At 43.8% G+C, this 143,864-nt stretch overlaps 3 protein-coding genes across 15 annotated transcripts; 2 read left to right on the plus strand and 1 right to left on the minus strand.

Moving 5' to 3' along the window:
* Nucleotides 1-17,135: 17,135 nt before the first annotated feature.
* On the plus strand, nt 17,136-33,256 carry CMBL (carboxymethylenebutenolidase homolog). 5 transcript variants are annotated; one of them, XM_081053116.1, is made up of 8 exons: nt 17,403-17,579; nt 19,783-19,966; nt 20,329-20,697; nt 24,560-24,791; nt 28,474-28,581; nt 29,424-29,566; nt 31,685-31,776; nt 32,518-33,255. In XM_081053116.1, the coding sequence occupies exons 4-8, from the start codon at nt 24,577-24,579 to the stop codon at nt 32,695-32,697; spliced, it is 738 nt and encodes a 245-aa protein (XP_080909242.1). In that variant the 5' UTR covers nt 17,403-17,579; nt 19,783-19,966; nt 20,329-20,697; nt 24,560-24,576; the 3' UTR covers nt 32,698-33,255. The 5 variants fall into 5 exon arrangements, with proteins under 5 accessions (XP_080909241.1, XP_080909242.1, XP_080909244.1 ...); XM_081053118.1 differs by lacking the exons at nt 19,783-19,966; nt 20,329-20,697 and adding an exon at nt 18,342-18,404 and having other exon boundaries at nt 17,408-17,579; XM_081053119.1 differs by lacking the exon at nt 20,329-20,697 and having other exon boundaries at nt 17,482-17,579.
* A 4,056-nt stretch (nt 33,257-37,312) lies between these two features.
* CCT5 (chaperonin containing TCP1 subunit 5) lies at nt 37,313-52,043 on the minus strand. 2 transcript variants are annotated; one of them, XM_081053105.1, is made up of 11 exons: nt 51,483-52,043; nt 48,882-48,942; nt 45,176-45,340; nt 44,219-44,417; nt 43,344-43,536; nt 43,117-43,266; nt 41,226-41,345; nt 40,409-40,594; nt 39,682-39,819; nt 38,890-39,070; nt 37,313-37,845 (listed from the first exon to the last, which is right to left on the minus strand). In XM_081053105.1, exons 1-11 carry the CDS (start codon nt 51,585-51,587, stop codon nt 37,718-37,720), a joined length of 1,626 nt encoding a protein of 541 aa, XP_080909231.1. In that variant the 5' UTR covers nt 51,588-52,043; the 3' UTR covers nt 37,313-37,717. The 2 variants fall into 2 exon arrangements, with proteins under 2 accessions (XP_080909231.1, XP_080909232.1); XM_081053106.1 differs by lacking the exon at nt 51,483-52,043 and adding an exon at nt 51,104-51,413.
* Nucleotides 52,004-73,758, plus strand: ATPSCKMT (ATP synthase c subunit lysine N-methyltransferase). 8 transcript variants are annotated; one of them, XM_081053112.1, is made up of 6 exons: nt 52,010-52,034; nt 61,123-61,412; nt 63,201-63,338; nt 64,571-64,621; nt 67,715-67,781; nt 70,157-71,672. In XM_081053112.1, exons 1-6 carry the CDS (start codon nt 52,019-52,021, stop codon nt 70,180-70,182), a joined length of 588 nt encoding a protein of 195 aa, XP_080909238.1. In that variant the 5' UTR covers nt 52,010-52,018; the 3' UTR covers nt 70,183-71,672. The 8 variants fall into 8 exon arrangements, with proteins under 8 accessions (XP_080909235.1, XP_080909238.1, XP_080909240.1 ...); XM_081053109.1 differs by lacking the exon at nt 67,715-67,781 and having other exon boundaries at nt 52,004-52,034; XM_081053114.1 differs by lacking the exon at nt 67,715-67,781 and having other exon boundaries at nt 52,018-52,479; nt 70,157-71,659.
* The last annotated feature ends 70,106 nt before the right edge of the window (nt 73,759-143,864 follow it).

Consider the following 143,864-nt stretch of genomic DNA (forward strand, 5'->3'; position numbering starts at 1 on the left):
AAGACGCAACTTGTGACCAAGTGGCCCAAGGGAGCCCTACAGGCAAGCCTCCCGGGTGAATGGCGCCCGACGGAAGGAGCAAGACGGCCCCACTTTGCGTGTCTCTGCGGTTTCTGCAGCTGACACGCATCGCAGAGGCAAAACCCAGACACGCTGGGCGCCTGGGACGCGGCTGCCATCGCAGTGGGTGGATGGAAGCGCACGACGGTAGCGTTTCACCCGCGCCCGTGCATGTTGCGGCAGGCACGCTTCGTCTACACCACCGCCGGCCCGCGCGCGCCTGTGCTGCCCGCTGCGCCCCAGGCCCCGCCGGGTCCCTGGAGATTCCGCCGCGCCCCCGCCGCGCACGCTAGCTCCCAGCGGCCTCCTCTCCGCTCTCTCCGCGACCCTGGCCCCCGAAGCCCTGCTGCTCCGACACTCCTGTTTGCTTTTCTCGCTAGTACAAACACCGCTGTTTTTCCAAACCTGCTGCCCCTGCCGTCCCTTTGATTCCGAGTCAGGTCTCTCTGGGGGAGTCAGGGCGGATTCCGCTGACTCCGCAGCCCATATTATTGCCCCGCGTTTCCCTCTCCGGCCCCCCCAACCCCAACCCGGATGGTTCTCGAGGGGCATCGCGCCCACCCAAGAATATCTCCGGTCTTGGCCCCCGGCGGCGCCCGCTCTTCTTTTTTCTCCCCGCAGCCTGAGGTCGGCAGCTACCCCGCAGCCTGAGGTCGGCAGCTACCCCGCAGCCTGAGGTCGGCAGCTACCCCGCAGTGACGGGATGCCCGGTGGCCGACAGCGTTGGTGGCCGCCACCCGCGCGCCCTCTCAAACGCCCTCTCTCGACTGGGGCTCCAGTTGGTTTCAGGATGTCCCGGGGCCGCGGGCGTGCGTCTGGCCCAAAGAGGTCTATTGGTGTTAGGTGCCAGCCTTTTCCGGGATCGCAGCCTCTGGGGCCTGGGCAGGGGTGCAGGCCCGCCCTGCGTCTTTCAGGGTCGCCGGGGGCAGGGGGGGGTCCTCCCTGGCCGCAGGTGCGCGGCCTCGCGGGCAGCCTTCCCCTGGACGTGGACCAGAGGCTCCTCACCAACCCTTGCGGTGCTGATAACTCTGCCCGACCCACCCCATCCGAGAGGGGAAGAAGGGAGAGGAAAGGGAAATGGAGGCCTGCAGAAGAGGCGAAGGGCCGAAGGACCGAGTGGCGAAGGCCATGTACTTGCGCTTGGAGCAGAAATGATATAGAACATGCGATCCTTTAAGGGCTAGATACCCCTGGACAGTGTTCAAACGACATTTATTTTTAACCCTACCTTACTGTTCTGAAAAATGGGGGAACATCTCTTTATTGAGCTGTAACTCACCATACATACCATTCGTCCACTTAATGTGTACAATCCAGTGGTTTGGTATATTCAGAGGCGTGTAATCATCACCCCAATCAATTTTAGAACATTTCCCCCCTGTAAAAAGAAACCTGTACCCGTTAGCTGTCGTTCTCCATTCTTCCTCCCCACCAGCCCCTGGCAACCTCTAATTTACTCTCTGTCTCTCTCTCTCTGTCTCTCTCTCTCTCTCTCTCTATATATATATATATATACATACATACATATATGAACGAAATCATAGAAGATCTTTTGTGGTTGCCTTCTTTCACTCAGCGCAGTATGAACAGCACAGTCCATCTACATTGCAGCATATATCAATACTTCATTCCTTTTTATCACCAAATAATACTCCATTATAGGGATTTAGCACATTTTATTTCTCAATTTATTACTTGATGGATGTTTGGGTTGTTTTCACTTTTTGGCTATTGTGAATAATGCTGCTGTGAACATTGATGTATAATTTTTTTCCCCACGGACGTATGTTTTCAATTCTCTTGGCTATATACCTGGGCATGGAATGCTGGGTTATATGGCCACCGGAAGCCTTATATTTCAAGGAACCATCTAAGACCTAATTTTAGATATTTTGGGAAGAGGGAGTTAGGGTCAGTTCAAAAAGCAATGGCATATGCCTGCAGCGGTACTGGGTAAACGACCTCCCAGGTGTTGACGGAGAACCTTCTATACAGAAAGCCTACTCTGTGAAGGCCTATGAGAGGAATTGCTCAGTGTATTTAAAAGAATAAGACAAAGCTCAGGGAGGGCTGGATCCAGTGAGCACATCCTCCTCCCAGTGAGAAGGGAGACAGACGTCCCAACACCCAGCTCTAACCCACTCCTGAGGCTTTACACAGAGACCAGAACACAGGAACACCCATCGGTGGCTGCTTGGGATGGGGGATGGGTAGGAGCATGGCTTTACAGCTGAAATAATATTTACCTCCACCTCCAAGAGACTTTGCAGCAGGGAGGGAGAACAGCACGGGGTAAAGCCCAGCCCTGGGGGAGTGCTTGGTGCACTTGGCAGTGGTGAAAGGAAAAGGATGAGAGTGGGGGAGACAGGCCCAGGAGGGTAAATTGAGGCTTGACTTCAATGCCAGGGCGTTTGGACTTGAACCTATAGGCACTTTCTTCCCAGGGAATTCTTGGAATTAGCCCAGATTGCAAACGGGATCAGACATCAGCATGGCCATGGTCCCATCCAAGCATCCTTCTTTACTGCCAGAATGGGGCAGGTTATTGCCAGAATGGGGCAGGTTTGGCAGCCTGAGGTGGTGGCAGAAGGCCAAGTCATTATCCTGGCCTTTCTCTGCCTTCTGCTCCAGAGACCGACCAGCATTCCAGCTCTAGTTCACATTTATGTTAGGGTTTGCCTACATCCTCTTGGGAATTGGATCCTTTCATAATTCTACAACATTTTGAAATGTTTAGACATCAGGAAACCTGTGGGCATTGACATACAATCAGATAATAATAGTGCATTTTAAAATAGCTAATGGATTCCATGTTACTTTCCTCTTAGTTAATGGTTTAAATCCCCATAAAAACCACAGGGTCCGATTTCTCTGACTCATCTGTAAGTGGTTTCTAATAGTTTTAAAACAAGGATTCATTACATCAAAACTGGAATGAATTCGAGCTTCTGATCCAAAATATATCTTTAGCCTGATTTCCTTCTGATTACAGTTTCAGAGCCAAGAGCTAATGTAATTAATGTTTATATAAGCGTTAAACATCATTAATAATAGCGCTGTTACAGTCCCGGGCCCCCAAAGCATGGTATCCCTGTGCCCTCACCCTTTGCAATGGGACTTCGTGTTCCTCCCTAAATCGAGGTGACACCTATTTCTCCACCCCTTGACTCTGGGCTTGCTTGAATCGATAGAACGCAGCAGAAGTGACACTTTGCAACCTCTGAGGCTAGGCCTTAGGAGGTAATGTAAGTTCCTTGTTCAGTCTCTTGGAATACCCAGAAACCATGTGGAGAGAGAAGCCCAGCGGACAGTCTGACCAAGAACATAGGCCATCTTAGACCATCCAGCCTCAGCATTTCCACCAGCTGTCTGAACCCAGGGGAGGTCCACAGAAGCTTGAGAAATAACACATTGTTACTTTAAGCCACAAAATTTTAGGGACGATTGTTATGCAGCAATAGGTAACCAATACAAATAGTACCATATATGGTGACAGAACGAAGTCTTTTTCTATAAAAATAGACCTCATCTCTAAAAACAAATGAGACATTTCCCTATTTTTCAGAGCAGTAAGGTAGGGTTTTCACTTTTGAAATAAAGAAAGAGTTGTTGCAGAAAGTCTGTGAATTTAGGTTTGAACGCCAATACTGTTTACCCATTGAAAAAAAAAACCCTGAGGAGTTTTAATATTCAGATTAAGAGCTAGTTAGGGAGAAAGAAAAAGAAATTGATAAGTGGGATCAGTGATTGTTTCTCCACGTCCTTACCCGGGGCTTCACTGACTTCTAATTCAAAGGAGTTTGAATTTGTCCTCCTTTGCCCTTGGCTTAGAATTAGCAGAATTGCGCTTTCCTTTCTGCCCCCTTTCCAGACTAATACTTCCTTCTCAGCAGCTCTCACTACACTAGTATACACTGTGCTCTCACCCTGACATCACGACCTTTCTCTCTTGCAGGAATTTAAATTAAAACTTATCTCCCAATATCAGGATTTCAGGAAGGATCTCTTTGCTCTATATTGAAAAAGAAACACATGACTGGACAATGCTCCTTTCATGGGTTCTCTTGAAATTAAGGAATTTCATAACAGAATTTATTTCTCTGTTTGCCAGAACACTGGGCAACAAATACTAGAGAAAAAGAATGAATTATGAAATTACTGTTTAGACCTTTTGATACTTGTCTCTTTATGCATGTTAAATTGTTTTAAATTTAGATACTGTCAAGGTTTTCTTGTGGTGCACCGTTCTGTGTGTTCTAACATATGTGGACATACGTGTATTTAGCATCACAATCAGGATCAAGAACCTTTCCATCCCCCCAGAAAGCTCCCTGTGTGCCCTTTTATTGCCAAACCCTCTCCCAACCCCCAACCCACGACCCCAAGCACCCTTGTTCTCTCTTTCCAGAAGGTAATATAAATGCAATCATGTAGTATGTAGCTTTTTAAGTCTGCCTTCTTTCAGGCATCTGTCCATGTTTTTGGGTGTACAAATAGTTTGCTCCTTTTTATATCTGAGTAGCTGAGTAGTATTCTATTGTATCACTGTTTGTTTATCCATTCATTCACTGAAAGATGTTTAGGTTGCTTCCAGTTGGGAGCAGTTATGAACAGAGCTGCTACAGATGTCTCTTTATTTTAATTCATAAAACTGTAATGCTGTCTATTGCAAAACAACTTTACCAACAGAAATATTAAACTGCAGTTTATGATACTTTGATATTTATTTAAAGTATTTATTTTAGTAGGTTTTTTGAGGGGGTTAAATAAGTATTTCCTTTGCATCATCACTTTTATTAGAAAAATACCTTTTGATAAAATAACTACCCTGACTTAATATGTCCCCACAAATTATGACAACTCAAGACAAAAAATAAGATCAAGTCCATATACTAGATAGAAATACAATAAAGTAGTGGTTTGAAGCAGGGCAGCTTTATACGTGATCTGAAAATGGAGAGATGAAAACAAAATTTTGTTTTAACTTGATACATTTTGTTTTGACCTTAGAAAGTACTTAATATATTGGCAGCTAGAGATGGACAAGGAATGCTGTGGATTTGTTGATGTGTTTTTGGCATTCTTGAGGGTAGTTTTGGGTACAGAAAGAACTGTCAGATGCTTATTTTGGCTTTACATTTTAATTTTCAATATATGAAAGTTACAAATCCTGCTCTTATTACTAACTAAATTCGAGATTACAGATCTCATTTTTCTTATTACACATCTAACAAATCTGAGGCAGCACTTTTAAGAGGTCTTTGGATAATACTTGATCCCATTTACTAACCTCGTTAATTAACCGTCTTCAAATCTTTTTAACTGCATTTGCAAATGGAATGTAACTCATTTCCTTTTATGGTATTTTCACTGGATTAACAACAATAAAACATTCCTGAATGCTAAATAATTATAGGAAATTTAATAAATTAAATTTACAAAGGAAGCAAAACTTAAGTTCTCATAATCATTTCTACACTGTCAACTTGGAAAGACTTCATCCTCGAATCAGAAGTCTAAATTGTTAATTGCACATCTTAAATTGTTGTTACATGGCTGACCTTCTGATAAGTCAAATTCTCTTAACTCTTCCAAGAACATGAAACAACAAGTATGCACATATCCTACTTAACAAATTTTATATCAGTACTATGGTTTTTATTTTCAAAGTTTTTGATATTTAATTATAAATCTTCCCTGACTACGAGATATTTACACACAATAGACGATAGCCCCAGTAAACAGTCTACTCAGGGCAGGGGCTGCAGGCAAACATGAGTTCGGACACAGCTGAGATCTCGAGTGGACCTCTCACTCCTTGACAGTCATACTCAGACCTTTATAATTGTTTTGTCAATGATTCCATGACCTGAAGAAGGCACATGGGTGGGTGCGGCCCATATTCCTATGTTCCCTTAAACACATTGCTAATTCAAACACTATTGACTTTAAGTGGGATCCTAAACTATGTATATGCCAGTTCCCTTTAACATGAAAGAATGTTATAGGGGCCAAACCGGTGGCTCAGGCGGTTGGAGCTCCATGCTTCTAACTCCGAAGGCTGCCGGTTGGATTCCCACAAGGGCCAGTGGGTTCTCAACTACAAGGTCTCCGGTTCGACTCCGGCAAGAAATGGTGGACTGCGCCTTCTGCAACTAGCAATAGCAACTGGACCTGAAGCTGAGCTACGCCCTCCACAAGTAGATTGATGTACGACTTGGAGCTGATGGGCCCTGGAGAAACACACTGTCCCCAAATATTCCCCAATTAATGAGAGAGAGAGAGAAAGAGAGAGAGAGAGAAGAAAGAAAGGATCTGGGCCTGAGAAAGGGATGAGAACCAGGATTGGCATGACCCTCTCCGTTTGTCTTTGGGTCTGCTTCATTGTTTTTTTCTCTCTTCAGACTTGCTTCCATGGAGAATATGGCTACCCCCATAGCTTCTGTACTTATGTGTGACTATTCCACATAGAGCAACCACCTAGTTTTCACTCACCCTCAAACCAAAGCCTTCATTGGGTCAGGCGCCCACCCTGGTTTCGCCCATCATGGCCCGGGGATAGGATCTTGCAAACTAAACATGTCTGCAGATGCTTATGTCTGCTCACAAAGCTGATTCTTCCAGAAAAGCTGGTGTTGAACGATGTCTACTAACAACAGCAGTCTTGTTTGTCTGTGTTGTATATTGGTTAGCTAGTGTCCCCACAAAAATGCTGCCTAAAAGAACCCAAAGTGAAGTAGCTGAAAACAACAGTTATTTATTTTCACAGATCTACAGGCCAACTGATCTAGGCTGGGTTTGGCTGGATGGTCCTGCTTTAAGGGATGACTATCAGGGGCTCAGTTTCACAGGTACCTGTGAGAAGCTCTGCTTATGGTGATGGCAGAAGCATAGGAGGGCAGGCCCACACTTGCAAGCATGTTTCAAGCTTTTACTTGCATCATGTGTGCTAACATCCTATTGGCCAAAGCATGTCACATGGCCAAGCCCAGCATCAGCGGAGTGGGCAAGTACACTTCTTCCTCTTATGGAAGTAGGGTGGGTGGGAGAGGACTTCTGAACAATAATCTACCACATGGTACAAGATCTTTAGTAATGAGCCAAGTCATCACACTTCACTCTGTGGGGGACATCTAACATTACGTACCTCCTGATGTACAGGGGCACCAAGTTCTTAACACAACCTGTAAAGATTCTTGCCAAAAATGTTTAACCAGAACCTCATCAACCCTCTAAAGTTAAATTCTGGTTCACAGGAAATACAGGGGATGGTAGAGGAATTAGTTAAATGGACACTGTATCAGTTCTCAGTGACTGAGTAACAAATGGCTCCCAAAGTAGCTACTTAACAATGAACACTATCTCACACAGTGGTCCAAAAGAGAGCAAAGAGAAAGGCACAGTGCCACCGATGACCTGGTCTTAGAAGGTACAAGCTGGCCCTCCTGGCACACTCTGTTTATTAGAAATGAGTCACTAAGTACAGCTCACACGCAAGAGGAAGTTCCATCTTTTGAATAGAGAGAATTAAAGAATCTGTGGACATAATTTTAAAATCATCACCGGGGTGATTTTAGGTTAAAAGAGATAAAAGAACCAAAAGCAATGTGTGAACCTGACTGGATTCTGGATTTAAAACAAACCAAAAAAAAAAAAAGCCATAAAAATCATTTTGGGGACAATTGGGGAAACCTGAATATGAAATAAATATTAGATAAATTATGGAATTATTGATCATTTTCGTAGATGTGATAGTGGCATTGTGGAAAAAGGTCCTTATACTTAGAGGATGCAGACGGAAGCAATTAGCAGTGAAATGTCATGATATTTGCAACTTATTTTCAAACAGGTTAGAAAAATTGAGAAAACAAATGAAGCTAAATAGTAACCCTTGAATCGCCGTGGAGAATATAAATGTGTTCATTGCACTAATTCTTAACTTTTTTATACTTTCAAAATCAAAAGTAGATAAACGCATTAGGATAATTTGGGTTCCAATTCAGGGTGAAGTTTTCAAATTCAAGACTGAGGAATTAGGCCGTCACAAGGGAAATAAGAACCTCTACTTCTTAGTAAATGCTCTCCTTTTAGCTAATATTCCTCGCAAGTGGGTGACACACGAGCTTCACGGGACTCTCTTCCCGAAGGAGACACAGGAATTGTGTACACATAACCGGGGTACTTGTGGGGCTCCCTCTACTAAACTGGGCAACAAAGCCCTGTTGAAGACCTTAAAGGCACAGGAAAGAGCAGAACAAATCAGAAACTGGTGTCAAGGAAAAAAAACCAATGTACTTCACAAAAAGCAGAACTTCCATGACATGAAAGTCTAAGGAGGAAGAAGACTGAGCTATAACGGTGGGGACAGAGAGCCCCTCAAACATCCAGCCCAAGGCTTCAGAGAAATCCACCAGGAAACCTCCATCTGTTAAGTGCTGAAGGATTCCTGGGTGAACGTGGGGGGAGAACCGTGTCTGAGGTCCACAATTGAATGAAGACCAGGATCAGGCCCTCACAAGCAAGCCCACTAGCCCTTCTTGAGAGTACCCAACGGCAATCTTAGGTGTTAGAATTTGAGGTTAATGATAAAATGAATAAACTCATAAAACATTGTTTCAACATCCCATAATGACTTAATAAATCTTGTTGACACACAAAAACATTGTATCTATTTAATAATATGTGTTAGTTTTAGCAACTAGATATTGATTTTAAAAATCACATTTGATGGAAGTACACCAAAAGGAAGCAAGCAAATAAAATTAGATGTGGGACTTTCTATAGGATAACGACCCAATGGGAAGACTATTCTAGATTAAAAGAGTGTTAAGAAAAAAAAAAAAAAAAACAATCTCAAAACTTGGAAATAGAAAACAGATGACTTAAGTCCTGTCCCTTCAGTGTCATCACTCTAGGGTGTTGGACTATTTATTTCAGACTATTTAAGATTAATTAGGATGATTTACAATTCTGTGAGGGAAGCTGATAACATGTACAAAACTGATAGAGGTGCAAATGGTTCTTATCTGCTAGCAATTGCGATTAATATTGTCTGGTAGAGATGCCTGTCTGTCAGCAAAAATCAAAAAGGTTTTGATGATCAGTTTTATTACCTTGGAGGTTATTAACCAGTTTTTTTTTTTAAAAAAAACCCTAACTTAGCAGTCATTTCCCAATGTCTATACTCAGTTTCTCCAAGTTTCTTTTAACCAACTTAGCCATCTTTCTGCGTCCTTTATTAGTGAGTCAATGAGATCTTAGATACCTAGTTCCTTTATGTTTATGTGATACTCAGGTTTCGCCTTTTATAAAATTCTGCTTTAGAAAGAAACTTGAAAACCATAACATCAAAAGTAATATGTGAGCCTTATTTGATCCTGTTCTCCAACAAACCAATTGTAAAGACATTTTTGGGGAAATGGAGAACATTTATCAGATGGTCTAAATATTAGATGCTATTGAGAAACACTTGTTAATTTTGTTAGGTGTGAAGATGACATTGTGGTATGAAGGAACAGTATATACATATATGTTTAATGTATTAGTTACCTAGTGTTATGTAACAAATCACTCTAGTATTTTAAATGTAAGTTTTATTATTATTTAGATAAGGCAAGTTCAACAGATCAGGAGTTGACTGCCATTGAAAAGATAGTTTGTTATACGTCCCAAGAGAAGTGGGCACACCATGCCACAGGTGAAGCCAGGGTCAATCCAGAGGCAGAAGGAGTGTGGGGGGAATGTGGGCAAGAGGCTTTAATGTGGTTTCCACAGGGAGGAGCGGTGAGGGAGGGTAGGCAGACTTAGGATTGGCTAGTCTGAACAATGTCAGTGGCTCTGGGGCACAGGTGCTATTTCTAGGTATCTGGTACTTGGCCCTGGGTGATTAGTGCAGGCAGATAGCAGCCCAGAGTGTGAGCGTCCCACAACGGAGGCGGTTGGGCTCTGGATTAGCAAGTTTGCCTATGAAAGGCGAGTGCTATCTCTGGAATTGGCTGGCCCTGGGAGGCCCGGTCTCTCCAGGGTCAGCAAGGCCTCAGATGTCAAAGCATCAGAATTGCATGGTTAATACAGATGGTGACAAAATCTTTTAAGTATTTCATACGGTTCCTGAGAGTCAGGAATCTGGGAGTGGCTTAGCCAGAAGGTGAATCTGGCTCAGGATTTCTCAGGAGCTTCCTATCCAGATGCAGGGCAGAACTGCAGTCCTCTGAGCCTTGACTGGGTCTAGGGATCTGCGTCCAAGGTGGCCCAGGGACACGGCTGTGGGAAAGAAGCCTCCACTCATTGCTGACTCTGGCCAGCAGCCTCAGCTCTTCACCACGTTGGCCTCCTCACAGGGTGGCTGGCTTGTCCCAAAGCAAGCGATCTGACAGAGAGAGGTAAGCCACACTTATGAGAATTAGTTAACATCACAAGTGACATAGCATCTCTTTTGCTGTATGCTGTTGGTCACACTGACTAACCATGTGAGGGCATGAATACCAGGAGGTGGGGATCAGTGTGGGCCACTTGCAGACTACCAAAGTCCACCAAGGATTCATACACTTCCCACACGCCAAAGACAGTCACCCCCTCCCAAAGTTCCCCAAAGTCTCATCTTATTATGGTATCCGCTCAATGTCCCCAATCTCATAATTTAAATCGGGTCCAGGTGTGATTATACTTCCTGAAATACACTTCCTCCAGAACAGTTCTTGACAAGTGATCTGCCCCCCCCCGCCCCATGTCCCTTCTGTATTAGTCAGCTTGGTCTGCTATAACGCAGTGCCATAGACTTGGGGGCTTAAACAACAGACATTTATTTCTCATGGCTCTGGAGTCTGAAAGTCCAAGGTCAGGGTGCCAGCACGGTCAAGTTCTGCTGAGGACTGTCTTCCAGGCTTGGAGATGGCCACCTACTTGATGTATCTTCAAATGGCAAAGCGAGAGCTGGCTTTCTGGTGTACTAAGGGTACTAATCCCATCATGAAGACCCCACCTTCGTGGCCTCACCTAAACCTAATTACTTCTAAAGCCTCCATCTCCAAGTTTAGCACTTTGGGCGTTAGGGCTTCAATATATGAATTTTGAGGAGACACAAACATTCAGTAAATAGCATCCTTGCTCCCTGAACGTACAATGGGACAGACGTAGAATAACCACTCCAGGCACTCCTGCTCAAAAAGGGAGAAGATGAGAGCCTGAAGAAGTTGCTGGTCCATATAGATTCTAGAATCTAGCCAGGCAAACAAACGTAAATCCCTTGATTATCTCAAGGCTTGGGAACTATACTCCAAGGCTCCCGACTCTGCCTGCCCTCTGGGCTCTTGGTTCTTCCCTGCGACCATCCTTCTTTTTTCTTGAAAGGTATCACAAGTTCAGCTGAGCCATATTCCCAGACTACTTCCTCCAACTAGAATTTTGAGAGTCCTCAGGCCTCTTTTTATTTGGTACTGCATTGTGCCTTTCAGTCCAAGCTGGTGATGATTCTGTATGTATATTTCTCTTAAAATCTTTATGAATTTTCTGTGAATCTCACAGGAACCCACTCCATTAGACAAAGGCCACACACCCACAGATCTTTTGGAGCTATGCCCTTCTTCATGTGGGGCTTCTGCAAACAGCTGAGGGACAATACAGCTGAGCGTCCTAGGAATACCATCCTTTGATTGACAAGGTCTGTGAAAGTCTTAGTCCATTCAGGCTGCTGTAACAAAACACCACAGGCTGGGCAGTTTATACACAGAAATTTCTTTCTCACAGTTCCGGAGGGTGCCAGTGTGGTCGGGTGAGGGCCATCTTCTGGGTTGCAGACTTTTTGTATCTTCACATGGTGGAAAGGACCAGGGAACTGTATGGGGTCTCTTTCATAAAAACTCTAATCCCATTCAGAGGTGTTCCAGCCTCACGACCTAACCATCTCCCCAAAGTCCCCACCTCCTAAAACAATCACACTGGGGATTAGGATTTGAACATAGGAATTTGGGGGGAATGCAAACATTCAGACCATGGCAGTGAGGCACACCTCTAATCTCCTTAGCGGTCCTTTTGTCTGACTGAATAATACTCTGGGATACCACCTTATATCTTCCTGAATCTCTTAAAAATGATTTTACAGGGGCGGCCCGATGGCTCAGTTGGTAGAGCGTGAGCGCTCAACAGCACGGTTGCCTGTTCAATTTCCACATGGGCCACTGAGCTGCGCCCTCCACAAGTATCATGTTTTCCCGAAAATAAGACGGGTCTTATATTAAGTTTTGCTCCAAAAGACACATTAGGGCTTATGTTCAGGGAATCGCATCCTGGAAAATCACGCTAGGACTTATTTTCCAGTTAGGTCTTATTTTCGGGGAAACACGGTACATTGAAGACAACGAGCTGCCGCTGAGCTGCCTGAGGGGCGGCTCAGTTGGTTAGAGCGCGAGCTCTCAACAACAAGGTTGCCAGTTCAATTCCCACATGGGATGGTGGGCTGCGCCTCCTGCAACTAAGATTGAAGACAGTGACTGGACTTGGAGCTGAGCTGTGCCCTCCACAACCAGATTGAAGGACAACGACTGATGGGTCCTAGAAAAACACACTATTCCCACTAAAAATGAAAAAAAATTAAAAATTAAAAAGAAATGATTCTACAGGTACACTCTAGGGTTTATCTCTGGACCACCATTTTTCTGGCAGGCCCTGCATTTGATCTTTGCTTGTAAGCCATTCCTTAATTCTAGCATAATTTGCCTTTTGCAAAGACTGAGCATTTCAAAAGCATCCAGTCATAACTTCTTTCTGATTAACGGCCCTTCCTTTCATGTATCTCGCTCCTCTAGCACCTTAGAAAACGCTAAACAATTAGGAAAAACTAGGCAGCACTTTCAACACGCTGACCCCCAATCTCCTTAACCTGCCCTGTGTCCGTTAGGCCCGCTTCCTTCTGTCCACAAACTGCAGGCAACAACACTACCAGAATCCCCTTACTTAGGTTCTTAACAGCATTTGCCTGACTTAACAGCTCTTGCCCGAATCTTTAAAGACCTTGATTCTTTTATTCACATTTTCTTCAAGGCACTTCATGCTTTCACTCACACTCTCAATGATGCCACTGCTCGCTTTCAAAGTCATTCCCCACATTTTAGGTTTTTTGGTCACAGAGCTCTCCACTTGCAAGTATCAAAATGTGTATTAATTATCTATGTATTGCTGTAGCAATGTAGCCTCAAACTTAGCAGCTTAAAGCAATAGAAATTATGATCGTGCACAGTTTCTGAGGGTCAGGAATCTGAAAGTGACTCAGCCAGGTGGTTCTTGCCCAGAGTCTCTCGCGAGGTTACCATCAAGATGTGGGCTGGGGTTGCGGTCATCTGGAACTTTCCTGGGCTGCAGGATCATTGTCCACTATGGCTTGGACCAGGCACATGGCTGTAGGTCAGAGGCTTCCTTTGCCACATGGACCTTTCCATGGTGCTACTCATGACATGGCAGCTGACTTCCCCCAGAGCAAGTGATGAGAGAGAGAGAGAGAGAGAGAGAGAGAGAGAGAAGAATGCAAGATGGAAGCCACAGCGTTGTTCATAACCTCACAGCAGAAGAGACACACCATCACCATTTCTGGATTCCACTGGCCACACAGACCAACCCTGGGACAGTGTGGGAGGGGATGACACAAGGATATGAATTTTCAGAGGCAGGCGTCATCTTGGAGGCTGACAACCACAGAATCATTTAGGGGCAAAATGTCATGTGTCTATAATTTACATACTTCAGCAAAAAAAGAAATGGATGAAGCAAATTTAGCAAACTATGAACAATAATTATATGTAGGTCTGGGGTATGTAGGAGTTTATTGTATTCTTCTTTCTAGTTTTTACATATTTGTGAATCTTCACAATAAAAAGTTAAAAACGTGAATTTAGGCTTTCTGTCTGTCTGGAGGTGATGGCTTGTTGGCTCAAGAATCTTCTAGAAACCAGCTCGCTACTTGCTTCTCTACCCAGCCTCTGACCTGTCTTCACCAGGAATGGCTGCCCCTCACACAAAACTCAGTAGGAAACTACCACCTATGGCTGCATTCAAAGTCTGGGGGCTGAGTCAGCAACAGGTCCCATAAACGGTAACAGATGACCTGAATTCAGGTTCTCCCTCAGGTATTATGCTGAGATGTTCTGAAACACGCCAGCACTTTTTCTGATTTTGATCCAAAATTTCTTTAGAGGAGCAGTTCCATGGAATACTTTTCCGGACCTTGTCGTCAAGGTCAGTGTGAAATCACAGTGTGAATCACAGAGTCAACAGTGTTGTTTAACTTCTCCTTTGCTCTGTTTGTTAATTCAGCTTGGGCTCACTCAGTCCCTGGAATGTAGTTCCTTATTTCATAATGAAAAATAAAACAACTTTGGAGGGATAACCAGCTGTGATTGCTGAGTCATAGCTCTTACATTTATTAAGGAACTCCATGAAATCCTAGTATTTCCTGACACGAAGAATTTCTATAAGAATGTAACTTTAATTTTTTTTTTTGAGCTTGGGTTAAATATTAACTTGTGTGATAAATTTTCCAGAGGAATTTGGAACTAAAACTGGTGAAACTGCAAAACTGCCATTTTGGGTGTTGCAAGCAGTCTGCATGTTTTAGGATAGAAACTAGAATTTATGTTCAGGTCCTCAGTTCTCTCTGGGTAATAACACTCTGGTGACTTCTTTTAATTATTCAGATATAAAAAAAATAAACACCTACCCATTATTTTGGAAAAATCTGAAGGCAGTAAAATAATTTGATTGCAGATGTTTCAGACTGGGATGCTGTCACACGGGGTGGCCTGCGGGGTCTCTGGTCCCGCACCCCGCACAAGAATGCAGGACATGGTGAGGCCAAATAGGAACATCAACGGAGCCATAGGTAGGGGAGTCAGACCACTATAGTCTCACTGGCGCTGGGCTGGAGACACAGGAAGCAGGAGCCACACGATCCACAGCATGCCTTGTGCTTCTCTGCCAACCAACCAACCCCCTTGCTAACTGCAATCTGCCCTTGCTAACTTAGCCACGGCAGTTATTTCAGTGGCTGATGGCTAAGTGGTCACAGCTGATGGCCATCTGATCACAGCTGATAGCCATCTACTACCTGAGCCAGCGCCTTTCCATGTGAGGCTGAGAGCCTGGAAACTGCCCTCCTGGCTCTGTCCCCACAGATGTGAAGGGATCTGTATGATGGTAAAACCTGTATCTCCCCAGGACAACACCTCTGCAGTGGGGACAGCTGGAGAGCACCCACTATGCTGCGATGGGTTGGTAAAGTGCCCACTTGGCCAGGCTGAGCTATTTTCCCCAAAATTCCCTTTTCTTGTATGTTTCCAGTTTGAGTGAGCTACAAGAAGTATTTCATCCTGAGAGTTGTACCTGCCTCTCCCACCTGGGCCTTTTTTACTGGATCTATAACGTAAAATTGTGGAAGGCTGACATTGACATGTCCTGTACAGATTATCTCGTTCAACTGAGTCTTAAACTTGGTCCATCATAAGAGTCATCTAGGGAGCTTTTCTGAAATACAGTGCCTCCCTGAAGATTCTGGTTCAGTTGGTCTGAGCCCAGGACACCTGAACTTTGCAAGTTTCCTAGATCGATCAAGTGGGTCTATTAGTCACTGTGATTCTGGTCTAGTGGCTCTCAAAATATAATCCTTGGACCAGGAGCTTCAGCCTTGTCACCTGGAATCTTAACAGACATGCAAATTCCTGGGGTCCACCCTGGACATCCTGGACCAGAAGCTCTGTGATTGGGGCTAACACTCTGTGCTTTAACAAGCCTTCCAGGGGACTCTGAGGTCTGCTAAAGTTAGAGAACCAAATCTCTTCTACTCCCTCATTTTATAGTTAAGGAATCTGAGTCTAAAAAGAAGGAACTTGTCTTGGGGTTGACAGAAATTGACGGGGATAGGAGGCAAAGCCCACTCATTGGGCTTTGGTGTTTTCAGGGGAGAACACTCACAGCTGGCATTTCAAAGGTGTGTCCACCTGAACGCACAAGAACAATGACAGGGCTGGCTTAACCTTTCACTAAAGAAGTTACAGGCCTGGGGCGTGACCACCCACCATGACCTGCCCAGTTAGGAAGCCATACTCAGATCTCCTGGTGAGGTTACTTTCCACAGAACCCTTTTTTCCATCCACAGAAGCATCTAAATTAATAAGTTTTTACTGCTGCGGTCGTAAGTTTTTAAATTAAATTTTTGTGGCATCAGAAAGGTTCTATTCCTTTTCTTGCTGTCACTTATTTTCCTAATCATATCTCTTATTTTCTTTCTTAACCTTCTTTTGTAGCCAATTGAATTGGTTATGTGGACGAAAAAGGAGCCACATACTAAACCTGACAAGCTCAGGAAAGACCTGCTTGGTGAACGTTACAAACTCGTAGAGAACAAAAGTCATCATATAGGATGGTCTAAACCTAAAAATTCCTAACTAAGAGCGGGTTATGGTGGGTAATTGTGTCCTAGACCTGTAACTTCCTTGACAAAGGTCAATCTTTAGCTTAGTGAGCCTGTCTATTGTCTTTGTGCATCTAAGGTTGCACACCTTTGAAATGTCAGAGTAACCTTCTTTCCCTGACCCTTTAAACCACAACAGCTGAACACCACAGCACAAGACCACAGAATCCCTCATTGTTATCTTGTCTCCGGAATACCATCTCTATCTGTTGTAAATGTTAATTATTAACTATCCTGTACCTACAAATGTAAAGGAAGCATACATTTCTTCATTTTCCTTTTATCCAACCCCACAGGTTCCCACCCCCTTTGCTTTCTCCAGCCCCCTTAAATCTACCACCAAATGGATTTCATGTAATAATCCCCCTTCTTACATCTCCTCCTTTGATTCTAACGTATAAAATAAGCTGCAAAACTGCCCTTCTCTGGAGCATTTTGCCAATCCATTGAGATTTTGCTTCCTGGCAATTGTCCTCAGTTTGGCTCAAATATTCTCATAAAAATTCTCTACAGGTTTGAACAGTTTCTTACTTCAATAGTCACCACAACCTTAGATGTCCGGACAAAACATGCGGAGTGGAGACGGGGTGGTGGAGGGCAATAGATTATGTAATAATTTGTTTTGAAGAATAGCCTAACTGTGATTTACAACAAAGAAGTCACAGGTCTTAGGAGCCAGGCCCACACGTAAACTTCACAGGCCAGCTGTCTTCCTCCTGCAGGCCGCCTGCCCTCCTTCTCCGCCCTCCTCCCTTTTCACCACCGCAGTCCTCCCTCCCCTCCCCTCCCCTCCCCTCCCTCCCTCCTGCCTCCCCTCCCCCCTCCCTCCCTCCCGCCTCCCCCCTCCCCCTCCCTCCCGCCTCCCCCCTCCCCCTCCCTCCGGCCCGCCTTCCCCGGAGGCTGGGAACGCGGGACTGCCACTGGCCCGCGGGGACCCGCCGCCCTCGGTCACCGCGTCCACTTCCGTCCGCGGAGGAGGCGCCTCCCAGTCCGCTCGCCCTGACGGCCGCCCTCCGGTGTCGCCCCCTCCGCGCGTGGACCGCAGTCCCAGGCGGCCGACGAGGTACGTGCCCAGCAACGCGGCGGAGGCCCCGCTCGGCTCTAAGGCGCGCGGGTGTTCGCGGGAGGCGAGGAAGGTCTTGGCCATGTGCGCAGCTAGTGAGCCTGTCGAAGCCCAGTTTCAAAGCCAAAGCGGTCCGTAGTCTTTGCGGAAAAGGAGCCCCCACCATCCCCCCCGGGCATATTTTCCTGTATTGCTTAGCCACACATTCAAAAAACATACTTGAAATTATACTGTATGTATATCTGTGGTCGTTTTTTTTTTTCTTTTCCATTTAACATTATGCCAGGAGACTTTCCTTCCTGCCATTAAATACTCTTTGTAACTGTTTTTCTACAGGTAAACATTTTGGTTGTATAGTTTTTACTATTAATATGAAACTATGGGGGGGTGAATGAGCATACTTGCATTTTTTAAAGGACGGCTAGTAAGAGAGGAGGTTCTGGGTGTAGGGGTGTGATGTTCTGGATGCCGGGTACCTGTTCCCAAGAAAGACTGCACTGGACACACCCACAGCCACTGGGCCCGGAGGCAGAAGTGTCGCCTTGCCCGGGCATTGCCATCATTGGGCACTGCCATTTAGGTTTCTTGTTGATGGAAATTGCCACCTGTTGTTTTCTAAGCCCATTTAAAACACGGTGGTCAGCCCTGAGCCCTGCGGATATCAGGGGAAATCCTATCTAGGCGTGGAACCACCCAAGAAAAGGTCACAGGCAGCCACGTGATTGGCGTGTTCACAGGCCAGTGTGTGCTCTTCGCTTCTAGCTTTCTCTTTAATGCTGTGTGGACCGTGCGCCCCTTGGAAAATACAAGCCTGATTGCTGAAAAGTAAGTAATTGGAGGAGTTCACATTCATAGAATCACCTAAGGAGAAGTAGGGCCCTGGCTTCCCCGCTGCAAGATTGAAAATCGTGGCTGTGCACTTCACCCAGTAAAAAACAAACAAACAAAAACGTGGAGCCTTCCAGTCACCATTGCTTTCCTGTATTCCCTTTCAGCATTACTGTTGTTGAGCTCGCAGATGGTTTCCATTTCTAAATCTCTGAAGCTTCCAGAAATTTATTGCCAGGCTTCTTTACTTGTTACAACCCCATTTACGGCCAATCCCCTTTGCTCATCAAAATCTGTTTTCTCTATTTTTGGTGGAGAGCTTTATTGCGTTGGGAAGTGTGACTTCCAAGTCAGACTTTAAATCCTTGGGGGAGTGAAAGCAGGAAAGCCACACTTGCTGCACCACACTTTACCACCCATTGCTTGCCTTTCTGACTTCTAGCGAGAAAAGGGGAATGCTGTTCAATTTTACTGTTAAAAGATAATGTTCAGCAAAAGGCAAAATCATGACTATCCTACAGATATAAAAATGAGCACGTGTTAAAGATTCTGTTTTATGCATTAAAGAGGGAACCAGGCAGATGTCAGAATTGGTTCCAAAAAGACGTCAAGAAGCACAAATTTATATGGAGTAAAGGAATGCCTCGGGAAGGGACACCTTAGGAGAGGAGCCAGGACAGGGCAGCCTTCCGGGGTTTGCTGGTCATATACGCACAGTGATTCCCATGGGTCTTGACTTGTAATTTCATGGAGGCACTTGCTGCATGAGGCAGGACTGGAGGGTGTTCAGGAAAAAATGATTCATTCATGACACTTGTTAAAGAACAGTAGGGCAGACCTTATTCAGGACCATCCATAGGTGTAGGGACCACTGCAGTAGAGAGATTGGGCTCAATTCCGAATACAACAAAGAAAAGTGGGGACTTACGGCCAAAGAGCAGGGTAGGATTCAGTGGATGGATATTACTAAGAGGAAGCATTAGGGATCTGGGAATCCCGCTAAACCAACCTAACAGGATTTTGGCAGAAGACAAGACAGGGCCATCAGTCATCGGCTGGAGGATGGCAGAGGGTGAGGAATGGGATCAGACATGGAGAGTGAGGGCTTCTGCTAAATTGACTTAGCCGGCTTTTCACTAAAACTGAACAATGTAGAGGTGAACTTGGAAGCCCAAAAGTCAGGGCCTAATTGAGAAGAGAGTTCAGAGGAGCTTGGTCAAGGAGAGAATCTTCGTCAAGGCACCATAAAAGTCAGTCCGTAGGGGAGTGGGCCCCTCGAGCATTCATACACGTGGCATCTTGCATGAATGTTATGGGGGAATCGCGGGCGTTAGTGCTGCATTTGGTGTGGCATTGCCCAAAATGTGTCCATCAGGGTGTCCTCTGCAGGAGCATGTCTTGGCCATCCCTGGCGCCATAGAGAGGACCGTGACTTCCAGAGGCTTCAGCAGTAAGACCACAAATCCGATCTCAGGATGGCCGGGATGTGTTGCCAAGCCCATGTGCCATGACAGAGAAGCCGTTCTGGGCAAACATTTGATGAGAACCCCACCTTACAGGTCAGACCCACAGTCCCCAGCCCCTTCTATGAGGATACCGAAATCTTATCATGCATAAGGAATGACCCTATAACGTCATGTATAAGAAACTTCTATTTTCAGTGGAAAAGTAATCATCGTTTATAGCACACATCCTTCTGGGATGTCTGATTCCAGCCCCATTCATTGTGTTTGAGCTATTTTGCAATGCTTTGAAAATCCAGGGTAACTGATAGACTTGTAAATTCTCTCCTGTCTGGTAGCAAATTGATTGGCTTCCTCCCCTCTCCTGGAAACATCAGTTTTGTCTCTATTTGCAATTCATCTCACTATTGCTTTACTGCATATAAATTTGTGCTCTTTTCTTTTTTCCCTCGAACCAGTTACAACATCTGTCTCATTCCCTCCTATCACCTGAGTAAAACAAAATCCTTCAAGTGCTCCTTTTTATACCAGGCAGTCCATAGCTACTGTGTACTGTGCCCACTGTGGCCTTGGCCCAGGACACACAGGCTGCTATGCCACGAAGGTCTGGCCGGAGCCCAGCCTTCCACATGCAGCACGCTCGGGCCTCTCTTGGCTGCCACCCCTTTCTGTAGGAGAATAACCTTGCAGGATCAGTCCAGAGAGTGAGTCTCCTGGCTGTAAACACTTCTTCTGGAAAGTGGATGTCAATAAAAGGTTGAGAGACAAGGCTGCTTTGGAATGGCCAGGATTTTCCGTGGTCTCTGCGTCCTCAGAGGACAGCCCAGGTAAGACATCAGCCCCAGGACTCAGTTCTCAACAATGCTGTGGGGCCTGAAATTCACAGCTATTGACATTGGATTGTTCTCTTACTAATCACAGCTCTCTAATGTAGCTTATGAAAACAAAACCACGAAAAATAGTCAAGTTTTCTTTGATCCAATTAATTTCTCTCTCCTTAAAGTTTAGTTATTTTATTTCTAGTTACGAACATTTAGAATGTTCTAGAAAATACACGATATGATATAACAGCGCTCCGTATTCACGTGACCCAGATTTAAAAGAAATTAATATTTTGTCCTATGTAATTCAAATCAAAACTTTTTAAGGAAATGAAATGTAACAAATACAATTAAAGCCAGCAATCTTCATCCCGTCCCCCCAGACAATAACCACTGTCTAATGGTGGTGAGTTTTATTTCCTTGAATTATACTTTCACTATTCCCCTATATTTATTAATAAAAATGTGTTCTTTTGTGCTTTACTATTAGCATCAGAAAAGCTATTGTTTTTTTATAGCATTATGTTTTTGAGATTTATGATATTGGTAAATATAGTTTTTCATTGAACTGCTACATGCAATATTCCTTTTATGAGTTTATTTATTTCCTAGGGCTGCCAAAACCAATTACCACAAACTGGGTGACTTACGACAACAGAACTGTGTTCTCTCACAGTTTTGGAGGCCTGAAGTCATAAATGAAGGTGTTGGCAGGCTCATGCTCTCCTGAAACCTTTCCAGGAGAATCCTTCCTGGCCTCCCTGCTAGCTTCTGGAGGCTGCTGGCAATGTTAGTGTTCCTTGATTGGTAAATGCATCCCTCCAACCTCTGCCTCTGTCTTCGAATGGCCTTCTCTCCTGTGTGTCTGTCTCTGTATCTAAATTTCCCCCTTACAAGGACAGCAGTCGATAATTAGATTAGCACCCACCCTCATCCGGGATGACCTCATCTTAACTTGACCTCTCTGAAGACCTCATTTCTGAATAAGAGCACATTCAGGGGTCCTGGGGAGTAGCACTTGAACTGTCTAACGCAGGGACAGATTCCAGGCCACAACAACGAATGAATCACAGTTTATCCCATTCTCCTCCTGATGGCCAATTAGGTTGCTTCCAATTGTCGCCATCATATCTGTGCTACCAAGAATATAACTGACAGACACACACACACACACACACACACACACACACACACACACACACTTGATTTTCAGTGGTGGGGTTTATGGGTTGCAGATGTTACTGGTGCCCTGAGTTCTTGCCGTCCCCCAGGATGGAAATCAAGAGAGATCACAAGAAAGTTTAGGCAAGTGGCAAAGGTTCATGAAGTGTGTGCACAGGGGATCCAACACCGAGAAAGGGTGGCTCCTCACAAGAAGTTGGGGCAGGGCTGTAAAGGCAGCAGAACGGGGTGAAAGCTAGGTTTAGGCTGGAAAAGGTGGAGGTTTCTTGGCCCCCGTGCAGTGTGGCTACATGCTTCTTCCAGCATCGCATGTCTCAGTATGGCAAATCTCCACCGCTGGGCGTGATTTTTTAGTATTTAAATTAGGGAAAGGTCACCATGGGCCTCATTACACTTGCGTGGTGATAGGGAAAGTCTCCTGTTGCTGGTACGCAGATCTTTGTGGCTTGCCTCCCAAGGTTCCTCGATGCCCATCGGTGGTACCCTAGGGCGGATATTCTTGCGAAACTTACCAGGATCCAGCAACTGACGTTTCCCAATAACTCAACAGTAGGAAATTGCCCTCCTGTCTCACAGGGTGTAGTTATCCTTGATACACATCTTTCCAGACTTTGTATCAGTTTTCCCTCCCGGGGCGCCATCTCTTGGTGTTAACAGACTCATTGCCAGTCTGCAAGATATAAAATGGAACCTCCTTGTTCTTTATATAATTTCCTTAAATACCAGTGACCTTTGGTGAATTGCCTGCCATAACAGGAGCCTTTTTCTATCCAGGTGGTCTTTTTCTTCTTGATTTATATTTCTTCTTGATTCATGTATTTTACCTAGGTATGAATTCTGCTTTGAGAATAATATCGTCCCCTAGTCTGTATCTTCTCACTTTGTATGGAGCCTTTTAGTACCTTGTCGCGTACACCTGAAACTAATAAATTAAAAAAAAAAAAAAGAAGAGGTGTTCCCTTCCCTGGAGCAGATTTAAATTCCAGAGTAACAAAGTCAAGACGTTGTGCTGTTTGCCAGCAGTACCAGTATAAGATCAGAGGCTTCCTAATATCTGTGTCTCTCTCCTGTAATTCATCCTACAGTGTGGGCAGGAAACTCCTGAACTGAACACACCTCACTGTGTCGTCCTGTGGGAATTGGGGCTCAGAAAACAAGGGCGGGTGTTATACTAGCACATGTTTAGTGGTGTGTAATAAACTGTTTTTGGCTCTGATCCAGAAAAAAAATATTTTAATAAAAATAAAAAAACAATTTTTATTGTGGAAAATCGTAAGCATACATAAGAGCAGAGAGAAAAAAAGTAAGTACAGGGAACAGCCCTGAACTCACCACCCAGTTCCAACATTGACTCACACACACTCTCCTCTCACTGCTGTCACCCACTGGACTATTTTGAGGCAAATGCCAGACATCTGGTCATTTTTTCCGTATGTACCTCTTTAGGTTCAGCGGTCCCAGGTTCTCCTTTCCGATGGCACCTAGACTTGTTAAAATTCAATTTGAGGCGCGACTGGTCAGCTCAGTTGGTTAGAGCATGATGCTCGTAACACCAGGGTTGTGGGTTTGATCTCAGCACGAGCCAGGGTGAGCTGCGCCCTCCACAACTAGATGGAAACTTGGAGTTGATGGGTCCTGGAAAAACACACTTGAAATAAATAAGTTAAAAAAAATAGTTGCAGAATAATTACACAGAAAAAAATGATTTAAAAAAATTCAATTTGAGACTCCGACTCCAATATGGATTCAATCTACTTATATTTATTTGCATCTCTTTCAGCCACATTACTTTTTGCTTTGGAGTTGATAGGTTTTAATTTGTTTTCTTCTTTCCTGCTTTATGTTTGTTGGGTCAAGCTTGTTAGGTCCCTCCCTCGTTTGTACTCCCACTGTCACCCTAATTTCTCCTTATTATTGTTTATTTGGACAGTTTCCTCCTGTGTAGTGCTTCTAAGTGAGTTCCTCTTCAATGCCCTGTGGGTTTTTTTGGGGGAAAGTCTTGCTATAAAGCAGTTTTGCATTTGTTTCCGCCCAGAGCCAATTGTTATGTTAATGTATCAGCTCAGGTTTTCCTATTTGGAAAGGACGGTGTCAATTTAGGTGCTGGTTTCTTATTTCCCTTCCTGGGCTTCATTACCATATTCTTAGAAGTCCTGGTTGGCTGTTTTATTTTTGTTGTTGTTGTTGTTGTTGTTTTTTATTTCCCCCACTAAATATGAACCTTTGAGGCTTCATGGGGAGGTCTCGGCTATAAATCTAGTCTCACAGGGCCCCAAGGCCTCACTGGATCCCCACAGACTCCAAAGAACTGGTTGCTTAGGGCTTGGTGCTGGGTCTGGCCTGTCCCAGTCTGCCCACGCTCGCTGGGCATCTGCTCATGCCATCCTGAAACTGGTTTCAGTTTCCTCTCCACTCCTGGTTCAGGTGGAGTTCCCTGTTTCCTATGAGCCCCATCATTTTTGTTTTTATTTGTTGGTTGCGTTCACGCTGGTATATCTGGGAATGGAGTCTTAGCCCCACTCTGTCATGTTGCCAGAAGCAGAAGTTACCACTGATTTCTGCCATGAATGCACTGGGGGTAGAGTTAAAATTCATTGTTTTCTGTAATCTTGATTTTAGTTGACTTACTGTTTATACTCTTCGGATTTGCACTGTTCAGAATGTAAGGCGTGCTCTCTCTCTGTAGGCTGACAAATACCTCCAATGGCTAACGAAGCTCACCCTTGCCCGTGTGATATTGGCCATAAGATAGAGTATGGCGGGATGGGCCGTGAAGTTCAAGTCGAGCACATCAAGGCTTATGTCACCAGATGTCCTGTTGATGCGGGCAAAGCCGTGATCGTCATTCAAGACATATTCGGCTGGCAATTGCCCAATACCAAATATATGGCTGACATGATTGCAGGAAATGGATACACGTACGTATAAAGAATTTGCGTAAAATCATGTAAATTTCTGTGATCTATATTTTGTTGCTTTCAGGGAAAACAAAAACAAACCCCCAAACCCTGACTGTATTCTAACTTACGTTGTTGGTTGCATTCATGCTGTTATGTCTCCTGTTTGCAATGGGAATGGAGTCTTAGCCCCACTACCTATTTACATATCTCTCTGGGGTGCAGGTAAATGGGAAATGTCAAACTTAAACATCCACTGCTGCACAGTGGAAGCCATCTGCTCCATCCCAATCCCTGGGCTTCAGTTCCTCCCAGGCGTACCCCCAGGGTGAGCCCTGCCTGGACACAGGTACAGGACACCTCCCCAGCTCTGAAGACGACCCACTACTTGGTTCCTGAGGCAGCTCCGTGTGCATCTCAGCACAGGCGGAGCGTCTGGTATCCTGGTCTCCACACAGACTACCCTGGATGACCCTGTGGGGACAAAGCACCCAAAAAACAGTTTCCAGGTTCTCGACCTCACATAGAAAGGTGCTGGCTCGGGTAGTAAATGGCCATCAACTGTGATCAGATGGCCATCAGCTGTGGCTAGTTGGCCCTCAGCTGTAACCCGTAGGCCATTGGCCACTAATATAACTGCTGTGGCTACGCTAGCAGAAGGAATGGGGGCTAGCAAGAAGATGGTGGCTGGCAAGCGCGGACTGCTGTTAGGCAGATTATGTAGATCCTGCTTCCTGTGTCTCCAGCCCAGCCGCCAGAGAGAATATATTGGTTTGACTACCCTACTTATGGCTCCGTGGGTGTTCCTTTTTGGCCTTACCGTGTCCTGCGTTCTTGGGCGGGGAGTGGGAGCTGAGACCCTGCATGACAAATGGCGCAGCGAGCAGGGTACCCCGCGTGACAGACCCTGTCTGAGGTAGACTGGATTCTAGCACTGGCACAGTGAGACCTCAGGCATGTCCCAAAGTTTGTGCCTTTGTCAGATCACGTGGCCATGGCCACCTTTGGTGAATGCTGTCACCTGTTTGCTTTGTACCTGGTAAAGACTTCAATAAAGCACAGAGAGCAGGAACCAGTCCTTCCTTGCCGGCTTCAGAAAGCAGAAAACCTGGCAAGCCCTGAGTTGGGAGCACCCCAGTTTCCTTTGTTTTCTTCAAAAGAAAAGCTAGAAATCAAAGGGTGCACCTATCTCATTTTCCTACGAAGAGAACTCGATTTAAAGGCAGCAGACCCACTGCATATGATGCAAATTTAGTGTTGCCCCAAAAGAGGACTTTTACTAGATTTTTCACTCCCCCTGCCCCCAATGTCTTCTTGAAGAGGAGGCAACCTAACTCCCTAGGGGCAAACCCAGTAATCAAAGCCATGGCCAACTCCATTGCTTTCTGGCTCACCAGACCCTGCACTACGGGTGGTACAGGGCTATTGTCCTTGGTCCTCCAGGTCAAGACTGTCATTGTTCCCATTTTACCAATTAGGAAACCAGGACATGAAGACAGAGGTGCAGCTGCCCCAGGGCATCCTGCCTCAACCAGCAGATTGAATGGGACCGTGGCTCCGTTGGGTCCTTTAGCTGGAGATGGATCCTAAAAAATGAGTTACGATACTTATGATTTACAAAGCCCTTTCACTCTTGTACAATCAGTTTGCCCTTAAAATAATCCTCTGATGCTGGGCGGGAAAGGGTGCAGTCTATTTGTCAGGTCAAGAAAAGGGGGCTAAACAGTGGTTAAATGACTGGTTAAGGTTCCAGGGCAGTACTGGGACTTGAACTAGATTTTTCTGACCCCAAATTCAGTGTTCTTTACACCCCTGCAGGAGGAGCTGTGTCCCCCCATCCATGGGGGCTACCATTTAGTTTAGGAAATGAGTCTTTGGCGGAATCTACCCTCCTGGGTTGACTTGCATGGAAGGTCGTGAAGGGGAGCAGAACAGGTCGCCCCAAAATGTGCCAGTTTGGCATGTGGGTTGTTTTGAGCTGAAGGCGATCAAAGATTCAAGAAGTTTTGGGGCCGGCCCGGTGGCTCAGGCGGTTAGAGCTCCATGCTCCTAACTCCGAAGGCTGCCGGTTCGATTCCCACATGGGCCAGTGGGCTCTCAACCACAAGGTTGCCGGTTCAACTCCTGAGTCTCACAAGGAATGGTGGATTGTGCCCCCTGCAACTAGCAATGGCAACTGGACCTGGAGCTGAGCTGTACCCTCCACAACTAAGATTGAAAGAACAACTGGACTTGGAAAAATGTCCTAGAAGTACACACTGTTCCCCAATAAAGACCTGTTCCCCTTCCCCAATAAAATCTTTAAAAAAAAAAAAAAAAAAAAAAGAAGTTTTACTTCTCCTCCCTTTACTACTTAGAAGAATTTAGATAGGGGCCTGGCTCAGAAAGAGAGCTATGACCAGAAATAACTATCTAATTGACCTTTCTACATGGCAGGACGAATATTTAATTACTAAACATCTCCTCTCACTGCCCTTTGACTTAATCTCCTTCCCCTTGAAGCCCCAGACCCCAATCCCATTCCTTAGCGTAGGATGGCACGAAAGCCTCAATTGCCTGACTGCCTTTGGGTCTCATATTTTTATGGTCTCATATTTTTTCATATATATTTTAATGGTGTCATATTTTTATGTATGACATTGTTGATGTAAGAAACGTCCAAACCCGTAGAGAATTTTTATGAGTTTATTTGAGCCAAACTGACGACAATTGCCGGGAAGCAAGATCTCAAATGCTCTGGACAATACCAGTTTTACAGCTTCTTTTATGCATTTGAAATGTAAGGCAGAGGACATGGAGGTGGGAGAAAAGAAGGCAGATTGGATTACGGGGGTTAATAAGATTCTGTGCTCTCTTGGGGTGGTTATTTCAAGTGTGTGTGAACCTATGTGCACAGAAACAATGGACAGGGATGGCTTAAGGCAAAGATAAAGAAGTTATAGGTCTGGAGCATGACTACCCACCTTGACCTGTCCAGTTAGGAATTTATGATCAGATCACCCTGTGACGGTACATTCCATAGAACCCCTTTCTCATCCACAAAATTAAATTTGCTTTTCACCTGTTCATCGGTCTCATGGCAATTTAATTACTAGAACAGTCAAGGAACCTAGAGGGGAAGGAGGGAAATTTTTTCCTCCCCTACAATCCCCAAGGATTAGGTCCTCTGGCTGTTCTCCTTGTTCGGCCCCTTTTGGAACCCTCATTAGACCATACCCTCTGGGCAGGAAATTGTACCCTGTTGGCATGCTGGGTGGAGTCGGGGGAAAATTGCTTGGTCACTGTGACTGGACATGCTAACCAGGTGTGCCGTCCTGTCCTGAGGTTAAAGTGAAAGGCCCACTGAGAGTGTGAGCCCTGCGTGCGGGAACTGGAGGGGCCCTTGTAGTCACCCTGCTTGAGGCCCTAGCTGCTGGGGCCCCTTGTCCTGTGCCGTAATATCTGACAGGGTGTGTGCACGGCCGGGTTGCCTTGTCATTTCAGATGGGCTGGCAAAAGCATTGCACCTTCGGTTGTGAAACCTGAGAGGGTCTACCCTGGTGCCAGCTGGCCTCTGCTGTGCTGAAAGTTGGTCCTCGTGGCCTCGACTTCTCTTTTCCTGGAAGTGAGAATTGCCAACATAGCACGTTTCTTAATGAATGGAAGCAAATACAGAGTCCCAACAGCAACGAAACTAAGATCAATTCCTGTTCCTATTTTATAGAACCATCGTTCCAGACTTCTTTGTAGGGCAAGAGCCGTGGCACCCCTCTGGGGACTGGTCCACCTTCCCTGAGTGGTTGAAAACAAGAAATGCCAGAAAGATCGATAAGTAAGTTATGGGGGTGCGCGGGTGTGTGTGTGTGGATGGGTGGTTGTGTTTGTGGTGCCTCCCAGAGCACCAGGAAGAGCTGAGTCTGGAGAGAGCGGTGGGTCTGGCTCCACTCCTCTGACTCTCAGCCTCCTCTGGGTTGGACTTTGGTGGCCACAGCCCTCCAATTAAGTACATTGCTCCCAGTTGAAAATGTCTTCTGAGTTGTTCCAAATAACCAATTTGCAAATGAACCATTTGCAAGACTAGGGCCACTGTCCATGGTCCCCACATAACTTAAATAGTCCTAGTGTCTTTCCAAACCTTGCTCTGCACTTTGGGCCTGGGAGGAGATGAGCAATGCCGAGTGGGGTGTTAGGCAGCAGGGCATGAATGTGCCAAGTCAGAGAGTTTGGGGAGCTGCCCAGCTGTGGCTGGTGCCTGTCCAGAGAAGGGAGGGGAGAGGAATGCTCAAAGGGGCAGACCTTGGGATCAGGTCTTAGAGCCGGTGATGGCCTTTGGCCTTTATTGTGAAGCTGTGGATGGCTGTTGCTCAGCTTTCAGCTGGGAAGTGAGCTGGTCAGATTTGCTGGTGTTTTGGAAAGAGCCAGGCTGCAGCCCTGTCAGGTGATTGGAGGAGGCTGGGCTTGGCAGGGAGACCTGCCAGGAGAGGCGACTCTGTCACTTGGGCCTGAGGTGGAGAGATGGAGCTCTGGAAGGAAGCATCTCAGAAGCTCAAGGAGCAGCTGCTGATAAAGCCCTGTTCCCCTGTTACCAGCAACACAGTACTTGCGGCCCAGTGCCCTTCCCAGGGCCTCACAAAATTCCTCTTCATTCTTGAATAACTTTTCTTCCTTTTCTAGAGAGGTTGATGCTGTCTTGAGATATCTGAAACAACAGTGTCATGCGCAGAAAATTGGCGTCGTGGGATTCTGCTGGGGTGGAATTGCTGTCCATCACTTGATGATGAAATACCCAGAATTCAGGGCAGGGGTGTCCGTCTACGGTAAATCTGCCTTGTACAAATGTACACAGTGAAAACAGGAGGTGGGTGTCAGGAACCATGGGCCTCTGCTGAGCTAAGGGCCCCGGGGACCACACAAAACTCCACTGTCACGAAATTGGCTTCATAAGTCTGAAAGCAGAGGTAGAGGTTTGTTATGCAGTAACCAGAGGATGTCACTGGCAGTGAGGGGACCCGGGTGCCAAGAGTGTGCCTTTGGGAAAGTCATCTAACCTGACACCTCAATGTCTTTACTTAGGACGAAGGGAATGACATTTATTTTCCAGGATAATGATTCATTCCCCGCAATGTTTCTATGAACAATATCTAGGAAAACATTTTTCCAAGATTCAAATTATTCTTGACTGTACACGTGCACACACACATACACACAATAATGAAGGGAAGAAAGAAAAGGAAAACACACTCTAAAATGTAAATAGTGACATAAACATCAGTCAAAACAAACCAAAGGTATCATAGCACTGATAGCACATTGCATCTGTGTATAGAAATGGCATACTAAGTTCGTGATTAGAAGCACTCAGACCATAAAAATGTAAAAACGAAAAAAACCAAAAGAAAGGAAATTTGGCCTTCTTTCATAATGTATGTGCCATACACTTTATACTAATGATTCTTATTTGGCGTAGTGGTTCCTCACTGTGGTATTTTCGCTTACTTTTATCATTTTAAACGCACTGAATATTTACTTACACAAAAGGAATAGCTTGCCGGTTGCCCCTGGACACAACTGGAGCTGACGGTTGCTAAAACACAGCTCCTTCTGTACTTGGCAAAAGGCGTTGCTGCGTGGATGGCTCTCCCGCGCCCCCTTCTGGCCGCTGTTGTGTGAGCCGCGGAGCGCGTCAGGACTCAGGCCTGGGGCCATCAAACCGCTGTCCAGCCATAAAACTGGGCGTTCACAGTGGCGCAGGGAGCGTGGCCATCTTTTCCGTGGCTCCCTGCCTCCTAGAGAGGAGTTATGGGTGAGGGGAGTCTAAGTAACCTGGGCTGCCGAGAGGAAATGGAAAAAATAAAAGCCACCTATTGTTTTCTCCTCTCTACTAAGACTCTTGACCATATGAGTCAGGTTCTGCGAGCCCGCTTTCTGGGTAGGCCCTGGCTGTATAGCTCTGCCCTTGACCCACTGGGTCAGTTTAGCGAGAATCCCCCACCTTTGATATCTGATAAAATTCCTCACGGCCCACCCTCGGTATCTTTCATCTGGCCTGCCTTCAGCAAGAACCTTGTCATCTGGCCAGAATTCCCCACCCCAATGTTTCCTTTCAGTTTTCCGTCCACTGACCCCCATCCTACTCCCTGGCCATAAATCCCCACTTGTCCTTGTATCCGGGCTAAGCCAGATCTCCCTACTGCAAAACCCCCATTGCTGGTTTTGAATAGAATCTTCCTTATTGTCTTTAACAAGCTCAGAAAAGTCTTTAGCACGACTCTTATCTTAAAATGGCATTATGTTACAAAGCTTCTGCTTATTTTCCTATAGGAATGGCCACACCCAGGGCTGTTGTCTGAATCCCCAAGCAGACTAACAATCTCTCAAACTGCAAAACCAAGAATGAAAACGAATGTTTAGGGTTGGCCTGCTAGGACCAGGTGCCCTGTTCAGGGACTTCACGCTTCTGGTCTCATCTGAGCACAGATACCCTGTTAAATGGCTGCCCCATCTAATGAATGAACCCACCAGCACGCTGAGGTCAGAGCCTGTGGGGCTTGCTAGTACCCTGAGAAATTTCTCTAACAGTGGTGGTCAGATGGTCCAGATTTGAAAGTTATCAGCTCTTGGTAAATGAAGGCACTGAACAAGAGGAAGCATTGTTTAGGCTGCTCCTGTATCTTAATACGCCAAGCAGCTGACAAGGTCTAACTCCATTATTTAAAGGCCCAATTCCTAGTGAGCGAAGTGGGAGAAGAGCGGACTTGCTAAGCTTCTCTGCGAGACTAATTTTATAGGTCAGCCCACTTTTGGGCAGTTGCTAGAAAGAAAGTAAACAAACCCCCCAAAGCTCATCATTTCACTTTGAAAAATCAAACCAAACCCACATAGTTTTCTGCGGCATGTGTGGAATCACAGCCCGTGGCCCTGTCCCCACTCTGCAGGCATCATCAAGGATTCTGAGGACGTGCACAGCTTGAAGAATCCCACACTGTTCATTTTTGCTGAAAATGATGCTGTGATTCCTCTTGAACAAGTAAGTTGGCACCTTTCGCTTCACATTTCTGTATTTAATAGCACGATTTGACAGTTTGGGGAAGACATACTAAAGGGCTGATTTATTGCTCCAAATATTTTTCAACATTGTTTTAGAAGTGGGTTTTGGGGACTTAGAGTGGGATTGTAACCCTCCCAAAAATGCTCTCAGCATGGCCTGGTTACCGGACCTGCCTCCCCATCCCCCCAGGTGTAACCCGGGGTTATCACAAGGTCTGTGCCCTGAAAGACATGGTGTTAAAGCCAGTGCGTTGATGAGGAAAAGGCAGCAGGAAACTGTGGCTCACCAGCAGTCGTTTAGAAATGGCTGTTCATTGCATTAATACAAATTTCAAATAATTTATACTTGAATATATTGAATTTTGTATTGAATATATTGAATATTATATACTTAAATATATTAAAAATTTGGGGGCAGCCGGTTAGCTCACTTGGTTAGAGTGCAGTGCTCATAACACCAAGGTTGCCGGTTCGATCCCCACATGGCCCACTGTGAGCTGTGCCCTCCATAACTAGATTGAAACAACTACTTGACTTGGAGCTGATGGGTCCTGGGAAAACACACAATATAAATAAAAGTTAAAAAAATTTCAGTATAGCTATAGAACTTGTTAAAGCATTGATGTTGAATCTCTTTTATGAGCATTCATAGAAGATGTGGAGAGGGGAAATATTACCGGAGGGTTAAAATTGTATCATCATGAAAACCTTTGCATACCAGGTCTCTTTGCTGACCCAGAAGTTGAAAGAACACTGCAAAGTGGAATATCAAATTAAAACGTTTTCCGGGCAAACTCATGGGTTCGTGCACCGAAAAAGAGAAGATTGTTCTCCTGAAGACAAGCCCTATATTGATGAGGCAAGAAGGAATTTACTTGAGTGGCTGAACAAGTATGTTTAGCAGTGGCCAAGTGAAATTTTCGCAAGATAGCTTTCGTCCAGAAGTTTGCTTTGAAATATTGAGGTAATTTGATTTTTCACTTTATATAAAATAAGTCAAGGAATCCTGAGATTCATTTCATCTGAAACAGAAACTCAGTAGGAAATGTTAACATATGAAATGATTTTATTTTTAACATATACATAAATAAAAATTTTAGAAATAGGTCAGTACCTGATGAATTTGAATGATGGAATAATACCCTAACTATTAGGAAAAACCTGGGGCTGTTCAGGGGCCAGTTGACAGCTCAGGTGTGACCTTCCTGGTCTTTTGAGTACGCCCTTTAAAATGACTTAATGTTGCAAAGCCATGAAAACATAAACTGTAAACTCATGTAGATTAAAAGCCCAATTTAGACATTTATCTGTCTTAATACAGATAAATGTCACATTCATATATTGCGCTATGAGAAAGAGATTAAAAAAGGCTTCCATTGGCCTAATATATCAAGCTAATAAACTTTTTTGAGGTTTTGTGGCTTTCTAAAGGCTAGTAAAAAAATGGATCATTAACCATCCCGCTGTGTCCTAGGCAGTGGTTTTCCACACACGGGCATCTTTGGGTCCCAGGGGCTGGCCTGCATCAAACCTCTCATGCTGCGTTGTGTCCTGTTGACTTTCCGTTAATCCTGTTACGCTCCCGTGTCACAGCGCTGCAGTTTGTCTTCCTGTTGCATCTGAGACTTTCCTTGGCAAACCCAAGCCCAGACCAGTTAGCTGTCCCTCCCGCTGAACCCTCTCATTGTCTGCAGAAACCAGAAGGGCCACCCAGGCCTGGGTCTTCCATAGGCTCCCTCCCTCGGGAGGGGGTTTGCTTGGGTCCTGGGCTGAGCGTGAGGCTTGCATCCCAATGGCCAACTTGGGGCCATTCCTTGTCAGTCCCGGGGCTTCTGGGGCTCAGATGGAAGCAAGGAGCCCTGCAGCCTTAGGGAACCACATCTACCCCTTCTTCTCATCCATTGCTGGAGGTGGGGGGGCCTGCAGAGTCCCATGGATTGGTGTTCTCAGTTCTTCCTGTGAGAGCAGCAGAGTGACAGATGGGACCCTCTGGAAAGGGAGGGAGCAAGGGAGCAGTGACATGAGCCTGACCCCAGGCTGGGGAAGGGAGAGGAGAGGAGGGATTCCAGAGCAGTTAGAAGGACACAGTGAACCATCTGAGGTCGGCCTAGAGACCATACAGAATGGGAAACGCCGGCAGAGAAGAGCAGAACCGTGGAGAGTTTGGTTTTGGTCCAGCCTGGAGTATCAGTCAGGTTTTCCTGGCCTGCAAATTACAGAAAGCCTACCAGTCTCTTCCACACCTCCCCTATGGATCCAAGAGTGGCTCGGCCTTACTGATGTCAAGCCCTCTCCAGGGGGGTAGGCTCTGGCCTCAGCGTCACAAAACCCAGCCGCAGAAGAAGGGCTGTTTTGCTGTACCTATTTTTGTTGGGAAGGAAACTCTCCCAGAAACCCTTCAGCTGGGTCAGGCTGGGTGAACATCAGTTGAATGGGGGTAGCTCGTGGCCAGGACTGATGGGCGGACTCACCACGGGCCGGGCAGTGAGGAAGGGGATGTGGAGCCTGCTGGGTGGTAGCACAGGCTGCCGTGCGGCCCTAGACTGGGGAGCCATCACCCAGGCGTGGGCACTGACAGGGCGGAGTAAGACGAGGGTGAGAAAGTGGGAGGTGGGCTAGGCGTGGAGGGGAGGATCTCGGAGTGTCCACGCCCCACAAGGAGCTAGTTGCGTGATTCTGGGCAAGGCACCTAAACTCTGACCGTTTTTCTCTATGGAAAATCTTTAGAACAAGGAAAAGGGACATTACTTTGCGGGCTCACGGGGGGGAAATGCAGCCTCATGTGGAAGTAACGTCCATGTGTCTTGTGCTTGCTTGGGTCAAGGTGGGGAGTTGTGCTTGTTTCTCAAGGTGTGTGTCAGCCTTAAGAGGAGAAGTAGACGGAGTGAGATGGAGACAGGGACACAGGACTAGAACTCTCTCGGAAGTCAGAGGAGGACATACGAAAAGCAGAGCAACATTAAAAAGAGGAAGAAGACCGTCACTGAGTGAGATCCAGAGAGCAGTCGCCCTCTCCCGACCCTGGAGAGGAGAGGGACCACGTGGCCGTCCGCTAGCCGGCTCTCACCAGCACCTTATCTTGGGCTTGCAGCCTCCAGAACTGTGCGAAATGTGTTGTTCCAGCCAGTCTATGCTAAGACAGTTGTTCTACTCGTGACAGGCTCACTAGATTCCTTTTTCCCGAAAATGTCTGTCACATATACAAGGCTGAGTAAGCAGCTCGTCAGTCCTTTAGAGTGGTGTCCCATGAGGGGGCTAATTCCGCCGAGGCCATCACACGTGTTACACGGAAGGGCTTTACACTTATGTTGACACAGAAGACTAAGGGCCGAGATGTAATGATTCAGTGGCTTTGCCCAAGTGAGGTGAACATGACTACTAGCACAATTTGGTGCCATTGCCCAGACTCACGCCAACATGAAGGCAGTTTCGTTTTTGCCACCATTGGTGCAAAGGTCAACACTATGCAAAGGCAAAGAAGCTTAGTATGAAAATACTTCTGACCACACAGCCTCCTGAAAGGGTCCAGGACGCCAAGGGGTCTGTGGACCACACTGCAAACCAACGTTGGTAACCACACAAAACACGTACAGCAGCAGTCAGGACACAGCTGTTTAACACACTTTTACTACTGCTGCCATGTGCTCCCGACTTTTCCTGACCAACACATTTTCTCAGTAGCCACTGTCTTGGGCAACCTCGTTTCCGGTGGGTTAGATGATCCCCATCTTGCAAGCCTGCCTGCAAGGATCACCCAAGATGGAGACAAACTTCTGTGCTTACAAATACCGCCCCCCCCCCCCCCAACTCTCAATCCTTTAGTGGAGCTGTTTCACCACGAACAGAGAAAGGCAAAAGGATTAAAGAAATCCTGTCACATCTAACACACTAGCCTCTGCCCCTTCCAGAGGCATTTGTACTTTTGAGGGGTTGCTTGTAAAGCCAGGTCATGTAACAAACAAGTAAATCCAGTGTAGGGACTGGGAACCAACAGGAAAATGTTGGGTCCTGTGTGGGAATCTGGCTGTAGGGCCAAGTGTATTTAGTTGCTCTTGCCACACACTGGGTGAGATGGGGGTCATCTAAAGCACTTGACAAGTGATTTGGAACTTGAAGACTAAAAGGGTAAGAGCGTGAAGAGGTGCTTTTAATGAAACCATGATAGAAGCTGTGAAACAACATCTCTACAAGTTTTCCTACTTACAGAGCATCCAGCTTCTTTCATCCACAAAGGGCGCCAGAACATTCGTGGTGGAACGGAGGAGTGGTTTGGTGGCTCTTCTCAAACAATCCCGAACCAATTCAGGCAAGAGACTCTGGCCCAAAGCAAGCTATGTTCTCGGTAGGCAGGCGAGAATCAGTCCTTGTAAATCAACTCATCCAAACTACCACGTCATTTATCTAAGCACGTCTATGCCTGATGTGATTCTAATCTCGGAACAGAGGCACCCTGACGCTGCTCCCAGAATGCAGTAGCATAAACTACACTTGCCTGTATGTTCAATAGGTTTCATGCCTGCAACACTCAACTGTCTAGTTCCACAAACATACCAATATTAGGAAGAATGGTATTAGCACTTATTCCTAAACCTACAGTATACTGTTCAGTGAAACCACCAATGCAGCCATGTAGAGCAACCACAATAACCCAACAGTTAAGACCGGTCAGCACCCAGGTTCACAGAAGGCAACCCCCAAATATTATACATCACTTTAGTCAGGAAGCATCAGTTTCCTAATTCCAGGAAACCTGACTAGTGTTACCAAGGCTCTCGCCCTGGTGGCATGTAAATGAACTTTATCATCAGTGCTCTAGAAGGAACATTCTTTAGGAAGATCTAGAAAATCACACAAGCGAATGGGCAAAACAGTGTCGGGGTTGAGGGGAGCTGGAGTGAGATTGCCTGGGTTTGACCCTGCTCCACACTTTACTGGCTGTGAGATGTTTGGTAAATGGTCACATCTCACCTGTAGTATGTGAATTATAAGAAATGCATTTCCTTCATAGGGTGATGAGAATTGACACAATCCAGGTAAGGGTTTCAGAAGGCCTGGCCCGCGGTCACGGCTGTCACTGTAGCCAGTGGTATTTTAGTACAGAATAACTCACTATCAGTCTACCCACACACCACAATCGCAAGGCATTCCCCCCACTCCGTCTCGTTTTCTTCAATTCACTCTAACTCCCACTTCCTCTGTCCCTCTGCAAGAAAACTCACATGGGTTCTGAACTGCCCTCCCGAGCATCTGTGGGAGTTGTAGGACGCTGCCCACTTGGCCTTCTCCATACAGCTGGCCTGCGTTGGGGGTGTGGGGTGGGGTGACACGGACAGGGCCAGAATAAAGCAATAGGGACCATGTGAAGATTCAACTTCCAATGCTGGTCTCATCAGCACTGTAACAAAATCTGATGTTGGTGTAACCTACCAGCACTTGAGACCTCCGCTAATTTTGGGGCAGAAACACTGATCTACAACGGGTCTCTATAATCAAAGGACCCACCATGTAGACAGGTGCAGCATTTAAGTACATTTAATAGGATCAAGCCCACGTTCCTCTCAATGTTAACGTACATCTAGAGAATAAACTCAATGTTTTAAGTTGTCAAAATAGTTTCTAGAGCTTAAGAAAAGCAAACAAAGTGCAACCCCCTTCAATGAAGGCGGCATTTGATTGCAGTGAATGTTTTGTCAGAAGACACAGGCTGTATAGAGACCGCTTCAATGTAATGGATACAAAAGCTAGAGCGACAATATCCCCACCATCACACGACTGAACAAGTGAAACTACAGTTACTGAACAGCATCTACAGTGTCTGCAGAAGAACGTAATAATAAATAACTGTAGATGCATCACCAGACACCCATTTATTTAATCACAGAAGTGGATCTTACTACGATGTTTCATTCTAAATTTTTTCTTCATTCTTCAGATTCCCCAGGCTTACGGATATCATCAATCTTCAAAATCATTCTAACCATTTGTGTTGCAAGAGATATCTGTTGCTTTTTGCCAATTAAGGTTTCTATGACATGCTGTTGCTTCATATCTGAAAAATACAAATAAATTGATTATCCTAAAACAGAATACACATTTAATATTAGTAACTTGCTTCAATTTACTGAATCATAATCAGTAACACTTAGGAATCACCAATTTGGAAGCCACAAGTCCCAGTTACATTTCCAGAGGAGTAACATTTCATTATCCCCCAGGGCTTTTTGGAATTGGAACCTGGCTATTATCAGACAGCCGGGGGGTGGGGTGGGGGTTGGGGCAGGGAGCACACCTTTCTTCAGTCACAGGCTAAAACGCTAGGCGACTAGCTAAAAGGTGAAACCTTTCAGTGACATCTCACCTCACCCCGCATAATTTAGTACACCTGAAATAAGTGAAATCTGACACTACCCGAAGTATAAGATAATTCTAAAACCTAAAAACGATAAATTTTCGCACAACCAGGCATTTGAATTAAAAAATTTCAATACCTATCTGATGAAGAGTTGCTTGGGCTCTGAACACAAAAAGCAGAACATAGCTATCCTTTCACTAAAAGCAGACTGCCTGATTCTGTGGTCGGGACCGACTGCAGAGCTCGCCGCGGCCCAAGGAGTGCGGCACCACGGGGGCAGTGATTCCACCAGCAGGCGCTGCACTAGTTTTGCAGCAGGTGAACTAGTTACGTGGCCATGGAAATCAAGGACAACACATTTATAAAAGTCCCCATACTTTATGGGGAACAAGCACAGAATAAACTGTGGACTGCAAGGCAATTTCAGGGCTGTTTCACGTGAGACCCAGAACCCACTCTGACAGACACTTGTGCAAAAAAGGCAAGATGGGAATTTTCTAAAACCAGAGATTAAAACAGAAGCTGTTTCTCGTGTAAATACCACATTGTAATTCATTGTTATTACAATTAGTTTTATGTGGCTAGGACTAGCAGTCTAACCAACTCCCAAGGCAATCAAATCAAACACCCTGAAATTCAGGACCCGAACACCTCAAGTGTGCTCGAGAATTCAAAAAGACCCAGCAACCTCAGTCAGCTCTGCTCACTGCACAGCCACGCAGGAGGCACCCAGCTCCTCACCGTTTGTGCCCTTCCGCAAACAGTCAATCCCCAGAGCAGGGTTCATCTCCTTTACTTGTCTGGCTCGGACTTCGGTCATTGTCTGGATGGGGTTCATGCCGCTGTTCTCCGAAAGGGCCATGGGGATGACCTCCAGGGCGTCGGCGAACGCCCGCATGGCATACTGCTCCAGGGTCGGGCACTGCAGGGCACAGGCAGGTGAGTGTGCTTGGAAGACCCGGCAGCATTTGGAAACACAGTGCAGTTACATCCTCTGACAAGCTAATTCATGAGGGATCTAAGCACAGGCTGTCTGCTATTTTTAATGTGCCAGAATCTGAAAATATCACTACAGAATAAGGATGGAGAAAGTACACATGTGAAAGACGTCTGAGAACAAATCAGCTCTTATTGATCTGTATCACATTTGATTAATTTGTAATTTCAAACAACGTTAAGTGTCGAGATTCACACAAAATAATAACTGTCAAGGCCAGAATGACTGAAAAAAGCTGAGAAATGCTAGTTTATGGTGAGCTGCACTTGAATGCCTGGGCACGGGTCGACTTAGATGGAATGCCTGTTACAGACACGCCTGAAGAGCTAGGCGTCCTGGTGGCTCTGGCTCTGCCCGGTTCTGTCACCCTGTGCAAGTCCCCACAGCTCCAACCTCATCTCCCGATGGTCCCTCTGAGCTCCTGCTTTTGTCTCCTCTGCTGCGAGTCTGGCACCCTTTTTGTTCGCAGCACCATGACTTTACACACTGCAGTCCAGAAGCGTCCTATCCTTGCTGAGTCCCGACATGCATTTTACCTTATCTGCCGCTTTGCTCACTGCCAAAGCGCATGCGATTTCAGCAGCGCCTCCCCCATACACCACACGATTATCACGGATGAGGTTCCGGATGACGCACAAGGCGTCATGAAGAGATCGCTTTGCTTCCTCGATAATCTATGGAAAACAGTTTTACCTGAATTAATGTGATCATGATTTATTCATGTTAGAGCCAAATACTTGGCAGCTCTGGTTTAATCTAAGTGCTTGATGAAAATAGTCCTAACCCCCCATTAAAATTATCGTTATTAAAACAAATGAACAGAGCGTGCCAGAATACTCGTTATCAAATGTTCACTCTACCTCTTCTCCCTACAATGTAGTTAGAAAAATGAAGCAGGCAGAGGCTCATAGACTCATTCCAGGACACACGACCAAGTGAAGGGGTCAAATAAAACAAAACTGACAAAGAACCACCTCACGATGAGTCTTGTCTATCACGAGGCACTCTCAGAGAATGGAGAAATTGTTAATGGTTATTTTCGTAGGTTTCCTATTTCTACTTCAGGAACAGAGGAAAGGCACACGTGCTTTAGAGAACTGGCAACAGAACGTGGTCTGTGGTAATTTTACACCATGATGCGTCTTTAAGAAAAATGATCCTGTTTTACTTACGTTAATTGCGTCTCAGTTACAAACATTATAGGTAAAGCCAAACCATGTACCCAAATAGGAAAGCAACGTAGGACAAAATCTCACTTCTCACCATCTTATTTCCTCCTCTGATGAAAATGGTCACAGCTCTGGAGTTTTTGCACTGCTCGATGACCAGCATTTTGTCTTTGGTTGTCCCAAATGAAATCTCTTTCACAAGCCCAGCATAGCCCAGCTTCTCAGCGGTGAGCTCTGAGAAGCGTGGGACGATCCGCCCTCCTGTCGCAATGGCAATCAGCTAATGGGGGGGAGGGGAAGGGTCAGAGAAGGGAGACAATGTTGGTCAACAGCGAACTGTCAAAACTGGACCACAAAGGAGCTAAGCTCCACCTACGAGCTCACTAGAACTGCTGCCCCACAGCTCAACACCAAACGTGCGCCTTGTTAAACAAACAAGACTCTGAAGAGCTGGGTGTCTTGGTCTGGCTCTGGCCGGCTGTCACCCTGCGCCATATCCCCATAGCTCCCAACCTTTCCAGACTGTGCCTATGGATCTGAGCTCTGTGCAGTCATCCCGCTGCAGACAGGGCTGCAGTGAGGACCCACAAAGTCATGTCTGGCTACATGCCACGTCTGGGATGGCTGTTAAGTATTCGGCTGACACAGAAGTGGGTAAAATCACCTCAGAGCCAGAGGCCAAGTGAGATGACATATGGAAAGCATATGCCACAGACCACCAGAAATATGTAGCACTGTTACTAAATCAATAAAAAAGATTCTAACACCTCTCTCTCCCAGCCCACCCTCATCCAATCTACGGCGGCTTGGCAGTTGGATGTGGTAATTTAAGGCGAGCACTATCAAAGCAGCCCCAGGATACACACAAGCTCAACCCGAGCCCAGAAGCCTCTTCACACGCAGCTTCCTACCTCAATTTCGGGTCCTCCTACCCAGCGAACTGCAGGCAAGTTGCTCTGAAGAAGTAAGTGATTTGCTTCATCATCAAAGCCCCACTGACAAATAGCTAGGTTAGCACCAGTTTCTTTAATCTGGGAAAAGAAATTCCACCATCACGTTAATAAAAAGTAAATATTCTTTGTACTCTGTTTGAAAAAAAGGTGAGATGCACAGTTGGGTAAGGTGGGTGCATTAAAATAAAGCACAAAAAAGAAGGAAATATACAACTACAGACTTCTACCAGATCCAATTTCTAAAGGAACGTGTATCAATGGGAATACCTCATTTTAAAACTATGCTTTAGAGACCAGTAATTCACCCTGAACTGAATTGTTACAGAGAAGCAAAATAAGAGGTGGTCAGCCAAGCTAAGCACCCCTGCCGGCCCCCGGAAACAAAGGTTAACAGCTCCGTCCTGCCACAAATACTAAGGAGTCTCATCCATTCGTGTGTGGTTTTAACAAAACATCTTATGGTACAGTTCTCTGCAATTTGCTTCTCTCCCTTGAGTGGACCATCCTCTGTGGATCAATAGAGATAGACTAATTTAGAGGCCAACAAAGGCCCACTTTGAATGAGCGGCCCTCCATCCTTTGCAAATGGCTATGTGAGCTGTCCCAAGGCAGCGGCAATGATCAGAACTGACCGTCGTCTGGCCACGGGTGCTCACCTGAGGGAAGACGAGTGTGCCAGGCCTGGCCGCCACTTCACTCCCACCTCCACTCATTTGCCCCCGCTGGCTCGCTACCCCTCCTCCTGCCCTCTCCAACTCTCTGGAACCCAGTCTATTAGCAAAGTCCTCCTTGTAATGTCTGTGTCACACCCTTGCTGTGACCAACCCTGGCTGTGCCCTGCGCTCGTACTCAAATGGCTTTCCCGCCAGGAGCTCAAAAGGTCCTTTGGGCTCCCTGTTCACGGCCACCTCCAATGTTCCCATGGGCCACTCCCTCACTCCTTAGTGTTAGCACCTGGCCCCATCACTCCTCTTACCATCCCTGCCAAGCCTCACATCTACCAACACAACCCTCCAAGTCCCTGGGCCTCACTTCCCATCCCTTCTCCTCCAGTGCAGCGAGGCCAGCACGCAGGGCCGCCCAGTGTGCTCTAACCCCTCAGCCCTCCTGTTCCCTGCCCACGCCACCCACAGTGCCAGCTCCACACAGCACCGCCTTCTCCTCCCCTTACCCTGTGGGTCACGAGCAAGAGTTCTGCTTTGTTCACTGCTGTACCTAGTGCCACAGCACTGCCTGACACAAAGCAGGCAGAGAACTGCATCATGAAGGAATAAATGGACTCAACCACTATCCAGAAAACAGCAAACTAGCTTCCAGTTCATTCGCTACGGTAAATAACGCCCGTGTCACGTATCCATGAGTCCTGGTGCTTCAAGCTCCCAAGGACAGTTCTGAAGACAAACTGCTGTGCAGCAGGGAACTGGGATCACTGTGATGGCACTGGGGTTTAACCCCAGGCACCTGGTGGAAGGAGTCTATCTAGAGGTCTCAAAGAGGCAGAAAACCACGTTAAAATCGTCCAAAACTTCAACATATGGCCTAGATGTGTCCAGGAGGGCAAGTATGGAAAATCAAAAGCACGGAGCCCCAGACGCGTCACCATTTTAAGACAAAATCATACTTCTTTCCCCCTTAGGGGTTTCTGTGCCATCTGATTTCTCACTATGAATGCTTAGTACTTTCATAATTTAAAAGTGAAGAGAGCATCTCTACTGTTAAGATGACACCTGTAGCCACATCATGAAGTACCAAGCTAGGACAGGTTAGCGCCACACACACTCACCACCTATAGCGGCCCAACTGCATCCTCGGGGAGGGTAACGTCACCAAAGGCCATGGGGGGACTTACCTGCTGAATCATCTCCTCAAACTTCTCCTTCTCGTACTTCTGAAGGGCTTTGTAGTCTTCCACCGAGGTCACGTCCAGCTTATGCTTTGTCTTCGGTTTCGGTGGTTCAAATGGACACGTGAGAATTGCAATCTTAGCATCTTGTACTTGCTATGGGAAAAAACAGGAACACGTGAATCAGTGGACTCGTCAGTTAAAGTCTCCAGCTGTGAAAGGCAGTGACTCACCTTTGGCATCTGAGGGTGACTGAAATCCTTGTCTACAATCACGCCCTTGATAAGCTTGGTGTCCTCCAGTCTCCCGCCCACTTTGCCTTCCACTTTGATGAGCTCAAAGTCAACGTCACTGCGCTGCATGTCGGCCACCGTGAGCACAGCATTCACGGCGATCTCGGCCATCTGCCGGTGACAGCTGTTAACCCTGGTGAAAACACACTCATGTAACAATGACTGCAACCAAAGCAGGTGTAATGTGGTATCTCAAAGACAGTGTAACTTACTGGAACTCAAAGGCATTTTATAAAATGGCTCCAAGTCCCAGGAATGCCATCACAGCCTGCACTTTTAACAGCTGGGAGCAGGAATTCTTAACCTGGGTTCCATGGACCGCAAGAGAACCAGAGAGCTGGACGGGAAAACACTTACATTTTGATGTGGTGCAGCCTGACTAAGAAGTGAGGGCTGATGAGACGTCCCACCTTTGTAGGGGTTTCTCTGACAATGTCGCTTACAGATAGGGGACATTACCGTTTTTGGAAAGCTTTGAAACATTTGAATAGACTGCTCAAGAAACTTACTTTTGATTCTGGGAAAATGATAAGGGAAATCTAGTACTTGAAATAGTGCCTGAAGTCTTACATCATCTAGAAAAGATGAACATGAAACTTAAAATGTTGTCAGTATCCTAAGTAGACGATTTATATTTTGCTTCATGTTGAATACATCTACACCTACACTAAGAACAAAACCAAAATAACAACAGAAACAGAAAGAAACTCATCAAATCAATCGGAAGCCACTGAGGTCATTTCCTGTTACCTCTGGGAACAAGCAAACAAACTTTGCAGTCCCTACAAATGTGAAGTGCAGCACCGAGGACCTACACTTTGGAGCCCAGCGTGGTTTTTGCCGTCTGAATCAGGGGCTCGGTGTTCTGCAGGTCAACGGGGACACTGTCGCTGATCTTGTCCAGCTGCTCGATAGCAATGCGGGCGGCCTGCTCGTAGCCGTCGGCGATGCGGATTGGGTGGATACCGCGGTCCAGCAGCTGCTCGGCTTCTTCCAACAAGGCACCAGCCAGGACTGCAGACAAGAACACACAGCCAGCTCAGAACATTAAAACCGGCATAACCCACACAAATTAGATGCTACCCTGCAGGCCTGAGTGGTCCAGGATTAAGCTGGAAGCACCTTAAGAGGCTGAAACCAATCTAATCTATTTCGAAAAAGGGAGCCTCTTGTTTTATTCTGGAAAAGGTCTAACAGGTCTCGCATTATAGACAAATGTCGAACTCGCAGTGATGTAAATAATGTAACGTAAAAACACTTTCATAAGGGGGGAAAAAACCCTGGCTTCCTGGGGCAGGGATTTCTATTCTGTGAAATTCATGCTGGTAATAAACATGTATTATTCACCCCCCCCCCCCACACAACCCTTCCCCAGCTTCATTTTAGAGCCAAGAAAATCGCTGATTGCTACGACACTGCTGTACTCCAAGTACATCCAAGAGCAGGGCTTGGTACCCAGTCAAGACTCTGAATAAATGGATTCAAAGTTCGCCTACAGATACAGTAACATTATTCATCTCGTCGGTCCTCCCCAACTTTAAGTTCTGCGTGTTAGTTACTTGTCACTTCTCCTTTACTCTAACCCTTAACACCCTCCTGTTTTTTCATGGTAGTTTTGAAGGGTCTGGGCTACTTGTTTTGCAGTGTGTCTTTCAACTTGGATTTGTCTGTCTCCTCATAATTTGATTGAACATAAATGTTCTCAGCAGGTGCTGGCCCTGTGATTTAAGTAACACCTCTTAAATGAGAAAGGGCATTTTGCCTTTTCTTACCAACCACTCCTGTAGTTCCATCTCCAATTTCATCATCCTGCGATTTGGACAGTTCAACCATCAGCTTGGCAATCTGATGGTCAACATCCATCATGCTCAAAATGGTGGCGCCGTCGTTAGTTACAGTCACATCGCCGTCCTTGTCCACCATCATTTTGTCAAGCCCTAAAAGTAAGACAGCAAAGTTTAGAATGGCTCTGAGCAAAACAATTGGGAACCTATACCAAATCTGTGACGAAAGTGAGACCTCTTGACCCAGTTCCTATTTAGGGAGTTATCATACATATTTAGGAGTATCTAAATATAAAGGAGTATCTGCATGAAGACATTTTTATATTGGCTCCTACCAAGTGAAACACTGGAAATAATCTAAAACGGCTAAAACCAGAGAAATGACAGAAGAATTATAGATCATCACTAAATGCAATTAATATTAACCACCACAAAAGAGGGCAGCTGCGATTTGGAACACTGCAGGGGTGCTGACATTTTGCAGGCCCACACTGCACCCACACTGGCAGCAGACGCCATGGTAGACCATGGCTGCATTTCTTTTTTTTAAAAAAATTCTTCGTCTACCTTGAAAACCCTATGGTGAGACACTGCAAAATGAATATAATAGTGGTGAAAGACGACACTCCCAGATCAAACAGTTATGGGGAGCTCAGAGAATAAGCATGGACAGCCCTGTTGCTAACGAAGCAACCAGAGCAAAGCCGAAAGGACCCCTAGTGCCCGGTGCACAAAGGCTAAAGGGAAGTCTGGTGTTGCACTCCGCCACCTCCAGCCGTCCAGGGAACATAAGGAGTGTGACCAAGACAAAGTGGACATTGTAAAATAAGAAACGGAACGTCCCAACATCGCAGTGCTTGGTGCTAGCAAACTAAAATGGATGGGAGAAGGACATTTCCAGAAGCATTCTGCTCTGTTAACGACAAGTGAGAATAAACGGAGTGGCTTTGAGACTGAGGCAAAATGCAGTAAGGCACTCAGGGCCGCACTACAAGGTCTGACCAGACATCAGTCAGACTTCAAGGAAAACCTATGAACATAACTGTCATTCAAGCCTATGATCTAATGACAGAGGCTGAAGATGAAATTGAAAGCTTTTATATAAACAGCCAAAAAACTGATCACATACCACAACAAGACATGCTGGTAACTGCAGGTGACCAGGACACAAAAGTGGGAAACAAAGTAGAATCAAACGTCATCATACAATTTGGAATAGGGGTCAGAAATGGAGGAGATTGCCTAGTGGGTTCTGTTAAGCCAACAACTTGTCCATTGCAAACACATGGTTCCAACCACTGAAAAGACTGTACACGCAGACACCACCCCCCGGCCAGCATGCAGATCAGACTGAAAATGGAAGCAGGAGCTGGAGAGGCTGCACTCTGGGCCAAAGAAGATGGAGCAGTGTGGTGCTGACCACAAATTGTTAATACCGAACATCAGAGCAGAGCTGAAGAAGAGCGCTAAAAGAATGGGAGTGTGAAAATATAATGTCAGCAACACTCCTGATGGATTTAAAGTCCACATAAAACAGATTTGCACTGTTAAACTTAACGGACCAAGAACCATGACCATTGTGGACTGAAACTAGAAATATTATTAGAAGAACGGGAACAATGCTGGAAGTAAAAAGGAAAGAAAAACCAAGATGAATGACAGAAGAAAACCCTAAACATTGTTAGGGACAGGAAAGAGGCAAAAGCAACAGGTGACAAAAACAGGGTTAGAATTCTGAATGCAGTTTTCTAATGACTGTCATGTAGAGAGAGAGAGAACTATTACAGTAGTCAACAAAGTCAAGAAGACAGATGATAACAAAGAAGGAAAAGCAAGAGATCTCTACCAGAAGATTCAAGAAATAAAAGGGGAATTCAAATCCTGACTAGGAATACTGAACACCCAACAGGTCTTCTGACCAGGAGAAAATAAAGGTGGAAATGGTACACTGAAAAATCTATACAGAAGAGACAAAAGGATGATAGATACCTTTGAAGAAAATTCCTATGAGGAAGAACCTGTGATTCTAGAAAGTTCAGTGCATGCAGCCCTGAAAGTATTAGGAAGAAATAAATCACCAAGGATAGATGGGATAGCGACAGAATTGTTTCAAGCCACAGAGACTGAATCTGTCAAAATCCTAACAAGAATACGTCAACTTGAAAACCAAACAATGGTCTCCGGACTGGAAACGCTCAATATACATCCCGGTCTTCAAGGAAGCAGAAGCCAACGAGCAGCGTTGCTCTAAGTTCCCACACAAGTCAGGTGGCGCTCGAGGTGACACAACGAAGACTTGTGAGCCTGTGGAGCCAGAAACGCCGATGTTCAGGCTGGAGTCAGAAAAGAGCACTCGAGACCTAACTGAGTATTCGCTGGATACTGGAGGGCTCCAGAGAATTCCAGACGGCCAGGCTGTGTTTACAGACGACAGTGAAGCCCTGGCTGTGTGGACCACGAAAAGCCCTGAGTTGCTCTGACGGACATGCTCGTGCCTCAGCATCTGATCGTCCTGCAGTGGGACCCGTACTGTGGACAGGAAGCCACTGGCAGGACAGAATGTGGACACAGTGGTTTCCTGTGGGCACAGGTGTCAGACAAGGTGCATTCTCTCTCCCCATTTGTTTGATCTGTACACAGAACATATTGTATGAAAAGCTGGGCTAGACTTAGAGGAAGGAGCAGTGAACATTGGTGGAAAAAACATCGGTAACTTCGGATATGCAGATGACGCCATCTTACTGGCTGAAAGTAGCAGTCATCTGAAACCACTGCTGAGGAAAGTGAAGGAAGAAAGGGCCAAAGCAGGACTGCAACTGAGCATCAGGACGAAAATCACGACCGCAGAAGAACCACACAACTTTACGACAGACAAGGGAGACGCTACTTGTTCAAGATTCGGCTCACCTTGGCTCAGTCATCCATCCAAATGGAGACTGCGGCCCCGAAATCAAGAGAAGGCTGAGCCTCAGAAGGGCAGCAATGGGAGGATGAGGAAAGATCCCCAAGAGCAAAGAGGTGTCACCGGAGACCAAGGCTAAGGTCACCCACACCCCCGTATTCCCAATCACTGTGTACAGACAGGAAGGCTGACAGGAAAAAACGGAATCACCACATTTGAAATGTGGGGTGGGAGGAGAGCTCTGCGGGTACCCTGGGCCGCCAGGAAGACAGACAGGTGGGTCCCAGAGCAAATTCAGCCTGAAACCTCACTGGAGGCAAAAATGACAGCACTGCAGCGGTCCTACTTCGGGCACATCACAAGAAGGTGGGGTTCTTTGGAAAAGACAATAATGCTGGGGCAGCAGGAAAGGAGTAAATATAAGATGGACTGAAGTCGTAAGAGAAGCCACAGGTGCGAGTCTGCAGGAGCCCAGCAGGGCTGTGAGGACAGGGCATGGTGGACGTCACTCATCCACAGGGTCGCCGGGAGTCGGAACCGAGTCAATGGCATGTAACAGATACACGATTTGGAAAATGCCAATGAAATGATGTTTAGTGGAAAAAATATCTGACCTAAAACTGCACACATTACGACTAAAACCGTGTTTAGAATATGGAATAGGTCAAGTTTGGCTGCATTAGGAGAGAAGGATGGCCCCCCCTCCATTCTCCAACTTTCTGTAAAGAGCTTGTACTGACGAGTTTATGACTTAAAACTTTTGTTAAAAAACTCGGAATGTTAGTTTCTTACCATTTGGTCCAAGCGATGATCTCATTGTATTTGCTACAGCCTTGGCCGCCATTATATGAGACTACATGTAACAGAAAAAGCAAATATTCAAGTTACATATTGTTAACAGTTCAAAGCAAACAGCTGCTGATTATAAGACCACTTTGCAATGCTAACTTCATGGAAGAGTCCAGCCATAAACATATAGCACCTTGAACTGTCCCACTAGGATTTACTGCAGAAACACTCTTCTCTCAAACGGTCAAGCCAGTACCTAACTCATACACGAAGTCACCCATGCTTGTCACCTGCCAAAGGTACCAACACTGATGAAAGGAATGGAAGCCTGAAAGTATGTTTCTGTTTTCACACATAAGGAGGCCCATTTTTCTCCCAATGTCTTGTTTCCTGTTTTCCGTTCTCACTGTCGCAGCCTAACCCGGATCCACAGCACTCTACAGAAATCCAGGGGCTCTTCTCTCCCCTCCTACCCTTCAGATCCATCCTACATCCAGCTAAGCCATCTATTTTTCTTAAACGTGCCCCTTACCAGTCCCCAAACCTCAACGCCAGTGCCTCGACACCCAAGTTTCAAAGCTTCAGCGTTTCTTTAAATCCCTCCACAATCTGAGACCTAGTTCCCACCCAGTGAGGACGCTCTGCCTGTTCTCAAATACGTCCTCTGACCCCTGAACTATGGATCACAGAAGGCCCCTTCTCACCGACCAACTTTTCAAGCAGTTCAAATTGCACAGGCACCGTGAGACTTTCCACGGTCACCCCACCTGGCAGGTAATAACAGCAAGTCCATTGGATGTGTGACGATGCTGTAATCCTTACAATACGCTTTGAGTGACAGGTCTGCATAATGGATTTTAAAAGAATAACAATCACAGGGAGGTGGTTCCTAACACAGAGGTGATTTTGTCCCCCAGGAGACATTTGTGCTTCTCAAATCTGGGGCTATTACTGGCAGTGGCAGAGGCCAGGGAGACTGCTAAGCACCCTCCCCAGGACCACTGCCCCCACAAAGAACCACCTGGCCCCAAATGTTACCAGTGCCAAGGCTGCGAAGCCGGGCCTAGACCACTGGCTTTGGAGTCAGAGCTGGGCTTCAATCACGGTCCTGTTCTTCACTAGCTGTGACCTTAAGTGATTCGGTACGTCACTGCTTCGGGCCCAGTTTCCAAGAATGTAAAATAATGCCCGTCTCAGAGTGTGAGGATTATGTGAAATAATGCGTCCCCGTGGTTAACACGTGGCTGGCACAAAGTACCTGTAGCTGCCACTGTAGCGTTACACTGGGTGCGTGGGTCCAATGTTACTTTTCTGCTGGTCCCTTCAAGTGAAAACCGGAGTTGAGCACGTGACACCAGTGGCCCGAGGGCCTACCCCGGTCAAACACTCGCGTTACTCCACTTAATTCTCCTTCTCGGCTGCACAGAGATGCATTGCTCCCACGGAGAAAGGGGTTCAGAAGGGGGTGTACCTCGTCCCCCAGTCCAAGGAGAACTACACCGTTTCTTAAGTAAAACCCCAAGACCTGAAGTGAACAGGGAAGCAGACCCGGAGACTAGGCCTGCGCGGATTACCGCCGTGGACCGTGTCCCTCTGTAGCGAACTCTAAGGAAGTCGGGGCCCGCCCCGCACTGCCCTCCCCGCACTGCCCGCCCCGCACTGCCTGCGGGTGTTCAGATGAGCTGTCCTCCCCACCCTCCTCCTTCCCTTCAGTCCTCCCCAGACGCTGCTTCCCAAGGGGCAGGCCCACTTGAGCCGTGACGCTGCGCGGCGCCCTCCTTCCCCGGGGACGACATCCGCGTGCGGGGCACTGGCGGGCTTCCTCGTCTGGGGGTCGGTGTAAGCGGGACGCTGCTCCGCCAAACCCCGCAACGCGCCCTGCTCTTTCCCGCCCAGGCCTGACTCCCGGTCTCCTTTCCCCGCACGCGAGCGCTTTCCCATCAACACGGGACTCCGCGCCGTCAACAGCCAGTCCCTGCAGTGCCTGAAGGACACCCGGCCCCGGTGCTCGGGCTCCCCGCCGGTAACTGGGACCCCGGTGTCGCACCAGCTCCTAACGTGGTGACCGGCGTCCACTGCTCACTGTGCCGGCAGCACGTTCCACGTCCCTCCTAAGGACCTGCACTTACGACGCTTCCGTGCAGGGAAGCACCGCGCATAACGCACCGAAACACGACACACTCCGTAAACGACCAAGCCTTTAACAAGCGGCAAAGGAAACGAACCTCCGCGTATTTTATGGCCGTGGCAGGGACGCTCACGGAAGATCACGCAACAACGCCAAGCGTCCCGGGCACGCGGGGATGCTTCCTCCGCATCCTAGGAACACGCACACCCAGGCCGCCAGGCCCGGGCGCCGCCCGGGACGAACCCCGCCGCACGCACCTCCGCAGGGCGCGGGCGGAGCCCCCGCACGGGGACCACGCGCTCGCACGCCGGCCTCGGCCGAGCTCCAGCAGCGGCGCGCGGGACGGGCCCCGAGTGGAGCTCCCCCGGCCTTTCCCGCGAGCACGTGGCAGAACCGCTCCCCGGCTTGCGCAGGCGCAGAGACACAGGGTGCGGCCGCCTGCCCTCATCCCACCGCCAGTGTCCCGGTCCCGTTACCTTGAGGGCCTCAAGTCCCATGAGGCGAGACTTGCGGTCCTGATCCTTGATGATGAGGAAAGGGCGCCCATATTCATCGAAAGCTAGAGTCCCCACAGACGCCATCGTGCAGCAGTAGGGTTCCCTTTCCCGCAGCCGGCGACGACCACTCCGGAACTCAGAACGCACCTTCCGCTCGCGGGAGGGCTCGAGAGCGCGCGCATGCGCGGTACGCGCTGCGTGAGACTTATTTTTCGCCTGAGCCTAATGTAACGCCGGACAGTACCTTCTGGAATCCGCGGCCGTCGGAAACTTCTATCATACATGAAGTCGTGGGGGGAAGTTCGAAGACACGGACGGGAACTTGAGAAGTCACAAGTCAAGAGCAGATCGAATTTAGTCACGTATTGAAGTTACACAATTTCTGAACAGTGGGTCCCGACGAGGAACCGATTTACTTTATTTTCTGTCGCCTTCCTACACCGACTCCGAGAAGATGGTAGAATCCACTTCCGGGTGTTCCCCCCACCCCCTCCGCCGCTGCCGGAAATCTCGTGATGGAGGGAGGCGGAGGTGAGGCTGGTTGCGCGCGGGCCGTGTCGGGCGCGGGCCGTGTCGGGGGCGCCGGCCGGTGTGGGGCTCAGGCTCGGGGGCTGGCGCTGGGGGTGCGGTGCTCGTGCCCGCCGCGCCCCTTCGCCCTCGGGGCCGCCGGCGTCGCCTGCGCCCGGTCGCGGTGCGGTCGCGGGTGCTGGGACCCAGCTGCCCACTAGTGCTCCGCGCCCGTGAGGGTGAAGAACTCACGGAGTCGTTGGCACAGTCTCAGGGCGTCTTGGTACCGGGAGTCCCGCTGTGTCGGGGAGTCCCAGCGCTGTCATTGACCGGGCGTGGCTCTGGGGCAGGGGCTTCTTTGGGCCTCAGTTTCCTCGCCTGCAAGGACGGCAGCGATGGGGTCCGTCTTACCCGGCGGCGGTGCGGGTTCAGGGAGGACGGCGCCCGGCGCCCAGCACACGCCGTTTAGGTCTGTGTGAAAGAAGCGCCCGATTCGCCCCGGGGCCCCCGTGTCGTGCCGCCGGGACGCGCCGCCGGCCCCCCGCGGGCGGTCCCCGTGGAGCCTGACCTCGCCCCGGTGTCGGACGGGCTGTGCGACGGGCTTCCAGCCTCCCGCACGCGGCTGCCGGAGCACGGACTGCGCCGTGTCAGTCCTGGTCTTGGGGGCTGCACTGGCGGGTGCGCGGGGACTGCGCCCTGGCCCGGGGTCACACGGGGCTCGGCCCTGCTCGGCCCGCGGTCACCGGCCTTCCCCTGGGCGGTGGTGCTCCGCGCACGGTTTGGGCTCTGCGGTCAGGTCTCGGTTCACTTGAACTCGGCCAATTCACCGTGCCGACCTCTGCAAGCCCTTGGGCCCGTTACATTGTTGTGAAGCATAGCAAGTATCCGATGACGTTCTCCATGCCGTTTATTTTTACTTCCTGTCGTTTTTTCTAGTATTGATAGGTGCTGTGTATCCAAAGGACACAAATGGCATTAGACCACTCCAAGACAGGCTGCTTCAGGGACCAAAAAACGTGTTAAAGGGACATAAAATCTATGCCGTAGCTTTCCAAGTGGTGTGGGAATGCAAGTCCGCAACAGCCCTTAAATATTGTGACGTTTAAATATCAACCCCCCTTTACTTTTATTGTAAAATTATTTTTATTAAATGTATTGGGGTAACTGGCCAACAACAAATTTCAGGTGTACAACATTATATGATATCTATAGAGGGTGCCAAAAAAATGAATACACGTTTTAAGAAAGGAAAAATATTACAGTTACTCTCATGGTCACCAGTTTGAGCACCTCTTGTAATTGCAGAAGTCAAGCGTGACTTGTATTCATCTTTCGTTATTAGTATATACTGTGTATTACAATTTTAATAGTTTTTTTCTTAAAGTGTGTATGCATTTTTTTTGACACCCTCTGTATATACTCTTGTGTGCTAACCACCCAGAGTCTGGTCTCCTTCTGTTACTATGGTCCCTTACTCTTGTCACTAACTTTTTTTTGTTTTTAAATGTCTCCAGGGTACCTTATTGCCTTCTATTTGGCCTGTGATGAAACTTGTGGCATTGAACTTTATTTTTTTTTAATGTAATTCCCACTTTTTCTTTTTTGTAAATCCCACTTTAAACAAATATGGCAGATTATAATTCCAAACAGTCCTGTTCTTTCTTCTTGGCCTTCTTCCTTTGGCTTGAACTTGAATGAGAACCCCGTGTACTTTTTTGTACGTCTGTCACTGCCTCTAGCTGGCCCAAATCTGTCCCTGAAAATTGAGATTTTCAACCATTATCAGAAGTCAGTAGCTAAGCAAGCATGGATACAACAGAAATTCACCTCTTTGGGTCCTTTACTTTCTTCTTTTTTAAAAGATTCTTATTAAAAATACAGGTAACAATATTATATTCGTTTAAGGTGTGCACCATAATTGGTCAACATTTTATATGTAAAGAAGTGATCGCCATGATAAATCCAGCAACCATCTGACACCGTACTCTGCTATCACAATATTATTGACTATATTCTCTATGCTGTACATTACATCCCCTTATTTGTTTTATACCTAGAAATTTGGACCTCTTATTCCCCTTCACATCCCCCACTTTTAATTTTTCAGTTATAGTTGACATTCAGTGTTATTTTATATAAATTTTAGGTGTACAGCATAGTGGTTAGACATTTATATAATTTAAGAAGAGATTCCCCCTGACAAGTCTAGCACCCACCTGGCACTATGCAGTTATTACCATATTATTGACTACATTTCCTATGCTTTACGTCCCATGACTATTTTTTAACTACCAATTTATACTTCTTAATCCTTTCCCCCTGTTCACTCAGCCCCCCAACTCCCCTCCCATCTATCACCCCAACAAATCTAGTGCCCATCTGACACCATACATAGTTATTACTATATTGACTATATCACTTATATCCCTGTAACTGCTTTGTAACAACCAATTTATACCTAATTCCTTCTCCCTTTTCACTCACCCCAACCCCACTCCCATCTGGCAACCAACAAAATGTTCTCTGTATCTGTGAGTGTGTTTCTATTTTTTCATTTTGTTCTTTAGATTCCACATGTAAGTGAAATCACATTGTATCTGTCTTTGTCTGGTACTTCGTTAAGCACAATTGCTTCCAGGTCCATCCATGCCGCTGCAGATGACAGAAACCCATTCCCTTCCATGGCCAAGCAATATTCCACTGTATATATATACTTTTTATCCATTCCTCCATCAAGGAACACCCAGGCTTCCTCTGCATCTTGGCCATTGTAAACAATGCTGCAATGAATATATGGATGTGCACATTCTTTCAAAGCAACATTTTGGGTTTCTACCCAGAGTGGGATTATTGGGTCCCTCTTTGTTATAGTCTTTGTTTTAAAGTCTATTTAGTTTGGTGTAAGTATTGCTATCCCAGATTTTTTGTTTCCATTTTCATGAAATACCTTTTTCCATCCCTTTACTTTTCATCTCTGTGTGTCTTTCGATCTGAAGTGAGTCACTTGTAGGCAGCACATGTAAGGGTCTTGTTTTCTTATCCATTCATCCCTCCTGTCTTTTGATTGGAGCATTTAATCCATTTACATTGCAAGTAATTGTTGATAGATATATTGCCATTTTATTATTCATAATTCTGATCTTTTTTAGCCTTCTTAAAGAAGTTCCTCTAACATTCCTTGTAATACTTGTTTAGTGGTGATGTTTGGTAGCTTTTTCTTTTCTGGGAAGCTCATTACCTGTCCTTCGATTTTAAATCATAGCCTTGCTGGGTAGAGTATAACCCTTGGTTATAGGTCCTTGCTTTTCATCACGTTGAATAGTTCCTGCCAATCCCTTTGGTACGCAAAGCTTCTGTTGAGAAATCAGCTGACAGTCGTATGAGAAGTCCCTTATAAGTTACTAGTTGCCTTTCCCTTGCTGCCTTTTTGGATTCTCTCTGTCTTTAACCTTTGCCATTTTAATTATAATGCGTCTTGGTGTGGGCCTGTTTGGGTTCATCTTGTTTGGGACTCTCTGCACTTCCTGGACCTGAATGTTTATTTCCTTCACCAGGTTAGGAAAGTTTTCAGTCATTATTTTCTCAAATTGGTTCTTAATCCCTTGCTTTCTCTCTTCTCCTTCTGGCACCCCTGTGATGTGAATGTCTTTGTGCTTGATGTTATCCCAGAGGTCTTTTAAACAATGCTCATTTTTTTTTTTTGGATTCTTTTTTTTTTTTTGCTGTTCTGACTGCTACCTTGCCTTCCAAATCACTGATTCAATTCGATCCTCTGCTTTATCTAGTCCGCTGGTGATTCCTTTTAGTGCATTCTTCATTTCAGTTATTTTACTTTCACTTCTGAGTGGCCCTTTTTTATGGCTTCTCTGTCCTCTTTTATGCTTGCTATCTCTTTGTTGAAATTTTCACTAATTCCTTGAGCATCCTTATAACCAGTATTTTGAACTCTATCTGGTAGGTTGCTTGCCTTCATTTCGTTTAGTTCTTTTTCTGGAGTTTTCTCCTGTTTTATTTGGGATATTTTTCTTTGTTTCCTCATTTTGGCTGCCTCTCTGTGTTGTTTCTATGTATTAGGTAGATCTGCTATGTCTTCCACTCTTGGCTGGGTGACCTTACGTAGTAGGTGCCCTGTGGGGCCCTGGCACAGTCTCCCTGGTCACTTGCTCTGAGTGCTCCAGGAGTGTCCCTTATGTGGCTTGTACATGCCCTCCTGTTATAGCCTTGATTGCTATTGGCACATCAGTGGGTGGCATTGACCCTCAGGCTGGTTGGCTGTGGGCTTTGGACCCGTCCACAGCTTAAGGCTGCCGTGTGGGGAACTTACCCCACTAAGTGGGATTCACCCCAGCAGGCTCTGGTGCCTGTTGAGACTGCCCTTTGGGTGTGCCTCTTGTGGGGCTAATTGGGTGGTGCTCTGCTGTGGTCTGAAGCCAATCTCCAAGTATGTTCGTTCTGGGGCCTCTTGGGAGGGGCTCCAATGCAGGCCCAGGTCACTCACTGCCTGTGACCTGCTGGGGACTAGCTGGTAGGAGCTACGGAGTGGTCTGTGGTGGTTTACTGCCTGTGCTAAAGTTGTATGCTCATGTGAGAGGCCACGCTGTGAACTGAGGACTCCTGCCACCAGTTTTGGGCTTGGGGTAGCTCTGCACGAAGCCAGGACGACTCGAGGCCTGCTGCCACCTGCTGGCTTCCTTAAGGTTTAGCCACTGATAAAGCCTTGGGCGAGTTGGGTGAGGCAAGGTCTCAGGGACACTACAGAGTGGGAAGAGTGTGGTCACCAGGTTAATGTAGGCTCTGGTTTGGTTCCAGTGCTGAGCCTGGAGCTACTCAAAGTCCCAGAGCACATCAAGGTCAGGCCCGGCCTGCCTGGGGCCTGTGGACTCCAATAGTTTTCCAAGAAAGAGGGCAACATGGGTGGGGCTGGCTGCTGGCAGAGAAAGTGCCTCCAGCTTTGGGGAAGTTGGATGGAGTGGGGTCCTAGTGAGTCAGCAGGCCAGAGCAGTGGACCTCACCAGGTCAATCAGATTCAGCTTTGGCCGGAGGGGAGGGCTCAATACAGGAAAGCTGGTGCCCACCTGCTGGCTGCACAGGAGCAGTCCCCTACACAGGGAAAATGGCAACTGTCTCCCAGGCCTCCCCCTGAGGCCACACACCTCAGCCTGCCCCCCCCCCATGCCTCACGACCCCCCGAGTCACCATCCCTCCCCTGGAGCCCAGGGGAGGTGCCTGAAACTGAGTGGGTCTGTGCGCAGGCTGTTTAAGAGGACAGCTGGGTTTCCCGCAGCCGTCTGTGCCACCCGGATGGTCAGAATCCCCACTGTTTTTCACAGTCACATATTGCGGGGGCTCCTGTTCCCAGCACGAGTACTCCAGGCTGGGGGGGCCAATGTGGGGCTGGGACCTTTCACTGTACCGTGAATGTCCATGGCCGAGAAACGCCTCCTGATTCCCAGCTGCCACAGGGAGGTCGGGGGCCGGCCCATTTTGCGTCTTCGCCCCTCCTACCAGTCTGGACGTGGCTTCTTTATATCCTGTTATAAAACTGTTCAGCTAGACTTCAGGTGGTTCTCCAGCTTGATCTATAATTTAGTGGTAATTTTACATAAATGTATTCACGGAAGGAAGCAGGCACAGTGTTTTTCAACTCTGCCATCTTGGATCTCTCTGCTCTGGGTCCTTTATTTTCAACAGCCAGTGGCCACCACAGCTTTCATTTAATGGAATGGCTCGATGTTCCAAAGAGCACAGCTGACAGAAGTCTTTGCTATTTATTTATACCATAGTAAATAGTCATGAATCTGAACATGCCTCAGTAAAAGGATATAAGGATTAGAAATTTGTAGAAGCAGTCTTGAATTTAGTTTTAAATCTTCAGAGACTGGTTTTCACTGATAAAAATCAATACTTTTTTTATTGACTTGAGATAGCAACATAATTATATTGGATTTACATAGTATCTTCAAAAGTTCATACAAATTTTTGTGAAGGTGAAAGACATATAAAACCTTGTGGCAGAAAATTCAGTGATTGCATCAAGGGACACTGCTGCTGGCGTTGCTTTTCTTAAAAACGCAAATATTGTGGTGATTTTGCTCCGTTTCCTCCCAGGGCACAAGAGTAAAATGCTTGTTTAGCCTGGCATCAAGGTCTCCCACCTCCCCTGGTCTGTCTCCCACTTTCCTCAGCAAATGGTTTCCCCACCTCCTATGTCTTAGTTCCTAGGCTTCCTTCTTTTGCCAGCAGCCTCAGGCACAGCTCAGACTCTGTCTCTCTGTCAACACTTTCCTGGTTCCATTCTTGGGATCGGTCTTTCCTCCACCTACCCCTATATTCCCACAGCGTTTTGTACACGTTATAGCATTTCCCACAACCTGCTTTGTATCTGTCTCAAGTGGACCCTACACCCCACACACAGGTTAGATGGGAGGCCCTGGAGACAGGAGCCCATTATTACATCTTGCTGGTTGAATTCAAGGGTACAGGTCTGCACAGGTGAAGTAGAATTTGGGTTGTCTGACTCATGTTTGTGTAATCGGCTGTCTACCGGCTTACGCTGACTAGAGAAACTGTCCATTAATGGACAAATGGATAAACAAAATGTGGTCCATCCATACAATGGAATATTATTTGGTCATAAAAAGGAGTGAAATGCTGATACGTGGTACAGCATGGATGAATGTTAAAAACATGCTAAGTGAAAGAGGCCAGTCACACAAGACCACATATTGACCACTTTCATATGATTTCACTCCTATGAAAGTCCAGAATAGGAACTCTATTAGACAGAAAATAGATTAGTGCTTGCTTAGAGCTAGGGAGTGAGGGGGAGGATAGGAGGTTGGTAACTAAAGGATAAGGGTTTCTTCTTGATGTAATGCACATGTTCTAAAATTGGTGATTGTTACACATATGTATGAATATACTAAAAACCTTTGAATTGTACACATTAAATGGGCAAATTGTATGATATATGAATTGTATCTCAAGAAAGCTGTTAAAAACTATTGGTTCCCTGTATCCCCCCCACACCCCCTATCGTATTGAGAATAATAGCTAACTCACTCACTCTCAGGCCTGTGCTAAGGGCTTTATGTATACTTATCTAACTCCCAAAACCCCATGAGGACGCAACAACTTACCCTAGTTAAGTTCTGAGCCTCGGGAACTGTGTGACTCAAATCCTCTTAACCACTGTGCTGTACAACTGGGATGCCCACAGGATAATTCTATGCAAGCCATGAAATGCGCTGTGCCTTTTCAAAAAATAATCAAATGCATAACTTCTGGTACAGCATTTAAGGTCTTTCATACAATGCTGAAAAGTATAACTGAAAATGTATTTCAGACTCTTGCTTTCTATCAAACACAATCGCCTTCCTAAACTTTAATTTTACCTCCAGCACCAGCAGTAGACCTGTTGTTTTTGTTTCTGAGTTAGTTTCCACTAGGAACCAGTTTTAAACCTCACTTTAGGAGACCTCAGACATCACAACAAAATAGGCACATTGAACAGAAGGTGTCGGTGGTTGATCAGCTGTCCTGGAGAAGGGACTCAGGTATGGGCTAGCTTTTGGTGTGTCCTGTGTTCAAACTTGTGCCTTATAGAGTTGTAATACGTCACCATATTTCATGGCATTGGTAGGTAGAATAATGACTCCCTCCCTTCACCCCCAAATAGGTCTACGTCCGAATCCCCAGAATCTGTGACTATGTTACATGAGGGGTTTTGCAGATGGGATGAAGTTCAGGACTTGGCGATAGGGAGATAACCCTGGCTTGTCTGAGTGGGCCCCGTGTAATCAACAAGGGTCCAAAGGAAAAGGAACACAGGCAGCCCTGGGAGCAGGAAAGGCAAACAAACCCATCGCTCCCTGGAGCCTCCGGAAGGAACGCGGTCCGACCCATGTCCAACTGTTGGCTTCCAGAGCTGTACGATGGGAAACGTGTTTTAACCACTAGGTTGGTAATTTCTTAGAGCAGCAATAGGAAACTAATCCATTGGATCTCTTCACTGACTTACTAATTACTGAAACTATGAACACTGATGCCTTTGGATGACAAGAATCTGTTGTTCTATCCTCCTGTTTCCTTGGGTTCCTGTGTTTTTGGTCTTAGCTGCTTCAGGACAGGATAGTCTTGTTCCCTGTGGGGTTCCAGTGCCAGGCACCGTTCTGAGTGCTTTGGCTGCATCCACTCATTTCATCCTCACAACGACCAGTTTGCAGATGAGGAAAACAGGGTTCAGAGAGATGACGGGTCACGCCCTTAGCAAGGTTTGCGGTTGGGGTCCTACCTTCTGCAGGCTCATGCTCCTACCTGTGGTATTGTGCTGGTCGTTAATCAATTTCAAAATGAATTTCAACTCAATTTCAATCTAAAAAACTTGAGATCTTACTAAGACTGTGTTTAAAGGATAAAACTCGAGAATAAGGTATTGTTCATTTCTCTATAATCAGCAATTGGAATTCTTTTGTTTTATTCTATACTTATGATAGCATTGAAATGATTGCTTTTTGTTCTTTTTGGATCTGCTTTAAAAATCTCTTTATTACCATTCTTAAGATTTTTAGTAAAACATGATTTTTTTTCTCTATTACTTTAAAATTTTGTGCGACGATTCTCTGAGATGCCTAATTTTGATATAAAATCCTTTTCTCCTATTTGGAATAGGGTAATAATTAGACATTTTAATGCTTATTTATGAGTCTTTGTTCTGAACCATAAAAATATGGAGTTAATGGTTAATATTTGTATTAGTGGATATTGAATTCATAAAATACCAAATAGGTATGAATACATTGTTTTCTAAGGTTGACTTCTGGAGACAACAAAAAAGAATGTTGGAAAGAAAACATTTTAGTTTTCCACCAAAACTAATACTATTTGATCAATACTATTTAGTGTCAAATAATTTTCTCTAAAACACTTTAATTTAGTTTGTGAAATTTAGGACTCATTATGGAGTCCTACATTTGTAATTCAAATTGTATTCAGCTATATTATCCTTTACAAAGCATGAATTTGTTTGTCAATAAGAAATTGTAGAAGAAAATGCTACTTTGGATTTCAGATTTGGTGTTACGTGTATATTTTCTGCTTGCTCTCAATCTAGGTACACACCCGGGAACACGTAAAGAAGAAAGTCAGTCAGGACATGCTTTACCTACGAGTCTTGAAGCCAATGGCTTGAAGAAGAGCAGTTGGGGATTCTTAGTTACTGGGCTTGTTGGGGGGACACTGGTGGCCGTGTATGCCGTGGCCACACCATTTATTACACCCGCCCTCCGAAAAATTTGTTTGCCTTTTGTACCTGCAACCACAAAGCAGATCGAAAATGTTGTGAAAATGTTGCGAAGCAGAAGAGGACCGCTGGTGGACATTGGTAGTGGCGACGGGCGGATTGTGAGTTGTGCTAAGACATTTTAAGGTCTGGAGCCAGAACTGTTAAAATTCTGTTTCACATTTTTTAGGAGGTTTATGCAAAGATTTCTCGCTAAATCTCACGTTAATAAAGCAGTTGGTTCCTTTTGTGTATGTTTGGCTGAACTATCAAATCCTCCAACATGAATTTGGAATGTATTTTTCTCAGATTTAATTAATTATCTCTTAAAGGAAAAAGTGTTCTGCAGACACGCTGGGTAAAGAGAAACAATTAATTGGTAATTATGACATTGCCCGTTAAGAAACTTGGGCCAGCAGAGGAGGCGTATCTAGAATAAACCTGTTAAATCATCTCTTTTTACATTTATCTATACTTACATGTGGATAATTTCTATGGGGTAATGTAGAGTTAAAATAAGGAAGAGTTGGTTCACTTATCCAAAGGTCAGACTGTTAGTGACCTCAATTGACTCTGATCCCAACTGGACACTTGTAAGTAAAGATGCAAGGCCACTGACTGGCAAATGGGTGTCCCAGAGCATGTTCCTTCACGGGGAAGGTGACACTGTCCTTAGGCCTCCATCTAGTGATGAGCTGAAAAGTGAGGATAGCCTAGGCAAGGCTGGTGTTCTAGAAACATTTAGTGTGGAGAGCAGCAGGCCACAGGCCACCAGCGCCTGCACACATGGGCCCTGCACTTTCATCATGGTGACCCGGAATAATCAGAAGAGGTTACCGAGTGCCTTGTATTTTTAAGACATCAGGAGCTGAATATATGAATCAGGAGGAAGTCTTAAAGTCTAGGTCTGAATGCTTTACCTATCCGAGTGGTATCTTTGTGGTTTCTCAGAAAACGGGTCCTTCTTAAGAGGCAACACTATAGTTACTCGGCAAGTTGCCATAGTGGGACAGCTCCTTCAGGGTGCTCCCTGGAAGAGTGGTGGCAGGATCAAGGGAGCAGAGAGACCCCGGGACCAGCCCCCCCTCCCTCTCACCTTAGGAGACAGGTGGCATTCGGCAGTTGGCTTGATTCTGACTTGTTCCATTTTACCTGCTTTCAATTTTGAGTGAACAATCTTAAATACTAAGGAGATACGTAATTAATTGCAGGTTCTTTGCTGACAGTAGGGTTTCCGCATGGGAAATTCCCGTTCTCAGGAATTGTTTTCGCTTTCCCGTTCCCGAATCCCAGAATACAAACTGTTTTCTGTTCTCCACTATGAATCGTTTCCACAAAGTGACGGCCGATACTACCAACCACCTGGGTTCAAGGAGCTGATTTTCCCGATCTCCTGACCAACTTTTCTCAGGATTCAGGGACAGGAAAGCGAAAAAAATTCCCGAGAATGGTGGGAATTCCCGCCCGGAAAGCCTAACTGACAGGTTATTTTTATTGCCTGTTACAAACTAGCTCACACTTCATCCTCCCAGGCTCATGCATGTCGCCCGCTGCTGTGCTGTCCCTGAGGGAGAGATGCCGTGGGTTTTCTGTAACTTTTTGTCAGACCTACCCAAGGCTTGGCCCGTCCAGAATTAATTACATAGTCATCCAAATCAAACTGAATTATCCGTACTGATGCTTGATGTGACATCTTTGACAAAAACACGAAAACTGAGTTACCTTGTCCATTAACCGGCATTACCTTGTCCACCAAGCTACACTTATCTTCCAGTGTGTCTTGAACAAAGGAGTTGCCTTTTGATGGGATGTTTTATGATTATAGATCATAAATAGGAAATATTCATATCATTCGACCATGTAAGTTGATGTTTTTCTTACCTTGAGTAAATGCTGGCCTCTTTCCGCAGGTGATAGCCGCTGCAAAGGAAGGATTCACAGCTGTTGGTTATGAGTTAAACCCATGGCTGGTCTGGTACTCTAGGTACCGCGCGTGGCGAGAAGGGGTGCAGGACCTGGCCAAATTTTATATTTCAGATTTGTGGAAGGTATGTAAGTCAGTGAGTGGTCCTAGAAAACTCCAGCCAAAACTTTGTAATTCATAATTAGTATGAGTGAGGACTGAAAAATGTATAAAAAGAAAAGTAATTAAAATAAAAGTGTATATTTAAACATAATGAGATGTGAACATCTTTTAAGTTGATAGATTTGCAAATCAACTGGACTCTAGAGTAGAAGCTTAAGGTGTATGACATGGTCGGTCATGTGAGTTCCAAGAATTTATTTGCTCACTTAAAGAAGTCCTCATTTCTATTTATTACAAAATGATGAGATTTGTTTTTAATCTCATTTGGGAATCTTATATATTGTAATATAGGCATTGTTAATGTCATTCTTGGTACACAGTAGCTTCTTCTGTGTGTGTGTATATGTGTGTGCGTGCGCGTGTTTAGAGGGGCAGAGAAAAAGAATCTACCAACCGTACTGTCACGTCCTGGTCTTTGTAAAATACAAAATACTTGCAAGTTTATTTCTACTCATAAAAAAAAAAAAAAAAGCCCTGTAATTTTGCTTTAGGAATGCTCCGTAAAAAGCTTTCTCTTAAGTAAGAATTTCCCACTGTAATGTTGTCATCAGTAGCTTATAAAAATTCGAGTTTTGCTTGCATTTTTTTATGCCATACATACACAAACGATCTCTCTGTAGAGTAAATAAGACTTTTATTGGGCAATAAGAATTTTGACTGGCAAAGCACTTTCCCCCCCAGTTTTTCAACCAGAGACCATTTTACTGCTTTTTAAAACTTATTTTAGAGAAGAAGAGGGGGACTAGAATTTTAAGGCTGGTTCAACTTAAAAAACCATATGGTTTTGAGATCCCTTGAGTTCTTGCAAAACCACTTTGGTGTGGAGTAGAGTAGGAAAGTGTGGACCAGGGGCATTGATGGCCCAAGGTCAACTGACCCGGCTACCAGCTCGTCACTGGACAACTCCTTGGCCTTTCTGTCAGATGACCCCTGGGGCAGGCCCTGGGTGGAGTCGCTGTGAGGATGAAATGAGGTAATTTACGGGGAAGCATTTGGAAAACTGATGGATTGAACTAAAATGAACAAAAGTGTGCGCATGATGTTTTTTTCTTTGTGAAATCTTAAAGGAGGCCACTCTGTGAAAACCTACCGTTTAGTGAAATGCAAAATTGCTACTCGTTTTGAAACAAAAGTTAAGCTGGATGTTTGGCTTTAAAAGTTAATCCATGAATTGTTTCCCTCCCTCTCCTTTAGGTTACTTTTTCGCAGTACTCAAACGTTGTTATTTTTGGGGTGCCTCAGATGGTGAGTATGCACTCTCCTGTCCCCTGTCTGGTTTTAGGTCAGTGGAGGCCCTTCCAGCTCTAACAGACCACCTCTGTATGGCCTGCTCACCCATGTGCAAAATGCCGGCCTCCCAGAGATTCTGAGGCAACACTGGATTTCAGTTCATTGCTTAAACAAAACACTTCAGGGCTTTAGAAATTTAATCGTAAAAGATTCAGTCATTTTTAAGCTTTTGCTTCAGATAAAAAGTCTTAATGATCTACCTAAGCCCTAAAAATTCCATTCTGAAAACTGCTTTATGAGCTCCTAGTGTGTCATGTAGTTGGAGCTTTTCACGGTCGCTCACTTCCATCCAGCTCAAATCACTCTGGAACATTAGTGGGAATGTTCCCTTTGAATTGATCATCCCTCCGATTTTGCAGTAAGATAATTTTCAGGGTGGATGAGCACTGACTAGTTTCAATTGACCTCAGATAACTGATTTGTACTGAACTCTGATTATGTACTTTGAAAAGTGAAAATACTGCACATCGTACTGAAAATGGCTCTTAATTTAGCCTTTGGAAAGATGGCCGGGATGGGATGCTAGTACTGTAATTGTTGGTTTTCAGACCATGGAAATAAATCCCTGTCCGCTTTTCAAAGTCTGTAATTGTAGCCATAGTAATCTTGCAGAACTGGATGTTTGCTGAAATGCCACTATAAAACTGATACGGTTTTCAATTAAAATACAGGGAAATTTGTTTTCTTATTCATATCTTAATTTTTATATAAGATGTTTTAGTGCTTGAAATATTTTTCTTACCATTGGAACCTTCAGTGCAATGCCATTTTCTTTCATTATTTTGAAATCAATTTAGAAGTGTTTTTGTTATATATTCTTGAAAGTGACAGGATTCTATATGTTCATAAGCATAAAATTACGATGAAGCCTGAATGTCTACACTTTTGTTATAGAAATCAAAAGAGGTAGAAAGGCACGATCCTTGGCCATCAAAAAAACCCCCACTATTTGGGATTGTATAATTGCTATGATATTTGATGGTTATTTGATACTGATTATAATATTTGGGCATTCCTTCAGAATAATTAGCATTGGGGGCAAATAACTTTAATTTGAAATCCACGCTTTCTGAAATTAGAACGGTGGTATGTAGTGGGACTTCCCGGCAGCAGAGAGAGGCCGGATGATGGCCTGAGATGTGGGCCGTGAAGCCACAGCAGCTCCGTCCCAGCGGGGGGCAGCAGTGGCCTTTGGTAGTCCTTGTCGCTGCACAACCCGTGGGTTTTGACTCCTTGTGCTGCTGATCGTGTTTGAAGGATTGTCAGTTTTTGGAGCTGTTCACTCAGGGGGAATAAGAGCCCAATTTTTTTGATCAACACTTGTGCAGTTATTGTCCATTCTTCTGCACACAGAGAAATCTTAAATAAGGAACTTGTAGCATTCCACTGTTTCCAAGAAGAAGGGGAGCAGCTGACATCCAGGAAGCACACATGTTCCTGGGAATGCAGTTTTCTACGCAGGTGGATTGATCACAGGTGCAGAGGGCCCAGTTTCAGGTGTGGAGGCCCCTGCTTTCCACTCTTACCAAGCTTGGCCTATGTGGAGGCCGTGAGCAGGAGTGAGAGCACGTGCTGGGGAGCCAGAGGCCAGATCAGCTCTGCCAAGTCCTTTTACCTCTCGGGCTCCATCATTCAGTCTTCTGTGAAAATGCATTCCCTTCCCTGAAGTCGGGGGCTCAGCAAAGCCATCGTGGCATGAAATATTTCCCAGGGCAGCGGAAGCACACATAGGCCCTAAGAGAGCCAGGAGGACACTCGGGGAACTTTGCAGGTAGAAACCTTGGTATTATAAACTTACCCTGCTTCCGACACCAGGCTGATTACTCCTAACAGCGCGTTGCAGTCACAGCTCGAAGTTAGAGGTTCCCTAAACGTTTCAACACTGGAGTGCACCTCACGTACTAGGAAGGAGGACTCCCATTCGGACCTGTGCATCCATTAGTAGGATCGTAAATACGCACGTAAAGGACTTGCTCAAGCTCCAAGAGCATCTTTTCACAATGGAAGACAGATCACTTGTGTCCCTGTTAAAACCCTCTGTGACTTCTTGCTGCTTAAAGGAGCAAGGATAAGGCCCAAACCCTCCACATGGCCCCGAGGCCTGGCACAGAGTGACCCCTGCTTCCCCAGCTCCCTGTCTGTCCTCTGGGCCCCTCTGTGTGGGGCCGTGTCCATCTCTCTGACTTCAGTCCCCCAGCCCTGGGCCTGCTTAGTGAACACCTGTGGACCCTTCATGGTCAAATGTTTTCCTGTGAGAAGCCGTCCCTGGGACTTGAGGGACACTGGGCCCTTGTAAGGCGGGAGCCATTGTGGCTTTGAGCAGAGGACTGGAGGAGCCCGCTGGGGCTGAAAAGGATCACAGGCTGTCCTGGGGTGAGCAAAAAAGAGTCAAGGGTGACTCCCAGGTTTGGCCTGAGCAACTGGAAGTTTGGAGTTGCCATCTGTGAGTTGGGAACGGTGCAGGTGGAGTGGCTGGGGAAGATCAGGAATTCGGGAGGCATGTGGTGTTGGAGATGGATGTGGGGACCTCGAGTTGACAGTGGTGGATAGAGGGCGTCTGGGGCTCAGGAGGGAGAGTGGGCTGGAGGTCAGGTTTTTAGGCATCAGTGCCCAGGGAGGGGGCAAGGCATCCAAGGTCTGAGGCCTGGTCTCTGACAGGTGAGGGGTACTCTGCAAAGGACCCAAGAAGAGGAGCTGGGGAGGAGGAAAGCTAGGGTGGGTTCCTAGGAACCAAGTGAAGCCAGAGCTTCAGGGACGAAGGAGTGACGAAGTGGCTCAAAGCTGCCGACGGCCATGGCTGATTTGTCTTCCATGCCTTTGAGCTGGTTTCAACTTACGTGTAAGGTTTTGAAGATGTAATTAGAATATGATGAGTTCATGTCACTCTAAAGCCTATAATTGTGTGAATAAGTTTGAATTCCATTAGACAGACATGACACATCACTGCTTCCCTTTGTGTGTGATATCAAGACCCAGAGTTGTTGCATATTTATGTGTAATTTAGTCAGTTAATTTCTTACGATTGAAATAGTTCCTTTTCATTTTTAGGTTTATCTTGACTTAGCACATGACAGTCATTTGGAAATAAAAGAAACTAAAAGAGAAAAGAATAATGGTAATGTGGATACGTTTACAATTATCCTTTTTATGAACACAATTACCATAAGAAATCCTTGATATTTTGGAAAAACACATATTGTCTCATTCTTTGCTTATTTAACTTCCCCCCCACGGAGCAAAACATTTTCTTTTTTAAAGTCATCTTTTCCTGGATGTTAAAAGAATAGAAATGTTCCATACTTAATGGAATTTACTCTTTATTATCTTGGTATTGATTCTACTGAAGAATCAGAATTTTGGCTCACTGTATCCGTAGGTCATGTAGAGGAGTTTTTACAAGCCACTTTATAAAAGAATAAAATCTTCATAGAAGTACTGTTGCTTTGTTTGTCTTGATTTGCTTTGGTACTTTTAAAGTTAGTAGCTTTTGCTCAGATCTTGGTTTTTAAATGTCATTTCCTACCCAGAGGAGCCAGCAATGTCTGAGAAATGGTTGATCCCAGGGCTTAGGAAGGGAAGATACAAAAGCCTTGAACATTTTGTTGGGGCCAAATATAAGGATGTGCTCACAGTATTTGACAAGGGCACGTCCAAAGGACAGAGCAAGCCGCTTGAAGAGGCTCCCACTATCCAAACTGGAACCATTTGAGCATTAGAATAAACGAGAGGGCAGAGTATTGTCACGGATGAAATGAAATCAGACCCTAGGGGTTCATCCTTACAGTGCTAGCTAGCCAGGTAGGTAGGGAGAAGGGAAAGCCCTTTCTTGTAGTAGATTGTAGAATTCCATCTAAGAGAAGTGATGGAATTAGCAAATCCACACTTTGCAATGATTATAGTAAAAATTGACTCAGGCCAGAATCATCAGTGAATGCTGCATCTAGTGGGAGGACAGTTTGATGAGTAACAGGATATGTACATCCTCTCAAGGTAGTTCCCCACAAATGATCCATTACAAAGGAAAAATAGTGACCACATTGTGGAGACACCAGATACCACCTTAACCCAGTAGTGACCATCACCCTCAAAGCAGGAACACCCCATGGGCGCCTGACTGTGGGGCCCTGAGATGGTCACAGACCCACTTAGGGGTCATTGCTAAAGACCCACATGCTGAGTCATTTTGAGCAAACATCAGAGGAAACTCAGGTGGGGTCCATTCGGAAAAATAGTTGTCCCGTATCCTTAAAGGATGTTATTGTCATGAGAGACAAAGATGGAAGAACTCCAGATTAAAGGACAGTAAGGAAACATTACAGCTAAATATAATATGGGATCCTGGACCGGGGTAAAATGTTAGAAAAGCCGTGACTGGGACATTTGACAAAATTGGAATGTTACTACTAGAATCATTTTAATGGAATATAACGTTAAATTTCCTGAATGTGATAACTGCTGGGGCTATTTCTTAGAAAATATATTTTCTTGGAAAACACTGACTTATTAAGGAATAAAGGAACATGTATTGAACCTGTTCTCAAATTAGAAAGTAAATATTCATAGAGAGGCGAAGAGGGCAAATTGAAAAAAGCAAATATGACAAACTTAAAAGTTGGTGATCTTGGGTAAAGGTTTATGGGAGTTGTTTGTTCTATTCTTGCAACTTTTCTGTAAATTTGAAATTGTTTCAAAATAAAAGAAGAAAGCAGAAAAAGTATTCTCAAAGGTGAAAGTGGTAATATAGTTTTAGGACATGAAGAGAAATTTTTAAATGATTGTTAATTTGATCATATAATGTCAATACTTTTAGCAAACAATAAAATGCTTTCTTCACCGGTAGATTGGTAAAATGACACAAAAGTGATAGTAAGAGGATTTTACTTTTTATAAGTTAAGTTGACTATAAGTTATCCGTAAGTTATAGATATATTTTTTAAAAAGTATGAATATTGAAATATTTCAAATTGGTAGAATGTGTATATTTTTTCACAGTGTAATTATTCCACATCATTGACTAGATGCTATTGATTTTAACATGTACCTTTGCTGTTGAGAAAGAAAAAAATATTGCCAATTATAATTCTAAGATGATGTCAATTGTGAGATTTCAGAGATGTTAAAAATGTGGAAATGTGTTAAATAGTTGAGACAGAGTAGATTGAAATACTTAGGTAGTTAAATAATTTAAATCTGTTTCTCATTTTAGTTATTGCCACATCATAATTTTAGTTAGAAAACCAGAAATATGTGATATACAGCTGCAAAAAATGGCATATTTCATGATTGATACCAAAAAATGTTCTTATAACTGTTGTTAATAGTCTTGTGTTTTAATGGCTTGTTTGATAATGTACTCATGCCCCGACGTGATCTTTTTTACAATTAGTAATTTTTGCGCAAGTATTTCCAGGAACTCAAATACAGAAGGACATTGGGAATCATTTCCTCTGACCCACCGGTCGCTGACAACATGGCTGTCATTCTCCACAGATGCCGCAATTGGAGAAGAAACTTGAGCTTGAACTTGAGGGTGATGCTAGAGTCATCGCTTGCCGGTTCCCTTTCCCGCACTGGACCCCGGACCAGGTCACCGGAGAGGGGATAGACACCGTGTGGGCGTATGACATGAGGATCGATCAGAGGAAGGGAAAAGAGGTCCTGAAGGTCGACGATGCATTTTTGTCGGTTGTTCAAACATAAAATTTACTGAGTGTTTTTCTGAAGTATTGGCGGTCTTTAATTTTACAGACTTACAGTTATGTGTTTAGCAAAGGGTATATTTTTGTTTGGTGTGGAATGAGAAATTGCTATTACTTTCCCTAACTTTTGGAGGAAACACACAGAAGTTAAGAACCGCAGGTAGCTTTAAAGTCTCCTTTCTTGGTATATTCTAAAAAAACGTGCTTACAGCTTTTCATGCACTTGGATGTATGAAAATATGACTAAGCAGTGGTCATGTTGATGGACAGGCAAGAGACCAACAGCACTTCCCATTACCAAGGATATAACTGAATGCCGCAGATGAGAAGAAACAATTTAAAAGAGGGTATATATCGGTAAATGTTTGTAGGTTCTTATAACTTCATTCATATGTAAGATTTAGCTCTTTCTTCTCTGAACTTCATGAGAAAATTAATTTTCTAAAGGATTTAGAGAGGCATTTATATTTCATAACATTTGCTAGGAATAATTAGTTCCAAGACTAATAGATTACTGTATTTTATCGAATCTAAGATTTTTGTGTGTGTGTGTGTGTGTGTGTGTGTGTGTGTGTGTGTGTGTGTACGTGTACATACACATTTTAACAGTTCTGGAATTGTGATGTACCTTTCAGTTGATGGTGCTTTATAGCTGTAATGGGCAGCTCCATCATCAGCTACCATTGATGGGCTCTCAGATTTGACGAAATAGGGTATTCAGAGAAAATACATGGCAGTGGAGTGGTTGGCGATGATTTAATAGTAAAATAAATGATTGTGAGCTTTGGTGTAGGCCAGACCTGGGTTCGGATCCCTCCTGGACCGAACAGGAGGCTTTGGACGGGGGCTTACCTTCTCGGAGCCTCGGTTTCCTCAATTTCTCTGTCATGGGGATAATGATACACTGCACTGGGGACTGGGCACTGATTTATAAAACTCATGGCATATAGTCTTTGGTCTGTAAATAGTATTTGTTATTGTAGGTGCTAATGGAAACCCGATTCGCAGAAGTTGCAGATTGTTTCTACTAGTCACTTTACTTTATGAAAGCAGCCATTTATTTAATATTTCTCATTTATGAGAAGAGACTTGACCGATTTAGATAAAGACAAGTTAAGGAAAAATCTTTGAATGTGAGTAGACAGGTTTCATATATCTGAAAAATTAATATTGAATGGTGACTCAAATATCCCTACTTATCACAGAAAAGAATTGAACTCCCAGCCTTGTAACCTAAATAACAAACTGCTGCAGAGATCTGATAAAGTGAGATGGTTTGCGTCTTTTACTAAACTGATATAAATATGATCAATTTGATAATTTTTATTTAAATGAGAAGTAACCGGGAACTCATTCATTCATTCAGCAAATACTTACTGAATGTCTACTGTGTAATGAGCTTTTCCGATTCAATGGTGAATAGACATGTAAGGTCCCTAATCTTATGGGACTTATATTCTAGAAGGGGGACACGAAATAGGTGAGTGAATGTTAGTGTGTGTGAAGTTGTCTATAAGAAATAATGGTGTGATAGTGTAGAGAACAACTGTTTGGGGACGGGGTGTTGTGGACATTTGTCAGGGTTTCTGGCTGCTACCACTTGCCCCATTCCCAAGAGGCCCAGATTTACTAATGAAGCAGGAATTCTCTGCCAGGGTGTGCAGCTTGGGTGTGTGCCCCTCACCGTCTGCTCTGGCCAGCCTGTAATGGCTGGGCGTGCGTGGAGAGGGGCCCATTGTAGCTCCTTGCCAGGAAGTGTTTGGCCAGAGGCGCACGCATTCCTGGTGGATTTGTAGAGGCATGAGGTTATATGCAGAGTACTAATATAACTTGCCACTTTGGGGGTTTCTCCTTAGCTTCCCAAGAATTAGACGATGCTTAATCCTACAACTTCAGAGTAAAACAGACCGTTTCACAGAAGTGTTGTGATTCACGGAAACTGCAAGATCTTTAATTGCTTTTTAAAATTGTACCTTCAGATAAGAAGTGTACCTTTTGGTAAGAATTTCCCTGTAGAAGTGAGTTTGGCTTCTCTGAATGGGTGGTTTGAATTTTCACCAGTTACTAGGTTAAGGACATTGATGAAATTTGCACAGGACACAGGTAGGGAATGACAGCTACTATGTTCGAAGTCAAAAACAGGATTCAACAATGTCTGTGCAGATTGGAATCAGGGATGAGTGCTAACCTGGTAAAATTTAGAGTTAAAAACAATCAAACAAGAGTAGAAAACATTAGGGTGACGTAGCCTAAAAGGAGCCCTGTGCCCATCTGAATGTGTCTTCTCCAGAAGCATGGTCCCAGGATCGCGACCCCGGTGGGCGCCCTCAGATCCTCTGCCAGTTCTGGCATTCAGACTCCTTGCAGTGCTTACCTCCACCATGTGCATGTGAAACCAAGTTTAGAAGATTTAAGAAATGAGGCTGTCTTCCACATGAACTGTGCTCACCATTGCTAGGGGGCGTTGTACCCCACGATAAAACAATTAAAAAAATGCCAGCTTCCTGACAAACCACACAGCCGGGCACTACCCCTCTGCCAGTGTAGTTTCTCTCTGGCTGGCGGTATGAAAGCCCGGCGGTGAAGAAATTAACAGGCTCAAGTGCAGGCGTCTTCTAAGCTTGCGCTGCAGCCCGAGCTCCCTAGCCTCGCCCGGCTGAGTGCATTTCAGGAAAGACCTCTGAGTTGCTGCACAGTGTACTGCGCGAGTCTGCATGAGTCTCAGCAAACACTCAGGAAGCACTGGCCCTGGCTGTGTGGTGTGTCTTGTCGCCTGCTGAGGCCACAGTGTGCCCAGCCCTTCATTAGTCAGACTCACTGGCCACAGGAGCCTTCCTCACGTGGCCTGGGCGGCAGAGTCTGCAGGCTTCTGACCCAGGCCCCCTTTCCCAGAGCAGGGGGCACTAGCAGGCCCCCAAAGGAGGAGTGCGGACACTGCTTGTTCCTACCCAGCTGTCATCGCCCCTTTTCTCAACAACAGTAGCCCCAGTTTTTTAGGTGCCAGGCACTGAGGTGTTCAGAAGCGAGGGGCCCAGCAGTTGTCTGCTCCCATCAGGCATCAGGGTGGGTGGTATGCATGTGATCCAGTTCCTGCCAGTGAGGTTGAGCACGTCTGCTGGGAGCTTCGGGAAAGGTTTTGTTGCTGATAGAAGAAGGCTGAGGAGTGAGCATCCTTCCTGTGTCCGGACAGGCTGCTTAGGGCAGTAACACCTGACGTTTTAGCAGCTACTTTCCAACCACCAGGGAAAGTGAAGATGAAGTCCGAGGTACTGACGCTGGTGGAGCAGAAAGAGGGAAGACCGGGTCTTTGACAATGCGGTGCTGAACCGAACTGGAGCCTCCGACTTCAAGACGTCTTGTTAAAGTGAAGTAATAAACCCATGTTGTTTTTAAGCTGCTTTGACTTGGGTGTTGTGTTACTTACAGGAAGCGGCAGCCCGTTAGAGGCAGGAGGGTGTGAGGCTGAACGGGGTGAGGGGGCCTCCCAGTGTGCGATGGCAGGGGCCTGTGAGCCAGCAGGGGCACGTTCCCTGTCCCCCTGGAGGAGAGCACTAGAGGAGACAGTACTGGTCGGCCAGGTCAGAAGGTGTGTTGAGTGTGAGAGGGACCAACAACTCCCGCATTGGGGGGCCCCATTCTCAGACTCAGAGAAGCTCTCAGAGCCGTGTCTGGGGGTGACACGGTACCAAGTCAAGAGGGCTGTGAACTTGGACACGGCCCTCATAGCTGACATGAGTCATCCCAGGAAAGCGTCTTGTTCTTGGGGACATGGGCAGGGCTGAGGGACAGCAGAGCCTCAGCCGTATCCCTGCACCCAGCGAGTTTTATAGGGGGGAGATGGTTCCTCAGGAGTAGGAATTAGGAAATTAGGAAAATTAGGAATTAGGAAAAGGAAGGGAAGCAGTTACCTTCAGACTGCCTTCTTCGCAAGTAGGGTTGCCAAGCAGAGGAGCTGTGCTGTGGATTGCTCGTTTGTGTCCTGAAAAATGTGTATGTTGGCGGGGAGGGGGGTCTTTGGGTGATTAGGTCATGAGGGCAGATCTCTGATCACTGGGATTAGTGCCCTGATAAAGCGACCCCAGAGAGCTCCCTTGCCCCTTCTACCAGGTGAGGACACAGGGAGAAGACGGTTATTTTTGAACCAGGAAGCGGGTTGTCACCAGACACTGAATCTGCCGGCGCCTTGGTCTTGGACTTCCCCGCCTCCAGACTGAGAAATGAGTGCTTGTTTCAGCCCCACAGTGTGTGGTGGTCTGTTACAGCAGCTGAGCTGCCCGACAGGCTGGTAAGTTAACCACACCCAGCTCTCCCCAGATGTGTCCTGGCTGTTCCTTTGCCCTTAGGACAGGCAGCGGAAGGGGACAGGCTTCAAGAGCGCCCTCCACGTGCCAGCTGGACGGGGCCAGGTACCATCCCCCTGACGCGTGGTCAGGCTGGTCGGCTGAGCAGGTCCCCCAGACGACCGATGGGGTGCGGTTGGCACTGTCCTCATAAGAGGAGGCCTTGGGAGGGGTCTCCTCGGTGCCTCCCCCTCCGGGCTCACATGGAGGACGCTTTAGCATGGTTTGTCCCTCAATGAATATGGATGATACAAAACACTAGAAATAGAATAAGTCACGTTGATAAGCAGAAATGAATTCTAGGTGGTAAAAGGCCTTGAAAATATACCCTAAGAGGCACAGTTAAAGAGGTTGTGGGTGTTTGCGTGGATGAGCGATGGTTTGGAGGAGACAGCACAGGTACTGCCCAGTAGTTAAGGGTTGCTGAGCAGAAGAAAGGAAGGGGACCACGAACATGACTGTACCAGGAGTTTCCATGCACTGCAAATACCCCATTGCCATCCTCAGGGAGGAGGCGCTGTCTCCATTTTCTTTTTTTAACCAAGGGGTGTCATTGTTAACTCTCAGTGACCCCGACACCGGAGCTCAGCCTCTGACTACACTCACTCGCTTCCCTGCGTAGACCTCCGACTGGCTCTGGGCGTAAACTCAATCATCGCGTGGGTGCTGACGGGACGTGACGTTTAAGCTGCATCTGAAGAGCAGTCTTATAAAGTCATTTAAAGTTAGAATGAGGTCCTCGTCCCTGGAGACATTGGAGCAGAGGCTGGACAGCTACCTGCAGGGCTCTTGTAGAAGGGATACACCTGAGAGCAGGTGTGGAGTCCTAAAATGACCTGAAATGGCTGTGAGCTTTGCAGCCTTAGCAGGGCTGCCTGCGTCCTTCCAGCCACCTCTGTGGGTCTCTGAGGCATCAGAGCCACCTCCAGCAGTGAAGTGGCCAAGTCCAACAGAACTTAGCTTCCCCCCAACATGAGGAGGCTGTGGCAACTTTTGACTCTGATATTGTAAAACGAATTCCGGAACACCTCGTTTTATTGCACTTCACAGATGTGCTTTTTACAAATTGCAGGCAAGACTCTCCACAAGTAAAAAGATGACTCACTTGATTGCAGGACTCGCCTATTGCGGTCATCTGGAACTGATTTCGCAGTATATCCGAGGTGTGCCTGCAGTCCGAATGGTGGGGAAGCTGGTGAGTGAAGACAGCTGTATCGGAACCCCAGTGGAGAAGGGTGAATGCTCGGTGGAGAAAGTAGGAATCTATAAAACCCCAAAGGGCTTAGCGAGAGAGAACACAGTGTGTGTGTGTTCCCAAGGACTGATTAGAACAGGGACTGTTCTTGAAGCCCCTGGGAGAAATACGTCACTAATGGTGCCTCATCCCCTTCTAAGTGACACTGCCCCATTCATAACCTCGTCAAGGGAGCAGCCTTATGAGGACCTTGATCCTCCACCAGTCAATGGGACCAGGGTCGGGCTTCTGAGCCAAAGGCTGGCTGTGGAGTGAGATGAACTACGCAGAGTTTATGTTGAAAATTGAGGTTGGGGAACAGGATTGGAGACCCCTAGGTGGAAGTTAAGGTCCTGAGGCTGAGGCCAGAGGAGCTTGGAGGGCTGTGAGAGATGAGAATAACAGTCGGGTTTCTCTCTGGGTCAAGGGTTCAGTCCAGAGAACAGGCCAGCCCAGGGGCCCACCCCACCCCCACTGCCAGGAGGGCCAAAGGGCTGAGGTGGCAGGAGCAGAGCTGTCAGTGTCCCTAGAGCACCTCAGCCCATCTCCACCTCACATTCAGTTGAATGTTGTGTTCTTTGAAGAACTCCATTTGGGAAATAGGTTATTTTATGACAAAATACTACGTGTCATAAAGGTATTAAATGCAAGGAACTTCTTATCCCCAAAGATGGTGCAGGTCGTATGTTTAAATGGAAAAGTGGATATTTATATAAATGTAAGGAAATGTCCATCTAAATAACACAATAAAGCTTAGTCCTCCGGGATTCTCTGAGGCGGGACATCTTCCTTCAGAGTGAAGTGTTCCTGTAATAATGACACTCTGTGGTTTTATTGGAATTGGCACACTTGTGACCTAATGGACTGATGCAAATTGAACATGAACAAAAAAAATCACATAACTTTTATAGGTGAGGGAAATGCAATGTCTTATTTTTTCTAAGTTAATATTACGGCATGAACCTTATCCAAGGAGGACTGATAAAATGATAGCTCATTGATCACTGAGTTTAATTTAAGGACCGGGGAGAGGAATCCAGTTAGTTTTCTTCTCTGTAATACTGTAGGATGAAAAATTGGGCAGCAAAATTGTTTTTTAAGAGAATGAATCCCAGTGTCAGAGTAATTGACCAAAACTCCATGTATGTCCCAAACTTGGTGGGTACATTCGTGTAGGGAGGCCCTATAGGTTTTACTGTAAAGATAGCCTTGCAGTGTTGTTTGTGGGGAATGTGGCAGCTGAAGAGAAAAGGCATTAATTAGGCTGAATGCACCTAGAGCATAGCTAGTGGTCAGCAAAGTTGTAAGGTAGGTGAAGAAGCTCCCGCAGTTTCCACTGTCCTTCCTTTTTGCTCCCCCTACACCTACCTGTCCCACACACTCACGCTTTGTCATTAGTCATGTGGTCTTTCCTGCACATGTCCACTCATCTTTGATTTAAGGGTTATATTACGTATTGCTATTTTCAGGGACATTTGCGCGTTCTTAAGGAATGCTTTGATATGAATTTTAGTGAGACTGAAAGAGGTGGATTTGTAATGGAGAAATCTCAGATTGCTTCCTTCTGCCTGGTCCTTAGCCCAGTCCGGACTACCCACCTGGTATATCTGTGACAGCTGAGAAAGGCAAACTATGGTCTCCATAGTTTCTCTCGATCTGAAAATGTTAATAATGATTAGAAACGTTAATTATGAATAGAAATAGTCCAGAAACGACGAGACTAAGGCTAGCTCTCATGTATTGATTCTTATCATGTCGAAGGTCTTTTACATACATTATTTTTAATTCTTATATTATTAGTTCTGTTGTCTAGATGTGCTGTTTCTCAGTTGGGTAAACTGAGGCATTTAGAGAATTATTTGTTTGCTGAAGCTCATGCACTGATCAGCAAGTAATGGGGCTGGTATATAAACCCAAGCCTGCCTGATCATAACACCGGTGTGGGGATACTAACAAAATACAACAGCACGGTGGGGGGGGGGCGGGAAACGCTGCTGGGGAAGCCATAGGCCTAACTATGTGAGGCACCGGGAGCATATCCTGCTGGAAATCATCTGTGAATGTATGAGACACTGGTAATGGCTTGTGCCTCTGGGGAGGGCAGGGTGGGCATTGGGAGTGAGGTGAGAGGAAGACAGCTCTCATTATTTAACCTTTTTTTTTTTTTTTAACTATATATGACTTTTCAATGAAAAGTTTTTTTTTTTCAATGAAAAGTTTTTAAAGTTTACGGGTACAGATTAAGATTAGTTTCGATTCACATAGGAGATGCTCCTCTGTAAAGCACAAATGGGAGAGAGAACTACTCAGCGATGAGGTGGGACAGAGATCTATGCTGAGCTGTGGTAAGACTGGACAATCAGAGAGCTGGGGCAGTTCCGGACAAATCCTCCAGCCTCGGAGCTAAGCTGTAAGGAGGGAGGACTGAGTTTCAATGACTTGTTTTGGTTAAATTATGTTAGTTCCTGATTTTTTTTTAAACTCCAAATCTTTCCCCCTTTCTCTCTAATGTGTCCTTATCATAAAATGGAAAGACAGAAACACACAGCTTGTGAGATTTAGGTCAGCAGCTACAGAACCCAAAGTTGAAAGGCACCAAAAGAGGGGAGGCGGGTGGGCAAAGCCATGGACTCCTGTGGAGGGCTGAGAGGACCTGCCACACAGTACCTGGGTCCTGGCCACGCCTTTCCCCCACGCTTCTCCTTCCCCAGTTCTCTCTAGGTCATGTCCAGCCCCTCCCCCGACCTGTGCCTCACTGTCCTTTCCTGCCTTCTCTGAGAGTTTACTGCTAACTTTCAGAACTGGTTATGCCTGCCATCGAATTGTGACCGCAAGTCAAAAGCCACGACACTTTCTCTTTTGCTTTTTGTATTGTCTAAACGAGGACACATTGAGTAGACTAGCAAGTGACACACACACACAGTGGTGAATAGAACCTTTAGGATATTAACTAAATAACCATCAACCCTCCCCACTCCACTCCCTGGGGAAACATTTCCTTTGGGGTTATGGAGCCCTATGTCATGTTTCCAGGGACTGGCAACTCACCCCCAACTCTTAATGCAGGCTCTTTTACCCTGGTGCACCCCTGTTAGAAATGCCTTCTGTGTAATCCTGGCTGAAACCTGGCTTCCTGGCACTTCCCACCCACTGGCCCTCTGGGGACCACCCTGAATAAATGTTGTGTTTCCTCCAGGAGATAGAACTGCAAAGATTTGAAGGCTCCCCTCTTGTCCGCAGTGCATTTTCTATTTTCACAGTTCTTCATATAACCAAACCCTCCCTAGGCTGGTAACTTCTCAACAGAAGCTAGCTTTTGAAATATCTTTCTGAAGTGTGCTTCCTGGAGCCAGACACAGCACCCATTCTCCCTTCCCCTGTCCCAGGAGAACACACGACCCCTCACTCTTGAACTTGCCTTCAAATAAGACTGACACATGACACTCTTGACTCACATGGAATTTTTATGTACGCTTCCAGATCATCAGTCCCATATCATATTCTTATATAAAGCACATCAGTGGAGTTATTTTCCAACCAAAGTGAGTTTTATGTTTTTGAAGCAAGTGAAGAACCGTAAGTATATTTTTAAATTTTATGTTAGATTTGCCCCACTACTATGGGTTTTTAAGGGGTTTGAGATCCTAATTCAATTATCCAGTTATTTGGTGGTCCCAGTGGACTTTATGCTACACACAACTTTAATAACCATGCTGTCCTCATCTGTTTAAGACAAATAGCCACAAACGTTGAATGAGGCAGAGTTCTGAGGCCTCCCCACGGGATACACCACCTAGACATACACTTTGGTGAGTTTGGACATATGCATACACCCACGAAACCATCCCCAGAACCAAGGTATTAGACATATGCATTACCTCCCAAAGTTTCCTCCTGCTCTTTTGTTTGTGGCAGTGGTTTTTTGGTGGAAAGAACACTTCAGTAAGATCTACCCTCTTAACTGATTTTAAAGTGAAAAATACTGAATTGTTAAGTCTAGGTGCTATATTGTGCAGCTCTCTAGAACCTATCCTGCATAACTGAGTTTCATACCCACGGAATCGCAACTCCCCATTCCCCCTCCCCAGCCCTGGCAGCCACCATTCTGCTCTCTGTTTCTGTGAGTTTCATTACGTTAGACTCCTTGTATAAGTGAGATCATGTAGTATTTGTCTCTGTGACTGGCTCCTTTCACTTAAGCATAGCGTGCTCTGGTTTATCCATGTTGTCACATACTGCTGGAATTGGCTGCCTTTTTGCAGGCTCGCACAAATCTTCCAGGCCCACCTCCTTCCTGAGGTCATGCCGAACTCTCTCATCTGTAGTTTTCAGAATTTATCTTCCTCACCTTCCTATGACTCACCCTACTCTTTGCATCTACTGTACATCTCCGGCACCTCTCCCATCCTGTAAGATTTCTCCAACACCGCAGTGATCATTTGGCTGCCTATTTACACAGTTTCTCAGTTTCTGGACAATGTTTTATCCTCACCAGCTTGGAGACTGGGTTCATTCAGAGCAGTTAACTGACGTGGCTGTCTCCCTGGATTGAAAAACCGATGTTGGAACACATTTTGCTACCTGTTCCGTTTTTTTTTTTTTTTTTAAATGTCCTTTTGCTTTGTATGCCCTGAAATTCTCACAGTGCTACTTTCTTTGTGAGCAAATGAGTCTACATTTGTAATTTTTAATGAAAAAGTTTTCTCTTAGCGTAATCATTCATCGAGAGAACATTTCTCTCTACTAAAATTTTGCATTTCTAATATGTCAATTAAAATCCAAGTTTTGGGGGATGGGGGATTCCAAATATAGGACCATGAGTTTCACATTTATCACGTTTCTGCTTTTATTTACAATTTACAAATTATTTTCCATTTTAAGTTTTTTCTTTTCTTTTTTTTTTCCATCCTGTAGTTCAGCGGAGCCGACCTCTCTCCCCACTGATGTTCACCGCCATGTGTTTGCTGTACTGACTCTTGAATTTTGGGACCATGGGTCCCAGCTTGTGCCATGCGATCTTCTTATCTCTGATGGGGTCTCAGGCCCTTTCCTTCCATATTTTAATTTTTCCGAATACAATTTTTGATTGCCGAATTCATGCCCTAACAAAGCCTCTTGGTTTGTTCACATTTAATTCGGCGTCATCTTGTTTTTTTATGTTTTATTTTGTAACCTATCTGCTGATGCAGCATCACTTTTGTTTCCAGTAAATGAAAGGAAAACATTTCCACCCACTTAGTAGTTAGGCAAAGGGAAGGGAAAAAGCTTGAGTGCTCAGCAATTCTCTGAGATGAGATAAGTATGTGATGGATTTCCATTTTATTCTGCTTCATGGTTTGGTTCACGCGTCTCCATATTGTATCTTCAGGAGTTTGGTTATTATTTGTTCAGGTTTTTACTTGACGTTTTTTAAGACATGCATTTTGATTCTATATAGAATTTCCATGAAAACAAAAGGTTCTGGTTCTTTTTCAGCCATAAAAAATTACTTTGCTACAGAACACAATGGATTATGTTTAGATGAGTATGAACAAATATTTCAAATTATCCATATGACTGTTGGTCAAGTCCTGCAGACTGCTAGCAAACATGAAAATAACTCAGAAGCAAATGAACTATTGCTAGAATTAAAACAAGAAAGAGAATTTTACTGCTCAGTGTGTATGTGGAGGGAGATGAGGGACAGTGATTTGCTGTTTACATTTCACCCCCATAGCAGCAGAAAGTTTCAAAGTGGGCTTGATAGAATTTTCTTTCAGTTTTCAATCCTTCATTCAGAAAAACCAATATTCTGGCCTAAGAAACTAGAAGAATCTTCCAAATGTAGGCTGATAATGATAACATATATAAGCACTATGTAGAAATCTTTAAATCTACTGTTTTAAGGTGTTGATGGTAGAGTATGAAAGCTATACACTTTGAAAAACTTGAGGTATGATTTACATACAGAGAAATTCACCCTTTTTAGGTTACAGTGCTATTTTGACAATGCTTTCCGCCACATAAGTACCACACAGTCAAGATACAGAATAATCCCATTACCCAAACAATTCCCTTGCGGTCAGCCCCTCTCCTCAGCCTACTCTCTGGCAACCACTGATCTGTTTCCTGTCCCTACAGTTTTGCCTTTTTTAGCGTGTCATGTAGATGGAATCATACAGAATGAAGCCCTTTGAGTCGGGTGTTTTCACTTAGGGTAATGCATGTGAGATTCATCCATGTGGCTACATGTCTGTTACTGTTCATTGCTCAATAGGGTTTCACTGTATCAGTGCACTTGACTTTCTCATTCATCAGTAGAGAACCATTTGAATTTTTTTTGCAATTTTTGAGGATTATAAACAAAGTCATTCTAAACATTTGCACACAGGGTTTCTTTTGCGAACCTAAATCTGTGTTGAAGTTGGGGAGATACCTAGGAGTGGGACTGCTGGCGTGTTTGTTAACTTCGTAAGAAACTGCCAGACTGCATCTTTGCCCCTGGCATCCCCACCAGCAGTGAATGAGGGTTCCAGCTGGTCTGCATCCTCTTCCGCACCTGGTTTTGTCTCTTTTCTCCCTTCTATTCATTCTAATAGGTTTGCACCGCTTTCTTAGGAGAGTATCAATTTGCATTTTGTGGAGCATCTTTTTGTAACCTTACTTGCTACCCATATAGCTTCTTTGATGAAGTGTTTGTTCAAATCTTTTGCCAGTTTTAAAAATTGGGTTGTTTACTTTTTATTGAAGTTTGATAGTTCTTCATATACAGAGGGTGCCAAACAATGTATACACATTTTAAGAAAGGAAAAAAACTGTATTAAAATTTTAATACTCCATACATATCGATAACAAAAGATGAATACAAGTCATGAGTATACATTTTTTTGGGCACCCTCGGTGTTTAGGATACAAGTCCTTTATTGTATATGTGTTTTGCTAAGATGTTCTCCCAGCCTGTGGCTTTTCTTTTTTATTTACTTAACAGTGTCTTTTCCAAAGTTTTAAATTTTGATGAAGTCCAATTTAATCAATTTTTTTTTTAATGAGTCATACTATCATGTCATATCTAAGAAATCTGTGCCAAGGTCACAAAGGTTTTTTCCTGTGCTTTTTGAAATTTTATAGTTTTATGTTTTACACTTGGATCTATGATCCATTTTAGGTTAAATTATATTTATGGGGTAAGGCATAGATGAAGGTTATTTCTTTTCATGTGGCTGTCATTGTTCTAGCAGCATTTGTTGAAAAGACGACTCTTTTTCCACTGAATTACCATCGCTTCAGTGTTGAACATCAATTGACAAAATATATGTGAGTCTATCTCTTGACTGTGTATTTTGTTTCATTGAGGAAGTTCTCTTATATTCCTAGTTTGCTGAGATTTTTAAAATAATGGATTGCTGTTGACATTTGTCAAATGCTTTTTTCTGCTTCTGTTGAGATGATCATATGTTGTTTTCTTTTTATTCTGTTGATATGATCAATTATATTAATTGATATTTGAACTAGCCTGGTATTCCCAGGATAAATGATACTTGCTCATGATACACTATCCTTCTTATAAATTGCTTTATTCAATTTGGTAATGTTTTGATGATGATCTTTGTGTCCTACCGTGTTTCCCCGAAAATAAGACCTAGCCAGACAGTCAGCTCTAATGCGTCTTTTGGAGCAAAAATTAATATAAGACCCGGTATTATATTATATTATATTAGACCGGGTCTTGTAGTAAAATAAGACTGGGTCTTATATTAATTTTTGTTTCAAAAGACGCCTTAGAGCTGATTGTTCGGCTAGGTCTTATTTTTGGGGAAACACAGTATATTCATAAAGAATATTGATCTTTAGTTTATTTTCTTGCAATGTCTTTGTCTGGTTTTAGTATCGGGATAATGCTGGCCTTATAAGGTGAGTTTAGAAGTATTCATTTACCTTCTCTTTTCTGGTAGATTTTGTGTAGAATTAAACTCACAAGTGGTGTTATTCCTTCCTTAAATGGTTACTGGAATTCACCAGTAAAGCCATTTTTACCTGGAAAACGTAATAAGAGTATTAAATAAAGGCAGGAAAACAACCAAGAATTTTAGAAATGAGATAAAGACAGGAGTAAAAAGATTGAGATACAAAGTTGTTGAATTCAAAGAGAAACTAAACAGATCTAACATATATATAACTGGAGAAGAGGATGGGCAAGTGAGGGAGATGAAGAGGAGGAGTAAGATGAGGAGTAAGAGCAGGGGAGAAGGGAGAAGAAGGGAGAAAAAGGGTGAGGGGAGAAGGAGAGACCCATTACCACCAGTGTACCAGGACTAATATTGAAACAACATTTCAAGAAAAAATAATATATAAATGTAAATGTGTATGAAATATATTCCAAGAAGAAAAACAAAATAATGGAACAGAACTAATACTTAAAACTATATTCTAAGAAAACTTTCTGGAAATAAGAGTAAACTTAAATCTCAATATTGAAGTGGTCCAGAGTATGCCTGGGCCAATAGACTGGAATAATCAACTCTGGGCTATAATATTTTAGAAAAATTATTAAACTTTAAAAAAAAAACCAAATTCCTCAGGGTCTCCAGGTAAAAAGACAATATTACTAATAAGAGTAAGAAAATTAGGCTGACATTAGATTTCTTAAGAGCAACATACAAAACAAAGAATTAACAGTGAAGCATTGTTTTCAAGAAACTCAGGAAAAGAAAGTGGAAGCCAAGAATTTTAGATTCAGTTGGGCTGTTGTTTAAGAATGAAGATTGTATAAAAATAGTTCTGAAAGTGCAAGAACTTAGGAAATATTCTACTTAGGAATTTTTCCTAGGTACTACGAGAGGAGGAGCTTTATCAAGCCAACAAAAACTGGGGAAATTTTGGCAAAAGGGCTGATGATGGCAATTGGATATATTTTATTGTAGACCTAAGACAAAAAGACTAGTGGAATAGTGGGCAGAAAATAATATGTAAATTCACATCTTCTGACAAAGTTGAAAAAAATGTTACTAACAAATAGGAAAGAAGAGACAGAAAGAGGGAACGTTGTGTAAGACCATTGATTGTTGTATAGATAATTGGTGAGAGTCAAAGGAAACCATATAAAACTGAGAAACAAGATAATACAATGTTAAGTAAGAAAAAAGGAGATATTGCATTGAATCTGAAGACTGGTTTGTGGAATACTGCCATCTTTTTTTTTAAAATTAAAGTTTATTGGGGTGACAATTGTTAGTAAAGTTACATAGATTTCAGGTATACAATTCTGTAATACATTATGTATATATCACATTGTGTGTTCACCACCCAGAGTCAGTTCTCCTTGCATCACCATATATTTGATCCCTTTTACTCATCTACCACTCCCCTCCCCCCTTACCCTCTGGTAACCACTAAACTATTGTCTGTGTCTATGAGTTTTTGTTTCTTCATTTGTTTGTCTTGTTCTTTTGTTGTTTTCAGTTTTATATATGACACATCAGTGAAATCATATGGTTCTTGACTTTTTCTGTCTGAGTTATTTCTCTTAGCATTATAATCTCAAGATCCATCCACGAATATTGCCGTCTTAATGATATTAAGTCTTCTGCTCCATGAAAATGGGATCTTGTTCCATTTATTTAGATCTTTAATTTCTTTCAATAACGTTTTGCAGTTTTCCACATTCAAATCTTGTACTTCTTTTGTTAAATGTATTCCTAAGTATTTATTCTTTTCCATTGTAAATGGAATTGTTTTCTTAATTTCCTTTTCAGATTGTTCATTGCTAGTGTATAGAAATGCAATTGATTGTTGAATATTGATCTTGTACCCCGCAACCTTTCTGAACTTGTCTATTGGCTCTAGTAGTGTATTTGTGGATCCCTTAGGATTTTCTATGCACAAGATCATATCATCTAACCTGGATACATTTATTTCTTTTTCTTATCTAATTGTCTTGGCTAGAACCTCCCAACAATGTTGAATAGAAGTGATGAGAGTGGATATCCTTGTCTTGTTTCTGGTCTTAGGAAGGAAGGCTTTCCGTCTTTCAACATTAAGTATAATGCTTTCTGTGGGGTTTTGTAGATACCTTCTGTCTGAATGAGAAAGTTTTATTCTGTTCCAAGTTTATTGTGTTGTTATGATGAAAGAGTATTAGATTTTGTTGAATGATTTCTCTGTATCTATTGAGATGATAATGTGGTTTTTGTTTAATTCTAGTATTATAGTGTATTACATTGATTTTTATATATTGAATCAACCTTGCATTCCTGGGATAAATCCCATTTAGTTATGGTGAATATGTTTTATGTTACTAGATTCAGTTTGCTAGTATTTTGTTGAGGATTTTTGTGTCTATAATCATAAGGAATATTTGTCTGTGGTTTTCTTTTCTTGTAATGTCTTTGGTTTTGGTGTAAGAAAAATACTAGACTCATAGAATGAGTTGGGAGACTGTTCCCTCTTCTGTTTTTTTTTTTTTTTTTGGTAGTTTGTGAAGGACTGATGTTAATTCTTCTTTAAATATTTGGTAGAATTCACCAGTGAAGCCATCTGGTTACCTGATGCTTTTGAAGAAAATACATAAAATCTGTATTTAGTTTTACCTACATCAAGGATCAATGTATTAATAGTTTGTGTTATAGTTGGGTTATCACCTTAATAGTTTGCTTCTTTAAATATCTTTAGAAATAACTCCTCTCCCCAAATGAATTGTTAAAGAATCAGATCCATCAATAATTGAGTAGTTTGCAAAATTTACAGTTTTGCCAGACCAAGGAGTTATGTTTGATAGACTCAGTTCTCCTTTAACTAATTAAAACCATTAATTGAACAAACCCATTCACGCAGTAAATATTTATTACACATCTATTATGTATTAGATTTAGAGGAGAAATTTTGACATGAGGATAATTTTCTAATTTGCTGTTGTTGGAGTGACTTTAGCTGTAATTTACATAAACAGTTGTATACTGGTAAAAGTAGAAGTTTCTGATCACCCAACATAATTGTTCATTTGATAATGAGTTGTTTTAAACTATGATTTTAATTTGCCCTACTCTTAATCTCAATATTTGTCATTTAATTATTCCTTTTAAAAAACCTGGCTATTGATTTCCACTTGATAGTCTCATTGTTTGCCAAAATATAAGATAAAAGATTATTTAAAATGTCTGTTCTTTCTGAGGCTAACATTTTGTTCTTTAAGTAATTATGCTTTGACAAAGGTAATTTGATCTCAGGACTTTAATTAATAGACATGTATTTTTAATGGAATTGCTACCACAATGGATCAAGGAAGATAAACATGAAAATAAGGCCCTAAGAAAACTAGCTAATTTGATAATTTCTTGTAGTTCACTTTATTGTTGTCTCTCCTTTAAACAAAGCCAGCTGTAAAGAGAGTATTCTTAGGAGAATAAAAACAAGTCTTTCACAGACTTTTAAAAAAGCCAACTGATCTCTAAAAAGTTTAACTTTAATATCCTTAGTTCAGAGAATTCCAAAGTATTCTTCAGTCTGAAAGCTATTCTTCGAGGGGAAAGAAAGGAAATTGTGCTACTGAGAACCAAATGAAACTCTCAAAGTGAAAAATCTGTAGCAAGATGAATCGTCAATCACTTTTCAAGGTCTAATTCTTGCTATTGAATGTTCTTCTTTTGGCCCAGTGACACATTCAGTGAAGGATCATGATTTTACACAATTAATTTCATGACTATAAGTACTGAAAAAAGAGAGGTTATTAAAATTTGGGAGACGTCTGAGTTCTAGTAAAATCATTAAGAAGGAACTAATGCGATAGTACAATGAAAAACAATTCAAAACTTATCAGCCTAATAAAGAATATTACCAAATATCTTACTGTAATAAAAATCTTTGAAAAATGAAACAAAGGAAAAAAAAGACTCCACCAGCTCAGATTAAAAATCAGTTGTGATGGGTTTGGCTCTCATTAAATCAGCCATGATATCTCAAAGAGGATATTTAATTACCAGGTGATTTGTAACCAGATTCATGGGAGAGTTATGGAGGAATTGTAAGCATTTCACATCAACACTACACACACAAAGTCTAGCCACAAACATTGTGTATCTTTTGGAACTCCCCAGCTTTTCTGTGATGCAGTTACAAGCAGTTCTTTCCTCTGCCAGGCGGTGAGTGACACATATGTCACATTGAAATAACACCACCATTCTGCTAAGAAGCACAAAGTATTTCATCTATGTGAAGGCAGTTTGATATCAGGAAATGGTTTGTGGCAGATGACAATATGTACAGGTCTCCCTCCCTCCATTTTTATAGTCCTGAAGGGAAAAGAGGATTAAATATCCAACCTTGGACTTAATTCCTTACTACAGAAGAAAGACTTGCTTTCCCCTGAGTGGACTTGTGCCCGTTCTGTCTTGTTTCCACATAGGATTACAGAGCACACAAAGCTTACATTTCACAACCACCAGAAAGTGTAAGATGAACCACTGAGAAAAATTCAAGTACATAATCAGTGTCACAGAAGTGCCTGGTGTTCTTTCCAGCTCAGCATGTCTCCTCTTCCTTACGGTTTTCTCCTCAGCACTCTTCCATTCCTGGTGTATTTCCTTCTCCCTCATCTCCGTTCTTCAAGGCTCGACTCCCAGTATCCTCAAGTTACTTCCAGGTGCCCAACAAAGTCTTAGAAATCTCACTGTTTTGGATTCCTCTCTCCGCAAACACCATGCTTATAAGAGGTGAGATTTCCCATAACAATCTCCAGTAATTATAAAATTGGAATGGGCTTGGAGGAAGTGTAATCCAACTGTCGTGCGGGGCGGCAGGTGGGGTCTCAGCTCCCGCTCCCCACATAAGAACACAGGACATGGTGAGGCCAAACAGGAACACCCACGGAGCCATAGGTAGGGGAGTCATACCAATATATTCTCATTGGCGGCATCCGCCTCTCTGCAATCCGCTCTTGCTAGCCCCCATTCCTTTCTGCTAGCGTAGCTACGGCAGTTATATTAGTGGCCAATGGCTTACGGGTTACAGCTGATGGTCAACTAGCCACAGCTGATGGCCATCTGATCACAGTTGATGGCCATTTACTACCTGAGCCAGCACCTTTCTATGTGAGGCCGAGAGCCCGGAAACTGCTTTCTGGGGCTCTGTCCCCACACCAACTCCTTCATGGTAGGTGAGAGGTAACTGAGAAGTGATGTGCTGCAGCTCGTACAAAAAGTAGCTGGACTGGAATGGGAACGCAGGTGTCCTTGGACCTTGCTAAATGCCTGATAAGTTAATCACACTAGGCTGGTAATAGCTAATGCTGGCACATTGTCAGGTTTCTAAAATGTTTTGCAGAACTATCAAAAGCTATTGGATAAATATGGTACATCTTCTTGGAGCATCAATTCAACTATCATTGGAAAAATATTAAGTACTGTGTGTCACTCAGGGACTCATGCGGGGTCGCTGGTCCCGCTCCCCACATGAGAACTCAGGACATGGTGAGGACAAAAAGGAACACCCACGGAGCCATAGATAGGGGAGTCATACCACTATATTCTCACTGGCAGCTGGGTTGGAGACACAGGAAGCAGGAGCGACATTATCTGCAACCTGCTGTCCACTTCTCTCTGCCACCCCACCTCACTTGCTAGCTGCAATCCACGTGCTAACTGCAATCCGCTCTTGCTAGCCCCCCATTTTTTGCTAGCATAGTCACGGCAGTTATATTAGTGGCCAATGGCTCACTGGTTACAGCTGATGGCCAACTAGCCACAGCTGATGGCCATCCAATCACAGTTGATGGCCATTTACTACCTGAGCCAGCACCTTTCCACGTGAGGGCCAGAGCCTGGAAACTGTCCCCACAATGTCTTGATTAAGCTGCTCTCAGTGCCCTTACCCTTCCATGTTTAGTGTAGTGGTGTTGGGGCTGCTTAGCCAGCCACTCCCTTTTAGGCTCTGTAGAGAGGAGGCACTAGAGGGTGGCTGCAAGGCTTGGGGAGGAAGGCAGGACCTCCTTCTTCCTGCTTGGTTCCTGTTCCTGCCCGCCTACTGACTGATTGCCCAATCACAGTTCTTTACCTTGTGGCATCAGATGTTCCAGTAGCAATGATTGCTTTCAGTTGGCAGTTTTCTCCACATGCCCGCAACCAGTCTCATAGGTCTCCTTAGGAACAGCCCCAGGGGCCATTCATGTCCCCTCCTCAGAGACTTCCGTCCTCTATGGGGCAACTCTTCTCTGCTTCTAGGGTTTATTAATTCCAACTTCTTCCCTCTGTTACCAGCCCAGGTGTATTAGTTGCTTTCAGCATTACAATCTCTGTGAACCTCTTTGTCCTCTCTTTGCATTTTTTATGTCACCAACACTCAGTTATCAATTTTTTATGTTAAATTCTTTGTTAAAAATAATGGGCCAGTTTTCTGTTTCTTGACGAGACCCTGACTGATACAAGTACCTCAATCAGTATTAACTATTATATTAATTACAAAAACCTATGGAGTCCATTTTTTACATTTTACGGTACACAAAAATTATTTACATCTAAAAGAGAAAGCAGGACTGTGGGGACAAACCCCAAAAAAACAGTTTCCAGGCTCTCGGCCTCACATAGAAAGGTGCTGGCTCGGGTAGTAAATGGCCATCAACTGTGATCAGATGGCCAGCAGCTGTGGCTAGTTGGCCATCAGCTGTAACCCGTAGGCCATTGGCCACTAATATAACGGCTGTGGCTACGCTAGCAGAAAGGAATGGGGGCTAGCAAGAAGATGGTGGCTGGCAAGCGCGGACTGCTGTTAGGCAGATTATGTAGATCCTGCTTCCTGTGTCTCCAGCCTAGCTGCCAGCGAGAATATATTGGTTTGACTCCCCTATCTATGGCTCCGTGGGTGTTCCTGTTTGGCCTTACCGTGTCCTGCGTTCTTGGGCGGGGAGTGGGAGCTGAGACCCTGCACGACAAATGGCGCAGCGAGCAGGGTTCCCTGCGCGACAAGGACCTTCTTCAAAGGAATTTCAGGCCTCTTCAGAAATTCCTCCTGTATTCCTTCTGGACATCTGCATTGTGTTCCGTTAGGGGTACCTTAGTGGGGAAGTTTGAGAAGCACAGATTTAAGGAGTTATTCCCGGAGGTGTGTTAATGACAGGACTTCCAGAGACTAAAGCCTTCATTTAAAGAGATGGACATGGCACTTTGTTTGGGAGGGTAACTTTTAGCAGCTCTTCACAAATTTTATCTCAGATTGTGTCTTCAGAGATTGAAAGTGTGTGGCTTTAAATGATGCTATTCAAGCGATCAGAAAATGGCAATGGACTGGTTTCAGAGGCACTGTTTTCCTGAGCTCTACAGAATTCTAACAGAAAGTCTCAGCTCCACTGACTGGCGTACCCCATGTGGGTCGGGTAGTTGATGCATGGATCAGGTTTGAGCAGCCCTTGGAGATGGCATAAGTCACAACTTCCGATTTGAGCCAGAACTAAACCAGCAGCTGTGGTTTGTTCTGTTCACTGATCAGTGAAGCTTCTGTTTCACATTGGAATACCCGCGCATATGCTTGGCAGGCTGATGGTGTCTTGTTTGCAACTCCCAGAGAAGACATAACCATGGAGCGTTACCTTTCTTGAGTAGGCTCTCAGTGTTGTTCTCGAAGTAAATAAGGCAAGAGAACAGGAAGGGAGGAAACTCACTCTCGAGAGTGTAGCAAAGATTAAATTGTTCATAATGCAGTTTAATATCAGGAGATAAACCAGTCTTGCATCTCTAACCTCACAAACACAATGGGAATGAGATATAAATAGGTACACAGCCTCCTTGAACTACAAATAGAAAACCAGGGTGTGGAAGTTACCCTGTGGCCAAAAGTAAAGAATTCTCTAGTAATAGTTGGGGAAGAGGAATAGCTTGGAATCAGTGAGGGTGCACAGATGGATTTGGGTCAGGTCCATGGAGGTTATGGAGTCTAAGTGTAGCTTTCTTCTATTGTTAAATGAGTAAAATTGAATAACATGAGTGACAAGATAGTCTTTATGGGACAGGAACCCCTAAAAGGTCAACTTGAGCGTTGTTCTGACGAGGAGGACCAACCCCACACCTTTGCCTGATTAATGGTCAGAAGTTGAGAGAAGAGAATCTCTGACAGAAAAGTTATCTCTACAAAACATCAAGTCCTTTTCACATGAGCTGGCAATGCCTCCCTAAGTCACAGAAGTTCACGATATGAAAGTGGCATGCTAGAGCTGGCCCCTAACAAAGAGATACCCTTCTCTAGTTACAGGTAATTCTTGGACTCCATGGCTCATAGCCTCTAAAATAACCAGGCCCAGGGTTAATTCACCTGAGAAACAAAAACTTGGACGCAACGGAGAATAAATCCACTTACTGAATTATTTTTTTAGAAATGAAAGTCATTTCCTCTCCTCAAAGTGTCTTTCATGGTACACGAGTTCCATGCGATGCTCCTGGGAAGTTGTGCAGTGAAGAAACCCATTGGACTTTTTAATCCATCTTTATCAACTTTGTTGGAACTCATGGTTCTTTGTACACATAGCATCTCTTAAAACCCAGTGGACTTGCATTTTGGAGATCAGTCTGGGAAATGGCCTAAAGTATTCTCATGTATATAGAAACACAGATGAAAATTGATGTCTTTGTGGGTGTAATCTTTTGGAGAATTTATTGGAGCTTATTCTTAAGTGTCTCAATCTAGAGAAAAAGAGCATAATAATGATAAGGTCTGTTTAGTATTATTTTGGTATTTTGCTTTCCGGGCACATGGTAGGATTGGACTTCCCTAAACTTTTAAAGTTAGGTATGGCCATGTGACTTGATTTGATCAATAAAAGGGGGGCAGGCGTATTTAAGGTTCAGTGCTCCAGCTACCCCATTGACTTCTTCCTGCCATAACAGTTCCAGATGGTGGAGTCTTTGTTAGACGACATTCCTTAGGGAAGACCATGTGAAGCAGAGACTTGCTCCCCACCAGCTGACACATAATGGATATGTAATGTAAGAGAGAAATAATTACTCCTTTTTTCTAGCTGTGGAAATCGTGGCGTTGTTTCTCACTGTAGCGTAATTTCGCTTATTCTAACTGATACAGAATTTGCTACCAGGAGTGGAGTGCTAACATAGCGAGAAAATTATAATTTGTCATTGGCATGAGGAACAAGTTGTAGGCAGTGAAGAAATTGTTGTAGTGTGGAAAGATGACAATCCATGTTATGCAGTGGCAAAAAAATTTGGTTAAACCGCTGCCCACAGTAACTTGGAAGGCAGATTATATGCCTAACAAATTTGTAGCTCTCGAGAAAGATGCAAGAAAACAGGATATTAGTCATGTGTGTTGGTTTCCGTTGGCTGCATTTGACAAGGAGTTATAAGAGACAATGTCAGCACAGAATTAGCTGGATTCCAAGCAGGAGTTGATCGGAAATTTGAGGCTTTGCAGTTTAGGAAAGGCTGACTGATTTTAGATTCCAAACAGCAGAAGGTAACATTGAGAGAGCCTTATAGTAATAAAAATGGAGTCCTGCAGCAAAGGGTATGACCTCTTTGTGTATTGTTAAAAACCATTTAACTGATTACATTTCCTTGGCTATCATACTATTATTATTATTATTTTTTTTTTATTAATTTTATTGGGGTGACAATTGTTAGTAAATTTACATAGATTTAAGGTGTACAATTCTGTATTACATCGTCTATAAATCCCATTGTGTGTTCACCACCCAGAGTCAGTTCTCCTTCCATCACCATATATTTGATCCCCTTTACCCTCATCACCCACCCCCCACCCCCTTACCCTCTGGTAACCACTAAATTATTGTCTGTGTCCATGAGTTTTTGTTTCTCATTTGTTTGTCTTGTTCTTTTTGGTTTATATACCACATATCAGTGAAATCATAGGGTTCTCTGCTTTTTCTGTCTGACTTATTTCACTTAGCATTATTCTCTCGAGATCCATCCATGTTGTCACAAATGCTCCTATATCATCTTTCCTTAACGCCGAATAGTATTCCATTGTGTATATGTACCACAACTTCTTTATCCATTCATCTATCGAAGGACATTTTGGTTGTTTCCATGTCTTGGCCACCGTAAACAAAGCTGCAATGAACATTGGCGTACACGTGTCTCTATAGAGAAATGCTTTTATATTTTTGGGGTAGATACCCAGGAGAGCGATTGCTGGGTCATATGGTAATTCTATTCGTAATTTCTTGAGGAACCTCCACACTGCCTTCCATAGCGGCTGCACCAGTCTGCATTCCCACCAACAGTGTATGAGAGTTCCTTTTTCTCCACAGCCTCTCCAACACTTGTTACTATTTGTTTTGTTGATGATAGCCATTCTGACTGGGGTGAGGTGATATCTCATTGTGGTTTTCATTTGCATTTCTCTGATGATTAGCGATGTTGAGCATTTTTTCATATGTCTATTTGCCATTTGTATATCCTCTTTGGAGAAATGTCTCTTCAGGTCCTCTGTCCATTTTTCAATTGGGTTGTTTGTTTTTTTGTTGTTGAGTTTCATGAGTTCCTTGTATATTTTGGATATTAGCCCCTTATCAGAGGAACTGTTTGCGAAAATCTTCTCCCATTCAGTTGGTTGCCTCATTATTTTGTCAATAGTTTCTTTTGCTGTGCAGAAGCTTTTCAGTTTCATATAATCCCATTTGTTTATTTTAGTTTTTACTTCCATTGCCTTTGGAGTCAAATTCATAAAATGCTCTTTGAACCCAAGGTCCATAAGTTTAGTACCTATGTTTTCTTCAATGCAGTTTATTGTGTCAGGTCTTATGCTTAAGTCTTTGATCCATTTTGAATTAATTTTGGTACATGGTGACAGATAGCAGTCCAGTTTCATTCTTTTGCACGTAGCTATCCAATTCTGCCAGCACCATTTATTGAAGAGGCTGTCTTTCCTCCATTGTATGTTTTTAGCTTCTTTGTCAAAAATTATCTGTCCATATTTATGTGGTTTTATTTCTGGGTTCTCAATTCTATTCCATTGGTCTATGTGTCTGTTTTTCCGCCAATACCAAGCTGTTTTGATTATTGTAGCCCTGTAGTACAAGGAAAAATCAGGGAGTGTGATACCTCCAGTATTGTTCTTTTTTTTTAATATTGCTTTGGCTATTCGGGGTCTTTTGTGGTTCCAAACAAATCTGATGATTTTTTGTTCTATTTCTTTAAAAAATGCCATTGGGATTTTAATGGGGATTGCATTAAATCTGTATATGGCTTTGGGTAATATAGCCATTTTAACTATGTTGATTCTTCCAATCCATGAGCACGGAATGTCTTTCCATTTCTTTGTGTCTTCTTCAATTTCTTTCAAAAATGTCTTATAGTTTTCAGTATATAAATCCTTCACATCCTTGGTTAAGTTTATTCCTAGGTATTTTATTCTTTTTGCTGCAATTGCAAAAGGAATTGTTTTTTCTATCTCTTTTTCTGAGATTTTATTGTTGGTATATAGGAAAGCAATGGACTTTTGTACGTTGATTTTGTAGCCAGCAACTTTACTGTATTCATTGATTGTTTCTAATAGCTTTTTGGTGGAGTCTTTAGGGTTTTCTATATATAGCATCATGTCATCTGCAAAGAGTGACAATTTAACTTCTTCATTCCCAATTTGGATGCCTTTTATTTCTTTCTCTTGCCTGATAGCTCTGGCGAGGACTTCCAACACTATGTTGAAAAGCAGAGGTGATAGGGGACAACCTTGTCGTGTTCCTGAACGTAGAGCAAAGGGCTTCAGCTTTTCACCATTAATTATGAGATTAGCTGAGGGCTTGTCGTATATGGCCTTTATTATGTTGAGGTATTTTCCTTCTATACCAATTTTAGTAAGTGTTTTAATCATAAATGGATGTTGTATCTTATCAAATGCTTTTTCTGCATCAATTGATAGAATCATATGATTTTTGTCCTTTATTTTTTTTATGTGATGTATCACATTGATGGATTTGCGAATGTTGAACCATCCTTGTGCCCCCGGGATGAACCCCACTTGGTCGTGATGAATAATCTTTTTAATGCATTGTTGTATTCGATTTGCTAGAATTTTGTTTAGGATTTTAGCATCTGGATTCATCAGAGATATAGGTCTGTAGTTTTCTTTTTTTGTGTTGTCCTTACCAGGTTTTGGTATCAGGGTAATGTTGGCCTCATAAAATGAGTTAGGGAGTACTGACTCTTCTTCAATTTTTTGGAAGAGTTTGAGCAGGATTGGTATTAGATCCTCTTTGAAGGTTTGGTAGAATTCACTGGTGAAGCCATCTGGTCCCGGGCTTTTGATTTTGGGAAGGTTTTTGATGACTGATTCAATTTCATTACTGGTGATCGGCCTGTTAAGATTTTCTAGTTCTTCATGATTCAGCCTTGGAAGGCTGTATGTTTCTAAGAACTTGTCCATTTCTTCTAAGTTATTAAATTTGGTGGCATATAGTCCTTCCTAGTATTCTTGGATAATCCTTTGTATTTCTGTGGTGTCCGTGATAACTTCCCCTTTTTCATTTCTGATTTTGTTAATTAGTGTCTTCTCTCTTTTTATCTTAGTGAGTCTAGCCAAGGGTTTGTCGATTTTGTTAATCTTTTCAAAGAACCAGCTTTTTGTCACATTAATTTTTTCTATTGTCTTTTTGTTCTCTATTTCATTTAGTTCTGCTCTGATTTTTGTTATTTCTTCTGCTGACCTTGGGTTTCGCTTGTTCTTCTTTTTCTAGTTTTTTAAGGTGTAACATGAGGTTATTTATTTGGGATTTTTCTTGTTTCTTGAGATAGGCCTGTAATGATATAAATTTCCCTCTTAAAACTGCTTTCGCGGCATCCCAAAAATTTTGGTAGGATGTATTTTCATTGTCATTTGTTTCTATGTATCTTTTGAGCTCTCCTCTAATTTCTTCTTTGACCCAGTCGTTCTTTAAAAGTATGTTGTTTAATCTCCATGTATTTGTGTTTTTTCCTGCTTTCTTTTTGCAGTTGATATCCAATTTCAAAGCTTTGTGATCAGAGAATATGCTTGGTATGATTTCAATCTTCTTAAATTTGCTGAGGCTGATTTTGTGTCCCAATATATGGTCTATCCTTGAGAATGTTCCATGTACACTAGAAAAGAATGTATAGTCTGATGTTTTAGGATGAAGTGCTCTATATATGTCAATTATGTCCATTTCATCTAATGTGTCATTTAGGGCTGCGATTTCGTTATTTATCTTCTGTTTGGATGATCTATCCATAGCTGTCAATGATGTATTTAAGTCCCCTAGTATAATTGTGTTTTGGTCAATTTCTCCCTTTAGTTCTGTTAGTAGTTGCTTGGTATATTTCGGTGCTCCCTGATTGGGGGCATAAATATTGATGACTGTTATGTCTTCTTGTTGTATAGTCCCCTTTACCATTATGAAATGTCCATCTTTGTCTCTTGTTATCTTTTTCACCCTGAAGTCTGTTTCATCGGAAATCATTATGGCTACACCTGATTTTCTCTGGGTACCATTTGCTTGGAGTGTCAATTTCCACCCTTTCACTTTGAGTCTATGCTTGTCCTTGTAGCTGAGATGTGTCTCTTGTAGGCAGCATATGGTTGGGTTTAGTTTTTTGATCCAATCTGCTACTCTGTGTCTCTTTATTGGTGAGTTCAGTCCATTTACATTTAGGGTGATTATTGATATGTGAGGATTTCCTGTCATTCTGTTTTTAGTTTTCTGGTAAGGCTGTGTCTCCATTGTTTCTTTGCCTTTTTGTTGTTGTCTGTTATTTCTGTGTGGTGGTATTCTATGATGTTTCCCTCTGTTTCTTCTTTTATTACAGTATATATTTCAGATTTGGATGTTTTTTGAGTGGTTACCCTTGAGTTTATGTAAAAGAAAGTTTGATATTTAGAGTATTCCAGTTTCTTCAGTACGCTTACTTTCTCTATTCCCATATTCCAGTTCAGGCCTTTACGCTCCCCCTTTTTATGTTTCGGTTGCCACAAGTTGTCCCTGTTGATGGTGGTCTAATAGCCTCCTTTAGTATTTCTTGTAGTGCAGGTCGTGTATTAGAAAATTCCCTCAGCTTCTGGATGTCTGGAAAGGTCTTTATTCCTCCTTCATATCTAAAGGAGATCTTTGCTGGATATATTATTCTTGGCTCATGATTTCTCTCTTTCAATAGTTTGAATATTTGGTTCCATTCCCTCCTAGCTTGTAGAGTTTCTGCTGAAAAATCTGATGATAATCTAATGGGCTTTCCTTTGTAAGTTACCGTCTTCTTTTCCCTGGCTGCCTTGAGGATTCTTTCTTTGTCATTGATTTTAGACAGCTTCAATACAATGTGCCTTGGTGAAGGCCTGTTGGGATTGAGGTAATTAGGTGTTCTATTTGCTTCTTGGATTCGAGGATCCAGTTCTGTCCACAAGTTTGGGAAGTTCTCATCGATGATTTGTTTGAATATATTCTCTGTTCCCTTCCCTCTTTCTTCTCCTTCTGGTATGCCCATTATTCTTATATTGCTCTTTCTGATGGAGTCAGAAAGTTCTTGTAGAGTTCTTTCATTTCTTTTAAGTCTCAAGTCTCTTTCTTCTTCCCTCTGTGTAAATTCCAGGTTCCTATCTTTGATGTCACTGATTCTTTCCTCCATCTGGTCAACTCTACTACCTAAGCTGGATATTTTATTGTTAATTTCTTCTATTGAGTTCTTAATCTCCAGAAATTCTATTTGGTTCTTTTTCAAGATTTCAATCTCTTTTGTAAAATGCTCATGGTGTTCTTTGATTGTGTTTCTGAGTTCATTAAACTGCCTTTCTGTGTTTTCTTGCATCTCGTTCAGTTTTTTCAGAATTGCGATCTTGAATTCTCTGTCATTTAAATCACAAAGGTCCATATCTCTAAGTTCCTTTTCTGAAGACTTTTCACTTTCTTTCTGAGCTATCTTGTTGCCTTGGTTATTCATGGCAATCACTGATTTACTATTTCTCTTCCTAGACATCTACAGGAGTGTCTTCTGCAACAGGTTGATAGGTATGCGAAAAGCTTTTGGAGTTCCAAAGCTCTTTCTGCACCAGATTCAGAGCCCGTTTGTTTCAGCAGTTCTGTTTACTCCTGCAGGGATCCGCCCAGATAGGTGGGGCCAGGGGCGGGGTGAGTTGTGAGAGGTGGCCCAGAGCAATGGCGGCGACCACCACCACAGCCCGTCCTGCTTCCACAGCTCCCTCCCCTTTGCCGGAACTAGTTGAGCTGCGAATCTGTGTCTGCGGTCCACAGTTCTCAGAGCAGCAAATATTCTGTCCTTTGATCCGACAATGCTACTTTATCGCTTCTAGCACCGGGCAGGTGGGGGCGGGGCGAGCTCTGGGAGGGTAGGGAGGGGGCGGCTAGTCTCCGTGCCTAAGGCTTCCGTTCTCCGCTCGGCAGTGAGGGCTTAAACCACCGATTTCAGCCCTCTTCCCTCAGTCTTTGCTCCGAGGTCTGCCGTGAGCGAGCGTTGGGTTCAGCGGTTTTATATGCTGCCCCCTCAGCCCTGTGGGCCGTAAGCGGAGCCCTAGCAGTCCGAGTCCTTCCCTCTCCCGCAGCAGCGGTAGTTCCGGGAGCAGCGAGCTCCAAGCACTGAGCTAGGTCTGTGTCCTGCGCCCGCGCGGCTCCGTCTCCGCACTTCTCCTCTCCCTCCTCCCCCGCTCGCGCGATTCACCCACCTGGAGGTGAATTCAGTAGTCGGCCTCTTCGTCTTGCCTGTCTGCTGTGCAAGGAGTCCTTTGTGGAGTTATTGTTGTCCGATTCGTTGTAAATTCCAGGGGAGCGTTACAGAGGCTCACCTCACGCCGCCATTTTTCTGATAAGAATATCATACTATTATTAAAACCTCTGCAAGGACTAATGTGTACCAGAGTAAAGATCCAAACAAGATAAATCTTGAAGGTAGCTGGGGTGTAACTGTTGGCAGAAGGAGTTTTCTGGAATCAAACAGATAAGAGGCTAAGTTGTTGCAAGAGGTACTTCCAAATGAATCACTAAGTTGAACTAAAAGAGATTGTAATTATTAAAGACTTAAAATGATCCTCAGGCCCCAAAGATTTATGGGAAGAAGTGGTCTGAGAAAGCTATATAGCCCCCCATCCCCCAAAGCATATTCCCTGATGCCTATTTCAGAATGTCAAAGAGCATATTGTAAAAAAACCAGGGGCCATGAGCATTATGGAGAATGAGGCTTCCCACAGCGAGTGTATGTAGGGACTAATAACCCCCCCCCCCGCACATCCAGGGTAGACCTCATAGCATTTGTCCACGGGATTTCAGAATTACAAAGACCAGTGTCTGCTGTTTATCTCCTATTTTCCTTCTTTCCAAAGGGGAATGCTTGTTGGAGTTGTCTGTTCCCCATTTCGTCTTTGTAAATTGGGTCCATGTGGGATAGATAACTTGTTTTATTAGTTCATAAGTCTCTAGAATAAGAGGAGCCATGTCCAAGACCAGTGTAGTCACGATGTGTCACCTCCGGTTATGGACTAATTGTGTCATGCAGAATTCAAATGTTGAAGCCTTAATCCCCAGTACTTGGAGTTAAGGCCTTTAAGGAAGTGATTAAGAAATTGGTGGTTGCCAGAGGTGGGTTGGGGGGCTGGGTGAAAAAGGTGAAGGGATTAAGAAGTGCAAATTCACAGCTACAAGTTAGTCATGGGGATATAAAGCACAGCGTAGGGAATATAGTCAATACTATTGTTATAACTGTGTAGTACCAGGTGGGCACTAGACTAGTCAGGGGATCATTTCATAAGTTATATAAATGTCTAGCCACTCATTATACTGTACACATGAAACTAAGATAATATTGAGTGGCGACTGTAATTTAAAAATTAAAAAAAAAATTAAAAAAAGGTATTAAGGTTAAGAAAGGTTGTAAGGGTGGGGCCCTGATCCAATAGGACTGGTGTCCTTATAGAAAAAAGAAGAGAACCCAGGAACACATACAGCGAAAAGTCCGTGTGAGGACACAGCAAGAAGGTGGCATCTACAAGCCAAGGACAAAACGCCTCAGGAGAACCAATCCTGCTGACACCTTGATCTTGGACGTCCAGCCTGTAGAACTGTGTGAAATCCATTTCTGCTGTGTAAGCCACCCAGTGTGTAATTTTGGCATGCCAGCCCAAGCAGATTAACACACCTCCTGATGAACAGACTACCGAGTGTCACGCAGAGGTACTCGATCCACGCATGACTGGAGGGAACTTTTCAGTTGTCTCTCTTGGGGAGGGAATAAGTGAATTTTGTTTAAAGGAAAAAAAGTAATGGGCATGATTATTTGGCAACTAGAGAGGTGGGTTGTAGTCATTAGGACTCTTCAGCTATTTGCCAATATTCCAGCGTGGTAGGATGGTACTTCTATGACCCCTTAAAGGTAGGCATGGTCACGTGGCTCACCTGACCAATGAAGGGTGAGCAGAAGGTACAGGTGTTTCTCCTAGGCAGAACCCCTGAGGAGCTAATGCAAAATGTTCCATCTCCTCTTTCCTCTGCCACAGCATCTGTGATGTTCCAGATGGTAGCATGTCTGTCAGCCTCTGTCCCTGAATGCAGATGACATGGAGCTGAGTCCCAGCCAATCTACAATAGTCACGAGGGGGGGTGAGAAGTAATGTTTTCAGCCATTGAGATTTTGGGGACTGTTTATTATTATGGCATAACCTAGTACTAACTTGACTGATCTAATCAATAATAAGGGTAGGGAAAATTTCCAAAATTCTCACAGAATTCGTGTAATATGATGAAATAATCCAATCTATTGGAGTTTGTCCTTCATTAGGTAAAGAAGTAGAGTGACATTAGAGGAGGCCCATCAGTTGCTGAGCTGTCCTTTCTACTCTAAGGTGATGCTATTGAATCACTGTTGGAAGAACATGTTTTAAGTTCATTTGTCCGTAGTGGTAACGGATTTTCTTAAAACCACTCACGCTTCTCCACGCAGTTGCCTCTACTATGGCAGGGGTTACATGTAATCCTCGATCAGAGCACGCCTGGGCCTCAAACCCATGTCCGTTCCACTCACTTGATGCTGCAACGAATGGGCCTGAACCATTGACAGCAAGAAGGCAGAATCCTCGGTGAATCTTCAGATTAGGTTTCGCTTTAACGTGAACCAGGAACAGGACACACCAGGAACAGGACAGCAACCCACAGATCTTAAACATTTGCAAAATCAAGAAACAGTAAGTCCTCACTTAACGTTGTTGCTAGGTTGTTGGAACTGCAGTGAAACGACATATAATGAAACCAGTTTTTCCACAAGATAAGTGATAGACACAAGAGTAAGTTCTTGTGGCATCTCATCAATGTGAAACAAAATGATGTTTAATGACACGATGTGGTTCAAGGACCTGCTGTTTAATGAGGAATACTTGCCTTTTAAAAAACTACATGCCTTTTTAAAAAATGAGATTTATAAGGAACTTTTACCACATGCAATTCAAATAACTCACTGATAAACTCTTAACAATGTTGTTTGGTGTGTGATTACAATAGGGAGTGGAAATTGGCCTAAAATATTCTGTAGAATAGAATGAGTTGTCTGCTGTATAGTTGGGTGTTTGTTCTCTAACAGTACTTCAGAAAGCAGAGCTTCAAGGGTGTGTGTGTGTGTGTGTGCGTGCGTGTGTGAGAGAGAGAGGAGAGAGAGAGAGAGAGAGAGAGAGAGAGAGAGAGAGAGAGAGAGAGAGAGGAATCTTGAAGAAATTCTTGGAAAGGATATGAGGGAGAAGGTGGAATTTTAGTCTAAATCAAAGCATTGTCCTTTTCTTCTGGAAGCTATCTTCTGCCACATTTGCTTACTTTGTCATTTTGTGCAGCATGACCCTTCTCTGCCCATAACTGATTGCCCCAGGGAGCTCTTGACCCAACCTGGGCCCTTCCCCAGGATTTCTGACGTAGGGACTAGAGAGTTGAGCCAGTCTCTCTTTAGTGGCAGATGTAAGAGACAAAGCATGGAGTTGCTGAGAGAGTGGTCTTGCCCCTCGGGAATGTGTATGGTGAGAGAAGAAAGAATAAAGCAGGTGTATAGAGGGGAATGGATGGAGACAAAGAAAGAGGCCTGGCAGTGTTCCGGGGCTTGGCTCCATTTAATCCAAGATAATCCAGTACCTTATGTATTAGTATCCTGTGGCTGTCATAACAAAGTACCACAGACTGGGTGGCTTAAACAACAGAAATTTATTCTCTCATAGTACTGGAGGCCGGAAGTCCAAGATCAAGGTGTTGTCAGGATTGGCTCCTTCTGAGGGCTCTTAGGGAGGGAATCTTCTATGCGTCTCTCCTTGCTTCTGGTGATGGTTAACAATCCTTGGCATTTCGTGACTTGGAGATGCATAACTCCAACCTCTGCCTCTGTTATCACACGGCATTTTCCCTGTGTCTGTTCAAATCGTCTTCTCTCTGTGTCTCTTCTTCTGTGTTTCTATGTCTCTTCTATTTTTATAAGGACACCAGTCATATTGGATTAGGGCTCCCCGTAATGACATCATCTTAACTTCATCGCATCTGCAAAGATCCTATTTCCAAATGAGGTCCCATTCATCGGTGCTGGGTACATTATCCAACCCATTATCCAATCCAACACCTTGTACTATATCTTTTCCCTTAAGCTTCTTAGAAGCAATTTCTGTCTCTTGCAGTGTCACTTGGATAAGTAGGGAAGGCACCCGAGGCAGAACTCGAGGGCCTGAAGGCAGAGTGAGTGTGGGGGAAGGCCACCGGAGTGAGCTATGGAAGGACTGATCAGTGTCAGGAGGAAAATTGGATCAGGATCTGAGTCACGAGAATGGCTCAGAGGAGAGGTGAGTGCACTTGCAAATTCTATTGGCTCAGCAGTAAGATGTGGTTAGTGCTGTTGGGACTCTTGCACAGCTTTGGAAGAGAGAAATCCAGCTCAGAACTGCTTACATTAAAAAAAGGGAGGTGGAATTACTGACACATGTTACTGGGAAGGTAGGCAACATTATATATAAAGCAGGAAAAAACGTATCTCATTGGTCTTTATGTGGAAGCATCAGGAAGTACCAGGAAATTTCTCTTTATCACTGTCTAGAAATTGATGGCAGTAAAAATATTTTTAAAAAGGGTACTCATCTGTATTTGAACATATTGATGAATGGTCAGCTCTTACACTGATATGACACTAAAATCATTACTGACATTACACATAATATTACAGGGATCTAAAGAATGAAGAAGGAACTTTTTTACTGGACTAGTTCGAGGCGGTTATGTGGAGGAGTTAAAATATCAACTATATTTGAGGACTCATGGTCGATATTAATCACAGATCTGGGACTGTGAATAGTGACTTGCGCTGGAATTTTAGGGATGATGACATTGAAATCCAATTTTAGTAGTGTTATTGGACTTCAGATGGTCACCATTCAATGGAGGGCATCCATTCAGACTTCCAAATTCTAGTCAAGGGCGAGAATGGTGACGAACTGAAAGAATATGTATTTTATTCCTAAGTAGTCAAGATACCCCCTTTTGTTTACTCAGTCAAATCAATCTCTAGAATTTATCAACCAAAAGACAGTACAAGACAATGTGCATGGATTTGAAAATTAAATAATCCTGTATTAGGATAGCAAAGGAAGCATTTGCATCTCTACCCAGTTTCTACTCACCTTTTGGGGTATAAAGAGAATGCAATGCATTAGACTCTTAATGGATGAAAGTAGATGTAGGAAATTAACCTCCCAAAGGCAAACAGCCATTATTAAAAAGTATGCAAACAAAAAGCTCAAGTTCCCTATTTCTAATTTGATTTAAATTTCAAGAAGTAAAAAATAGAGAGGAAAAGGGAAGAAAGCGCAGTATCTTGTTTGTTGATGCCTCTCTGGCATTTCATAAAGATTATGTATTTTATTAACTAATTAGTAGCATCTTTTAAAAATCTATGTACATGATAGAATATCCAAGAATAAAAAAGGTACTTGGGGTAATGTAGTTCTACCTTCCACTCTGGATTCCCTAATTGTTCTGTCAGGGTACCCATGGCCACTGGTTTCTTATGTATACACCTGGTGATATTCTGTGCATTTCTTTATTATGCAAATTGTAGCATACAAAGCAAGCTAATTTGAATTTTTAGTTCTGGTTTTAAAGGTTTTAATAAAGGGAGTGAGGGCTGGCTTACCCATCCTTGCCAGATCTGAGGCAGTGAAGATCAGGAAAGAAGCACATGGGATCTCAGCCAGCAGCATCCGAGTGGGTGGGCCTTACAAGCCCACCCAGAAACTGCTGGAGTTCCCAGGGATCTCCGGCTCACCGAGGTGCGGTGTGCAGGGCAACATGAGTGGCTGTCTAGAGCTTGCCAGGAGTATCAGTCATCTCTCATCTCCCAATGTGTGTGGACAATAATGCAGGCTCCTCTGTGTCTCATCTGCAAGGGCTTCTCCTTGGAGGAGTGACTCAGAATCACCTGGGATGAGGGTTCTGGGGAGTGGAGCTCCTTGCTTTTCTTTGTGAAGCACAGACTTCACAAGGGCGCGGTGGTGGTGGTGAAAAACTGACAACAGACAACCAGTGCAAGCCCTGTGCAGAGAAGTAAGTGCTGGGCCGGTGGTATGTGAACTTTAAATTTTAATTGGCTGCTGCTCGAAGAGGCTGTGTCAATCTACATCTCCAGCCAAGAGTGTAAGGAGTGTTTATAAGAGTGCCTCGTTCCTTACACTCTTGCCAATATGATAGATTACACGAACATTTTATCTTTGCTAAACTACTAATGGAAAATCATATTCAATTGTAGTTTCTAATTTGTATTTGTAAATGATGAGATTGGGTATTTTTCAGAGTGTTAAAAGTCACCCCCCACCCCATGACCTGTCTGTTTACATCCTTTGCCCACTTTTATGTTACGTGTCAGCACTTCCTCTTACTGATTTATAGGAGCCCTTTGTCAGTGCTGCAAACACAGATCAGTATTGCTGTTTATTTTTGCCTTGCAGAAAATTTTAATATTCTTTACTCAGATTTGAAAAATTTTTTATTTATAGTTTTTGAGTTTTGTGTCATGCATAAAAAGGTCTCCTTTACTTTGAGAATATATGGGAATTTGTCCATGTTTTCTTCAACAATATTTACATTTACAGATTTTTAAAAATTTTAATCTTTGAGCCATTTGGAATTTATTTCGGTATGATGAGTATGGTAGATATCCAACTTAAAATTTTCCACATGAATTAAAGGGAAACAGAGCATTCTAGATTAAATTGCATTCTTCCTAATGATTTCTAGAAGTCACAATTTCCAGATGTCCCATATGTTCTAGCAGTTCTAGGTCCGGTGGGGCAGGCAGAGGACTGGGAAAGACTTTTCAGGTTGGGGCAATGCTGGTGGCCGGAGTGAGCGTGGCATGTTCACAGCAGGGAGTAAGACCAGCCTGCTCGGGAGAGGTTGAGGGTGTGGAGTAGAGGAAGAAATAGGGTCGGTCCATCAGGAAGGGGTCGTACTGTGGAAGCCCCTTAATGTCAGGCCAAGGCGATAAGGAACCGGCTGTAAGCAGAGGTCTGCAGTCAGTGTGTTTTGGGAAGTTGGGCCTGGCAGAGGATTGGAGAGGGCAGATGACAGAGATGAATGGAGCCTGAGTGGAAGTGGCTGCACAACTCCAGGCTGAGCCCGTCTCTTGTTGGATGTGCTCAGGGCTGGGTGGGCGGCTGGGGGTAGGAGCTGCTGCACAGACCAGGGGCGTGATTCAAACCAGGGTGCTCAGTAACATCTCTGGAGCCCGAATGGAGCATGCCCAGGGCCTTGGATGGCTGGGGTTCAGCTCCTGCTCCTGAGTCAAGTGACCCCTGAGAATTCGACATCAGACCAAGTGTCCTCATGAGGAGTTCATGAGGCTGTGCGTGCATTTTACATGTATCATTTCATTCAAGCCTTACCTGCATTTATCCCTATTTTATGGAGTCAGAAACTGAGGCTGAAGGAAATCAACCAACTCGCTCAGGTCACAGGCATTGAAGATAGCAGAAGTGGGCGGGAGAAATTGTTCCATTATGATTTACAATGTACATAGATGTTGGGATGTACAAAGAGGTAATTCTGAATTGTTGACGTATGTTCTAGTCTAAGCAAGTGACTGCCTGTGTGGATTGTAGGAAGTTCTTTGGGAAGGTACCCACTGCCTCCTGGAATACCTTTCCCAGTTTCCCACAGATGCCCGGCAGTCATTTAAATGGAGACGAGGGCTTTCATGAGAGAGAAGGTTTAACACTAAAGGCTCGGGCCACAGTTTGTTCCTCTTTGCCCTTCACGTTCTCTGCAGGGCACATGAAGCAGAGATTTGAGCATTTTTCTGGAACAAAGGAGAAGGAAATGTGGCTTCTTTTAGTAATATTTATCATTCACTGTGGGGACAAAGCCCCAAAAAGCAGTTTCCAGGCTCTCAGCCTCACATAGAAAGGTGCTGGCTCAGGTAGTAAATGGCCATCAACTGTGATCAGATGGCCATCAGCTGTGGCTAGTTGACCGTCAGCTGTAACCCGTAAGCCATTGGCCACTAATATAACTGCCGTGGCTATGCTAGCAGAAAGGAATGGGGGCTAGCAAGAGCTGATTGTAGAGAGGCGGATGCCGCTGGTGAGAATATAGTGATATGACTCCCCTACTTATGGCTTCGTGGGTGTTCCTGTTTGGCCTCACCATGTCCTGCGTTCTTATGTGGGGAGCGGGAGCTGAGACCCCACCTGACACCCCTCATGACATTCACATTCACTTGCTATTTTTGTGTAGTCACTTGATAAGAAAACCAAAGTTCTAGGATTGAGCACATTTACATAAAAGGGAGGGAGCTCACAGTCCCCAAGCAGTTTCCTAGCAGACTCTTACTCTCCCCTGCGCTAGCAGTGGTCTTCCTGCGTCTGGCATGAGGGCTGGCTCTGTGGGCACGCCACCTGGCAGTCACACAAGGTCCTGCGCTTAGAAGGGCTCTGCTTGCTTTAATGCTCTGATGTCACTGTCTCAAAATTCTTAATAGTTTTTGAACAAGGAAACTTGCATTTTCATTTTGCACTGGATCCCTCAAATTAAGTAGTTATTTCTACCTGAAATAATGTGGCGAAGGATACTTGTAGAAACTTGGGATAGAATCCTTTGTTGACCTCCAATTCCGTGCCTGTATCTGAAGGGTGGGTGATTGTGGGGACAGAGTCCCAGAGAGCAGTTTCCAGGCTCTCGGCCTCATGTGGAAAGGTGTGGCTTGGGTAGTAAATGGCCGTCAGCTGTGGCTAGTTGGCTGTCAGCTGTAACCAATGAGCCGTTAGCCACTAATATAACTGCCGTGGCTATGTTGGTGGATTGGTTGGTTGGCAGAGAAGCGGATGGCGGATTGTGGAGCCTGCTTCATGTGTCTCCAACCCAGCCACCAGAGAGACAATAGTGGTATGAACCCCCAATCCATGGCTCCGTGGGTGTGCCTTTTTGGCCTGGCTGTACCCTGCATTCTTATGTGGGGAGTGGGAGCTGAGACTCTGCATGCTAGTGTTGAAATATTAGAAGCCCAGGTACAAAGAGCAAATTTGGATCTGGTTTGATGTAGGTTGCCACCCTCCATCTTTCTACAGGCACGTCTGTAACCTTCCTGCTCTCTTCCTTACTATAACCATCCACAGTCTGTAATTAAAGCAGCAGAATATTATTGAGAGAAATGAGAGAGGCAAGCTTGCAACTGGGACCTTTGCTCCACATTTGCGGTCGTTTATGCTCTGAGAGTCCGTGAGGTTGTCTCCTCGAGGCTCTTGGTATCTTATTATATATCGCAAGTTGTTAGATGAGTATATTGCAACATCGCAAGAGTTCCCAAGTGGACCCGGTACCTGGTACCAACATGGCACTTAGGTGAGTGGGTTTTGAAGTTGGCTCACAATAAAGGATTTATAGAAGTCCAAGAGATAAAACATAAAATAAACCCATGCTTGTAGAAGCAGAGATGCCTTGGCTCCTGTACCCTCTTCCCTCTTCCTCTAGGGTCCTGTAGAGAAAATTCTGGCTTCGATCAACTTGTGGTCCTCCCAGTGTTTGTCAAAATCTAAGCTTACTTAAATCTGGAGCTTCCCAGCTCAGAACAGTTACAAAAATCACAAGAGTGTGAAAAATTCTCTCTGATAAAGCGTATTGCAGAGTATCAGAGTAGTTCAAAGGCACTATTCAGTGCATTTTTTTGTTCCTTCTTTTGGAAATTGTTTTTTCTTCTCCCCTTTCTGTCTTTCTTTATCTCACTGACATTATCTTTCCACACTCTCAACCAGCTCTTTTTGTCTAACTTTTATTCCAACTTAACACAAGGTCAAACTTCTTAGGTAATCGCTCAGATGCTTGTTTTGGTAAACTCCTGAGGTTTTGTAGGTTTCCCCCAGCTTTACTGAGATATAATATAATCGACGTAAAACATTGTGTAAGTTTCAGGCGTACGATGTGATGATTTGGCTCACAGTGCAAAACGATTCCTACCATAGGCATTGTTAGTTAGCACCTCCCCGCCCTCACATAATTACCTCTTTTTTTGGTGGTGAGAACATTTAAGATTTATTCTCTTACCAACTATCAAGTATATAATATTAACTATAGTTGACTACAGTCACCATGCTGTACATTAGCTCCCCAGAACTTATTCATCTTATAACTGGAAGTTTATATACTTCAGTCAACATCTCCAGTTTTCCCCACCCCCAGTTGGCAACGACCATTTTACACTTCGTTTCAACACTTTGCTTTTTTAGATTCCACATATAAGTTAAATCATACAGTATTTGGTTTCTCTGTCTGACTTATTTCACTTAGCATAGTGCCCTCAAGATCTGACTGTCTCTCCATGCACCATGTTGTTGCAAATAACAGGATTTCCTTCTTTTTATGGCTGAAAAATATTCCCTTTTATATACGAAGCAGGATAATTAAGTTCGCGAACTCATCCTAGAAAAAGTGCTATACACCTCATTGCTGAATATCACTACTGTCACCTTCAAAGTACTCCCCTTGGGAATACACCAGTACTTAGTCCACCCTTCAAAGCAATTTTGGAACTCTTTCTCTGGTATGGCCATCAGAGCTGTTGTTGTATTACCCTTGATGTCCTGAATGTCATCAAAATATCTTCCTTTCAATGTTTCCTTTTTCTTCGGGTAAAGAAAGAAGTCATTAGGGGCTAGATCAGGTGAGTAGGGAGGGTGTTCCTATACAGTTGTTTGTTTACTGGCTAAAATCTCCCTCATAGACAGTGCCGTGTGAGCTGGTGCATTGTCGTGATGCAAGAGCCATGAATTGTTGGCAAAAAGTTCAGGTCGTCTAACTTTTTCACACAGCCTTTACAGCACTTCCAAGTAGTAAACTTGATTAACTGTTTGTCCAGTTGGTAGAAATTCATGATGAATAATCCTTCTGATATCAGAAAAGTTTAGCAACATCATTGCAACAAGTTCGCGAACTTAATTGTCAGATCTTGTGTGTGTGTATGTGTGTATGTTTCCATATTTTGGCTATTGTAAATAATGCTGTAATAAACATGGGGGTGCAGATATCTTTTTTTTTTAAAGTAGTTTTTTATTTTTCAAGTATAGTTGACGTACAATATTATATTAGTTTCAGATGTGTAACATAGTGATTAGACATCTATAGAATCTACAAAGTGATTACTCTGATAAATCTAGTACCCATCTGCCACCAGGCATAGTTATTACAATATGATTGACTATATTCCTTATGCTATACTTTATATCCCCATGACTATTTCGTAGGTACCAATTTATACTTCTTAATCCCTTCCCCTTTTTACCCATCCCCACAACCCTCCTCCCATCTGGTAACCATCAAAATGTTCTCTGTATCTATGCGTTTGCTTCTGTTTTGTTCATTTGTTTGTTTTATAGATTCCACATATAAGTGAGATCATATGGTATTTGTTTTTCTCTGACTTATTTCACTTAGTGGAATACCCTCTAGGTCCATCTGTGTTGTTACAGATGACGAGATTTTATTCTTTTTTTATGGCTGAATAATATTCCATTGTATATATGCACTACTACTTCTTTATCCATTCATCTGTTGATGAACACATAGGTTGCTTCAATATTTTGGCTATTGTAAATAATGCTGCAATGAATGTATGGATGCAATGCCTTTTCAAATTAGTGTTTTGGGTTTCTTTGGATAAATACCCAGAAGCAGAATTACTGAGTCCTTTTTTGTCTCTTGTCATAGCCTTTGTTTTAAAGTCTATTTTGTCTCGTATAAGTATTGCTACCCCAGATTTCTTTTTCCTTTCCATTTTCATGACGTATCTTTTTTCATCTGTTTGTTGTCTGTGTGAGTCTTTGGATCTGAAGTGAGTCTCTTGCAGGCAGCATATGTGAGGGTCTTGTTTTCTTATCCATTCAGCCACCCTATGTCTTTTGATAAGAGCATTTAATCCATTTACATTTGAAGTAATTGTTGATAGATATGTAGTTATTGCCAGTTTATTTTGGGAGAGGCTAAGCTACAAACTGAGGCTGGCTGCCACTAGTGCCAGGCTTGGGGGTGCTTAGCAAAAAGTAATGGGTCATGCTGAGGCCAGATTTTGCTTGTTTGGGGTTTGTGAACCTTTGTGAGATTTTAGGAAAGTCTGCAGCATGAGCCAAGATGGGCCATTTGTATGGAAAAGCCACTGGAAGGGGCTTGAATGAGTCTATAATTTGGGTGGGGTAGGGTCTCAGAGCGTCAACTGTGTGGGGCGGATGGTGTTAGCTAGGTTGGTAGACAGTCAGTTATGGCACCCACTTGTGTCTGCACACTGGCTGGCGGGAAGGCTCAACAAAGGTACAAATGCTTCTGCCAGCACTTCTGCCTGGGAAAAAGCTGCCCCTCCAGCCCTCATTCTGAAGGCAGACAATTCATTTTCTCTCCATATGTCCCTGGCACCTTTCAAGCTGCTGCCGCAGTGCTGGAGCTCTGAGCAAGTGAGTCCATCAGCAACGAAGTCTATGTGTGGACCCTGTAAGAGGAACACCTGCGCTCCAGCCACCCTTTGTCTCACTCAACCACAATCTCTGACGGTTTTCACAGCCAGAAGTTGTGGGGACTTCTCTTCCCAGCACTTGGGTGGGTAGTCTGGTTGGGCCTGGACCCCTCGCTCCTTAGGGAGGCACCTCTGCAGCCAACATATTCCTCCAGATTTTTAACTGCCACATGTGTGTGTGGGACCAGTGTGTGTTTCTGCCCCTCCTAACAAGTCTCCATGTAGCTTCTTCTGTATATTCTTAGTTATTGGACTTCTGTTCAGCTAGATTTCAGGTGATTCTCAATGATGGTTGTTCTGTAGTTTATTTGTAATTTGGAGGTGGTTGTGGGAACAGGCAAGCACAGTGTTTACCTACTCCACCTTCTTGACCAGAATTCAGATATCTCTTTAAGACACTGATTTCATTCCTTTGGATATATACCCAGAAATGGAATTGCTGGATCATGTGGTAGTTCTATTTTTAATTTTTTGAGGAAATGCCATACTGTTTTGTGTAATGGCTATACCAATTTACATTCCCACAGCAGTGAACAAGGGTTCCCATTTCCTCCACACCTTCGCCAACACTTGTTAGCTCTTGTCTTTTTTTTTTTTTAAGGAGGGCACAGCTCATAGTGGCCTATATGGGGATCAAAGCAGAAACCTTGTTGTTATTAGCACCATGCTCTAACCAACTGAGCTAACCAGCTGCTCCTGTCTTGTCTTGTTGATGACAGCCATCCTAACAGGTGTGAGGTGACATCTCATTGTGGTTTTGATTTACATTTCCCTGATGATTAGTGATGTTGAGCATCTTTTCATGTACCTGTTGGTCATTTGCATGTCTTCCCTGGAAAAATACCTATTCAAGTCCTCTGCCCATTTTTTACTTGCATTATGTGGATTTTTTTTCTGCTGGGTTTTATGAGTTCCTTATATATTTTGGATCTTAACCTCTTATCAGTTAGATGTTTGCAAATATCTTCTCCCATTCCATTGATTGCCTTTTTTATCTTTCTGATGGTTTCTTTTGCTGTGCAGAGTGTTTTTAGTTTGATATCATTTCACTTATTCATTTTTGCTTTTGTTCCTTGTACTTTTGGTGTCAAACAAACAAACAAACAAACAAAATATTGCCAAGATCAGTATCAAGGAGTTTTTCCCCTATGTTTTCTTCTAGGAGTTTTCAGTTCTTATGTTTAAATCTTTAATCCATTTTGAGTTAATTTTTGTGAGTTATGTAAGACAGGGGTCCAATTTCATTCTTCTGGATGGAATTATCCAGTTTTCTCAATGTTGTTTTGAAGAGACTATTCTTTCCCCATTGAGTATTCTTGGTTCTCTTGTCACGTATTAGTTGAACGTATATGTGTAGATTTATTTCTGTGCTCTTCATTGTGTTCCATTGGTATGTACCTAATTGTTTTGATTAGTGTAACTGTGAAATAAAGTTTGAAATCAGGCAATGTGACACCTCTGGCTTAGTTCTTCTTTCTCAAGATTGCTTTGGCTATTTGGGGTCTTTTGTTGCTGTATATGAATTTTAGGATTGTTTTTTTTTTCTACTTCTGTGAAAAATGCCATTGGAATTTCAATAGGAATTGCATTGAATCTGTTGATCACTTCTGGTAGTATGGTGATTTTAACAATATTAATTCTTCCATTCTATGAGCATGGGATATCTTTTAATTTACTTGTCTCTTCTTCAATTTATTTCACTAAAGTCTTATAGTTTTCAGTCCTTCACCTCTTTGGTTAAATTTATTCCCATGTATTCTTTTTAAGAAGTACAAATCAGCAGTTACAAAGTACAGCATAGGGAATATAGGCAATAATATTGTAATAACTATGTATGGTGTCAGGTGAGTACTAGACTTATTGGGGGATCACTTCGTAAGTTATATAAATGTCTAACCACTATGCTGTACACCTGAAACTAATATCATATTGGATGCCAACTGTAATTGAAAATTTTAAAAAAATTTAAAAGAAGAATAGTTTATTCCTAGGTATTCTATTTTTATACTATTGTAAATGAGATTGTTCATTCTTTTTCAGATTTTTTTTTTAGTGTATAGAAATGCAACTGATTTCTATATGTTGATTTTGTATCTCGCAACTTTACTGAATTTGTTTATTCATTCTAAATATTTTTTGGTGAAGTCTTTAGGATTACCTATAAATAAGGTCATATCATCTGCAAACAAGACAATTTTCCCTCTTCTTTTCTGATTTGAATGCCTTTTATTTCTTTTTCTTGCCTAATTTTCACTCTTGAGGTTTTGTGGTTATTTGTCATGTACTGAGTAATAAAGAGGCTTTTCTCATATGTCTCGGGATCCTTGGTTGGTGGTTCATTTTTAAGGATGAAGAGGTAATCAAGACTCTGTGTGCACTGGTGGGGTTATTGAGTGTATGGTGAATGTGTCGGAGTATGGCCATTTCACTGGGAGTCTGCACATCTTCATATGCCAGTGGCCCCAGATCTTGCCATTGTGCTACCACTTTTCCTGGGATGACTTATTCTTTTGCTGGAGTTTATGTACCTTACTTGCAGTCCTTTGATGCATGTTTTCTTCATAGGACGCTAATTCCTCATGACCGAGTCACTTCCCAAAGGCTTTATGATTACATCCCAGAATTTGGGTAGTTCATCATAAAGGTTACATTACCTGAGAATATTTTTATTTTGCTCCTACTCTTGAAGGTATAAAATTCTAAGCTGTTGTTATTTTTAAAAAATCACTTCAATGGTACCATTCCATTGTCTTCTGACATCTACTGCTGTTGAAGAGAAGTCTGTGTCACTGTAATTATCCTTTGTGTTTGTGAATATCTTGGAAAGGAGGCACTGACAGCTTTTGTTCCGGACTGTCTTTTTCAGGATGTTTGTAGAGCAAAGAGTCTTGGAAGACAGAGATGGCGTCTCCTTCTGGAGTAAGTGGTAGGTTCGCTTAGCGCCTTGGAAGCTGGAGATCGTGTTTTCCTCAGGGTCTTCAGCTGTCCTCAGGGCACTGAGATTTATGCCCCGTTTGTGGTGGGAGGTGTTTTGAGCCCAGCTTTGAACATGGGGAGTACCATTTAGACAGGAAGTTTACCAAATTTAAGTAAATCTCTTTCAGAACTTTTCTGGAGTAATCACATTTATGTGGTAATGTAAATAATCCTCAAGTTGTAGTTGTTGTCATAACAATTTGCTATTAATAGATAATTCTCTTTTAACAATAACTGATTTTAATTGTAGCAGACATTGTCTCTTTTTTTCTCCTCAATATTTATTTTATAGTGCTAATGCGATTTTTTTTTTTTTTTGAACTTTACTCATCCAGCTTTCCCTTATTGTTCACTCTCTTGGGACTTTCAGATCAGAGGCGTTGCTATTCCTAAACTTTTATAGTGATATCAGTCCCATTTAATGCTCCATACACTTCCCTTTTCCCCTTGTTCATGCTAGATGTGTTACGTTTTCCGTTTTATGAATTTTCACTTCTTCAAGCTGCCCTTTATTGCTGAAAGTTCCACATTGTAATTTGAAAAGTAGAACAGTAAAATATCCATTTCTGAGTGATCTACTAACTACTGGGCTGTAATTGTATTCAAAATTGATAATTCAGCTAAAAGTTTAACTATTTTATTCAACTTGAGACTTATTTTTGTAGCTGATTATTCGTCCTTATAGCTTTACCTAGAGCTTTTATTTCACAGTTACATTTTGTACCACGTTAGATATTTTTCCATCTATTTGCACAAAGGTAGATAAAAATGGTAACAAAGACATAAAAGTCAGATGTTAAACCGGCAGTAGTATTGGAATCAGAAATGATATACTGTATCATCTTCCTTTTATTTTTCTCTGAGATTTATTGTTATGGGAAAGATTCAGCCAAAGAATATGATGGCTGATAGTTATCCCAAAATTTCAAACACCTAAAATTATGAAGCTAAAACTTCTTTCATATGTTGACTGGAAATGGAAAGAAAAATATGCTCAGATAAATGACCTGAAGTAGAAAAATAAATACCAACCATACAGATGGAAGCTGTCTGGCTTGTTACATGTGTTAGGTTGGGCATTCTCCTTCTGAGAGTGGTTTCGTCTTTTCATGCCCTCCTCCCTCAGTGATTTCCTGCAGTGCGTTTCGACCCCTAGGAAGTGAGGAAACTATATGTAGAGCAGGAAGACTTTTGCTCCAGGTAGAGGTAGGTAGGAAAGAAAAAAACAAAAACTGGGAAAATATCAGAAGCAATAACATTATTATAAAAAGTCGACCCACCCTTCAATGTAGAGTAACAATTAATTTGCATTTTCAATGGATTATAAGCCCAGACTACTGCTGGCACATTCAGGCACAATGATAGCTTGGCTAAGTGGTTGATTAGAAAAGTCACATATAATTATATAGATATAGAAAGCTCTATAGAATATACATCTACCTATTACTTGAGTTTTTTTATTATTAGTTTCAGGTGTACAAAAAAACGTGACTAGACATTTAGACCCCTCACAAAGTGATAATCCCAACAAGTCTACTATCCATCTGACATCATACATAGCTATTACAATACCATTTACCATATTCCCTATGCTGTACTTTATATCTCAAGATTATATATATTTTAAAATTATAGTTGATATTCAATATTGTTTTATATTGTTTTCAGGTGTACAGGGCAGTGGTTAGGCATTTATATAATTTATGAAGTGACCCCCCTTGATAAGTCTAATACCCGTCTGACACCATACATAATTTTTACAACATTATTGACTATATTCCCCATACTGTATTTCACATCCCCGTGACTACTTTGTGACTACCAATTTGTATATCTTAATCCCTTCACCTTTCTCACCCATCCCCCTAACCCCCTTCCCATCTAGCAACCATCAATTTGTTCTCTGTGTCTGAGTCTATTTCTGTTTTGTTTGTTTGTTTATTCTATTCTTTAGATTCCACACATAAGTGAGTTCATATGGTATTGGTCTTTCTCAGTCTGATTTATTTCTTTTAGTGTAATATCCTCTAGATACATCCATGTTGTCACAAACGGTAAGATTTCATTCTTTTTTATGGCAGAATAATACTCCATTGTATAAATGTACCACAGTTTCTTTGTCTAATTTCTTTGTCTGTCGATGGGCATTTCGGTTGTTTCCGTGTCTTGGCTATTGTGAATAGCACTGCAGTAAACATAGGGCTGCACATATTTTTTTGAATTTGTCTTTTGGATTTCCTTGGATCAATACCCAGGAGTGGAATTACTCAGTCAAAAGGTAGTTCTAGTTTTAATTTTTAAAAGAAACTCCATACTGTTTTCCACTGTGGCTGTACCAATTTATACTCCCAACAGCAGTGCACGAGGGTTCCCTTTTCTCCACATCCTCGCCAACACTTGTTATTTGTTGATTTACTGATGATAGCCATTCTGACAGGTGTGAGGTGATATTTCATTATGGTTTTAATTTGCATTTCTCTGATGATTAGTGACGTTGATCATCTTTTCATATGTCTGTTGCCCATCTGTATGTGTTTGGAGAAATGTCTATTCAGGTCCTCTGCCCATTTTTTAATTGGATTGTTTTTTTTGGTGTTGAGTTGTATGCATTTTTTTATAAATTTTGGATATTAACCCTTTATTCAGATGTATCCTAGGCAAATATCTTCTTTCATTCAGTAGGACGTCTTTTCGTTTTGTTGATGGTTTCCTTTGCTGTGAAAAACTTTAGTTTCATGTAGTCCCATTGGTTTATTTTTTTCTTTTGTTTCCCTTGTCTGAGGAGATAGATCAGGAAAAATATTACTAAGGGTAATTTCTGACAATAAAGCTGGAGGTATCATGCTACCTGATATCAAAGTATACTACAAGGTTACAGTAATCAAAACAGCATGGTACTGGCATAAAAACAGACACATAGATCAGTGGAACAGAATAGAGAGTCCAGAAATAAATCCATGTCTACATGGTCATTTAATTTATGACAAGGAAACAAGAATTTACATTGACAGTCTATTCAATAAATGGTGCTGGGAAAACTGGACAGGCACATGCAAAAAAATGAAACTGGACCACCTGCTTACACCATATACAAGAATAAATTCAAAATGGATTAAAGACTTAAATGTAAGATCTGAAACCATAAAACTCCTAGAAGGAAATATAGGAAGTAAACTCTCAGACATTACTTGAGTGTTTTTGCTTTTTTTTTGGGAAGGGGGCAGATTATGGAGGCTTTTCACTTTCTACTTCACTCACTTTTTATTTAATTTTTAAAATTCATAATGACCATATATTGTTTCCTATCATCAGGAAAATAACAAAAATATAAAGCACCAATTAGGTAGGTGAGATTTTTGCTTTTTATCCCTGGAGCTCACCCAAGGTTGTGTTGCTGTCAAAATCACCTGGGGAGTGTTTCAACGGCTCCGCCTCCCCCATCACTACTGGTGGTTTCGTTGCTTGAGTAGCTCAGGGCACGCCCAGAGTTAAACCTGGTTTTGACAGCATTCTGTGAGGGGCACTGTGGAGAAGGCCTCACCCACTCTGGGTGCCAGGGCATCATTTCAGTGATGCAGTTATTGGAGAATTTAGATGGTTTGCTGGACCTTGTAGCCACCCTGCTCATCGCTGATGGGCGGGCTCAGTGGAGACCTTCCCAGGGAAGATGCTCATTGTGGAGGGCACCAGAAGGACTAACTCAGCCTCTACTTTGACATCCCTCTGGTAAGGGACATCAGGAATGCAGGGGGTGTTTAGTTTTCATGCATGTAACCTTATCTCAGGAATATGTTTTGAACTGTTTGCTGTCTCAGTAGTATACTGAAGCAGACAGAATTCACGCTTTCAATTCTAGTCAGTCTTAACACAGTGGCTAGACTTTGTGGTCTGGCCTTCCTCCCCATGCCATGCCCAAACCAATCTCCATGGCGAGGGGCATGGAGTACTCTATTTGACCTTAGCCAGTCAGGCGCAAACCTTGAATGAGGGTGTGGTGGGGAGGATGGAGTCAGCCTCTCTCAGTCACAGTGCTGAGAGGTGGGGAGGTGGTTTGTGAAGACTTCTGGGAGTTTGTACCTTGAATAAAGGGAAATAATGCTGGGGAAAGAAACGGCAGATGTCTACTTCCTACATGGACATTTTCTAGATTGTACATACCCTACAGATAGCTGGACCAGATGCTTGCAGACTTCAGTGTTTTCATTTCTTTGTGACCTTTTGTCTTCATAAAGAGTATACGTTTTATTTTGTTTTTCCTGGAACTGGGAGCAATTCTGGATAGCTCTGCTTCACAGGTATAGATGTTGTTTTTAGGCTATTCAATTAATCACAGAGCCAGTCTGTTGTAGTCACCGGGATCCAAAGATGGGTAAGTCTGTATTAGGGTGAGTTAGGGTAACAGTAGCTGCTGTAACAAAGAGACCCCAAACTGGAGAAGCTTAACGTATCAGTGACTGGTGTTCCAGTTCAGGCTGGTAAATGGCTTTGCTCCGCGTCGTCCTCAGGGACTTCTGCTGACAGTGATTCTGTGGTTTCCAACATGGGGCTTCCAAGGCTACCTGAATCTTGGCACTTAGACAACAGCAAGGGGAGAAAGAATATGGCAGGACTTGCAAGATTTCAGGCGCCAGGCCTGGAAGTGGCACTCATCCCTTCTGCTCACCTTCCTTTCTTCCAGAACCTTCCTGTCTGTGCTGTCAAGACGCGCTCCATTTGATGGGGGCAGATTAGCATGTGAACCAAAAGCAGAGGAGGAACAGGTGTGAAGCAGGGTGTTTTCCTACGTGACATCCCGCACGGTACCACTGCAAATTGTCCCAACACTGAGCTGCTCAAAGGAAAAGCACTCTAACCCAGAAACACAGTGCCTCCTGTTACATGGAATACAATCACGTGTGAACATTTTTATTTCCCCCTTCTATCTGTTTCTAGTAAGCTACTTCTTGTTAGTACCGGTAGTGATACTGTTGAGTTTTATTGACCCCATTGCAGTTCTTGGTCATTCTCAATCCCTGTGGGAAGAACAACCTCTTGGAGAAAAACAAAGAAATTCAAACCTTCACTGAAGACTTATTACGTTCCAGGTTTATGTTCCAATCCCCTTCTCAATGTCATTACAACACTGCTCTAAAGAGGTGTTATGAATTTCACTTTACAGATATGGACACTGAGGCTCAGAGAATTCAGGACGTGTTAAGATCAGGCATCAATAGGTGCAGACCTGCGTGTCTGTTAGGGTCACACTAGTGACTGGGCAAGTGCACCTCGAAATTTCAGGGCTGAACACATAGACAATTGTTTCTCACTCATGGGACAGCCCAGCTGGGGGTTCCTACGTGGTGGGTGACTTTTGAACCCAGGCTCCTTCCAGCTTGTGGGTCTACTATTCGTTAGGACCCTGGGGCACTCAGTGTCCAGTTAAACTAATGCCTTTTAGTTATTCTGGAATCCTACTTTTTCCTGCGAATATGCATAGACGTGCTCGTTTGTGGTGATTTTTATATTTTTATGTCCCCATAATATGCTCTGCCATTAACTGTATTTAAAAAACAAAGTTAGTAAAACTTAATGTTGGATTTTTGTCTCCCAATTGTTCACTTCAAAAAACCCCCCAAAAATAAAAACCAAAACAAAAAACAGAGAAGCAATGCATTTTTCAGACTCTCAAATATTAGCCTTATATTTCCTTTAGCTTTGTTTCAGTAAAACTACATTTCCTGACAATGTCTGTTTTTTATTTTTACACTGTTCCCCTTCTCATTTCCCACCTGGAGAGTCCACTCCTTAGATGTTCTGACAGATGGCTGCCTCCACCAGGCCCCTGTGGAGGCAGGGTATTTCTTGGCTCTCCCTGTTCCTGCTCAGGGTCCCCAAATGGACTCATCAGGGCTCAGTTTTCAAGTCACCATTGGCCTCAAGTTTGTCGGCTGCAGGTGGTGAGGTTTCTAGTGCTTCCTAAAGTTCTCTGAACCTTGTTCCACTCTTAGCTGCTTATTATGAAAATTTTAGATTGGTTAGGAAAAACAACAACATTCTACCTAGTTCTAGGATCAAGACTCAGAGAAGAAATGTCTGTAGTTCACTGTTACCAATTCTTTCTAAGTGAGCCACTTTAGAGCCCAAGAAGGGGCCTGAGGTTCATAGACATGAAGGCTGAGTGAACAAGACGATGCAAGGTTAAAGGTAACCCCAGGACATCGCGAGCTCTGTTCTACCAGTTAGCTCTGTTCCAGGACCAGGTCATCATACTGGTTCTCTGGGCACCTGCTGTCTGAGTAGCGTTGTCGGTGACTTGGTTTTAAGAACTATGCCCTTTCCCTGGGCCATTCACGAAGCTTGGCTGCTGAGCTTTCTGCAGCCCTGGAGGGACGCTAGGACAAGTGCTGGGCTTTGCAGATCTAACTCTACCTCTCCTGGGCTCATCAAAGCATAAGTCAGCGGTGGCCAGGGCCATACTGTTCTTGAACACAGCTGCGCTCAGGGCTTTGGCTCCACTCCTCTGCCCTGGCTTGGTCAGAGTGTCCCTAAGACTAAGGGGAGGCTGGCCGCTCCTGTCTGGGAGAGCTGGGCCCGGGGATCTGCCTTCAGGGGTTGAGTGGAAGGTCGGTCTCATAGGAAGGCTACCTCCCTGGGGAGTCCCAAAGTTGAACAGCTGGGTTGCTGAGATTCAAACAAAAGATATTTGATGACATGGGTGTGTTTGCGAAGCAACGCTTAGCCTCTCAGCTTTATGTTTCTAGTTCTCCTATAGAATACATTTTAAATCATGGTAATTACTGAATTTCCTAGATTCTGTGATATCACTGATTGTAAAATACATTATCAATTTATAGCATTTTTGTGTGTGTGAGGAGGAAAACGTAATTCTACCATTTAAAATGTGCAATTTAACTGCAAAACACAGTCCAAATTTTAGAAATGATAAAATGCAATGAAATGGTAAATGTTTTAGCTCAAGGAAATATGTTTGAAAAGAAGATTTTCTGCTCTAGACTAGGGCAAGACCAGCTCCTTGGGTAGCTGGAGAAGTGTGTTTTTCCGGGTTGGTTATCCCTTTGCCAGAGTAGTTTTGGGTCTGCAATTACTGGAGCAGGCGGAAGCCAGCGGCTCATGCAGGGCGATTTGTGGCTGTAATTTCTTGCTGTTGTCTGTTCTGCCACCCACCTAGCAAGTGCTGAAAACTGCTGGAGCCAGCGGACTCCTAGGGAGTGAATTTGCAGGAAGATAAATTCCTCTGTCCCTGCCTATGTTTCAATGTTATTGTGGAAACTGAATTGAATACAGATCACCCCAAAATGAGTTCTGTGCACCTGATCTAAGCAGAAAATTGCCTATCAAATAACGGTTCCTAGGTTTCGGCCCGGCTAGGCACCAAACTCGCTCACAGTTTTTAATGTCCTCAGTCATTCAGGCATGTGAGATCCCTTTGGCCCAATCATTTCAGGATCTCAGGCATTTTATTTGGGGGAAAGTTTTCATGGCCTTCTGTCAACTCCTCTCAGTGTGCTACCTTCAAAGATGCTGCGTTTACCTGTTACAGCAGTCAGCACCCAGATTTGGGATTGCTTAGGCATAAATGTCATAACTGTTAGTCATAAACGTTTAGCATAGTTGGTGCTCAGTAAATGTATGTTGAATGCATGAGTGCAGGGAGAACCAGCTGGCATGGGAACCTCTAAAGAGCCTTCTTACGCGGCCTTAGCCTGGAAGGAGCCCACGGCCCCACTCCTACGTGTGGGGCATGTGGTTAAGATGTTAGCTAGTGTCTGGTGGGTGTTCTGAGTATTATTTTCTCCTTGACATCGCTCCTCACTAGGCCCTTTGTATTTCCTCTAAAGACTAGTAAGTGCTGTGGGCTAGAGGAACCTGGAGAGGCTGGTCGTGTCATGGCAGCTGTGGTAGTTCTGTTCGGCCTCCAGGCAGCTGCACGATTCAGCAAAAGAGGATGAAGATGCCAATCACAAGTTGAAAGTGCATGGACATTAGCATTCAATCCAGCAGCAATCCCAGTTGTTGGCAGAATGGGTGGCTTCTGGCCTGGGCTTATTTGGGATTGTTGGGAAGACCAAAGTTGGTTCCCTCACTGATCCAACAGCGTGGCAATTTTCACCAATAGTATTTCACTCGGTTGAAGCAGAAGCCTTGTATTTTCAAGAGTCCTAAGTAAAATAAAACTTCATGACAGGGATATGTGTGTAGGGAGGGCACAAACTGAGTGTCAAAGAAATGAAAACAGAATCTAAATTTTGTCCTGAGATAGACAGTATTGCCAAGAGGAACCTTTGCTGGTGTTCTGAGACGTGTGGGAATCTTCCCTGGACAAGGGCCCTGGAGTGGGGCCCGAGCTGTATGATTGACAGTGGACAGCACCTCCGATAAGAGGCCCACCCTTTGATTTTTTTGTCTGGGTCTTATGGGACTCTGCTAACATTTAATGAGCGTGGCCTGGGAGCAATGCATGAGGCAGCACTGCCCGTTGAATGGCCCTGTCTCCTGTCAGCCTTTCCAATGTCCCATCGGACTTTCATATGGGTGACAACACTCTAACTCTGTTTTCCATATGCACAGGTGTGATGTGCTCTACATTGTTCAGGAAGGCAGACACCACTTTGTCTGGAACTTTGCTGAGAGTTGGAAAGTTGCTCATGGTGGTTGACTTACCAGTGTAGGCCACCTCGGTCCATCTGTCTCCATGGCTTTGTGTTCTTGAAGATTCGGGGACAGCAGTAATGCCTAGTGCATCCCGTCCTTTAGTAGTACCTTCTCTGAGCATTTCTGTGTTGAAATATATGTATGTTTTATTACAAATGGATTTCTCCCCTTTTACTACAGTTAGGGCATTGTGTTGATTATTTTTAAAATTACATTTGTGTCAGAAGATACATATATATGTTTTTTCTTCTTACCGTCTGACCATTTTAAAGTGTATAATCAGTAGTGTTAAGTATATTCACACTGCAGTGAAATAGATTTCCAGAACTTTTTTGTTTTGTAGACCTGAAACTATGCCCATTAAACAAGTCCCCGTCCCTTTCTTTCCCCAGCCCCTGGCAACAACCATTCTACTTTTGGTTTCTATGAGTTTGACGACGTTAGGTACCTCATACAAGAAGAATTATATAGAATTTATCTTCTTGTGAGTGGCTTATTTCACTTAGCATACTGCCCTCAGGTGTCATCAGAGTTGTAGCATGTGATAGGATTTCTTTCCCTTTTCAGGTGGAATATATTCCATTGTATGTATGGACCACGTTTTGTTTATCTATCATGCATCCGTGGACGCTTGGGTTGTTTCCACCTCATGGCTGTGTGAATAGTGCTGCTGTGAACATGGGTACCGATCTCTATTAGAGACCCTGCTTTCAATTCCTTTGGATATATACCCCGAAGTGGGGTTGCTGGATCAAATAGCAGTTCTATTCTCAATTTTTTGAGGAACTTCCATTTTGTTTTCATAGGGGCTGCACTATTTTACCTTCCCACCAACAGTGCACAGCGTTCCAATTTTTCCACATCCTGGCCAACACTCGTAACTTTCTGTGCTTTTTTTGGACAGTAACCATCCTAACGGATGTTTTAGGTTATATTTTATATGAATTCTATTTCGAGATAGTAAAGGGGTAATTATAAAATATTTGTTATCAAAAGGGATTGAGAACAACTGCCACGGTGTGTCTGCATAGTCTCAACAACAGTCATGTCAATAGACTGTCTTTAAACATTCGTTAAAAAACAACCACTTCCTTCTTTGTGTCTAGCAATGCTGGGCTTCTTCCCGTAGCTGACACTAGGGCCAGCTTTGCCCAGTGTGGCCTCCATGGTTTCTCTTCGTTCGGTGAGGAATTGGGTGTTTTTAAGTATGTGTTTTTCTCTCTGCGGTAATGAGTGATCTCTTTCTATTAAGTAGGAGAACAGACTACCTGTTATGTCATTGAGCACATGAAATTATAGACAACAAGCACTAGTGAGTAATGCTTCCACGACTGAGCAACAGTGGATTTCCTGGTGGAAACATGTCTCAGAGACACAGCAGAATAATTCTGGAGCCCTGGAAACCATGGTTGGGGTTTTGAGGCATCCATCTGTTGTGGAGTTTTTGGCTGTGTAAGTTAACGGCAACACAAGTTCATGTTATCATTTGGTATGTTACAAAGGTAGAGCATTATGGGATGATGATGATGGGGAGTGACTAAACTTTCTGTTCTGTTGACAGACGTAGAAGCAAGCCTGGATGATCTGTTTTCTCCAGGACCTCAATCTCGGGGTACACTTGGTGAAGCCCCCTTTGCATTAATCCTGGGCTCATTCAGAAGTTTCTCCACCTCACTTTTGGATGTCTTCTCTGTGCTCTCACATGGAAACCCATTATGGGAATTGACCTGGGATGCGTTTTGTAGTTGATGTTTCCTTAATAACCTTTAGTATAGATCCCAAAAGAAATATTTCTTTAATGTGTCAGGGATTATATATATATATATATATATATATATATATATATATATATATATATATACACACACAAAAGGAAGTCATTGCAGTATTTCACTTGAGATTGTGCAGATAATGACCAGTTCCTTTTTTTTTTTTTCAGTAGTAGTATTTATGGCTATTCAATTAAACAGCCACCAAACCACAGTGAACCCACCGTAAGTTCCAAATGCGGTGTCTTGGTGTTTGTAACTCACCATGTGTTTGAAGTATGACATAATCCTTATGGAACACATTCAATTTGTTGCTTCCCAACTTCAATAGAAGCAGTTAAGTCTGTCTCCCTTCAGACAAATTGTTAATGAAAAGGTAGCTGAATAATCATTTTCTTGTAATATGCAATTCGGTCTCCTTAAATACAGGAACCTGACAGAGCCATTCAGCGGTTAGTACTTTCTCTATACAACTGAACTCTCTCTGACCCTCTGCAACTAACAACTGGAGCAAAAAGAGAAAAAAGGGGGGGCAAGTCAGCTAAAAACAAATACTCACCTGTAATACATATAATCCTGAAAGGTGAATAGAAGGTATATTTTACCTTATTGTTTTCAAGTAATGTATGAATAACCGCCTTCTGCTACCAGATCCATTTTTTATTGATTTTAAAGTATTTCATGATGTTGGCGCAATGTTTGGAAAATGGTGGGACTGTCTGAAAGAGTCAGGATTTACAGTTTTGAGCTTTCCTCTCTTTTAGCAATGAGTCCATGCCATTGATTATGGTAGATGCACAATGGCTCCCTTCTTCCTGGAGAACCACAGAGGAGAAAACAGAAAGATTGGCCATCTGTCCAAGCAAGCACCTGCTTTTGTTTGGTTTTATTTTATTTTATTTTATTTATTTATTTATTTATTTTTAACAATTTCCCCAAGAATTTCTTGACTAGAATTGCACAAAGACAGCTTTACATCCCATTTTAAATACAAATAAAATACTCTAACAGTGTCTTTAGGATGTAGTGTAGAATAGTAATGAGTGTTTACTATTGAGTGTTTACGCTGTGCCTTCCCATACCTACATTATCTGTGTACCCCACAAATGAAGGGCGGATGGCCCATGACCATCATCCCCATTTGACAGTTGCAGAAACATGGGTCAGACAGGCTAAATAATTTGCCTAAAGATCACCCAGAAATTTTATGGTGGAGCCACCTTTTACAGTCAAGAAGGCAAAGTCTTCTCAAGACTTACATGACGGTGCAGACCACTGAAGGTGGCTTCATAGTAAAACCTCATCAATTCAGACTAGTTTTCTTTTTTGCAATTCCTGAACTTAAAAAAAATGATATGAGCCATTAGTCTGTTTGCTCAAGGCAGAAACGTCGTGGCCATTTGGTACTGTCTTCTTCCTCATCCTCATCTAGACAGCAAATCCTTGGTGAATCTTCTTGTTAAATATCACTGGTCTCTGTTCTCCCTGCCGTTGCCTTCCCTCTGAACTTGGGTTTTGTGCCCAAGTACAGCGACTCCTTTTAACGAGTCTCCTTGATTCTGTTATTACTTTTCTACCCCATCGCAATCATCCTCCCCACGGCTGCTCTATAAAATACACTTGTTATAATCTCTTCCCCTACACAAAGAAACAACAACAGCACTAACTAACCAAGCAACAAAGCCAACACAACCTCTTTGGTGGCCCTCATTTGCCTGTAGGACTCTCACATTTCAGACTCCTGCTTCACTTTCCAGCCCCTTCCCCTGTCTTCCTGTCTTACAGCTCAGCCATACCACCTGCCACCGTGCCCCTATTTGCGGAGAAATTTGTGCGTTTGTGTGTTTGTTTTGTTTGTAATGCACCTCTGTGAATTTACACCTATTGGGGATGCCATTTCTTTTACCCCATCTTGTCATTTGCTTGTTGAACTCAGGTTTGCAGAGGCTTGGTTCAAATAGGCAGTGGCAGATGTTGCTTTCTCTGTGTTTTAATGGCGATTGGAACCCACCAGTATTCACACGGTACGGCACTTGCTTGTCGTCCAGCGGGCTACGGAGACTCTGAGGAGCTGGGGTGTGGGGCCTGTGTGGTACTTGTGTGCCCAGCGCTGGGCATGGCCCTGCAGTCATTCATAACTCTGTGAGCAAGGAGGGGGACGGGAGGAAGGAAGGATCAGAGTCAAGGCTTGGGAAATGGAATGGGTAGCAGTAAACCGTGGAGGGCACATTAAGAAACTTAGAGAACAACCACAATCAATGAGCTGTAACAGCTCAGAACTTTGTGATCGACTTTCCTGTGACACAGAACTTTGCCCAGTTGCCAACAGTTTTTGGAGAAGCCACAGCCCTAACGTTTAAGCACATTACTGTAACTCGACTCTCTATAAAGTGGTCGTTAAATTGGGTTTTGAGGCTGGGAAGTGCACATCAGTGACGTGCTTTAATGTACAGCCTCAGCCAAACGGGGTTCTAGCCCCATGTATATGCAAACACAATGCTTCGGGTTCGTTATTGTTATCAGGAAATGGCAAACCAGCCGGAGCAGGAGTAACAGTATATTTCCCTCTGCCTGTGTTGTGTTTTTGTCAGTGGGGCTGCTGAAGGACTATACATTTACTAACCCATTAGAATGAGCAATTTTATATTCTAATGTAAAATTAAAGAAATTTAAGGATCTGCCTAGGCGATACACTTGTTTAAACCTATATTAATGTCTCCATGGGTTATGTTGGCTAAGGTAGTGGTATATTATTGGAAAAGAAATGCTCCGGCCACGTGTATGTTTTCTAAATCTCAATGTATTTATTTTCTGACAAGGTAGAGACCTGATTTCTTCTCTCTTATTCAAAATGTAAGCCATAGGGACGATATAATTATTCTTAAATGCAAAGCAAACCATCAATTCTTTATTATTATCATTTTTTTTTTTTTTTTACTGTCTCCTTCCTATGATCTGATTGTCCCTTTTCCTTCTGATGTGCACTCTTGGCTTCTCCCAGCTCTCATGTTTGAGCCCATCAATTTCTTTTCCTTACCCCCCCTCAACCAGTATTTACTGTGGTGCTTACCAGGGCCTTCCATAGATTGTGTGCGATCATGGGCAAATATTCTTTCACGAGGTTCCTGTCCATATTAACAATTTGATTGAAAAATATGTTATACAGTGTATGAGCCCATTGAGGCAAATTAATTTATCAATGAAGATTTAGAATGATGGGTACTGAAGAGATACTCATGTACTTATTTATTCTCCAATCGATGCATGTGAAGGTTCCTCCTTCTCTCCAGGCACCATCTCTTCCGGTTCAGGTGTAGAAATCACTTCTTTATCATCTTTATTGCCAAAAGTTCCCTGATGATTCCATGTCTCCCACCTTGTTGTCACTCATAACACCACGGCTTTTTGGAGCCTGTTTGTACTAAAACAATATAGCTCATCTGGACTCTGCAGTCCCCCAGTCTATTTACTGAAGGCTGGCTACACCATTACTCCTGATGCTGCCCCTTCCTTCCCTCCCTCTCTCCCTCCCATCCATTTATTCAGGAACACTGTCTTCCAGGATCTCTCTCAAAGGTGGTTTCTGCACTTCCTCAATGATGACCATAAATGCAAGTGTTATCCAGAGAATGCAGTAAAATGTGAACAATTGTTTGTTTCCAGTCATGTTAAATGTGCCTGTTTTATAGCATACAGGTAGAACAGCACATCTTCCAACCGTGTCTTGAACTCTTTAGACTCATCACTGCATTCTTAGAATATGAACTCTCAACGGTGTTTGCACCTTTGCACACCACAGCCTGGGAGTGGGGAGAGAACAGTGGTCCATCCATGCAGGGGCTATCAATTCCTCGTCCTTCAGGGCTTAAGACTGACCTAGGGAAACAAAACCACAAAGGATTCTCACTATATTTGCTGTGACTCTGTAAAAATGTCCATCTGAAGGTTTGCAGACAGTGTCCTTGAGTTATCCCAGAGACAATCCATTAGGTATTCTCAGATAACTGGGAACCTTGACAAATCCTGAATTGTTGAAGAACTGAATAGTTTGTAAAAATAGCATTCTGTAGTTCCAGAATGCTACTGCGTATGCACGTGTGTGTGTGAGTTACTGTGTGCTTAGCTCTCACAATTTTCTGCACATATTTGTGAAGCGTATTATTGACGGAGATTTTATTTTTCCTTTGTGAAAAAATATAATTAAAAACATGAAGAACCTTAAAAAAGGGATGTTAATGGCGGGGGAGGCTGTTAGTGTATGAGGACCGGTGGTATATAGAAACACTGTACTTTCTGTTCAATTTTGCTATAAACCTAAAACTGGCCAATAAATAAATAAACAAAGAAACAAACAAACAAATAAAGAAATCTGTTTAACAGGAACAAAACTTAAAACAAAAAAAAAAAGACTGACCTGGAAGAGTGCCATGTCACCATGCTGGTTGGAGGTGGGAGAGGACATCTTCAAAGCTCTGCAGTGTTATGGGGCAGTGTGGAAACCCTAGGAGGACATGGAAGCAGCCACCCTTGGGACTGCCTGACATGTGGCACAAATGCTGCAGAGGAGTTTGGCTGACCCCGTGCATGCCAGGGTAAAGGGCTCCTGCCACCCCTCCAGCTATTCCTGGGGGCCGTGGGCTAGGGGCACTGCTGTGGTTGGAACACAGATAGACAGGTGAGAGACTTGCACACTCAGCTCAAGTTCAAGGTCAGCAGAAACCCTTCAAGAACTCAGAGCCATGAACTTGTGCTGTGTCTGAAGTGAGTGAGAATCTCCTCAAATCAACATGTCATCAGCATGCTGGCCACCTGGGGTCACGAAACCCTTGAAACCTACACAGCATCCACCCCCTGGTGGGAGTGATCTGCTGGCCGGGCTGCCCTCCTAAAACCAGAGTCCAGCCAGGGCCCGGTTAACCCCACCATGAGCTCCATGGGGCATATTGTCCACTCCACGTGAAGGTGGATGAGTGAGGAAGAGAGCCAGAGAAATGGGGGCTGGGGAGAAATGTTCACGGGGGAACATGTGGGTCTGAGCTCTGGTGCCTGGATGGTGCTGTCAGTCTTGGCCAGGTTCAGCCACTGGAGAGGAACAGAATCTAGTGAGGAAGGTGCTGCAAAATGCAGGCCCCTGAGGCCTGGCGATTAGGGCTAAGGGTGTCTCGGTCTAAGGGCGGTACTGGTAGTTGTATTCGGGACATAGTGAGGACAAGGGTATAATGTAGACGTGGACCCTGCTCTCGGGCTCACATCCGACTTGTCAGCATGCAAGATGACCTTAAAGCGTCTGCTTTCTTTATAATAGTACTTGATTCTGAGACTCAGATGGTGGCTCGTGCGTGTGTTCGGAAGGTGGGCCCTGCGCCAGCTGGCAGCTAGAGGGAGGTGCAGGAGCCAGCCACACGGCTTCTCACGTCTCCCAGAGTGGAGCCTTTCAGACCATGGGGTCTGTAAAAAAGACGTGTTTGCCCCTCCTGGTGGTGGAGGACACGCCTGTGCTTCCGCTTCACTCCCCATATCTTTTCTCCACCAGCAGTTAAAATACCAGGGGCTGATATGAGCACCATTAGGTCCATTCAGAGAGGTGCCCTCACACCTTTGGACCTCACTTTTCTGATTGGCCTGGTGATGCTCTGCTGCTTGCCTGGTCTGACCATCAACACTGGGAGCTGCTCTGTACAGTTGTACAGGTTGTGCATTGCACAATGGTGCTCATTCCCTGGGGTCACTGCTCACATCATAGATGTTACAGATTTATATTATATATATATATATGTATATATGTATATATATGTATATTCCCCCCCCAAATTTATTATTTTTATTTATTTATTTTTATTGGGGAATATTGGGTAACAGTGTGTTTTTACAGGATGTCAAGTTGTTGGTTTTTTTCGATCTAGTTGTGGGGAGCGCAGCTCAGCTCCAAGTCAAGTCATTGTTTTCAATCAAGTTGTGGAGGGCACAGCTCACTGGCCCATGTGGGACTTGAACCGGTGAACTTGGTGTTATGAGCACTGCGCTCTAACGACTGAGCAAACCCCCTGTATTATATATTTTACTAGTTTTCCATAAGATGGCAGTAAACTGTCTTGTTCTAACAAAGGTTGATTGGTAATGATGACAGTTTGATAGATGGTGACTTTTAGTAATTGGCAGGAATGTGCCATATGGCTACCAGTGCTTTGGGCAATACCTGTCCACTCTCTCTGCTGACCAACCTGGGGAGGCACCTTCATTTTTCCCTAGTTAACTTTGGGGACAGCAGTCCCTACTCATAAAGGTGTTGTGAAGGTGAGATCAAAGAAAGAGAACAGTGCCAGGCACAAAGTAAACACTCAGTGTAGTGGAATGAATGGCCTCCTGTTGTAACCTTGGGAACCTGTGAAGGTGACCTTATTTGGAAAAAGGGTCACTGCAGTTGTAATTGTGTCATTCTGGATTGTCTGGTTGGGCCCTGAATCCAATGACAAGTACCACCTAAGAGGCAGAAGAGGAAAAAACAGACATGGAGAAGAAGGCAGTGAAGAGACAGAGGCAGAGGTCAGAATGACGCAGCCTGAAGCCAAGGAAAGTTGGGAACTTCCAGGAGCTGGAAGAGACAGGAAGGATCCTCCCTGGAGTCCTTGGAAAGAGCATGGTCCTGCAGATACCTTGATTTCAGACTTATGGCTTCTGGAACTGTGAGAGAATAGATTTCTGTTGTTTTAAGCCACCCAGTTTGTGGTAATCAGTTATGGCACCCCCTAGGAGATTAATGTATTCCATGAATATTATCTCGTCATTATTGATGTCATTTTTTTACTGTTAATGAAGAAGGAGGTGAGGAAATAGCTTCAGGAAAACCAGAGGTGTGAGATGGGTGGACAGTGTCCCCCCATAGGACAGGGTGAGCAAACATTTTTCTATAAAGGGCCAGATAGGAAATGCGCATCTCAGCTACTCAACTCTGCTGGTGAGCAGGAAAGCAGCCACAGGCAGTACATAAACAAGAAATAGGGGAATCTGGGGTGACCCAGCCCCTCAGGCAGCCCCGGAGATGGAAAAGAACATTTCTAGCAGTGCTTCCAGCCTGGGGACCTGAGGTGGCCGAGTTTGGACTGGACATAGGGGCCTCATTCATAGACCCCGGCCAAGGAAATGGTCATGTCACACCAAAGGTGTGTAGTGTTTGAATCCACCAAGCAAAGCGGGCAGAGGGTTGACAGCCGGCCAGCTTGGGGCAGCTGAGACTTGAGCAGAGGAGCTGGCCATGTATGGGGAGTCTTGGGTTTCCTCCCTGGCCACAATCCCCCTGTCCCAGCCCTGTCCACCCTGTGAGAGGCTGGGATGAAACCCACCCTGCCTTGTGCAGTAGTTGTCTTCCCAGCGACAGAAGTCCCCGAGGGCAGGGACGATGTGTGCCTCAGTGTCCTGCAGGCTGGGGCCCCGGTGCTCTGTCTGGCTGAAGGCAGAACGACAAACAGATCTCCTCTTTTTAAAGAATGTGCCCTGTGCTGTGCTTATGATATCAGGTCCTGTGAGCATGGAAGGAGGGAGCATTGCGGTCATTGAGATTCGGGTGTGGCAGAATCGGGCAGATCTGCCCCCGGAGCACGGAAGGTTCTGGGGGCATCACCCATGTGTCATCCTCGGCTGGCATGGGTTTGGACGAGTCCTTCCTTTTAGAACCACGCACCCTTCAGAGTGTCATCTTTTTGGGGTACTTGTTTTTTTACCTTCGATTCTTAGGGCAGCTTAAGCTCATGTATCAGAGAAAACCCCACATTTCGGTGACTGGACCCAGTGGAAGTTGTTTTCTTGCAAATGTTCAATGAAGGTGTCCTGGCTGCAGGGCAAGGTCCATGTGGTGGTTCTGGGGCACAGGCTCCTTCCTTTATGGGGTCCTGGGCCACGGCTGCCTCTGCAACCAGACTGGAGGCCTCTGAAAGCCCAAGGGGTAGCTAGAACTAGGCCCCTCGCCCTCATCACCCAGAGCTCTGGTGGGTGGGTGGGGGGAGGTAGGGACCCACCAGCACTGGTGACTACATAGTGAGGTGGCGAGTGGGAAAGGTGATTCCTCAGGAGACCTGGTTAGAAAGGGAGTGGTGCTTAGCTGGTCCAAATGGCAAGTGCCTATCACGGGCCCAGGATGATGGGTCTCCATGGGAGGAGGTGGGTGGTGAAGCTGGTGTCAGGGGTCGGGGGATGGCTTCCCGGGCCAGGGAGAGCCAGCGGAGTACCACTGAGGGGACGGGGACAGCAGGAGACAGACCGGGGTCCTGACATCCTGGATGGCGGGGAGGGGGAGGGGTGAACATGTAGGAAGACGAGGGACACCAGGGACAGCCTTGATTCCCATAGGAGTTTGGAGAATGTGCTAGAAGGAGCTACACGGAGTACACTAGAGGGAGCAGTGCTATGTGGCTTTAGCTCCTTGCGCCTGAAGACAGCCCTTACCCAGCTCGTCTTTGTCCCCTGCTGAGAGTTACAGGGGTCAGATGGATAATCCACCTGCTCTGCTCCCAGGTGCGTGGGTGACAGGTGGGCTTGCCCTTGGCCTCATAGGTACTGGTTCTGACAAAGTCCTGCCAGGCCATTCCGGGAGCTGGGGTGACAGGCGGGGACCAGACTCTCCCTTTTCTTCTGCCCTCCCAGGGCATTGTCCTCTTCCCTGCACCCTCTTAATCATCATCCTTCGTTCTCCCATCCCAGCAGAGGCCCGGGGTGCGCCCAGGTCTGGGTGGGGGGTGCTGTGTTCCTGCCCAGCTCTTCCTGTAGCCGGTTTGTCTAATCACCTTACAGGTTTTTCCTCCCAGAGTTCTGAATTCGTGGATACCCAGTTTCCTGTTTACAGAGGTAGAAACTGGTTCGCAATGTGATTTAAACCCCAGGCCTGAGGGTATGTTCTGGGAAAGTGGGGGCAAGGATGGCTTTCTATGTGGTGTATGGCTTCCCTTGCCAAGCCGTGAACCTCTGCAAAAAGATCTTTGGCCAGATTTTATAACCAGCACTCATCTGGGGTCAGGCAGAGCCCCCTCCGGAGTCAGAAGAGAGGAAGGCAGACTGCTCTCTGTGTGCTGGATCTGTTTCTGCTTGCCTGGATCCAACAGTCATAAGCAAGACTCCAGTAAATAAACAGTTCAGTTCCCACCGAAATTGCCTATGCTGGAATTTGTGCCTTAAAAAACCCATGAATAATGACTGGGACAGGGCATTCTTTTATTTGAACCCAATGATTTTAACACAGATAGTAGAAATGTTAGGAAGCCCAGCGAAGTGTATTCTCTGGGTGATAAATTCCTTTTCTGTCTATCGACTCGGCCTTATCTGGAGAGCCTCTTGGCCAAGCTCTCTTCTTTCATTTCTGTCTTCTTTACTCACTGTGCTCCTTCTTTTCTTGGCTTTCACTAACTCAGCAGCTGTTGCTGAATTGAGCCAAGAATACTTGCTCTGGGTGGTGAAGAAATGCCCTCACTGTGTCTCTATGGTCCTGCTCTCCCCCAGCACACTGGTCCCCTTATGTAACTCTGTCCTTTTCAGAATCAACTCTGTCACAGCTTGGTTAAAAAAAATGTCAGTGATGACAAAACAATTTCAAATGACAGGGCTTATTCAACTTTTATTTGTTGCCCTTAAAACTGAGCACTTTTCACAGTTCACTCTCTGTGTGTGTGTTTTGGCTGTGTCTGCAGGATACTTTGAAACTTATTATTATTTTTCAACAAAAGAACAGTGTGACTGGATGAATTTTAAAATAGTGAGTTCCCTTGAAATATCTTGTCGAGCAAGAAGTTTCCTTGTTGGGGCCAGAAGTAATGGTGGTGCCGGCAGAATGAAAATGTAACTGGTCACTCACACAGCTCTGAGAACTCATGCTTGAAAGAAACATGATATGTACACTTTGGGGAGAGTTACGGCATTCTTATAACCTAAACCTCCCCTGGAGATTGTAATTGAACTTGAAGACACCTGAGGCTGTGGTTTCAGCTGTGCAGAGTAGTAAATGGAAGTCAGATTTGGGGAATAGGGTTAAGAGGGAACTAAAGAAAGCAGGGTGGAGAGAAAAAATAGGTTGTAATGACAGAGATAAGCCCACCTTTATCAGTTGTGAGGCTATGAAAACAAAATAAAATCAAAATGACTCCAAGTGCTTTAAAATTAATTTAAAAAGGTAATGTAGCAGTATTCATACAGATAAATTAGAACACACGGTGAAAAGTATTGAGAAGGAGGGAGACACACTTCATATTAATAAAAGTGAAAATGCACTAAGGAGATACCATGTCTTTGAAATATTTACAGCAAAATTTCTTTGAATTGTAAGGAGAAATTGACAAACCCGGAACCGAAGAGATTTTAACACACTCTTGCTATAGTGGGCTGAATGGGGGCCTAGATATGTTCCTGTCCTAATTACTGGGAAAAAGAGTCTTTGCAGATGTAAGTAAGTTAGCAATCTGGAGATGAGGTTATCCTGGATGATCCTGGAGGGCCCTAAGTGCCATCACAAGTGTCCTTATAAGAGAGAAGCAGAGGAAGATGAGACACCCACAGAGGAGAAGGTGATATGAAGGTGAAGACGAGATGGCGGGAGAGATTGGAGTGACATGTCTCAAGCCAGGGAATGCAGGCGTCCAATAGGAGCTAGAAGAGACATCTCTCCCAGGGTCTCAGGAGGGAGTGTGGACCTGTTGACACCTTAATTTTGGACATCTGGGCTCCAGAACTGTGAGAGAATAAATTTCTGTTGTTTTAAGATGCTAAATTCATGGTAATTTGTTATGGCAGCCACAGGAAACAAATACAATTCTCAAAAAAATGGACAGATTCAAGTAAAATAATAATTAATAACAATTAATGAGAAGTTAACTAAATCCAACTGAGTATAGTTATTCTTTTTAAATACATAAGAAAATTTATAAAAATTAACTATGTTCTAGGCAACAAAGAAAAATTTGCAATTTCCCAAGGTTGAAGTCATTGAGTCCTTATTCTTTGGGGGCAATGAAGTAAAAATAGTAACTACCAACAAAAAGATAGGCAGAATATCCCCCAGGTACATCAGGAGATTAAAAATAACTTCTAAATAATTTGTGTTTTAACGAGAAAATCAAAATGTAACTTACAGTACTTAAAACCAAGTGATCGTAAAAGTTCTACAGATAAAGTGTGAGAGAAAGCCAAGCAGCGCTCACAGGGGAAGTTACAGCCAGGAATGCATTTATTAGAAAAGAAGAACGATTGAAAAGGAATTAGACAAGCTTTCAACTTAAGAAACAATAAAAAAGAACAGCAAAACAAATTCAAAGAAGGTAGAAGGAACAAAATAAGATAAGAAAATAGTGAAAGAAGAAACCAGAAATTCCAGTAGAGTTAATCAAAAGACCAAAAACAAATTCTTTGAAATGATTAAAGAATTGATAAGCTTTGGGCATCTATAATCGAGAAAAAAGAAAGTAAGCATAAATAAGTATCATGAGGGAAACAAAAAAGAACCTATAACTATGGATATTTTGACCTTTAAATTATAAAAGAATTGAATACACTGATACATTAAGAAAGTAGCCGATACTGAAAACTTCTTAAGATAATATAAATAATCAAGATGGCCCTAAGAAGAAGTAGAAAAACTGAAAAGAGAAACAATCATAAAATAAATGGAAATGGCAGACGATGATCAATGAGCAAGAGGCACAAGTCCATATAGTTTAATAGTTGAGTTCTACTAAATATTCAAAGAACAAATAACCTAGAGCTGGAGAAACTGTTCCAGAGTGAAGAAAAAGATGGGAAGGCACCCAATTCATTTTATGAAGTTAGTAAAAACCCTATTACCAAACCACACAAGGAAAGAATAAGAAAAAGACCAAAAGCTTATTACACTTATGAATGTACATGCAAAAACCATAAAAATACTAGCAAGTTGAATCCCACAGTTTATTAATTGAATAATACATCTTGAAACAGTAGGGTTGGTTCAGCAAAGAATATTTGTCAGTGTGGTTAATTGCTTTAAATTAAATTTTTAAAAATCCATTATTTTCATAATAGGTGCTACCCACCTCCCTTTAAACATTTATTTACCATATAAACACCTGGGACACGGAACAGAAAGGAACCCCCTGAACTGTTAAAGAATATTTTTCAGAAAACCATAGGAACTACTATTCTTATCAATACAACAAGATTAAAGTCATATACTATATGTCTCCTGTATTATATGTTTTATATTATGTGTCTCCTAGATTATATGTTTTAGCCAAAATTCAAGAAAAGAAATAAAAATTGGAAAAGAAGAAACAAAACTGTTATTATGTTCAAATGCTGTAATTGTTCAATTTGAAAAACCAAAGGGATTACTTGATGGATTAGAATCAATAAATTAGTTTAGCAGGAGTGCAGAATATAAATTGAACATACAAAGATGAGAAATTTTTTCTTATGTTGGCAATAACTAATTAGAAATAGGAAAAATGATCTTGTTCATAATAGCAACAAAATCGGTTAAATAACTGAAAGTAGACCTGTGGTCGCACCTGTGGTCACCATGGTAAAGGCATAGCTACTCTCCTTTCTCCGTTACTTAAACAACTCAGATTTTGTTGGGTTGGCAATATGGTCACCTAAAAATACTTGATCTCCCAGCATCCTCTGTGATTAGGATTGTCACATGCCCAAAGACATGCAGGCAGAAATCCTGTGGGAGGACATTCCTCACCAGGTAAGAAGACACCTTCTTCCTGCCGGGAATACAGACAAGGGGCTAGAAGACCCAGCGGCTTTTTGTGATTATGGTTGAAAACTTCCTGCTGGGGATGGTGGAAGAAAGATAGAAGATGCCGTGTTTCTTGATGATTTCCTGAGGCAAAGCGCTGGCCCTGGACTCCTTACCTTGGGCTTTTGGAGAGAAAAGGAGGGGCACAGAGGGAGGGGTGGAGGGGAAAGTGGGAGGAAGAGAGGAGAAGGAAGGAAGGGGGAAAGATGGGAAAATTGAGGAGTGACAGCCAATGGGGTACAGGTTCCTTTGGGGATGATGAAACTTATACATGTAGATTACAGTGAAGGTTGCACAACTCTCTATCCCTCTGACATCACACATAGCCGTTACATTTCGACTGTCTCTATTCCTAATGTTGTACTCTGCTTCTTGTAACTATACACACACACACACACACACATATAAACTTGTAGTTGACATTCATTATTGTTCAGTTTCAGCTTCAGGTGTACAGTGCAGTGATCAGGCATCTACATCTTCCCGGAAGTAGTCTCCCTAATAAGACAAGTGTCCATCGGATACCCTACAAAATCTTTACAACATTATTGATTGCATTCCCCAAATTGACTTTCGTATCCCTGTGGCAATCTTGTGGTTACCGATTGTGTTTTCTAATCCCCTCACCTTCCCTCTTATCCCCCCATCTAGCAACCCTCAGTTTTTCCTCTATGTCTCTGAGACTGTTTCTGATTAGTTCATTCATTTATTCTCTTCTTTGGATTCCACATATAAGTGAGATCATATGGTATTTGTCTTTCTCTGTCTGACTTGTTTCGCTTAGCATAATGTTCTCTAGGTCCATCCATATTGTTGCAAATGGTAAGATTTCCTTCTTCTTTATGGCTGTGTAATACTCCATTGTATAAATGTACCACAGTTTCTTAACCCAGTTGTCTGCCGATGGGCATTTTGGTTGTTTCCATGTCTTGGCTATTGTGTATAGGGCTGCAATAAACATAGGAGTGCATAAAGTTTTTCACATCATTAGAGTTTTGGATTTCTCCAAATAGATACCTAGGAGTGGAATTGCTGGGTCATAATGTAGTTCCATTTTCAGTTTTTTGAGATACCTCCATACTGTTTTCCATAGTGGCTGCACCAATCTGCAATCCCACCAACAGTGCACAAGGGTTCCCTTTTCTCCACATCCTCACCAGCACTTGTTGTTTGTTGATTTATTGATGATAGGCATTTGATTGGGGTGAGGTGCAAACCCTACTTTTAGATCCCAGTCCAAATCACCAAATCAAAGCTCAAATCCTATAGTAGGTTCTTTTTAACACCCTCATATGGGCACCCCCCCTTTTTCCCCATGGTGTATGGTCTCCCTCATCACAGTAAATAAGGAATGCAACTTGGCCAACTACAAGTGTATTTGTGGTGGCTTTTGGCTGGAGGGCATGGACAATACACATGTAACATATGAAAATAGAAATTAAAAATGAACTATCGATAAAATATGCAATGTTTTAAAAATAACTTATTTCTGTTTATAATAGTACTGAACTTTTCTGTACCATTTCTTTCTGCTGTCATTAAAATACATCAAGACATTTTAATAATAGCAATATGGTCAAATATGTTTTATTAAAAGTCTTGTTTAATCTTTTGTGATGTAGTTATCTAAAGGCTTGATGCTAAGTTCAGCTTATTTTGATAGGGGTTTTAATACTGTTTTAGCTAAGAGTGAGACTTCACAAATACATGTAGATCCAAATGGCTGCGCTTACTAAACCATGAAACTTATTTTTTTCATAGTGAAAAATTTTCTTTTATTGAACTTTGTCTAAATAATCATATCAGTACAATTTTTTAAAAATGAAAAATAAAAATTACAGTAAAAGGTGAAAAAGTTTTGGATTAATACTTTTAAAATTCCATTAACATATTTCTAGGAAAAAAAGCTTATATGTACTTATTAGTTTCTTTGCAGTGGCAGATATTAACATTAAAGTTTCTGTTCTTAAATCTTTCCAAAAAATTTTGTTCTTAAGTCTTAATTTCTGCAAATTCGTCAATGACTTTTAAAACTTTTGATCTTGGCTTATTTATTTTCAATACATGATATAGCCAGCTTTGTTAATCTGTTTAAGAACATCTTTTTATCATATAATCACATGAAGAAGGAAAAGTCACATAAAGATGTTAATGGATAAGTTTGGCAAAGATTCATAAAAATCCCGTTTTACAATAAATTCCAGAAATTGAATTCATATCTTTGATGAAACTCATTTTTAAAATCCCATCCACCAGTTATGCAATTTAAAACATGTGGAATCAAAATCCATTGAAAATATTCATTTCAAAGTCTTTTAAACTGATTAGAAAATTCTGTTTTAAGTGTGCAGACATGAAAGTTTAATAGATAACATCTTGTTTTGGGCAGCAAAGTCAAGGAATGATGAAAACATTTCCATATACCTGTATTCAGAAGCTGTCTGCATCATGCCACTCTTTTTTATACTCATATTAAAATGTGACTTTTACTTTGAAGGGATAGATGGAGTATGTCTATTTTTTCAAAGGTATTTGTATGATACCTGAATACTTACTAGTTGTCTTTAGATTTTTTTTTTAATTGGGGGTGGGGAACAGGACTTTATTGGGGAACAGTGTGTACTTCCAGGCCTTTTTCCAAATCAAGCTGTTGTCCTTTCAGTCTTAGTTGTGGAGGGCGCAGCTCAGCTCCAGGTCCAGTTGCCATTTCTAGTTGCAGGGGGCACAGCCCACCATCCCTTGCAGGAGTCGAACTGGCAACCTTGTGGTTGAGAGGACGCGCTCCAACCAACTGAGCCATCTGGGAGCTCAGCGGCAGCTCAGCTCAAGGTGCCATGTTCAATCTTAGTTACAGGGGGCGCTGCCCACCACCCCTTGCAGGACTGGAGGAATTGAACTGGCAACCTTGTGGTTGAGAGCCCACTGGCCCATGTGGGAATTGAACCGGCAGCCTTCGGAGTTAGGAGCATAGAGCTCCAACCGCCTGAGGCACCGGGCCGGCCCTACTAGTTGTCTTTAAAAGGATATCAAGCCAATTTGGAAAAATTGTTTTGGTGCAAGTGTAACTCACATCTTTATATTTGACAACTGTTATAAGTACCTTGCCTTCACTAACAAATGTCTGTGAGGTAACAAAAGGCATTCAGGTCCCTTATTTCATTCCACATTCTGCTATTAATATAATTGGTACACCTCTGTAATGGGGCAGATGTAACTGCAGTACACCACCAGTCCATGAACATGAACTCTGACACCACCACCACGACCTCCCTAAGGAGGCCACGCCCCTTGTGATTGATTGGCCATAACAGGACCTGGTGGGCGCCCCGTCCTTCATCTGTATTTCAAACACTGGTTGTGTGACCTTGAGCTAGTCAATCACTCTGGTTTCCGTTCTGGGAAATGAGAACAGTCAGTATCACAGTGGCTCGTGGGGCTGCTGAGTGGATGAAAAGAGACGACACCCAATAAGCGCATCCTGAATGTTGGGCCTTGTGATTCATTACAGACAGGAGAATGTCATAAGTAGCAGAGAGAGGACAGAGACCAGGGGAGTACAGAAGAGGTGCAATTCATATGGGCTCAGTGATGGGGGCTCTTCTGCTTCTCAGGGGATGTGTCATTGGACTGGGCCCTAAAGGGTGGGCTTGATTTAATGGACAGGAAGTGAGGAGAAGCGTCTTCCTGGTGGAGGAGGCAAAGTCTAAGAAGGAATCAAGGTGAATACAGGCCTCCCTTGGCAGTGGGGGAGGCTGTCTAGATTGGGGTGATTGCAGGGTGGGGAGGGGTAGATGGAGCCATGGTCGCTTAGCAGAGGTTGGGATGGCCTGGGAGAGGGGGCCTAGTTCCCATGCAACCCCTTCTCCCACAGCATCTGTGGGCCTGATACCTTCTGGTTGGCTGGACTTAAGCCGCTTCCTCCTGCCCCTTGCACCTGCCGTTTGGCTGTGCCCTTGTGCTTGTCTGATTTGTCTATAATGACTTAGCAGACTTGGTTACTTAGAAAGGGATGCCTAATGATGATCTTTAAATTATTAATGATTTCAGCATTTTGTAATTAAAATGCTCATTTTCTCCATGAATTTTAAGCACACATATATCACAAATACAGACAGAATCTATTTTAATGAATAACATAAAAGCACTCAGTTCCAAGTAATGAGGTTATTTCCATGTCTTGGCTGATAGTCCACATTTGATTGATTCATTTATTTATCCATTCACTCACTAAATATTTGTACCCCCCCCCTCACCCCCACCCGCGGAAAGTATAAATACACCTTTGCAGATGCGGCTTCCATAAATGATGGTGAAACAAATTCTCTGTGCCTGAGTAGCACACATCGATCTTATGGGAGATTCTCTCTGATGAAGCATTTTGCCATAATACCTAGATTTGAGCGCCTGCACGCTGTTAAACAGTACTGGCTCTTAGGGGAAATGCTCAGGTGTGAAGGGAAGATTCCCGGGGCAGGGCCAGGAGAGACGAAGGGAGCAATGAGTTGCTTTGTACAACCAAGTCAGAGGGATTTTTGAAAACCCCAGAGAGATGAAGGAGAGGATTTGGGAAATACGAGGATGTCTTATGACAGATTGTATTTTCCAAAGATGGGCCCCCATGACACCTCCCATCATATAGGCTCTTCTGTATGAGGGCTCCTCTCCCTCCCTCCTTTTGTACATAAAAAAGATTTCATGCATAGGATTAGGAAATCAAATAGTACCAGGAGCATGTACTGAAAAGTAACTGTCCTTTGCTCTGCCCTCTTCACCCCAGTTCAGTTCTTAACAACAAAGCCAATCTGAGGCATTTCTGTTTCTGTCTTCTGGCCACTACCTCCAGGTCTCTAAACAAAGCACACTCTTGATTCATCAACTCCAAACACCATCTACTGGCTTCCTGCTGAGAGAGAGGAGGATTCAGCCCCATAGCTCTCCCTCCTCCCCTTCCCATAGCTGCATCACTCATTTAGTTACACTTTTGTTTAAGTGTGGAACTCTAAATAATACATTTAAACCTCGAATTCTTGTTCCCTCAGCTTGAGAAACCCACACACTTTCTCTCCCTCCCTTTCTCTGTCACCACAGATGTTTCATTATCTGCATTGAAAGGGAAGATTGAAACAGTTTGTGTACAAACTCCTCTGTAAAGGCCTGTGCCAAGCGTCTGTCACTTCTTCAGCTAAGCCTTACGGTGGCGGAGCCACTGGCCACCAGATGCCAGGCAGCCTCTGCTTTCCTGGGTTTTCCGCCCAGCTTGGCATTTGGGGGCCTGGCCTGCTGGATAGGTCCGCTCCTTTTCAGTTGGCTTGTCCAGCTGTGCTGCCAGGGCCTTATGGGCACTGCAGCTGGGTCAGCCTCCTTGCTCATGACTTTCCTGGAATGCGTGGTCTGACCCCCTGTTCCAGCTGCATCTTACTCTCCCAGTGTGCCACCCAGCTGTCAGCAGGGACTGTCCTTCTCCTCTCTCCTCAGTGGAAGACTCTGTTTCCCAGCCCCTGCCTCTTCTTCCTTCCTTTGTTTGCTCCCTCTTTTTGCTAGAGCACATCCTTTGGCAGTTTTCTAAGAAAGGATGCATGGGAAAGAAATTTTTGTCATTCTGTGTTTTCTTTTGCTGCCATAATAGATGACCACAAACTCAGTAGATTAACACCACATCCATTCATTATCTCACAGTTCTGGAAGTTAGAGGTCTGAAGTTAAGGTATCAGAAGAGCTGCTTCCTTACTGGAGATTCTGGGTGAATCCTCGTCTGGGCTCATCCAGGGGTTGGCAGAATTCAGTTCCATGAGGGTGCAGGACTGAGATACTTGTTTCCTTGGTGGCTATGGG

Source organism: Rhinolophus hipposideros (genome assembly GCF_964194185.1).
Source record: "Rhinolophus hipposideros genome assembly, chromosome: 7".
NCBI classification, from domain to species: Eukaryota; Metazoa; Chordata; class Mammalia; order Chiroptera; family Rhinolophidae; genus Rhinolophus; species Rhinolophus hipposideros.

Bases quoted from the DNA above. Each gene is read 5' to 3' on its own strand.
- CMBL (XM_081053115.1), top strand. From the start codon at position 24,577: ATGGCTAACGAAGCTCACCCTTGCCCGTGTGATATTGGCCATAAGATA. The intron at 29,567-31,684 runs GTAAATCTGCCT...CCCACTCTGCAG, and splicing joins GGCAGGGGTGTCCGTCTACG to GCATCATCAAGGATTCTGAG. The intron at 31,777-32,517 runs GTAAGTTGGCAC...TTTGCATACCAG, and splicing joins CTGTGATTCCTCTTGAACAA to GTCTCTTTGCTGACCCAGAA.
- CCT5 (XM_081053105.1), bottom strand. From the start codon at position 51,587: ATGGCGTCTGTGGGGACTCTAGCTTTCGATGAATATGGGCGCCCTTTC. The intron at 43,537-44,218 runs GTAGGTCCTCGG...TGTTTTCACCAG, and splicing joins ACCACGCTGGGCTCCAAAGT to GGTTAACAGCTGTCACCGGC. The intron at 39,820-40,408 runs GTGAGAAGTGAG...TGTTTTCCATAG, and splicing joins TCAGAGGAGGAAATAAGATG to ATTATCGAGGAAGCAAAGCG.
- ATPSCKMT (XM_081053107.1), top strand. From the start codon at position 61,062: ATGCTACTTTGGATTTCAGATTTGGTGTTACGTGTATATTTTCTGCTT. The intron at 61,413-63,200 runs GTGAGTTGTGCT...CTCTTTCCGCAG, and splicing joins GTAGTGGCGACGGGCGGATT to GTGATAGCCGCTGCAAAGGA. The intron at 63,339-64,570 runs GTATGTAAGTCA...CCTCTCCTTTAG, and splicing joins ATATTTCAGATTTGTGGAAG to GTTACTTTTTCGCAGTACTC.